This window comes from Ipomoea nil, unplaced genomic scaffold, assembly GCF_001879475.1.
Source record: "Ipomoea nil cultivar Tokyo-kokei standard unplaced genomic scaffold, Asagao_1.1 scaffold3069, whole genome shotgun sequence".
In the NCBI taxonomy this organism is placed as follows: Eukaryota; Viridiplantae; Streptophyta; class Magnoliopsida; order Solanales; family Convolvulaceae; genus Ipomoea; species Ipomoea nil.
The window spans coordinates 3,766,114-3,899,000 of NW_017619497.1; the positions used below are offsets into that span (position 1 = coordinate 3,766,114).

A 132,887-nucleotide genomic window follows, 5' to 3' on the forward strand; every position below is an offset into this window, starting at 1 on the left:
ATTTTTCCATTTGCCACAGATTATTCAGCACAAGTGCCTACAACACTGGCCTTACCGTGGGCATCAACTCCAATCGTCTCACAAGGTCCAGTCCCGGACCCACCATCGGCACCGGTTGAGACACCGGCCCCTTCTGGACCTGAGCCAATACCCTTGGCTCGTGAGTCACCACGGCTGGCTATAACACATACAGCCCCGGTAAGAACGAGGAAACGACGTGCTCAGCCACAAAGTCGTGATCATGTCATGCGGCTGCGACACATGACGAGAGGAACAGATGAGCCATTCCAGGCTTTAACCGCAGTAGCGGATCCCACGTGCTACTCCCAAGCTGTGGGCCACACGCACTAGCGTGAGGCTATGGACCAGGAGTTCAACGCCTTACTTCATAACAATACCTGGCGGCTTGTTCCACCGGAGCCAAACATGAACATCATTGGGTGCAAGTGGGTCTTCCGCACCAAACGCACCGCTGATGGTTCTGTTGAGCGGTATAAAGCTCGGCTTGTGGCAAAGGGGTTTAATCAAGTAGCGGGAGAAGACTTCTTCGACACTTTTAGTCCAGTAGTCAAACCGACTACAGTACGGATGCTTTTTTCAATGGCTATTTCTAACAGGTGGACACTCCGGCAGCTAGATGTACATAATGCCTTCCTAAACGGGCACTTAGCTGAAACCGTATACATGAAGCAACCTCCGGGGTATGAGGACCCAACTACACCTGGGCATGTGTGTCACCTACAGCGGTCGCTTTACGGCTTGAAACAAGCACCCCGGGCTTGGTTCAAGCGTCTACATGACTTTCTCTTATCTGCAGGTTTCAAGTCATCAAAAACTGACGTATCCTTGTTTTATTACGCAACTGGGGACTCCCGTGTGTTTCTGCTAGTGTACATCGACAACATCATAATGATGGGCAACGACGCCAAACTGGTAGCTGCTCTTCTACAGCGTCTATCCACTACATTCAAGATCAGGTATCTTGGATCTCCCGGCTTCTTTTTGGGCATTGAGACTGTTAAGTCAGGTGACGGGTTCGTTCTATCTCAGCGTCGTTATATGATGGATCTCCTAGGGCGCTCGGGGATGACTGACTGTAAACCCCTCACTACGCCTGCCGCTGTCACTAAAGCAGTCACACATGCGGAAGAGCTGTTTGACAATCCGACACAGTATCGACGCATAGTTGGAGCGCTACGGTACTTGACCATCACTAGGCCCGACTTGGCGTATGCGGTCAACCGACTGTGTCAATTCATGCACTCGCCAACGGTGGATCATTGGGCACTTGTGAAGCGGGTTCTGCGTTACATTAAGGGGACTCTCGACTTCGGCCTCCGCCTCACTCCGTCTGCCTCGACCTCTATACATGCCTTTTCTGACTCGGACTGGGCTGGGTGTCCTGTAGATAGGAAGAGCACCAGTGTTTTTGCGGTCTATCTCGGGACCAATCTTATCTCCTGGCTGTCAAAGAAGCAGCGTACTGTTGCAAGATCATCCACTGAAGCCGAGTACAAAGCTCTTGCAGATGTCTCTGCGGAGGTCACCTGGGTTGTGTCGTTGCTCAGGGAACTTGGGATGCACTCCGGCCAGCCATCGACACTATGGTGCGACAACCTAGGGGCTACTTATCTTTGTGCAAATCCGGTTTTCCACGCACGCACAAAGCACGTAGAAATCGACTACCATTTCGTTCGGGACAAGGTCGCTTCAGGAGAATTCGTCGTCAATTATGTGTCTACCACGGATCAGTTAGCAGATATCTTCACCAAGCCTCTTTCAGCGTCAAGGTTCGCCGTGTTACGAGACAAGCTCAATGTTGTCTCTCTACAACATTGTGCTTGAGGGGGTGTGTTAGCATGACTAGTATTTTATATTTATTATTCTTATAATGTATAGTCATAGATTAGTGGTTGTAATTCTATTTGACTTAGCTCTCTATTAGTTAGGATTAGTTAGAGATTAGGTCTACGATATACTCTGTAATTCTATCCTTTGTGAAATCTAATCTGAGGTGAATTCTCTAATCCTAATTTATCCTTAATGAATATGATTATCCGTTAACTTTTCCGTTAAATATTATCTTTTCCGTTAGTTTCTGTTAGTTCACCGTTAACTTACTCATTGATTTCAATAAGAAAGGTCTTAGGTTCGAACCTCATCCTAATCAAAGTTGGCATAATTATTATTCTATTTTACTTTTATTAAATTAAATAATAATTTAGTAGCTACAACAAAAAATAATACATATGCATTTCATTATTTTAGAATTATGTGTCTACAATGTCTTTATTCAAAAAAAAATTTATTCATTATCAATAAATTAAATAAGAAAAATAATTTCATTAGTTATATTGTCTTTATTTTTATCCAATATAAAAATTATTTATATTCAAATTCATCGATTGATTATATTCGCTACATTGTCCCTATAATGTCTTTATTAAAAAAAATATTCATTATCAATAAATTAATTAAGAGAAGTAATTTTATTAGTTATATTGTCTTTATATTTCTCCAATGTAAAAACTCTTTACATTTAAATTCATCAATTAATTATATTCACTACATTGTCTATTATCTTTTTTTGTGCACTATTTTTTAATTAAATATCAAAGTTAATACAAAATAATGATATATATTTATTTACCAAGTATTTTATTAATACCATGAAAAAATTAAAGAAAAATATAACTAATAAAGCCAATCATATTAACTACTTGAGTGATTTATTGACAAATATAATATTCAAATCACACAACAAATAGAAGTGAGAACTACCTCGCAATATCCTTCTTTAACAATCAGGAGTTAGCAGTTAGCGTTTGGATTATATTAGCAGATTTGATCAGTGAATTATATCCACAGTTGGTAAAAATATATTTGAAAAAATTATCTGTTTAGATTAACATGTAAAATGACATAATAATAATAATAACAATAACAATAATAATAATAATAATAATAATAATAATAATTATTATTATTATTATTATTATTATTATTATTATTATTATTATTATTATTATTATTATTATTATTATTATTATTTATTATAATTGTTTTAAAAAAATAAAAAAAATATAATTAAGCCAAGCATATTCAAATTACACAACAAATTGGAGTGAGAAACTACCTCGCAATGTCCTTGTTTGGCAATCAGCAGTTAGCTCTTCAATATTAGTATATATTTAATATTTTATGCCCTAATTTTTATTTGCTCTCCTTTATGTCCCGTATTTGGTTTCAACCATACCTATACAATTATTTTATTGACAACTATAATCAATATTGACTATATTATCTTGCATTTTTAAACTTAGAATTACCTATTTAAATACGCAAATTCAACATTTAATTATCTATGCATGAATAATTCTCATATAATCTTGCCTGATATACTTTAAAGTACTTATTAAAAAAAACATTGGGCATTATCTCAATCGCGCAATGCGCGTAAAAAACTAGTGTGTGTATATATATATATATATATATATATATATATATATATATATATATATAAACTGTGGAAGCTAACATTTAAGTAAGGGAGTGTTATGCCACATCTAAGTCATCCAAATCTAAATGCACAGGCTTAACAAAAACCACTATCCATAAAGTCAATAGTATTCCAAAATGACCAGGGATCGAGTCTCACCAGCGGTAGTGTGGGAGCTACCTCTCAAAGTGAGGGGGGTTCCTTGTGCGCAGTGAGCAAAGATCTAGCCTTTGTGGTTCATGTTCAGTTGAGTTACCATGATTTACATCCTCCCAAATGCTCTGTCGGGTTGGAGTGTGGGGGGCCCTTAGAGTTGGGGTTCAACCTTTTGGAAGAATAGTATTCCAAAATGGGCTCACTGGCCAAAATAGTCTAATTACTAAGAAAGGAAACTAAGTCTAGCAAACGGGCTCCAACTAGCGTGCTCTAGAACTGACTAGACTGCACATGAAATCATAAGGTTAGACAACTGTTAGCGATAATACTAAGCAACCCAACTCCAACGCGTTGAAATACATATTCTAATTACGAGTATGAATTCTGTACTTGGAACAAATTAGTAATTGTATCTTATGTTATGAATTTCTGTGTCTTGTGTTTTGAAATTTTGTGCCTATGAACACAAATTATGTACTTAAATCATATTTGAAAAATAAGTAAATATATAACATGTGTATGTGTCTTGTATTATGATTTTTTGTGTCTTGTATTATGAATTGTATCTTACAAGTATGTATTCCGTACATTGCATTTTCAATCAAGTTGGGTCCATAATGCTATGTTATGTGTCTTGTATTGTGATTTTTGTGTTTTGTGTTATGAAATTATGTACCTTACGAGTATAAATTTTGTACCTCATTGTTTCAATCCATGGTCCAAAATGCTATGTGGAGTGTGGACCCTGGTACATGATATAAATTGCCCAAATAGTCTGCACGGGCTCAACTTAATGATTTAGCAATCGTTATACCGTGCACTAGGGCGCACATAGCAATGTGCATGCTTCCCGCGCCTCTCAAAACGATATCGTTTTGGTGCGTTGTTCAAAAAAAATCTATGTTTCGAATATACATAAACTTATAACTGAATATACATAATCTAACATGATACATAATACACAGAAACTCTTAACTGAATACACAGAAACTTTTAACTGAATACACCGAAACTCTTAACTGAATGCACAGAAACTCTTAACTGAATACACAGAAACTCTTAACAGAATACACGGAAACTCTTAACTAAATACACATCAACTCTTAACTGAATACACAGAAACTCTTAACTGAATACACAGAAACTCATAACACAATACACAAAAACTTTTAACTGAATACACATAATGGGGTTTTGGCCGTTTGGACGGACGGAGTGACGTCAGCAATTGAAACGCGTGCATTTTGTGCCTGGGCGCACATTGCTATGTGCGCCCTGGTGCACGATATAAATTGCCCAATTAATCCTTCTCCTCTTATCTTTCTATTTTGTGGGGTCATCTCTACACATGTCATGTGTGGACCATGAATAAAATGTATTTATTTGAAAATATATTATTTGAGTACTGAAGTATGGTACATTATTTTGTATACTATCAAATAATGTACATCCAATACATAAATAATATACCTTTGGTATATTAACAATGTACTTTTTATTCAGGGTTCATATAACTATGTGCACTTCACAACAAAATCTGACCACTATATAATGTCATCTCCTATTTTCTTTCAATTGTTATACCATGAATCATGGTTCACCTTACATTAAATTCTGTCACCCTGGTCAAAAAATTATGTGTTGCAATCAACATATTATATGTATTTAGTTAACAGATTATGTGTCTGTAAGTAAATTGAAAGAGTGTCTACAATGCAAAGTATATCCTGGTCCATGATATAATTTGCCTTTTCCTCTTCTTTTTGTGGGCCCTACACTCCTACACATCATTTATTATTTTATTCACTTTTCAATAATTAATAATTTCAACTTCATAATTATAATTTCAAATTTCGATTTTAAATAATGAAATAAAATAATTTTTGAATTATAGAACATAATTTCATAAATTAATAAAAATATAAATTCTTGAATTAAAATTTGCATTTGAAATCGTCTATGAAACAATTAACATTCAAAATGAATAAAAATTTTAAATACTAAATATACCATTAATTAATAATATAATTAAAAATTTTAAAAATAAAAACTTAAAAAAATACTCCTTAGAATAACAAATAAAAATTTTATATATATAAAAAAAAAAAAAAAAACATATCATCCAACAGCTTGATGTTTTTAAACAAAACAAATTTCCAAAGGACATGTAGACGGGGGCGAGTCAAAAATTGAAAAAGAGAATTGTTCCATTTTCCTTCTTGTTCATCAATCGGAAATCAAGACAACCCGGACACTACGGTAAGACGTAAAAACACCCGATCCCATTCCGACCTCGATATGTGGATCGTCTTGTGCCATATGTGTTGAGATTGTTCGGGAGACATGGTCCAAACCCGGTGAAGAAATTTCAATTTCTTCCTTATTTAGATTTTTTTTTTTTTGAATTCAATTTAGAGGTTCGGGAGCAGGGGCAGGGGCAGTTGTCCCTCGCCCTCTGCGTGTCAATATGACACGTGATCATCACACGCCCGAGATAGTATTTTCAGAGAAAACATTATAATCTCTACGAAGAATACTTTGTCACTTCCCTTTTCTCCCCTCCAATCCTTCGCCCCTTACCCCATTCTTTCTCTCCTCAAAATCAGGTATGGGAGATGCCCTAAGTTAAAGAGACTCTAAGAAGAATTCTAGCTAGTAAGATTATTTAATTTGATTAGGTAAGATTATTTGTCTTGGATTCCTGTTTGGAATTCTTATTTGGCTTGAATTGAGAGGGAGTAGATGAGTGAATCCCCTCTTCACTTACCTACTACTCCCTCTATTATTGCGTGAAAATTGAATACATGTTAGGTATCCATGCATTAACTCCATGCACATCAATTCTAGCATTGCAATTCCAACTTCAATTTCAAGATAGAAAATATAGAATAAAGAATAGAGAATAGAAAGACAGAGAAATGAAAAACTAGAAAAAAAAAAAATGAAAACATGAAAAACAGATAATTGAAGTAAACGACTTTCTGAAAGACAGAAATCACTACAGACTACAAAGCAATGGAGGCATCTGACCAGCCGGTGATGAACAATTGAGGTTCCTAATAATCCTAAGTCTTAAGTTTCACAGTTCATTCACAAACTTATCTGTACAATTCAACTCAAATGAAACATCAAAATGGTCTAACAACTAGACACAAGTCCATAGTTACAAACTAACCACATATTTGCAGTGTCTGAATCATGTTCTAAGACACGGATCGGAGTGTTACTTTAAGGATTGGAACTGGATCGGAGCAGCTTCAGCTAATAATACGATTTCTCTGCAATGGATTTCGGTACTTTCATGCCAAACCCTTGTTTTGCTTTCTCAACCCTATCCGAAAACAACGAGCAAACAATTTATCAGTTAAATAGTTAATAAGATAGATTATGTTACATTGCAAAGTATAATGCAAACAAGGAATCTTGCTTTAATAATGTATTGCCAGAAATAGGAAAACTTACGTTGGGGCAAGTTTGCCAAGGCCATCTAGTTCTTCACCCGTTTGTTCATCCATAACTTTTCCAGATATCTCAACCCGATATGACTTGTTTTTGGTGATTGGAAGACCTCTGCTAGAAAGAAGATTTAGATCTTTCTGATGAAGCTCACGCCCATTCACGAAGACACCAGTATTTCCAGCAGAACAATTTTTTGGCATGGGAAAGTCGAACTCTGGAATATTTGGCTGCAAGGGAGTTATGTGAGGTTAGAAAACAAATTTATCGCCCGCCTGGGCTTTAGCTCACTAGTTCAGTAGACAGTATTTGGGAGAAGATCGAAGAAAACAAATTTATTACTCACAGGAATGATTCCAAAGCAAGGATGACCCATCACACCCCAAAAGCCAGCTCGAACATCATACCTGGCATTTGACAAATGCGTTTATGACATTTTGATGACTATTTAACACCTCAGGTCCACAAAACAGAAGAGCTAAGAGATGAATTTCAATAGATATATAGCGAAAACAAAAATGTTAATTAACTATTTCCTTTTCGGATGTTCTTACCAGTAATCACCTATCTGAACTGGTCCAGCTAAATCTTCTGCCCGTTTAACTTCACAGGCCGGTATAAGTTGCCCGTTAACAAACACATCTGATCTTCTGTCTTCCGAATTCTGAATAGACTTTGATAATTCTTCAGCTCTACTCTTTACAAGTCCTGCAAAGAATTCCTGAGATACACTGCTATTTATAGATTCATTGATTGATATGTCCATCACAGTTTCCACGGGTGCATCTTCCATAGAATTTTGTTGCCCTTCGTTCTCACCGGACCATTTAGTTACCATAATATATCCGTCATCTGAAGAGACATCATCTTTGGAGGGCAACCCCACCGAGAGAGAATGGTCTTTTCCAACCATTACCTCTGGGTTCTTCTCGGGTTCGGAGAAACTAGATGACAACGAACGAGCATCCTGCCTCTTTCCAGATTCATCGTCAGAGCTTGATTTCAGGTTAGCTGGAAGTGGCTCAACCTTAGTACCAGAAAACTCATAGCTAGTGTCATCATAGTTAGAACACGGGTTCATGTCACCCGAGCCATCAGCAAGATCAGCAGACAATTTCGCGATTTGTTTGGGAACTGATAAAGTGATCCCCTTACTACTAAGTTCATATAACATTACGGAAGAACAGGCTCCACATCTCATTTTGTTCTGGTTCTTCCCCATCATCCCGACTTTCCAGGGCAGTTTCAATAGCTCGAAGCAGTTGCAACATGTTATGAAAGGAGCACCACCTGATATAGCTCGACATAATCTTCCACTCCCATGGGCAATCATCGCCTTTCTTGGAGAGCTTTGATGGCCAATATCAAACTTTTCTTGAGCATCTCTTCTATGCCAGTGTTGATTATGTGCGCCAGAAATCTCTGGTGGATATAAAACGGGATTGGCAGGGTAATGTGACCTTTGGTTCCCAAAAGCCAGAGGTGGGATCACAGGAGGAACTCTCGGGTTTTGGTTGAAGCACTGTGAACACGAGCACGAAGTTCGATGAAAAGGGCTTTTGTGTGGATGTGGATTTACATCTATTAACGGATCAGGGTATTCATTATGATACATTTGTGGAAAGCGTGGATTTGGCTCGTAAGCCCTCGTGTTCACTTGTTCATAGTAGGCATTGTCATACTGTATATTTCCATGTCTGTATCGTGTTACAGAATAAGAATCTTGAACAATTGAACCATGTCTGCCCTTGTAAGGAACATCCTCGGCAACATCATAGATGTAGGGAGGTCCCAAAACATGACAACCTTGATCACGGGGTTGCTTGTTTGCACCAAACAAGCCTTGCCTATAAACATCATGGCTTCTATAAGGGTCAAACGGCGTTGAACCCATCCTCGGTTCAATGGCAATCCTTTCTTTAGGATTCTCAGCTACATCGCAAGTTTGGCTAAGTTGATCCTTCAATTCATCAATCCTCCTGAGTAGCTCAGCTCTATCGCTCTCCAAACCCACAACTCTAGTAAAACCATTGAAACCGTCATGGTATCTCCGATAGTCACCAGCGCCATAAGAAGAACGTGTGACATATTCTTGAGACCCCTCCTCCAGAGGTGCAAAGTTCGTACCCCTCTTCTGCCTCGCAACATCCATGGCATTGCCATGAGTACCCAAAGACGCATTCTTTTCCCCAACCCATTTCTCGTTACCAATTCTAGAACCAAATGGCCCCACACGAGGAGCCCGGATCTCTTCAAGATTGCTTCCAACACTAGAATCTACATATCTACCATCATCAAGATCGAGCTCGTCTAAGGAAGAGCCATATCCATCTCTATCGCTTAACCTATCCCTTATAGACTTCTCAACCCTAGTGCGAACCGAAATTGGATTTCGCTTTCCACTTCTAGCCAAAAAATCCCCATTCTCAGATCTTGAAGTTGAACAATTACCCAACTCAGTTTCAGAAACATTGTTTGAACTCATTGCAATGCCCCTTTTACTAGTAACAACCCTACCTTTTTCATCATCAGATATGTCTGAAAATCCACCCTTCCTCACATGCCCTTTCCATTTCGCTGCAACATCCAAAATAACCACAGATCAAACCTCGGAATTCTCGAAAACAAACCTATTACTAACCCCTGATTATGTACTAACTATTACAAAATCGAATTCACATTTCACATCATCCATTAGCATACTCGACAATTTGGGATTTGGGGAACAGTAATTACTATGATCAAAGTAAATAGAAATCACACATTAAGCAAAAACAAAGAAAAAGAAAACCGGGTCAACGGCGGTGGGTAGTGGGTACCTCGGATAACGGCGCCGCAACTGCCACACAGGGAGACAGAGAAGTCCGGCAACTCAGGGAGGACATTTCCACAATCTGGGCATCGTACTATCCGAAACTCCGACGAGGATGAACCCGAAGCAGCTTCTTCCATTTCTCAACTGATTCCCAACTACTACCGAACAAACAGCAAAAACAACAGAAATGGCAACAAGAAAATGCAGAATCGCGAATCAGCGGCGTCTGGAGCTCTGAAGGCGAACTGAAAACATAGTTGGGAACAGAACAGAAAAGAACACGGCTAAATACAAAAGTAAATCCGTGTTTTAGTTTGTCGGCTTTGGGTTTTTTACAGAGAAAAAGGGCGCTCTGACATTTACGCGCGTCCCGAGAAAAGAAAGGATTGGATTCGCCAATTCTGAAAGAAGAATAAATGAGGAATTCTATGGCGTATGACTTCTTCAGCCGTTTCCCGACAATTTCTTACTTTTTTTCATGGAAACGTGTACCAATAGTTTATAAAGTTTATCATTATTACTCCATAATCGTCTTAATTTTTTATCTACAAAAATACCGTAATCGTTTAACTACCGTTAGTTGGAAGGATTTATGAGTCTTCTTGATTCGAACCAATGAGTTATAAATAACTTAAATTGTTGTATTTTCTTGTAGTTCTTTGCTGGCTATGTGCCTATAGTTATAAGGTACACTCTTAAATAAAAATGTTGATTTCTTTGTCTTCATTGGTAATTCTAAATCCTCGACCTAACCAAGACGAATATAGGAAAAAAAAATCGAGAAATGAAGACGGGGATGAGGAATGCTTTTAATTTTCCATCAGAGATGGGGATGGAGATACTCAAATCCCTCGTTCCCAATTTTTAAAATATAATAATAATAATAATAATAATAATAATAATAATAATAATAATAATATTATTATTATTATTATTATTATTATTATTATTATTATTATTATTATTATTAAGGTTGTAGAAAAGTTGTATTGTATTTCAATACTCATGTGTTATATTTTGTATAGAGTTAATACCCAAAATCGTCATCGACTATAGTGGTTTTTCTCAATTTCGTCCTAAACGACTTTGGTGACCTAATATCGTCCCAGACTTTTGTGTTTCGCGCAATTTAGTCCCAGACTTTTGTGTTTTTGCTCAATTTAGTCCATCATTTGTTATTCGGTCCATTTGGTGTTAAATAAATAGACAATTAAGTAATTTTAGTATTGGCATTTCTTTAGTCATAGACATGTGAACTGCGAAATCCCTTTTTTTTACGAATTACTTCCAGAATTACTCCTAAAACTACGAATATAAAATTTGATTTGCAGGTCCGGGAGTAATTCTGGGTGTAATTTGTACAAGAAAGAGGAATTTCGCCCTTCACAAGTTGAAAGTAAAGAGAGATCAATATTGACATTACTGAATTCTCTTTATTTAACACCAATTTGACGGAATAATAAATGGAGGACGAAATTGAGCGAAACACAAAAGTCTAGGACGATATTAGGTCACCAAAGTCGTTTAGGACGAAATTGAGAAAAACTACTATAGTCGAGGACGATTTTGGGTATTATATGAAAACTATTTAAATAATATATTCGACATTTTGATTTTTATTGAGAATTAATGAAGATTTAACTATTCTAAATTAAATTTTTAATATTTAAAATTTTTAACGTAGACATTGTGAATTATACTAGTTTGACTATTATTAAAATAAAAACAATAATTTAATTAAAGTTTGACAGGGGATGAGGATTTTCTGTCCCTAAAAATTTCATGCGGGAATGGGGATGAGCCTTTTTTTTTTTTGGCCCCGTTCTTATAAATAAATGAGACTCTACCAAAAGTATAAGCGCAGCCTTTAAAACAAATACCGTAAATTTGTAAAATATATGATTTTTACTTCAAATAAGTATGAAGGGTGTAACACTAGCTGAATGCAAAAATCACAGTTCCTACTTCAATTCACTTCCAATTTAAATTAAGTAGCTAGGTCAAAAATAAATATCAGTCCTCTAAAAATTGAGGCCTTGTGCTATTGTCCATCTTGCACGTCCTAAAATCACGTCATGCCGATGGGGGAAGATATATCACAGGAATGGGGATAAGAACAGAGATCGGGGTGGGGTTTCGGGGTTGGGGACACTGTATACTCCCCGCCCATGCCCCCACCCCCTCGGTTGATATCCCTACCCTTAGATAATGATTGTAAATTTTGCTAGTCACAAAAAAATATCACTATTGTATTCTATTTTATTTATAATAATTCACATCAATATTGTTCTTAATTTTACAAATACTTTAGAGAAAATTTAAATATTAAAATGCAACAAACAAGTTAAGTTAAGTTAATAATTTAACAAGGTTTAACTTGAGTTATTAATAATATTTTTTTAATATTTCATTTAGTGTTAATGTATATATAAAAATTATATTAAAATTATTATTAAGACAAAAAGAAATTTAAAAATCATTTTTTTTAAAAACAGTTAAAGTTAACAAGAAAAAGTAGTTGCTTTATTGGATAAAGATTAAGCAAGACAAATAAAATAATATAGATGAAATATGATTATTAAATTAACTTAAAGACCTTGTGTTACAATCCTGATAGTATCTCAATAATAAGAAATCTTTTGAATAGGTTTTTTATTCTTAATTGTATTGAATTCAATGTAAGATTTGTAATTTTCAAATTCTGGGTAAGGTTACTTAAAGAAAAGTAATTTATGGGTTGATGATATAGTCCAGTAAAAATTTAGAAATTTAGATTATTTTTTTTAAAAAAATAGTTTGACAAAATGCAACATAGTTTATGTAGGACGGACGTGCAGGTGCAACAGTACAAAATTGTTTGTACGGCACGTTTGTGTTAGATTAAAAAAATTATTATTATTATATTGTTGGATTTGATTACGTTGCAATTGAGAAAAGACGAAACAAGTGGTTCTGGAAATAGAAGGCTTAGTCAACTGCGGTTTCGAAGACTCATAAACGTACGTCTGCTTAAACTACTCGTTTCCGAGTACTCACCAGTCACCATCATTTCATCTTTTTTACCGTTCAAACTTCAAACATCCTTAACAGAAGAAAGATTTTTCTTGATATTTTCAGGCCACACATAAAAAGAAGAATGGAGGAAAAAAAAAACAATTATTTTAGAAAAAAAAAAAAAATAGATAACTGGAGAAATGGAGAAATGAAAAAACAGATAAACGAAGTAAACGATCCCTAATTACTTCTTTTTCCTCCACCTCTCTCTTACACTTCACGATCTCTCCCGTCTATCTTGGCAAGAAAAAAAACTCTAAAAAATTATAAATAGGAATACTCTAAGACTCCTAACATCAAAAATACAAATGTGGGGTGATTATTACTTCCTCTATCTTATTTTATATGTCTTACTTATTATTCATTGGTTAAACCAACTCTTTTTTTTTTGTTCATTTTTTTTAGTTTTTTTTTGTTTACTTATTTTTAAATTTAATTTTTTTTTTTGTGTTTAATAGTACTTTTAGTGTAGTTTCTAAATATATAAATTTTGCATACTAATACTGATAGTACTAATATCCACATGTATGCGGTCAAAGTACTGAATGAGAACAAGTAATAATAATAGAAGGGGATTTTATTGATCAGAATGTGACCTAATACAATCTAAATGGTTATCCCGAGGGCCGACTGACTGCGGTCGGGCTACTCTGTAAATAACCTATTGATCGACCAAAAGTCCCCCTCACTGTAGCCGCCGTGGGTATTTATAGCCTTTGGCCGAAGACAAACCTCTGGCCTACCGACATGTAACCCACGTAATGTCCACGCGTCTTCACCCTGCAAGCCTTCTCTGTCAATGCATAGCATCACCACGTGCCTTTCCCAAACATCTTTGTCTCTTTGTAAAGTAAAAGCATGATGACCGGGAGCTAACAACGGTCGAGAAGTCCACCGGTCGGGTCCGACCGCCTTGTCTAAACGACGCCCGACCTAAAGATCCTGCACAAACGACAAGATGAACCCAACTTATGTCGGTCAGGATATATCCTACCAAATACTAAACTTAATATTATAAAAAATTAGATTAAAAATAACTTCAGTCGAGCCTCACCGAACCAGACACATAAAATGGGATGGAGGTAGTATTTTAATTTCGAAGTTATTAAAGTAATTTACTTTAATATTAAATAAGAATAATTTATATTAAATTTTGAGGTTTCAATATCTCAATCCACTTGCAAAACTAGCTTGTCAAGTTGTGAGCATTCAACCGAAAACTACACCAAACTTCTTAAATAGAACACTTTTTTTTATTATTATTATTTTAAAAATCTGACAACTAGTTTCGTGTTGTCACGTTTTGTGATTAACGTTTAATTTGTCCTAATTTAGTTTTTTTCTTACATTTTGACGTTATACTTCTAAATCATTTTACTTTGAGTTTTGAGATAATATGATTATTTATAATTTTAATTAAAGGGGTGTTATTGTGGACTTTACTGGATAGATTTGTCTAACCCAAACTTACTTAATGCGGGTTGATGGCGCACCCCATAAGAGAGCTAGTTTTAATATATATATATTTTCAAAAAATAAATATATTACATAGTGTATTATATTTTAATATATAAATAGGAAAATTACTATAAACTATCTCCAACATAAGAATTGTGCACAAAATATGGGTTGTTCATCTTGGGTATGTGTGTGAGTGTATCAGTGTATGGCCGTTTTTTCTTTCTTTTAATAACTATTTACCTTTTTATTTACATAGGAACGCTTTGGTAATTTCGGTTTGTGTTTAGAAGGCTTGAATGATTATACACGGATGTTATGTTTGCTTTTAGAAGTTTAATTTATAGTAAATTAATTAGAATTTCTTTGCAAATATACTGTCCTTCTTGCAGGGTTCTTTCTCCATTTTGCTTTTGATTTTCTTCTTCTATATTTCTTTTATTCAACCATGGACTCAAGTTGATTTTTTTTTTTTTAATTATCTATCATTTGAGCATAATATTGTCTATATCTGTGATTAACATGTGTGCAGATTTCGCAAGCAATGTGTTACTTATGTGTATTGAACAGTTAGAGTCTTACTAAGCTGTTAGAGGTTGTTATGCCTATTCTTTTGGTTATTTTCTAATCTCTTCATGTATAAATAAGCTCCAGCAGGGTGTGAATAAATACAATACAAAATACACTTTACCAATCTGGTATCAGATTAGCCACTCGATCCTCATGGTTACCACCACCCCACCTGCCCCTGATGTGTCTGGAGACTCCACTGCCGTTGCCACTGCGACGGAGGTTCGGCCACCGACAACACTGCACCAAGCACATCACCATGTGTCTCTCAAGCTTACATCAACGAATTATCTTTTCTGGAAGGCTCAAATTGTGCCCTTCTTGCGCGGACAGAACCTCTATGGGTTCGTGGATGGCTCCAACGCCTGCCCACCGGCGACGATCACGGCCTCCTCATCGGCGGCAGCTCCGGCGATCAATCCTCTTCATGCGGTCTGGGTGCAACAAGACCAATCCATACTGAGCATGATCATCTCCTCAATGGCCGACGATGTGCTGTATCTTTCCATTGGCCATCCCAACTCACGCTCAGTATGGCTTGCGATAGAATCTGCACTGGGATCGTCCTCTCGCGCCCGATCGTTGAGCTTATTGACACAGCTCCAAAATCTTCGACAAGGAGAATCCACGCCGGCTGAATATCTCGGAAAAGCGAAGGTGCTCGTCGAACAGCTGGCTCAGGCTGGACGTTCGGTCAGCCTAGATGAACAGAACCTGCATGTATTCTGGGGCTTGAGACCGGAATACAGGAGCTTAGTTGCCTCCCTGACCACCAAGAATACACCTCTCACCATTCCAGAGGTGGCAGACCTGCTTGCGACTCATCACTACCTCTTCCCAGAAGAGATACTGCCAGTTTCTCAGTCGCCGGCAGCCATGGTCGTGCAGAGTTCGCCGTCCTCTTCCCAGCAACATCGCGGACGAGGACGCAACAGTCGTGGACGAGGTAGAGGCCGTGGTCGCGGCGGAATTCTGTGCCAAATATGCGATGTTCCGGGGCATATAGCACTGACTTGTTACCACCGCTATAGCGACGCACCGGGTACCCGATACGCTCCCTCGCCGACTGGACCTAGGCCAGCACCGCCTCAGGCGCATATTGCGTCACACCACCAGCAGCAGGATGATTTCCACACAGCGCCATGGCCAATCATGTGCACTATGGCCTTTGTATATGTGCATTTTCAATGTCGGTTCCTAGCGGCCTAGTATGCATTTTTGTGTTCATGTGATATGTGTGTGCATTGTAAACTTGACGTGTGTTCACTATAGTACATATGTGTGTGCAACTGTGCATTTACTAATGGTGTGGTTTGCATCTAATGATGTGTTTGTGTATTAGTTATGTATATTAATCAACTGAGATTTTTTATCATTGTTTTAATTTTTCTTGATGGTGGTGGGGGTGCATGATGTGTATGTGTGCATTTCGATGTGAACATATATATGTACAATGCAATTTTAGAGTGTGCGCAATGCAATAAATAAGACTGACGTGTGCACTATAGTACATATGCGTGTGCATGTTGTTTGTAGTGTGGTTTGCATATAATGATTTGTTTGTACTTTGTACACTAGTCAAGTATGTGTATCAACTAAGTTTTTAATCATTGGTGGTAGTGGTATTGGTGGTGCATGATGCGTATCAGTATATGTCTACATTTCAGTGCAAACATGTGTACGTAAAATGCAAGATTAGAGTGTGCATAGTACAATGTATAAGTGTGACAAGTGTGCATTATAGTACATATGCGTGTGTATTTGTTTGTGGTGTGATTTGCATATAATGATGTGCTTGTGCACTAGTTAGGTATGTGAATCAACTGTGATTTTTTTTTTTTTATAATTGTTTTTCTTGGTGGTAGCGGTGGTGCATGATGGTATATGTGCATTTCAATGTGAACGTGTGCACAATGCAGTATTAGAGTATGCACAATGCAATGTATGCATGTGCAGTGTAAACGATTCTAGTGGTATTCTACGGTGCACACGATATTGTGCATAAGTGCACACAGTCGCCAACACCCTTATGCTTTTCTTATATTTAATAATAACGATAATTTATTATTTAAATGAGATGATTAATAATATAGAATGTGAGCATATAGTCATTTGTGCAATTCAACTATCAACTTAGGCTTTTAGTTGAGATGGAGCACATGTTTCAATTTGGTATCAGAGCCAGATCAAAGGTCATGGGTTTGAATCTTAGCGCCACTCATAAGCGACTACGGTTTATCGGTCCACGTGTTGCTTGGAACCCACCGCACACGTGAGGGGGTGTGTGAGCATATAGTCATTTGTGCAATTCAACTATTAGCTTAGACTTTTAGTTGAGATGGAGCACATGTTTCAATTTAGAAACTCTTATTTTGTTATTACCTTACATATTTTGATAAAATGTTCAAATTTTGTTTGAACAGATTTTTCCTTTAATTAATATTTATGAATGATTTAGAGTATTATTTAAGCGCATGAATTTAAGATGATGACTTTTAATTATATTTATTGACTTAATTTCTATAGTTACAATTTTTTCACAATTCTCATGTGAGAAGCATGCATGACCACATTGAGTTACCCGATGACGTTTTAAGGTTGAGAAAGGTGTCACCCTCATTGACTATTTCGAACTAGTTACGTAAAATGTAAGTTTTTGGAGCTTGCCAAATGCCAACCACGTATTATTGCCGGCGATTTTAATGCTACTTATAAAATCATTTTTCTTAGAATTGTTTGACCATTAATCTATCATTTAAGGGCTTTATGGTTGACCGGATCTACCTAGACTTCAAACTAACGAGTTGAAAGTTGAAAAGAATGATTAGGAATTGAGTTTTACTAGCGGCAGTATGTGAGCAACTTTGAGGGGGCCTTAGCTTCTTGTGCGCAGTAAGCAAATGTCTAACCTTTGTGGTTCATGTTCAGTTGAGTTACCATGATTTACATCCTCCCATATGTTTTGTCGGGGCAGGGTGTGGGTGATCCTTAAGGTTGAGGTTCAACCTTTTAGAAAGAATATAGCAAATTGTTGTCATCATTACTCGTTAAATAGTTGGTCTAACATATATATCACTTAAATTATATCGTGAATCAAAATACACCTTGTATAATAAATCATGATCTAAAATGACATCATTTTATGTTAAGTGTCAATTAGAACATTATATTTAATAATCTTGTACTATATTCATACTATTTGTTATATATGTTCATAAACTTAATTAAACCTTAATGTATATATAAATATTAAATTGCATGTACATATATCATATATACTTTCATTCACTATATAGTAGGCTCATAATGTTGTTTCTATATGGTCATAAAAATAAAGTTTAATGTATATAAATATTACATGCACTACAGACGATGTTTAATAATATTAATCATATACTATGTTTATAATATTTGTTCTATATAATCATAAATTTAAATCTTAATCTACATAAATACTAAACTGTATGTACATCATATCTATTTACGTTCACTCTGTACTATGTTCATAATGTTTATTATTATTATTATTATTATTATTATTATTATTATTATTATTATTATTATATGTGTGTCATTTAAAAGATCTCAAATATATTTTTATACATTATTTTTATTTGTATATATATATATATATATATATATATAAATGAATTTAAGTTTGAAACAATAGAGATGAATTGGGTGCATTTAACAGATCTCAATTAAATTTTTTTAATGATTTATTTTTTTTGTACATTAAATTTAGGGAAAATGGCACTTTTTCCCCCTATGTTATATGCTTATAGCACTTTTTCCCCCTGAGTTATTCATGCATCCACATTTGCCCCCTCAATTATTATAAAAGTGGCGGTTTTTCCCCCTGATAATATTAAATAGACATTTTTACCCTTAAAATACATATTTTATTTATTTCTCTTGTTCAACAAATTATTGTTTATACGTAGGGATGGCCACGGTTCGGTTCGAACTGAACCGAACACTATAGCAATCAAATAAAAAAAAATTCGGTTATGATTCATAACATAACCCAATATTTGGGTTTCCGTTTATTAAAATTGTTAAGTGGAAAAAAATAGATTCTGAACCGTGAACCAGAGGTTCAAATCGGAACAACTACTAGCAATAGCTTAAAATTAGAATTATAATATTTGCAAATAGTGTATGTTTTTTTCGCATTTATATTGACTCTCACATATAAGTATATATAATCGCGATTTGGTTTTTATTTTGAATCATTGTTTCACAATTTCGGATCCAATTTGAACTGTTGGTTCAAACATTATTTTAAAATTTTATTTTTTTTATTTTTAAAGTATTCTAAATTCAACAATTAATGTATTTTATTTTTTCAAATTGTGGTTATAATTTGTTGGAGAAGTAAAATAAATGAAATATTTATTTTAAGGGTAAATATGTCCATTTAATATATCAGGGGGGGAAATTGCCACTTAAATAATATAGGGGGAAAAAGTGCTATAAGTATATAACACAGGGGGGAAAAGTGCCATTTTCCCTTAAATTTATTTGTATATAACAAAAATAATTTAAGTTCGAAAAAATAGAGATGAATTGGGTGCACATTGCTACATGTGGCAAATTTTACTATATGGACCATGGAGTAAAATGACATTGTTTGATTCTAATTTTAGAAAAAAAATTTGTTATTGTTGTATGAGCTATATTTTTTAGTTTTATTTTTCACACACATTAATTCATTATAATAACGTTAAAGTATCATTTTAATTGCCGTGTATTTCTTTGCTATCCAGTTTCATTTTATATACACAATAAGTTCATTGTAGCAACATTAAAGTATTATTTTAATTCTACTATAAGTTCATATAACAATATACATATATGTATGAGCTCTACTATTCAGTTTCATTTTATACATACAATAGGTTAATTGTAGTACCACTAAACTATATGTTTAATGTTACTAAAAATTAATTTGACAATATGCATATTTGTAACGTGATACGTCATAAGCTCACGATAACAGCTCCCCCCCCTCCCCCCCTTTTTTAAAGGCACTATATTAGGCATTTGTCAATTTTTTTTTTTTTTGAAAGGCACTATATTAGGCATTGGTCAACTGTATAACAATTGACTACATGCACATTGGTCCATGATATAATTATTGGACAAAGCAGGCAAATTATACTGTCGAACCGTGTCCGTCTTGTGGTTTTAAAACTGCTCATAATTATGAATATATTGTTTAAAAATTATGAACATAGAGTTGTGAATATAATTATAATATATAGTTCTGTAATTATAAATATAGAGATTCAATAATTGTGAATATAATGTTCAAAAATTATGAATATACAGCTTTATAATTATGAACATATAGTTCAGTAATTATGAACATAGAATTTTGTAATTGTGAATATAGAGTTTAATAATTATGTATATGAAGTTCAAAAATTATGAATATATAGGTTTATAATTATGAACATATAATTAAGTAATTATGAACATAAAACCGTGTCAACCTTGCAAGATGGACACGGTTCCACAGCATAGGCAAATTATGCCCTGGACCCGTGTCCACATTGAATTGTGGACACGGGCCCAAAACGACGTCGTTTTTTAAAAAAAAACGCGTCATTTAGTTAAAAAAAAAAAAAAAAAAAAAATCGCGCGCGTTTTGCCGTTAACGGCGTTATTTTTTTTTTTTTTTTTTTTTTTTGGATTATGAATGTACAGTTATGCCGTTATGAATGTATAGTTATGCCGTTATGAATATACAGTTATGCAATTATGAAATTATGAACACAGAGCTCTAACATTATGAACTTACAATTATGAACATATATAGTGATAAAATTATGACCATGGAGCTTTAAAATTGTGAATATAGAGCTTCGAAGATTATGAATGTACAGTTATGGAGTTATGAATGTACAGTTATAGAGTTATGAATCTACAGTTATGGAGTTATGAATCTACAGTTATGAGATTATGAATCTACAGTATGGAATTATGAATGTACAGTTATTGATCAAATTATGAACAAAGAGCTCTAACATTATGAACTTACAATTATGAACATATAGTGATAAAATTATGAACATAGAGCTCTAAAATTGTGAACATAGAGCTTTGAAAATTATGAATGTACAATTATGGAGTTATGAATGTACAGTTATGGAGTTATGAATGTACAGTTATGGAGTTATGAATGTACAGTTATAGAGTTATGAACGTACAGTTATGGAATTATGAATGTATAGTTATTAACATATAGTAATAAAATTATGAACATATACTCTTACAATGAAGCGGTCTGAAATTTTTTTTTTTAAAAAAAAAAAAAAGAAAAAAAAAGAGGAGATAACAGTGCCTAACAGCACTGTTACCCGTGTCCAGCAAGCATGCTGGACACGGGTCCAACGCATAACGATTGCACAGCATAACGATTGAACAAAGTAGAGTTGGGCTTAAATTCTCTAGACCCAAAACCAATAATGGGCTTGATCTGCATTAACATTTCCATGAGCCAAAGCCCAAGCCCATTACACACACGTGAAAAAACAGACATAACAGCTACACTAATCATAGCAATATAGCATTATATACGGTCGTTATATCGTGGATTATGCACCGCGCATCAAAACGGCACAATTTCTTTAAGTAAAGAAACGGCGCGCTGTTAGTGTTAACGGAGTGACACTACAATGTATCTAAACTGACACTGCCTCACAATTATTTTTATATTATCATATGAAACTGCAGTTATATCAAAATGATACTGTAGTTATGGTGAAATGAAACTGCAATATATATAAAATAACACTGAATAACATTTCATATATTTGAGTGTATATTGTACAATGAAGTTGTAATTATATCAAAATGATCATGTAGTTGTGTTTTAATGAAACTATAGTGTATATAAAATAAAATTAAATAACATTTTCACATATTTGAGTGTATAAATATTGAATGAAATTGTAGTTATATCGAAATGAAACTGTAGTTGTGTTGAACTGAAACTGCAGTGTATACAAAATGAAACTGAAGAACAGAGTTATTTTTTGCGGAACAGATTCCGTTTCTTTTCATTAAATAAAACGACGTCGTTTTGATGCGCGTTGCATTCGATTATGCACCGCGGTGCACGATATAATTTGTCCATTATATATGCAGTTGTTATACCGCAAATTATATGGTGCACCGGGTGCATAATGCATTAAATTATTGTTTAAATTAGTTACAATAATTTAAACATTAATATTTATATACCCCGTAGCAGGGCCGAATTTTAGGCAGTGCAAGCTGACAAATAACATATGTCTTCAAATTTTAGAGGGTCCAATATTTAATTTTTACCTAGTTAATTAAGAAATTTAAAAAAAAAAAAAAACAAAGCAATTGTAATTAATCTTAAAAGACTCCATAGGGAAACTGTAAAAACGCGTGTCTATAGTGTTTATCTTGAATCCTGCCTACTGCTCTAGCTTTGTGCATATCTTCTCTTTTTTTTTTAATCATTTTGCTTTGTGCACACCTTTTTTTTTTTTTTTTTTTAAATCCTTTTGCATTTCTCTTTATTATTATTATTATTATTATTATTATTGTTGTTGTTGTTGTTGTTATAATTGTAATTTATTTCATAATATGTCTTTTGTTTTTTTCTTTGCGTAGACAAATATTTTACCACCTTATTATTATTAGAAAAAATTTTGGTATTGATTTTAAAGATTGCGCTTTTGGTAGGACCTCATTTATTTACAGCAATGGGACCACAAAAATCTAAAAATTGGTCCTGTCCTGTAATATATATATATATATATATATATATATATATATATATATATATATAAATTTAAAAACAAAAACTTTTAAGAGTAATAAATAAAAAATTCAAAAAAGTTTGGGGCTGGGGCATCCAATCCCTAGTTCTGTCCCTGATCTCATGATGATGAATTTAATCCTATGCATTTAAGAACATCTTAAACAGCAGAGCTGAAACTGGAAATGCAATTATAATTAATTATGAAAAAATACGTTAAAATACTAAAGGCATTAAACTTAAAAATTATGAAGTAGATCGATCTTGAATTTATCCATTACAAATCTTTCATAATTCTCTTATTTCTTCTTCCCAAACTAATAATTCTCTTATTTCTTAATCAACCCAACAGTAGCAAAAAAGCTATAAAACCCACTCTTAAGCTTCCGCACCTTAGGCGCCGTACTCTCTTCACTCTTCCTTTTCCGGTCACCGGATCTTCTCGCCAACAATCCCCTATACCTGTTATCCATTTCCGCCGCCGACGATCTGCCGGACGACGGCGGCGACGGCGGCAGGGCCCTCATGTTCCGCTCGATGAGATGCGCAACCGAAACAAGCTCGAAAGAATCATACAAGGGGCTCCCGCAGTCCCACACATTAATCACAGCCGCCGTCCGATCGCCGCCGTCACTTTCTTGACGATCTTCTTCTTCTTCGTCGTCTTCTCTTTTCTTCATGTCTGCAAAACGATGGAATCTTGTGATGAATATAATGAATAACTCTAACTAGCTAACCCAACTCCACCTCTTTTTTTATACTATACGTAAGTGATCTTTTAAATAATAATAAGTAATTTAAAAACTTAACCTAGGAGATTGAGTCAATTGCTAAGCGGAGTAATAATGGAAGGTCTTGATTGGATTTATTGTGTGTACATGAATATAAAGATCTGATCAAGATTATTTTTTGAATTTTTATGGCACCATTCTTAGAAATAAATGATACCTTACCAAAATTATAATCATGCTCAATTAATTAAGAGAGAGAAGTGATGAAAATTGAATTGCAACTTTGGTAATCAAAGAAATTTAGGGGAAAGTTGTAAAATTAATGGAGGAAAGAAAATCTTGATTTGGAGAAAAAAATTGATAAGTTTTATGCAAAGATAGAAAGAGGTGTGAAGGAATGTCGGCTTAATTTTAATTTTAATTTTTTTTTAAGCAATTAGGTCAAAAAGAGATATAACCCTCTAAAATTGAGGCCCTGTGCTATTGAGCATTATGCACAGGCCAAAAATCGGCCCTTAATCTGACCGGTGGGCTGATTGCGCGACTCCCAATTTACCTTTGCTGCGGCTCTAGGGATTGGATCTCGTGAACTCAGGATTAGTTCGACGAATTTGTGGGTGGTTGGAAAAGTGGTCAAAAAATTGAAAAATTCTAATAGTGAAAACTGAGATCACTTAAGTTTAAAATAATAATAATGATGATGATGATTTAAGTATGTAATTGTATAGTCAAAAAAACCAATTATTTGTAATATAAAGAGTCAAGTAAGAGCTAAATTTTATTACCGTGAGATTCAGGTCAAATTTTAAAAAGTTAGATTGTTAGTGCAAACACAAAGTCGGAGGTTTTGCTCTAAACTTTGTGGAAACATTGTCCAAGTTAAATCTGAACTAATCTTACGGTGATTAAAAAAAATTAAATTACGTGTTTGTTTAGAATTCAGCATCGGATTGGCTTTTTATGCGTGATAATTATCTAGCTAATCTTGTCTCATGCAGCTGTAGACATATATCTGTACGTTTTCTTGCACCTATTCTCATTATTTTAATTGTCTTTAAAATTGTAAGTGGTTGGGTGGTTAGATACCCCTAACGTGGGTCCAATGATTAATAACATAATAATGGTATATATAACATATATATGTATTGCTAAGTATAGTTGCAGGTAAAGAGTTGTTTGTTAGTTTCAAAAGTTTCTTAAATTAGTTTTGCAAACGTGGCTTGTTTGTATCTTATTCTACAGTGGTACCAAATGGCAAATTTTGTGTTACTGATTCCTTTTCTTCTTATATCATTGCTACCACCTATCTTTATCTAACATTGACGATAACTTTCGTTTGGGGCACTTTATATCTAATTGTAAAATATATATATTTTTTAAAATTACACTTTTGAATCCCAAGTTAAATAATAAATTAATAATAATGTACAGATTTAGTCTATATGTATATATTATGGATGTTACGTTTTTTATATTTTGAGTTGTCACTAATGTGACATTTTTGTGTCTTTGTTATTAGATTTGTCAAAATTTATTATTGCTTTTTCAAAATTAGTGATAAAATTTTTACATCCTAAATCGTATTTCAACTCTGATTTAGTGGATGGCAAAAAATATTTATTATATTGAATTTTTTTATTTTTAATTTCCTTGACTTAATAGCAAAAAAATATAAATCACTGGCCACCATTATATTGGAGTTGGACAACGATTTGGGGAAAAGAAAAGAAAGAGGAAGTGAAATTTTAGAGTTAATACTTTCAATGCTCCTACGGGTATTAGCGATTTACCAGTTGTGGTTATCTGAGTTTTAAATGACATTCAATGGTCTTTCATATTTCAATGGTCTTTTAGGACGTCTCGTGGTCATTTTAAACTCGATTTTTTTTAAAAAAAAAAAAAAAAATAGGACCACGGGTGGTTATTTTTTAAAACATGAAAGATCATTGGATGTCATTTAATATTCGGATGACCACAGCTGGTAAATCGCTAATACTCGGAGGACTATTGGAGGTATTAACTTTGAAATTTCATTATAGCCATGAATAACTAACATTTCTAAAAACTAGGACTATGTGGTCCAATGGTACCCGGGTTGGACTTTCATTAGGAAGGTTGTGAGTTCAAGCCTCAGTGGAGGCGTTATTAGCTCTTTGTGTTTCAGTAGGTTGAGAAAGTATATGAATAGATACTACAATGTAATAGAGCTAGTAGCATTGAGGAAAATTTCGATTTTTGGTTGGATGGAAAACATTTTTTTGGGGCCCCTCTTGGTATTTTATTTTTCATGAAAAACAATAAGGACAATTATACACTCACTAACTTTTTTTAATTACCATTATTATTATTATTATTATTATTATTATTATTATTATTATTATTATTATTATTATTATTATTATTGTTATTGTTATTATTGTTGTGTAGGGGTATAATTGTCTTTATACCCATTATTCCTTATAATTACAAATCAAATCAAACAATGAAATTTATGTTCCCAATAATTTCTTTTCCACCAACCAAACAATGAAATATATTTTCTATGAAATTTTAATTTCATTTCCTTTCAAATATTTTCCAGCGAACCAAACGGACTGCAATAGTAAGTTTTAACAAAATATATAGTGGAGAGATTGAAAGCATCATCTCGAAATAACTCAAAGATTAAAAGTAATGACATGCAATTATAACATAGTGATTGAATTCACTATTATCATATCCTATAATTTGAGATCTAAAAGTACATATACATATATGTATATAATAATAATAATAATAATAATAATAATAATAATAATAATAATAATAATAATAATAATAATAATAATAATAATAATAACTATGTTTAAACTTTAATTAGTTGAAAGATATACTTCAATTTGATACAATGCATATTTGAAATACATAAAAGATATCCTTCAATTTGATACAATGCATATTTTGATATTGGGGCGTGTTGTACCCAAAAAAACACAGAAGCAATATTTATGTTTTGTGATAATTATATCTAAACAATTTAATATCAAAAAAATATGTTGTATAAAAATGATATCCAATTATGTATAAAAAAAAATTCAAACTTTTAGAATTCGACATTTTAATAAGAAAAGTGTATGTTGTGTAACAAGACCATATTGTGTTGGTTATTAGTCACATATACAAATTATTTAAAACATTATACCTCAACATCAATTCTTTTTTTTTTTTCTATTTAATATAATATATAATATTTACTGAATTTCAAATTAAAATCCAAAGAAACAAATACATTCCACATATATAAATTTAGGTTACAAAAATTATAGCAACCAACAAGGGGAGCCAGAAAACTTGAGTTGATGGGCCGATGTAGTAGAGAAAATTTACAATGTTAGTCGACATATTAACTAACCGTACAATATCATTATATATACCACACATTATTGTGATTATTATTGATAATGATTTCTAATTATACTCTGTGTAATAATGTATGAAATACATAATTATATATATGAGTATGATCGACATGGGTGTCGATCATTACTTTAGAATTTATTTTTACATAACACAACATATAATAATAATAATAATAATAATAATAATAATAATAATAATAATAATAATAATAATAATAATAATAATAATAATTCCAAAAAATAATAATAATAACATTTACTCACTTTTTATGTCACTTACTTTTTTCACAATTATTATTATTATTATTATTATTGTTGTTGTTGTTGTTGTTGTTGTATAAATGGACAAAAACTATATAGGATGATTGTATTTAATGAAATTAGAAAACTAGATAAATGAAAAATTGGAGGAATAGGGAATGAAAATTAGAGAATTGGAGAAATGAAGAATGGAAAATTGGAGAAAAGAAAAACTGAAAATGAAAAAACAGAGAAATGAAGTAAACAGCTCCACCTTACATTTTCCTTTATAAGTAACAAACACTTGTCAACATTACTCATAAGGGAAATGTAATAATTTTGATAAAAAAATACTTTTATATCAAAATGTAAAACAGTAACAGCATGTTTGGTTCACAGAATGAATTTTGAGGTAACATGAATGTTATTCCATAAGGAATAGAATAGGCAAGGAATAGAATAGGAATTGTATTATGTTGTTTGGTTCGCAGAAGGAATATACTTTAGGAATTATATTACAGTGTTTGGTTGATTTAAGGAATAGAAATGAAATATGTTTCAAAAGACATAAATACCCTTATAAAAATATGTGGTGGTGGTGGCAGTGGCGTTGGTGGCGGCGACGGTGGTGATGGTGGTGGTGGTGGGGTGGTGGTGCCGGCGGTTGTGGCGGTGGTGGGCGGTGGCGGTGGTGCTGCTGGGGTGGTGGTGTTGGTGGCGGTGGCGGTAGTGGGGTGGTGGCGGTGGCGGTGGCGATGGCAGCGGCGACGGTGGTGGTGGTGATGTTGGTGGCGGTGGTGGCAGTGGTGGCGGTGCTGTGGTGGTGGTGGTGGTGGCGGTGGCGGCGACGACGATGACGGCGATGGCGATGGTGGTGACGGTGGTGAAATATGAAATAAATTTGATTGGGGTAAAATAGGAAATAGAAACTTTAGGCTATTCCTGAGAACTCAGGAATAGCCTAATACCAGGGGCCCCCCTGAGAATCTCTATTCCTCTTGCAAGGGAAATATGTCATTCCCGGGAACAATGTTCCTGGGAATACAAGTAGTTACCAAACACAGGAATAGGCCTATTACTGGAATGCTATGCCATTCCAGGCATATTCCGTAAACCAAACAGCCCATAAAAGTATTACATTTGTCCTCAAAAGTATTACATGCACTTTCCTTATAAGTAACAAACATTTTATTCATAGTATTAAATATATTTTTAAGTATAAGTATTACATTTTTATATTGACCCGACACAAGTCGAACTCATCTCACAGATAATGATCAGCGAGACAGTCTCATACAAGTGTAACCCTTATTTAAATTATAGCATATTAATATATAAAATTTAAGAAATAGTGGAAATAATGAGGAAAAGAGTTAATTTCACATGTTAGCTCTAGGAATGGGGTCTTACTGAAGTATTTTGGTCGTAGATTTATAGGTGACAGTAAAATTTTAGTCATTTTTTTTATCAGAACACCCCCTTTTGGTCCTAGTATTATTATGACATCACCATTTTTTGTCATCCATCAACAAAATCATTAAAATGCCATTAAATACAAAGACATTTTGATCTTTTTAATTAATATAAAGTGCGTTGACCCGTTATATATTTTTATGTTTATCTTTTTGAAAAAATTTATAACTGAAGACCGAAATGCCTTTTTATTTAATGGAATTTAAACTGTTTTGTTGATGAATGACCAGAAATGGTCATGCCACAATAATACTAGGATCAAAAAATAATGTTTTGAAAAAAAAAGGAATAAAAGTGAATTGCCACCTATAAATTTAGGATAAAAATGGAATTAACTTTGAGGAAAAGGTAAGAGTATAATATGGGAGGAAAAAAGTGATTGGTTGAATTATTTAAAAAATAAGTACTCCGGTCCGAGCGAGATATAAATATGCAACATGTAAGGTGATAAATTTGTGACATACCTATTAATCTCTATTAATAAAATAAAAATTAATTAAAAATACTTATTATCCATGCAATTTAGACTGAAAAAAAAAAAAAGATAAACTAAATAAGAAACGAAACAATCAAAGAACTTCTAAAATGGTGATGTATACAAAAGTTTTACAAATAACATGAAATTCCCTTTCATAAAGAAATGCATTGTCTAATTCGTAATATGCAAATGGAGTATGAAATTCCCTTTCATAAAAAACCTCATGCTCAAGTAAAGTTGGCAATGTGAGATGTTGATACGCAACAAAGGAAAGAAATAATAGGTGGTTTAATTAGTGAAAGGTCTAAAAGAATGAATCATATTAGATTATAATTGATTAAATATTAGTATAAGTAAATTATGTATATTTGAATATATCATTACCTTGTATAGTTATAATAATATATTTTAGTAACTTTATTATTATATGTGTTAGTAATTTAGTATAAATAGGTCCATTGTATATGAATACCGGGAGGACGGATAAAAATATATTGTTATTATGTTATTTTAATTATTTTTTCTTGAAGCTCGATCTCACACGCTCAAAGTGTGAAATGGGAGTTTGCCATGACTCGAATACGGTTAGGAACCAAAAGCCTGCTCGAAAGGATTCGTATTCGTTACAATCCTATTGGTGCTTTCATTGATTCCATTGGTGAGAGTATCTCCAATCTTTTTATTTTATTATTATTGTTATTTTTTGTTGGCCGCATTCCTCATAACAAAAAAAAAAAAGTGAAAAATTTTACCCAAAAAAAAAAAGGAGAAAACGAAGTCAACAAAATAAAGGAAAAAATTTAAAAAAAAAGGAGTTAATTTTTATTATTATTATGGAAAATACTACTCGATGTTTATTGATTTATGTACACAAGTATGGTATCCACTTGATAATTTTGTATTGTATGAGATCTTTTCAGCGAAAGGACCCGTACAATATATTCATATTTTGAAGGATGAGAGTTACACCTTTCAAGTTTTGGCATGGTTTGATTCTATCTTGGATGCATTCATGGCCAAACAAGCTCTTCATCATGACCTACTTACGATGAGTGTTGTGTTTTAAACATTAAATATCCCGATTTAAAGTTGTTGATGGCTGTGTATGGAGAATTATAGACGGGACCACGATGACACTTTGGAATTTCACACTTCTAATTATTCTAATTTAACTTTTCAAAAAGAACCAAGTAGCATAGGGTCGAAGAAATCATCAATAACAACAGCTCCGATCCTCTCCCAACCAATCACGATGAAAGCAACATTCAATATTTCAACAACTTAATCTCTTGAGGATTATCTTGAGACAAGACTTGTGAGTACTACCTTAGAATTGGAACTTAACATTGGGGAGCAAGAGATATTTTTACTGATTTTTTTAGATAGTGCAAGTCAAACGGGGAGGACATTTATGTGTCATGATTAAGCTCGAGAACCAATTCAATCATTTGTTTTGCCAACTAGCCACCATCCAAAGTTGCAAGGGCCGCTTCAACAAAGATGTGTACTTGTTTATTCTATTCCTTTCTACACCTTGAGGACAATGTGTTTTTTGAAGGGATGGAGAGTGATACGCAACAAAGGAAAGAAATAATAGGTGGTTTAATTAAAAGGAATGAATTATATGTAATTAGATGATTATTGACTAAGGTTGTGTTTGGAAACCCGGAAAATGATTTCTGGAAATCATTTTCCGGGTTTCCTGTGTTTGGCAAGAAGGAAAATGCTCAAGTCAATGGAAAATAGAATTTGGTCAATGAAAAATAGACCCATTTTTAAGGAAAACAACTTCCCCTTAAAAAAAGGGGAAGTCATTTTCCGGATATTGACTTCTTCATTTCTTCACGTCAAAAACATTGACTTTCTTCATCTTCATTGGCATCTTCATCCTCTAGCTTTTAGGCTCACTAGTTTCCGACAGGTTTCCGCCGGAAACCAGAGGTTAAAAAAAAAAAAAAAAACATATGGTTTCCACCCAGATCTTGGTTTCCGGCGCGGAAACCATCTGGTTTCCACCGGAAACCATGACTTTCGCACAGGAAACCATCTGGTTTCCAGCGTGGAAACCAGACATGGTTTCCGGCGGAAACCAAATCTTGGTTTCCGCCGGAAACCAATTTATCAAAATTTTTTATTTTTTATTTTTTATTTTTTTTAATAAATAATGTTATTTGATTTTAAAAATAAATATTATTATTTAGAATATTATTGTAAATTTTATATATTTTAAACAAAATAATTAATTATATAAAATGTTTAATTATACAATTCTACATCGTTTTCAGAAAATGAGCCAAACACCAAAAGACAGTTTTCAATTTTGCAGCCAAACACAGGAAAGGAAAATAACTTTTGGAAAATGACTCATTTTTCAGAAGTCATTTTCCTGCTTTTCAAACGGACCCTAAATATTAGTATAAGTAAATTATATATATTAGAATATATCATTACCTTGTATAGTTAGAATAATTTTAGTAACTTTATTATATTATTATAGGTGTTAGTAATTTAGTATAAATAGGTCCATTGTATATGAATACCGGAAAGACAGATAAAAATATATTGTTATTCTATTATTTTAGTTATTCTTCTTGGAGCTCGATCTCACACGCTCGAAGTGTGAAATTGGAGTTTGTCGTGACTCGAATACGATTAAAAACCATAAGCCTGCTCGAAAGGTTTTCTATCCGTTACAATCCTATCTAGGGTCGTAACAAGTTATACGCAACAAAGGAAAGAAATAATATGTGGTTTAATTAGTGAAGGGTCGAAAAGGAATGAACCATATGTTTTTTTTTTTTTTTTGTTTTTTTTAAGGGGAATGAACTATATATAATTAGATGATAATTGACTAAATATTAGTATAAGTAAATTATGTATATTAGAATATATCATTACCTTGTACATTTATAATAATTTTAGTAACTTTATTATTATAGGTGTTAGTAATTTAGTATAAAAGGTTCATTGTATATGAATACCGGAAGGATGGATACAAATATATGGTTGTTTTATTATTTTAGTTATTCTTCTTGGAGCTCACACACGCTCGAAGTGTAAAATTGGAATTTGCCATGACTTAAATACGGTTATGAGCCAGAAGCATGCTCAAAAGGTTTCCTATCTGTTACAATCCTATCTAGGGTCGTAACAATTGTCCGCATATCTAATTTAATTTTGCTTAATATTTGTTTCTTTTTAATTTTGTAATTGTATTTGTAAATTGATAAAAAGATATAGATAATATTATTTGAGCATTTTTTAGCTTAATATCAAAGACTACAAAACAAAATGGTAAATAGTATAATTAAAGATGAACAACGAAGCATCTTGTGTTCAAATGGCACTCGGGTTGGATTCCCATATGAGAGGTTGTAAGTTTGAGTCTTAACGAAAGTGTTATTTTGGTTATTATTGTCATTTTGTGATTGATGTGATATATCAAAAACACTAATGGGGGTTCACGGAATAGGCCTGGAATGCCATAGCAGTCTCAGTAATAGGTCTATTTCTATGTTTGGTAACCACTTGTATTTCCTGAGAATGACCTATTCCCCTTGCAAGGGGAATAGAGGCCCCCCGAGTTCTTAGGAATACTCTAAAGTTTCTATTTCTTATTTTATCCCAATTAAATTTATTTCTTATTTCGCCGCCGCCGCCACCACCATCGCTGTTGCTGCCGTCGCCGCCACCACCACCCCAGCACCACCACCGTCGCCACCACAACCACATCCACCAACGCCGCCGCCGCCACCACCACCATCGCCACCTTCACATATTTATATAAGGGTATTTATGCCTTTTAAAACATATTTAGTTTCTATTCATTAAATCAACCAAACATTGTAATATAATTCCTAAAGTCTATTCCTTCCGCGAACCAAACAATAGAATACAATTCCTATTCTTTTCCTTGTCCATTAGGGATGACAACGGGGCGGAGAGTATACTCCCAATCCCCGTCCCCGCGACCCCGACCCCACCCCCGCGGGGAATTTGGCGGGGACGGGGAATCCCATCCCCGGTCAACCCAAAGTCAATGTGTGAAAGTAATACAATTTTTTAAAATAAAAAAAAAATTGAAATCCATAGTAAATATATTCTAATAATCTAATTAATCCAATATATATACATTCAATATTTACCGTGCATGCAATGTAATCAATATTCAATATATTCCAAATTTCAATTCATCCAATATATACAGTGTTTGAATAGTTAAATAATATTGAGTGTGTTTTAAATTTTAATTTTAAAATCTAATAAAGCTAATTAACTAAATAACTAATAATCTAATTCCTAATTCCTAATTCCAAATATAATATATAATTATATATTTTAATTTTCGGGGACGGGGCGGGGAGGGGTATCCCCGTCCCCGGCAGGGAATTTAAAAAGTTCTCCATCCTCGTCCCCGATCCCCGAAATTGTTCCCCCTCACCGTCTCCATCCCTTACGGGGACGGGAATCCCCAACGGAGACGGGACACATTGCCATCTCTAAATGTCTATTCCATTCTTTGTGAAATAGTATTTCTATTACCTCAAAATTTATTGCGTAAACCAAACGTGCTATAAGAAAAATATAGGTTGTTCTACTAAAACAAAAGTCGTTGGCATTATGTAATATAATCATGTAATACATGAAAGCTACCCCTTATCCATTCGGCATGTTTTGCTTCATTTTTCATAAACAATTAAACGTGAACCACAGATCATCCCCATCCATTCTGTGGCCAAAAATTGATATTCTAAGTAAAAATGAAATGGTGACACAAAATTGACAAACTGACAATTGTGGACCACATACTCAAACATTGGCTAGGTTGTTAGCTTCCTCCATCAAATTAAAATGACATTTCAAGATTATAAGGATCCATCGACTTGAAATCACTACTATATATATATGTTGATTACACATTTGCATATTTCACGGAATATCAATGTGTGTATATGTAGTTAATATCATACACAATTATGTATTATATATTAGACTATTATTTACCAAGTATATACCACCGTTGGAATCTTCGTCATTTCTGACTAGTATTCCGTTCAACCATAATGTTAGTCAGTGTTTTATTAAAAATTTCAACTTTCTGTCACTAAATATGAGTGGACGGAATGTTGGTTGGGATTTCCGTCCAATGCACAAATGTTGGATGGAAATTCCGTCCAACGTCCCGTGTTAGAAGGAAATTGATTGGCAGATAAAAAGTAAAAATGGTAGGTATTTAATTTCCACCCAAAAATAACGTTGGATGAAAAATAAAATATTTCAGGTCTAACCTGCATATTTCAACTAATTTTTTTCCCAGTATTCATCCATTTGTACTATCTTCTCTTGTTTCAAACATGCTTCTTCATTCGAAATTAGCACGGGTAACAACATAAAGTGTGATTTTTGACAAAGTGTATATTTGCACAACTCATTGCAAATTCTAAATGGCTAGCTTCCTTGAACGTAAACAACAATTCTACCTTGATAAATGATGAAACACAAGCCCCTACCGATGAATATTATGTAGTTTATGTTTTCATGTGTGTGTGTGTGGGTGTGTATGGTAATAGTCCGTTGTTGTGGACATGATCATATTTTTTGTTGTAAATAATTTTAATGTTTAAATATATTTTCAATTTGAAATTTAGTGTGTACATTAATTTGTTGATGGCATATATAACAACAGTTATAAATAAAATTATGGTAATATAAAAATAATAAAAACATTCTATATAATATTGGATTTTCCTACAACAGTTGGTCACAATTTCCGTCCAACAGTGGGAAGGAAACTCACAACATTCAATACTCAAGTTTTTCGTCTAATGTTGGTTGGAATTTTCGACCCACGCATGTAGTTGGACAAAAATTTCCATGTTTTAAGAATGGTGGGTTACCCTCTTGAATTTCTGTCTAAATTTTACATGTTAAACGTTATTTTTGACTAAAAAATAGTGTTGGATGCAAATTTCGATGGAGTTTTTTTGGATCTTCTATTTATGTTGGTCAAAAACCTCTTTTCCGACCAAAATATGTCATCTTCAATACAAATTTTGCTGGATGGAAACAACGAGCCGTGTACCTCGAGTTGTATTTGATTTTAAATCTTTTTTTTATTACCAAGTTTGTAGTATTTGATTTTTAAAAATTTTATACACGTTTGAATTTAATACATTTAAACTTTTTAATAATTTATAAAAGTCAGATTGAATACACCCTCCTAATCTTCAGTAAAAAAAAAAAAACAATTGGAATTAGTTACATTTTTATTTTGAAATTATACTTTTTCTCTTAAAAGCTTCAAAATGTTTAAGTCACTATATATATATATATATATATATGAAAAATATTTAATAAGTATGGACAGAAAATAAAAATAATTCTTGTGCGTTGTAGTGCGTTGTAAAGGATCCCTAGATGCTGTCGGAGTAAAGGATCGTCAACAAGGGCGTTCTAGTGCGTTGTAGATTCTTATCCAAGACTTGTATCATTTGATGATGCCACGTGAATCGCTAGAAACATGTGAAGTGTATGGCTAACCCAATAACGAAAGTTTCGTAAGGGGACTGGAGCAGGCTACCATGAGACAAAAGATCTTCTTTCTAAAGAAATTCGATTCGGAACTCTTATATGTCCAAGGTTCAATATTGAAATAATTTCAGAGGTTTTCCCTGACTTTGTCCGTGTCAACAAACAATTCGAAAGACCTCGACTTTTTTAGAACAGGTCCGAGTCAAATAGCAATGATTCGAAACACTTCTTTTTACACTATTTAGGAAACCCAAGGACTCAATCGTATGGATATGTAAAATACAGGATTTCCAATCCTAGCAGGAAAGGGAGGGAAACGGATACTCAATTGAAAGTGAGTAAACAGAATTCCATCGTTAAATTTGAAAAGCAGGTATATCGTGCTGGACATGATAAGAGCTGTGCCTTATATTCTTCAATAGAAAACTCTTTAAGTCTTAACCAATAAAATCCTTCCCAACAAGAAAAAGGAAAATAGTTCATAATTGCCTAAAAATCAATACAAAGTCAACACTCGACCAATAAATTAATATACGCAAAAATAAAATTTGATGTGCTTGTGATGAATATTTATAATAATTGTGATAAATATTCAACACTGTAATAAATTATTGTTTAAGTTTTTTATAAAAAAGAAAAACAAATGTAATATATATATATGTATTATAGCTTATGTATAATAGTTTGCAAATTGAACTAAAAATATCAATGAATTTGATAAAAAAAAATGTTGGTAAAAACAAAACTTACAATTTTCGAATATAAAAATCATTATTCCAAAAGGCTAACCCCCAACCCTAAGGGTCCGATAGAGCATTTGGGAGGGTGTAAATCATGGTGACTCAACTGAACATGAACCACAGAGGCCGGTGCTCACTGCGCACAAGGAACCCCCCTCACTTTGAGAGGTTGCTCTCACACTGTCGCTGGTGAGACTCGATCCCTGGTCATTATTCTAAAGTTTCATCTCTATGACCAGTTGAGCTACCCATGCGGGCTCGAATATAAAAATCATGATCTATCAATTCGTCTATCTTTTTCAAGACAAATATGAATTATATTAGCCACTTAGATTATTGATTTAGCAATGGATACAATGGTCACATCAGCTCGAGCATCCATATCAATGGATTTTTGGTGATTTTTTGTGGGATACAATGTGATGTGGAGGTGAGAGAAGAAGGAGAGAGAGAGTGTTTTTAATTCTCGCAAATGAATGGTTTTTTTAGATCCCAAAGAAAGTGAGAGAAAAAATGGGAGAAAGTTAGGGTTGTGTGCTCACAGCAAACGCCCAGCAGACGCGTGTAGTATACGCACCGATTGGCGCGTTAATACCTTTCATTTTTTTTTGGGCGTCAGGTAGGGGTGGGCGTTTCGGGTTTCGGTTCGGTTTTTTTCGGTTTCAATTTCGATTTCGGTTTTAAAAAAGTTAAACAATTCGGTTTAACATTAGAGTTCAGTTCGGTTCGGTTTCGGTTTCGGTTTGAAACGGTTCGATTTCGGTTCGGATTTAATTCGGTTCGGTTTAAGATCCCCAAATTTCAACATTTCTTAATTTTTCGAACATACTACCAAACAATACATATTCACATAATTCAAATTCAAACTCTAAACATTATATAACAAAATAGCAATCCAAATTTCAAACACAATACTAAGTACTAATTACCAAACATTAGTTAACGTTTTTCCACAACCGATTCTTCAGTTGGTTCAGTTGGAATATTTTTATTGATAAGATGAATAATCATCTATCTGTATAATTGATATTAAAAGAACAAGTGTCAATTACTATATAGTTAATTTCTGGACACAATCTGTCATTGCTTGTGCACTCGAAATATATTCCAGTACTAGAAAATAATTATAGTGCACTGGAAATCAAAATTAGAATGACTGTAAATCACATTAAATTTATAGAAAAACATGAAACTAAGGAAAATACTGAATATTGTAAATATAACTCAAGTTATATATAATTGTGAGGTAAAGAACAATTGCGACAAACAACAAAAGTGCAATGTAGAAAACAAGCTATAAAGAAATCAAATAAAAAATTTAAGATTCAGTACCAGTAAGAATGAGAACTGAACTGCGGAGCAGGCATCAAGAAACTTGGATTTACTTCTTTATTATTATTATTATTATTATTATTATTATTATTATTATTATTATTATTATTATTATTATTATTATTATTATTATTATTATTATTATTTATTAAAAAATTATATAACATTCGGTTCGGTTCGGTTGTTGCCAAACCGTTCGGGTTCAGTTCGGTTCGGTACTAAACTGTTCGGGTTACAAAATTCCGAACCGTTCGATTTTCTATTACTAGTTTGGTTCGGATCGGTTTGGTTCGATTCGGTTCGGTTCGAATAAACCGAACCAAAGTGCCCACCCCTAACGTCAGGTATCAACTTTTTTTGTTTTGCTTTTTGTTTTTGTTTTTTTTTTTTGTTTTTTGTTTTTTTTTTTCTAAATATATCATAGAAAATCATGTAAAATTTTAATTAGTGTGGTTGTTCTAAGTGACTGTTGCATTATCGAGATATAGTCTTGTATAAAATAGTAGCTTTTAGCACTACCTTTGGATTCAATTGTTAACAAATTAGTTGTTAGGCCATCTATACCAATAAAATCTTCTTTTTTTTTTTTTGGTTTTTTTTTTTTTGGTTTTTTTTTTTTGGTTTTTTTTTTTTTTTTTTTTTTTTTTTTTTTTTCACTTTCAAATTGATATACAGTAATCAATATTTATTCTTTATCCTTGCAATTCTATTTTATTTTTCAAAAGTGGTATCACTTTCATATCACCTTAAAAAAATTATTTTCTATAATCAATAAAAAAAATTCTTTTATACAATTAATACCTTTTATTAAAATACTAATTTTTACACGCGCATTGCGCGATTGATTTAATACCTAATGTTTACATTTAAATAAGTAATTCAAAATATATCAATACAATATTTTATAGGAGAAGTTCATTATAGTTTACATTAAAATTAATGTTTGCAGTTTTCTAAAACACAATTATTTAAATACTTATTGTAGTTTGTATGGTAATTATGTACTAGATACTACTTTTGGTTGTAATTACTCTAAATTTTGTTAATTCTCATTTAGATAGGTTTGTTATTGTCATTGTCTTCGTCTTCCTGGATTGTCCACTTATTTTAGTTGATAGTATGTTATGTGCAATTAATAAACAATTGAGGAATCAAAATATTAATTTTTCTTACAATTCTTTTTTTCTTTTTTTTTTTTGGTGAGGAAAGAGAGGCTGAGCCTCAACTATCTAACTCTACGAGTGAGAAATCCTCCCTTGTCGCGAACCAGGAGGGGGACCAAACCATCCATTGCTTCCGTGAAAACCCACGTTCCCTAGTCTTTCCCTTGAGCTAGGTTGGCCAAGAAATCCGCGCAAGCATTGCCTTCCCTGAAGATGTGATTGAAATGAATTCCCTCAAACTTTGGGATCATCGTCGTGCAGTCGAAAAGTAACGTACACCCATTGTCCTCCAATTGTGCATCCTTATGCAACAGGTCTATAAATGGATTTAGAGTCCATCTCGATCATAACACGACGAACCTCCTTCTCGAGACAAAAAATTGAATCTCGACCAAATAAAATATTTTTGAAATACAAATTAGATTACAATAACTTAATAATATCTTAACATACAAAATAAAATGCACACAAAAGATCTATCTATTTTGAGCATAATTCACAATCCCTAATTTGCGGATACACCCATGCGGCTATGCCGTATATAAAGTTAAAAACCCTATACAGAAACCAGTTTTACCTTTTGGTGTTCGTTCATTTATTTATTTTATTTTTTTTGCTTTTCTCACGAAAGGAACTAACGTCCTCTCCCTCCATCGCTTTGTATCCCTCGCAATCGCCCGACGGCCAATACGATTCGTGCGGCGGCTCAGGTCCCGGAGGGTGTCTGTCCCCGATTTGTGTGGCGCTGTTGAATGGCGTCGGAGGATGTCGTAGGCAAGCGAAGCGACAGTGCCGTGTCGACGATCGTTAATCTGGCCGAGGAAGCCAAGATTGCTAGCGAAGGAGTTAAGGCTCCCACCCACGCCGCTCTGCTCAGTATTTGCAAGTCCCTCGCCGCCGGCGGCATCGCTGGTGGAGTGTCAGTTCTCTCTCTCTCTCTCTCCCAGTCGCTATTTGAATGTGTACCTATGTATATCTGTATGCATATAAATAGACGCGTTCGGCGTTCACCAATTTTTCAGATTTTATTTTTCTACACGAGCAGTAATTAAAGTTTTTAAGCTTTTGTATTTTACTCCTTTATAAAACAGCTAAATTAGTTACAAGTGCAATTTTCGGTTAATATGAATTTTTTTAAATTGTAATTGGTTGTGTTGCAGATCACGCACTGCAGTTGCTCCGCTGGAAAGGCTAAAAATTCTTCTTCAGGTAATTCCAGGGAGTATCTGCGTATTTGAAGACATACATCCATCCATATTCTCTAGATTGGGATGACCTTATTTATTAATCCTTTGATTCTCTAAATTTTCCAGGTTCAAAATCCTCATAGCATAAAATACAGTGGCACAGTTCAAGGATTGAAATACATATGGAGAACTGAGGGTTTTCGGGGATTGTTCAAAGGAAATGGGACCAATTGTGCACGAATTGTCCCAAACTCTGCTGTCAAATTTTTTAGCTATGAGCAGGCATCCAAGTAAATTATTTTTCTTGCTCTTCACAAAGTATTCCATGACAGTGTTTTACTGCTTTCTGTGGTTTGCTTGTTGATTACATAGTTTGAATGTCTGCTGTACTCACATTCAATGGTAATAGGCTTTGCTATTTATTTATTTATTTTTTTATTCCATGTGTAGAGGGAATGAGAAACCAACATTCATTAAGTGCCACTTTGGCTTGTTTCCCGCAAATAGAAAAAAAAAAAAGAATTAGTAAAGCTGCTAAAGATTGTTCTGTGAGTGTTTGCACCTGTGTGTTATAAAGGAAGGATTTTTCTTATATACAAGTTCACTATTAAAATTTAACAACTCAAGGCTAAGTTAATGCCAAGAGAACATTATTTTTGCTTCATTTTATGGGAGGACAGCTGTTATTTTAGAAGTTGAGTATTGGTTTAGTTTTCACCTTCCCTAGGTTTTTATGCTGTGTAATTTGCTTTTATTGCTAGTTACTTATTTGTTTTATCCAAATGGTTATTCTGACTGGTAGTCTGGTACTCAATATTCCGTTGCATTTTGTGGAAATTATTCAGGGGCATCTTATGGCTTTATCGCAATCAAACTGGAAACGGTATGGCTTTCTTCACAATTGCCCTCAATATTACTGTATACTAAATATCTTTGTGTACACTCTCAATCATGAATTTTCATCCTCAGACAAACTGATAATATATTCAATATCACTGATGTTATTAATGAATTCAATTTCTTTTCCCTTTCTAATGCAGTATTGCTATTCTGAAGTAGGTGACAAAATAATCTTGCATTCCTGCACTGCCTTCTTCCCCCTTGTATAATCTTAACTAGTTCACTGTAGTTAATGGAAAAATTTTGGTGTTGAGTGCAAATGTTCAACTGTACCCCTTCCCCTCCCAAAGCATGTTTATTTATTAATTATTACGGAGTATTATGATTATGATTATTATTATTATTATTTTGAGGAAAGGATGAAAATTGAAATCAAAGAACTTTGGTCCTGAGAGGTATTTGTTGCCTTCGTTTTAGAGCGTTGATACTTTAGCATGATTCCTAGAAAAAAGGCATTAAGTAAAACTAGTTTGGTAGAGTTGTTTAGCACTAGAACTTTATGTGAAAAATTTGCCAGTTTGCCAAATTTTGTCATTTTGTTATCACTGGAAATTGCTATGTTCTTTCTATGTTAAAAGGAATACCAATTGTAGGATAACTTGAAGGAAATTAATCAATACTATGTACAATTTGGCCAGCAGTTAGCCCAATCACACTTCAATTATTGCTTGAAACAATATACTTTCTTGATGGTCTGAGAGTTATTAGTAGCATGATTTCAAGTAAATCTCTTGAGGCTCATGTTGATTATTACCTTTTACCTTTTACAGAGGAGGCTGAACTAACTCCAATTTTACGCCTTGGTGCTGGAGCATGTGCTGGAATTATTGCCATGTCTGCAACATATCCAATGGACATGGTACGAGGTCGGCTAACTGTCCAGGTATAAGATGTGTTTTGTAACATGTGAACTATGCAGTCTTCACATATGTGCTTACTTTTTTGGTTAGTGTCTACTGTCAACTGTGTTTAGCATTTTGGTGACTCACCTTTAAGCTGTGATCATTTTGCAGTCAGATAAATCTCCTACCCAGTATAGAGGAATATTTCATGCCCTTAGAACAGTTTTTGTTGAAGAAGGGCCTCGTGCTCTGTATAGAGGATGGGTTCCTTCTGTAATAGGGGTGGTAAGCAGTGAATTTCATCTCTCACATAATTAAAAATGCCCATTTCTTTTCAATTCCTGTGATGGCTGTGTCCTTTATTATTTTATCTCAACTGGCAACATGCTGGCATTTTCTTCAATCTCTCTCTGAAACTTGAAAGACTAATACAAACCACATTGCTTGCAGATACCATACGTAGGTCTCAATTTTTCTGTATATGAATCTTTAAAAGATTGGTTGGTCAAATCTAGACCATTTGGACTTGTTCAAGACTCTGAGTTGAGTGTTACAACGAAGCTTGCCTGTGGGGCTGCTGCCGGAACTGTTGGCCAGACAGTTGCTTATCCTCTTGATGTTGTTCGTCGAAGAATGCAGATGGTAGGTTGGAAAGGTGCTGCTTCTGTTGTTACTGGTGATGGGAAGAGCAAGGCACCACCACAGTATACTGGTATGGTGGATGCTTTCAGGAAAACAGTTCGTCATGAGGGGTTTGGAGCTTTGTACAAGGGATTGGTTCCCAATTCAGTTAAGGTTAGTGTTATTCAATATGCTTAAAATTCCCCTGCATTTATCTTGTTTTAAAAAGAAATAGACTTTGGTTTAACTCTTACGTTTGGAGTTTGTGTCATCAAATATTGACCTGTACAGAGTGTTGATCTTTTCCATTTTAGTACCTTTATTTACGGTGTGTTTCGTAAAGCTTGTTTAATATATATATCATTAAGATTATAGATAAAATAATTAACTTTGTGTTTGGCATAGGTTACTAGTTTTGTAAGGCAATAACATGTGTAACTATAATTGCACTATGTATTATTCACAATCCATAATCACGAACCATAACATAGACTTTACTATATGGGGCATTGTATCACATAATTCTTTTGAAAACTGCAAAAGAAACTGGTTTATTGCATCCCATTTCATTAAGAAAAGCAAAATTATTGTGGTACCTAAACGAGTGACCTTATGGTTTTTTTTTTTTTTTTTCTTAGGTGGTTCCCTCCATAGCAATTGCATTTGTGACATATGAGGTGGTCAAAGACATTCTTGGAGTGGAAATGAGGATATCTGATTGATACAATCCAAAAAGTTCAGTCTTTTGTCTGAACTTGAATTCTAATTTTGGTCAGAGTTGATTAGGTTAATGGGGGTTCACTATGAGGTTGTTCTTTCTTATACATGGGAAATTTGGTAAGTTTAGAGAATGTTGAGATAGCTTATATCCTATAATAGCAAACCTTTTCTTTTGTTTTAACTTCTAAATACAAGTACTCCTAATACTGCCAATAAGGATGTCATCCCACACTCTTCTTTTGAAACTGAAGTTAAGATTTGCCCAGAATTTTATGCAACTGGTTGTTGATATATAATCTGTGAGTATTTGTTGTGTTGCCAAATTTTAAATGATCTTGTTTCCTCCTTTAGTTTTGGTGGGATACTTGTTTATGTGATTTATCATTAATATTGAATTATTGTTTTGATTGAATTATGTAAGTTACTCTAAACTTAATGACCCATCATGCTCATGCCCTGAAGACTAATGGACGAGATAAATTGCGGAATGTGTTTCAATTGGTGTACATATCTTAAAATAAGTGTATAATAGTGCTCACCAATCTTTGAATTATATACCTGTATATGAATAGATTTATGTATTTGGGATTGTGTAATGTAGTGAGACTGAGAGTGAAAGCACAGTTTAAGCGCTAAAAGAATAATCATGCAATGTTAGGGTAGAAATATACTTGATTTTGTGTGACATTGTGTAAAGGCAAAAAGTTGGGTAAGAATGAGACTGTTTCAAGGATCCTTGTTCGTTAAACGGGTCAGGTTGAAAAATTTAATAATTTATTTGACACTTTTCTCTAAAATTTTTGTAAAAATTTTCTTATCAAATATAAATAGTTCAAATCCATCTTCCAAACTCATACTTATATTTTTTATTTTTTATTTCCAGCCTAAACTCTAAACTTTTTCACCCTGTTTAAACTCTACATGAATTTATGAATAACTTAAATTGATTTATCTGTCACTTATCTACTAAGGTCACAAAAAGAGCTTTAAAGCAACAATCTTTGAACTAGAGTAGCTAGATTTATTATATTGAATGCCATATTCGGAATCATATCTAAATTATTTGTTAAACGTAGCATATAAACCATTCAATTACAACATAAAATTGTTAACATTAATATTATTATTATTCTATTTGTTGAGTATGTCTAAGGAATAAGAGTCGAACGGATTGAATGAGGACAATAGGACCATGGGTATTTTTTCCTTGTAGTCAGATGTTTAATTTGATCATCATCATAACACAATTAATAAAAGCATAATTTTGCTCTCGTAAACGTAAGCAAATTGTCGAACCATATAAATCTTACTAAAAATAATATTTAAAAGTTTTATTAAACACATAAAGGTTATATTTAAAAATTATTTATTAAATTATTTATTACAAAGTATTATTTTTGGGATGATGAGCAAACCCCATAGACATTATCTGGGAGTAAACATTGAGTAACCCACTTATATGTAATAACTCACAAGAAAAATAAAGTATATTAGGAAGATTTAATGTTTACAAGAATCAAACATATTAACAATTTTATTGATTATATATAGTTGATACAAGGCAAATGTTGAATAATAAGTATATAACCATAATACACACTAAGGTAAAACTAAATCAGTTGTGCAATCTGAAAAATTAGTGTAGATTGAGGTAACAGGGCGCCTCACATGTCAGCAACAAACCAAAGATATGCTACTCTTTCGGTCGCCTGCTTCTCATTCATACGTTTAAACATTTGTTTCTCATAACCATTACTGCGGTCAACCCCATCCCAGTGTCTTCCTGGTTTGATACTATAGCGATTGGGTGCTGCATCCAAGCCTCTGCGTATCCAGCTTTGAGGGGGAATTTCTTGGGGAATTATGAAGCCTGATTCTTTCATTTTGTCATCTGCTCCCAGGTCAGGCAAAACCTGTTCTGCTCTCTTTTTCTTGACTAAATGTGCCATGGGGTCACCCCATCTCAACCTGTCCTTCAACATATTCTCCAGTTCAGGGTCATCTCTGCTCAGTGCAAATGGCTTCTCCTTCTCACTTTCCAGTTCTTTAAGCCTAGCCTCCATCTCACGTTTCTGAGCCAAACCTTTACCCCATTCCACCTTTATTTCCTTCGGCTCTTTCTTTTTCTGAGACTGCAAGTACTCTTCCTTTGATACCCGTTCCCCAGTTACTTTATCACGATATACTGGTTTAGCACCTCGCCCACTAACTACACCATCCATCTCTTTAAACCTCAACCACTCCTCTTTCTTTGTTTTAGCAATTTCATCCTTCACATCCTTGCCAGTAACCAAACCAGTCTTTTGCCTCACAGGCGACCACCGATATCGTGACTTGCGTTTCCGGGGAGGTGACAAGTCATTATCTTGAAGTGGATCTGGTGAATCATCCCCTTCCTCAGGTTTTTGCCAGACAGGATCCTCATCAACAATAATGACACCTGAGACATCAGTTTTAGCTTTCTTTTTCTTCTCCTCTTCATACCCACTTTCATATTTTTTCAGATACTTCTTCAGTGATGTAGAGTCAGATGATGGAGCCACCATTCTGCCTCAATCAACAACTCACTACTGCCTGAGTTTATTCGCCGGAGAGTTCACCGGGACTTTTTGGTCTCCGATTTATCGTTCTCCGGTGACCGGTGATGGAGATGGCGGTGATCAAAGGCGGTGGACAGCGGTGTCAGACGGCGGATGGAGAGGCTGGCTTCCCGCTTCCCCTTATCGACTGGGATCAATGGTTATCGCCGGCCTGCTGTTTGTTCTCGGCGACGGAGACGGACGTCAGTGGCAGCGAAGCGATGCTGAGTGAGAAGGTGAAGGTCCCGGTGGTGATTCCCGGTCGACTCTCCTGTCTGTCTCTCGTTCTCTTGGTCTCTCGGTCGTCTGTCTCTCTTTCTTGGCTGCGGATGAATAATAATATGGCAATTAGGGAGTTTTTTGCACTTTTAGTCCCACGACTATAGTGGCACTGGCAGAATTGATCCACGACTTTTGAACCTTGCAATTTTAGTCCACGACTATTGATCTTTTTGCAAAAATGGTCATTCCGACCACTTTTCCGTCAAAATTTCACCGGAAAAAAAAATTCTCTATTTTTAGCTGGGTTAAATGCGGCGGCGGAGTACATGTACCAGTCCAAAGCTGTTGCCGGATAACCCAACTAGCCCGGGGAACGCCACGGCCTCTCCGCTGCTTACTGACAGCCCTGCCTGCTCCAGGAACTCCGCCGTCTGGGACAGTAGTATGTAGCCCAGTAATATTGTATGTAGTCAAATATCAATTTTTTTCTTTTAATTTGTTGAGATAAGTAAAATGTCAATTTTAACCCGGCTAAAAATGAAGAATATTTTTTTCCCGGTGAAATTTTGACGGAAAAGTGGCCGGAAGGACCATTTTTGCAAAAAAATCAATAGTCGTGGACTAAAATTGCAAGGTTCAAAAGTCGTGGATCAATTCTGCCGGTGTCACTATAGTCGTGGGACTAAAAGTGCAAAAAACTCGGCAATTAGGCAACTAGGGTTCACCTATATATTCTTTCTTTTTTTTTTTTTTTTTTGGAAAATAGATTTCATTAATTCAAATCGGAATACAACTCGTTGACAATAAAAGAAGGAGGAACAGATATCCACTCCTGACGCACAGACATAGAACAAGCTTCCCTAGCAAGGCTATGGGCAACTACATTCGCAGTGCGGCTAACGTAAGAGATAGCTACATGATGGACTGAACGTAGCAAATCTTTAATATCTAGAAGAATAAGATCACAAGAAGAGTCTTCGCCATTCTGCTTCAAACTTTGGATGATTTCTAACGCATCAGATTCAATTTGAAGATGAGTAATCCCCTATCTCTTGATCCAGCTTAAGGCTTTCCTGATCGCCATTGCTTCCGCTTCCTTAGGGGTGAAGACGCCCTTACCTGGGATGCATTCTGCTGCTACAAACTGTCCAGTGTCATTCCTGAGCACCCACCCGAAGCCCATGCTTCTATTCAATGTTGAAACGGCTGCATCCGTGTTTAGTTTGTAGAAGCCTGAAGATGGTTTATCCCATTTGTGAACTGATGAGTTCTTGGCAATGGATGTGGCAGTGTCTTCTCTAACTATGTTCGTCCAGTCGGCAAGATATCGGCGTGATCCTTCAACAAGAGTGCTAGGAGATGGTAGACTACCGTTCCAAACCTTGTCATTGCGGGCAGTCCATAATTTCCAACAAAGCATCAAAAGCAGACAACAACTACCCTTTTCCAAGTTCTTGAATTGAAAATCTAACCATTGTGCGAAGGTGTTGAAACCATGGGTTATTAGAGGAAGTCCACTTAAACTCCAAACAGCCTTGGCATAGATACATTCTGTAAAGATATGAAGGGTAGTTTCCTCTTTAACTTGGCACATTTGGCACTCAGCTGGACACTGAACTCGTCTGATCCTGAGACTATCCGCTGTAGGAAGACATCCAGAACATGCTTGCCAAACAAATGATTTGATCTTCCGGGGGACGTTGAGCTTCCACATTGCAGTCTACGGTAACTTTTGTGATTGATCGAACTGGATAGATAGGTCCCTATAGCACCCTTTAACAGTAAAAGAGCCCTTGCAATCATCGTTCCATATCAGTTTATCACTTCTGTTCACCAGGGGTAGGGGTATGATTAAAATCAAATTGACATCCCTTTCTACAAAAATCTCCCGGATAGTGTCTTCATCCCAGCTAGAGTTGTCTTCCTTAAATAGAGCCGAAACCGGAGCATCATGAAGAAAAGGGAATGGTGGTGTTTGTATCATTGCATTTACCCGGTCCGGTAACCATTTGTCCCCCCAAATCTTAACTGAGTTACCATCACCAATTCTCCACCTGCTATGTCTCCTAATGAGCTCCAGTGTTTCCACCATACTACTCCAGATGAAGGATGGATTTCCCCCTTTTCTTGCTGTCAGAATGGAGCAGTCTGGATAGTACTTGGCCTTGAAAACTCTTGCAACCAACGATGATGGATTTTGCAACATTCTCCAGGTCTGTTTCGAAATCATTGCCAGATTGAAGTTTCTCAGATTTCTGAAATTGAGACCCCCATAACTTTTTGGTTGTGTGAGATGTTTCCACTCCTTCTAGTTGATACCACTTCTACTCCTGCAGTCCCCTTTCCACCAAAAGGAATTCATAGCCCTTTCAAGTTCATTTATCAACTCCTTAGGTAAGAGAAACAAGCTCATAGCATGTAAAGGTATAGCTTGGATAACATTCTTGAGCAATATCTCCCTTCCTGCCTTAGTGAGAAATCTGTTGGTCCAGCTTTGCATCCTTTGAATAATGCGATCCTTGATGAATCCTAGAATACCCTTTTTATTTCTCCCAATGATAGCTGGTAACCCCAAATAATTTCCATCAACACCTTCCCTGCTAATCTGGAGGATATTCATAACTTGTTCTCTCTTGACTCTGTCCACATTAGCACTGAAAGAAACTGCGGACTTATGGTAATTTATAATTTGTCCAGAGGCTTTCCCATAAATATCAAGAGTTTCCTTCAACACGTCACTCTCAGACTGATTTGCTTTTATGAATATGAAGCTGTCGTCCGCGAAGAATAAATGAGAGATCTTCGGGGCACCTCTTGCTATAGAGATTCCATGGAGAGAACCACTACTTTCCAGTTTAGTCAACATAGCACTTAAGCCCTCTGCAAGCAAGATAAACAGATACGGAGACAGTGGGTCTCCCTGTCTCAGGCCCCTCTTTGGGTGAATCGGACCGATTTCCCTACATTCCTGCAATACACAGTAGGATACAGTTGAAATGCAATGATATACTAGATTTATCCAGTGCTGCCCGAAACCCATCCTGGCAAGAAGAGCTTGAATAAAAGGCCATTCGACCCTGTCATAAGCCTTACTGATATCTAACTTGATAGCAGCGTATCCTTCCTTGCCTTGTGTTTTCCTTTTCAAGTAGTGCTGAGTTTCAAAGGCCAGCATGATGTTGTCGGTAATCAATCTGCGGGGGACAAATGCACACTGGTTTTCCGAAATCAAGGTGTTGAGAAGAGGTTTGAGTCTGTTGGCTATGACTTTAGAGATTATCTTATAGAGCACGTTACACAGTGCTATCGGCCTTAGATCTCCCATACCTGTCGGGGCAGTTTTCTTGGGTATTAGAACTAGATGCGTGAAATTGATGCCGCCTGGGAGCTGCCCAGTTGTGAACACTGTATTACAGAGGTAAACAATGTCATTCCCCAAAATATCCCAATATGCTTGGTAAAAGCCTGGGTTCAAACCGTCTGGCCCTGGGGATTTGTCTCTGTGCATGCTAAACACTGCTTTCTTCACCTCATCAGAAGAGACTCTTCGCATCAGCGCAATGTTCTGAGAATCCGTAACCTTACTGTTCAAACAGCCCAGAACTCCCTCCATATCTCCAGCCTCGCTGGTAAATAATTTATGAAAATAATCACAGATTAGCTCATTCATCTCCATCCCCTTATGTCTCCACACCCCATTTTCGTCCAACAGTTTATCAATTCGGCTTGTTCTCCTCCTCCCCTTAACAACATTATGAAAAAACTTAGTATTGGCATCCCCTTCTCTGTACCACATGACCTTAGCTCTTTGTTTCCAATATTCACTCTGCTGGTTCAAGGTGTTGAGATAGATTTTTTGTGCTTCGCTAAAGGCCCGGATACTATTTTGATCAGTACCATTTTTAAGAGCCTCCATTTTCCTTCTGTTGCTCTCAAGTCTCTTAGAAAAATCCTTGGTGAGTCCTCTACCCCAATCCCAAATCATTGAGCTACAGTTACCTAACCGCACGGTAATATCATCCCTTCGAGACAGTTCCCATGCGGTCGACACTAATTCACGACATTTATCCTCCTTGACCCAGATATTCTCGAATCTAAACCTTTTCACTCTCTCTGTTCTGGCCGTGGGGATAGGCAAGATGGTCACTCGTTGGACCAATCTCCGACCAGGCTTGGGCTCTTTCGAATTTCTCCAGCCAGTCAGCAGTCACAAGAATTCTATCCAGCTTTTCTTCTACCCTATTAGTAGTCCCCCTCCATTTCTCCCAAGTATATTGGTAACCTTGGAAGGGAAAGTCGCTCAGACCACTACTCTCAACTGCCCTCCGGAAGCCCGTAATCAAAGAATCAGGATGTAAGTGTCTACCTCTCTTCTCCTCTTGGTTGAGAAGGTCGTTGAAGTCTCCCATGAGTAACCAGGGGAGCTCGCTTCTCGCTGCAAGGTCGATGATGAGGTTCCACGACTCCGCTCTCCTTGATCTCTCCGACAAGGAGGAGAAGCTCGTCATTCCGACGAGAGAGAGAGTTATCCGATGTCCCAATTGTCACATGCAAGTTAGTCAATGAAAGTGTGAAGAAAAATACCTATATATTCTTTCTTACTTTCCTATTCCTTCCTACTTTCCTATTTTCCTATTAGGCAATTAGGCAACTAGGGTTCACGTATATATTCTTTAATTTCCTACTTTCCTATTCTTTCCTACTTTCCTATTTTCCTATTAGGCAATTAGGCACTAGGGCTCACATATATATTCTTTCCTACGTACTATCCTATTCCTAATACAATTCTATATTAAAATTAATAATAATAATAATAATAATAATAATAATAATAATATTAATCAAAATAAAATTCTCATCTTTAATTTTCCCGCTCAAACTAATATGAATATTAATTAATTTGTAAAAAAATTAATAAAACTTAATTGGTAGCAAAATTTTATATGAAAATTAATTAATATCCGGGTTGGACCAGCGGATTGCATTAGTAATTTGTAAAAAAATGTTTAATAAAATTAACTTTTTACTATTAGTGATTAAATGTAAAAGACATATAAGCACATTAATAATAATAATAATAATAATAATAATAATAATAATAATAATAATAATAATAATAATAATTTTGTTATTATTATTATTATTATTATTATGCAATAATAAAATAAAATTTATAATAATATTAATAATAATAACAATAATAAAAATGAATAGTAATAATAAGAAGAATAAGAATAATAATACAAAACAAAATAATATATAAAATAAAATAAAAATAAAAAAACAAAACAAAACGTAACTTCTGTGGAATCAACTTTGATCCCACATCGTTACTGAATGAAGATGAGCTCAAAGAACTCCTCTATATAAGAGGAGCATTGCTCCCTTAATGATTTACGAAACGATTTGCTTACCTATCATTGCTGAGCAAGCATTGATAGCAAGGCTCCTTCATGTAAGGAGCCTTTAATATAATACAAGGGCATTTTGGAAAAATGTTATTCTTTTCCCAAAACGCCAAATTGAAATGCTGCAAAATGTAGCATTTCAATTTTTAACGGTTTGGATCAAATCGCTACTCTAAACTACTAAGGCACTAAACCAATCGCTACTCCAAACTACTAAAGCACTAAACCACTTTTTTAGTATTTTGTCTTTGGTTAAAATGTTTGATAAAATTAACTTTTTACTATTAGTGGTTAAATGTAAAAAGAAATATAAGGACAATAATAATAATAATAATAATAATAATAATAATAATAATAATAATAATAATAATAATAATAATAATAATAAGAATAATAATAATAATAATATTATTATTATTATTATTATTATTATGCAATACTAAAATAAAATAAAATTTATAATAATAACAACAACAACAACAATAATAATATTATTATTAATATTAACAATTTAACAATAATAATAATAATAATAATTATTATTATAATATAAAATTTATAATAATAATAACAACAACAATAATAATATTATTATTAATATTAACAATTTAACAACAACAACAACAACAATAATAATAATAATAATAATAATAATAATAATAATAATAATAATAATAATAATAATAACACAAAGCAAAATAGTATATAAAATAAAATTTAAAAACAAAAAAAAACATAACTAATGTGGATTCAACTTTGATCTCACATCGTTACTGAATGAAGGCGAGCTCAAAGAGCTCCTTTATATAAGGAGAGCATTTGCTCTCTTAATGATTTACGAAACGATTTGCTTGTCTATCACTGCTAGGCAAGCATTGATAGTTTAAAATGCTCATTCTCCCTCAGAAACGATTTGCTTGCCCATCACGACTGGGCAAGCATTGATAGCCTAAAAGGCTTCTTCATTTAAGGAGTCTTTAATGACTTCAGTTATAAGTTTTTTTTTTTTTTTTTTTTTTTTTTTAAATATAATACAAGGGCGTTTTGAGAAAATGTTATTATTTTCCCAAAACGCCAAATTGAAATGCTGCAAAATGTAGCATTTCAATTTTGAGCGATTTAGAATAAACCGTTGCTCCAAACTACTGAAGAATCAACCGACTCTTTGGTATTTTGTCTTCGGTCAAAATGTTAAAATGACGGATCTGTCAAATTTTTGACGGATTTGTCATTTAGTAAACAAGCCAATCATTATATTTGCGTATAGCTGTAAACTTTCAACAAAATTAAGTCTAACTCCTATATTTACACCAAATTATGTGTAGCTTCAACTTCAATCGATTTAGAGTGATGCGTATAAATTAAAGAAGATGATGAATTGTTTGATGAGGTTACTTATTTGTCATTAACATTGTTTTCCTTTCACGACTTTCTGAATGGACAGGTGTCTGAAAGTTTTATTAGAACTTTGGAGCCTAACAAGCAATACAATGCAAAGGATGGTGGATCTGTTAATGCTGTCAAAGTTAAGACTTTTATGGTCAAGTGCTCCTCTTCTTCCGCCGCTCCTTCTTCAGGTGAAACTACCTCCCGTCGCAATCAGTAATTATTTCTCACTTTATTTTCTGAGTATCAAATTTCCAACTTTCATTCATCAACATATCTTTATTTTCCTGGACCAACCTTCAGGAGTGGTAGAGAGGCCGTGGAAGGTGGCAAAGGATGGTTCAATTTGGAAGGCGAAATCATTTGATGCTTCTGGGACCCAAGTTGGCGAAGTGGTTTTCAATACATCTTTAACAGGGTTAGATGACTATGAAATCTTTACTGTTAATACTTTAATTATAATATATAAGAAAAGTACAATTTTGAATTATCAAACACTAGTGTTTTCAAGAGGTTGCTGAGAAGATAAACTGTATGATTAGGTACTGGTTCAGTAGCTACATTTTTCCTCATAAGAATTTCAAGTTCTTGATTACTCAGGAAGTAATTTAAAAATCAAATTTTCCTGGACCTTCTAACTGCAATCTTCTTCTTATTCTCTCCACCCTCAATAGATTTCTCAACACTTATACCCAGATGAGGAGGAGGAGGCATCTTGTTCTCCTTGCTTGTTGCCATGCTTCTCAGCATATACCTAGGCTTCTCTCCTCCTCCTCTCTGCACCGTCGTCGGAGAAGTCGCCGGAACTGTCTTCCTCCCACTCTGCACCCCCCTTTTCTTAGCAGACTCAACTCTCACTCCAAGACCATAAACCGCCTTCTTCTCCTCCCCGGTTTCGCCGCACTTCTTCCTCTTCAGCCTCTCATTCCTCCTCGCTGAGTACTCTTCGTAGAGCCTCCCCCTCTCAAACAATGGGCTTCTGGGGTTAAATGAGTATTCCTCATTCCCGGGATTGCCCCCATCGCCATTGCTGATTTCTTGATGCAACATCTTTACCAGCGCCCGGAGCTCACAGGAAATTGTATAGAATTCCGGACGCATCTCCCATTCTTCAACGTCGCTACGAGGATTAGGCAACTGGGATTTTGTCAAAGAACCTATTCCATCCAAGAAAAAAAGGGTCATACAAAAAGAAAAGAAGGAGAAATCCTTGAATTTCTTGAACTAACTAACCGGTTTTCGGATTTTTGAAATACCTGGTGGAGTTTGAAGGGTGTTTGTGGTAGACCGGAGCGCGCGGCGAGAGCGAAGACGAATCGGAGATCTCGGAAGCGGCGGCTTGCGGGATCGCAACATCATATTGGACACGGAGGAACTCAATCAACTTGCAATAGAATAAATCTGAAGGAAACAAAAAAAGGTGAGAAAAGATTAGATAGATAGAGCACGAATGGGGGGATTTGGGATGGAGAAGAAGAAGGAGCAACTGGCCTGTAACTCTGAAAGTTGCGAGATTTGTCGTTTGTTGGAATTGTTTAATGGAGAAATTGTGATATATAGGAGTTTGAATTTTGGGAAAGGGGAAGTGTGCCGGGGAGCCTATCTTTCAACGGTCATATTCATATAAATGACTGTTCCGAATTGGAAAGATAAATATGACTTCATTTCATACAAAACATTCCTTAATTAAAGATTTCAAAATAATTCTTCCTAAAAAGTTGAATCCCCCACCCAAGCCTCGATCCCTAGTTATTCTTCCCAAACTTCACCCCTATGATCATCCTATAGTGCTGCATTCTTCCCAAACTTTACCCCTATGATCAACTGATCCTCCCGCAGTGCCATTCTTCCCAAACGTCACCCATATGACCAACTGTAAATCATGGTAACAACTCCCATAGTGCCGCTCGATTTTTAAATCATGGTAACAACTCCAACTTCACCCCCCTATTACCAACAGTGCCGCTCGCTTGACCCCTGGACCAACTGATCCTCCCACAGTGCCATTCTTTCCAAACTTCACCCCTATGACCAACAGTGCCGCTTGCTTGACCCCTGGACCAACTGATCCTCCCACAGTGTCATTCTTCCCAAACTTCCACCCTATGACTAACTGTAAATCATGGTAACAACTCCCACAGTGCCGCTCGATTTTTAAATCATGGTAACAACTCCAACTTCACCCCCCTATGACCAACAGTGCCGCTCGCTCGACCCCTGGACCAACTGATCCTCCCACAGTGTTATTCTTCCCAAACTTCACCCCTATGACCAACTGTAAATCATGGTAACAACTCCCACCGTACCGCTCAATTTTTAAATCATGGTAACAACTCCAACTTCACCCCTATGATCAACTGATCCTCCCCCAGTGTTATTCTTCCCAAACTTCACCCCTATGACCAACTGTAAATCATGGTAACAACTCCCACCGTACCGCTCGATTTTTAAATCATGGTAACAACTCCAACTTCACCCCTATGATCAACTGATCCTCCCACAGTGCTATTCTTTCCAAACTTCACCCCTATGACCAATAGTGCCGCTCGCTCGATCCTGGACCAACTGATCCTCCCACAGTGCCATTCTTCCCAAACGTCACCCCTCTGACCAACTGTAAATCATGGTAACAACTCCCACAGTGCCGCTCGCTCGATCTTGGACCAACTGATCCTCCCACAGTGCCATTCTTCCCAAACTTCACCCCTATGACCAACTGTAAATCATGGTAACAACTCCCATAGTGCCGCTCAATTTTTGAATGCTACTGACTCTATTATATTGTAGTATCTGAACGCCAACTCTATTATATTGTAGTATCTGTTCAAACATACTTTCTCAACCTAATGAAGCACAAAGAGTCCCACGGTGCCATTCTTCCCAAACTTCACCCCTATGACCAATTGTAAATCATGGTAACAACTCCCACAGTGCCGCTCAATTTTTTAATGGGCGACTCTATTATATTATAGTATCTGAACGCCGACTCTATTATATTGTAGTATCTGTTCAAACATACTTTCTCAACCTAATGAAGCACAAAGAGTCAACAACGCCTCCACTAAGGTTGGGAGAGGTCACTATCTACATGTCATCTGAGCACAAGGTGCTTGACAAAATAATGATATATATTACTTAATGCTGCTTTTACTAACTACTAGGGTGTGATTATTTTAGGCTCCTCTTGTTAATTTTCTTCTCCCAAAAGGTTGAATATATATCCAACCCCAAAGCCTCCCACATCCCGGCCTGACAAAGCATTTGGGAGGATGTAAATCACTGTGACTCAATGTCTCAGCAATCAGGGTCAAATGTCAGACGGATGCTGTTGAGGTTCGAATAATAATAATAATAATAATAATAATAATAATAATAATAATAATAATAATAATAATATTATTATTATTATTATTATTATTATTATTATTACTATTATTATTATTATTATTATATCATTTTTAAGGGCTTTTCACACTAGCTCGGGCCCAAGCCTAGCGGTCGGGTTGGGAACGAACCTAAGGGTCTTCAAGTAGAGACTCATTAAGCTAATAAAGAAGTTCTATCTTTAGATCGGGTTCGGCGATACATCTGATCAGGTCTGCCTCAGACAGAAAACAACCCCCCGTATGCACGTAGTCGGATCCAACCTAGTGCTCAATACGCAAAGGTCGATAGATCCGGGGTATATTCCCTATTAATACTATAATAGATAACCGAAGAACTTAATATTATAATCTACCATCAAAGTTAAACACAATAGATAATTTTAAAATTTTAAAATATGATATTATCTTTCAAATGATAATCATATTTGTAAAATAAGACATTACCCGGGATCTAGTCTCTTCATCGAGCGAGAAGATTCCTTGGAGGATTAGATCGGCTGTCGTCTACATTCACTTTTGTCTCTCGAAGTGGGGGTCTACGATCCGACACGTTTACCGTGAGGCTAATCAGGTCGCTAACGCTCTGGCGGAGGAGGGTCTTACTGCTAGTTATCCAAATATTTTTTCTTCTCTAGATTCTCTTCTTGTAAAAGTCAAATTGACTTTGTTGTCTGACCTCAAAGGTTTTGTTTTTCATCGGACTATCTGCCGTCAATAAAAGTTTCTTTGCTTAAAAAAAAAAGAAGACATTACAGTTAAAAAGATAATCATAATAAGACAATTTCACGTTTTAGGAACCAGCCGCCTTAAAATTCATCATTATAAAAGTAAGTTATCATCTTCCAAAAAAAAAGTAAGTAAGGATTAAATACACTTATTAAAGGAGTTAATACCCAATATAGTCATGGACTATAGTGATTTTATTCTAAATGACTTTTTATGCTCAATTTGTAACAAATGACTAAATTGTGTAAAATCATCAAAGTCGAAGACTAAATTGAGTACAAAAAAATCATTTAGTACTAAAAAATAATGGCCATCCAGAGAATAAACTGAATAGGGCTATGTCCGAAATATCTAAAGATATTGCGTGCTGATGAATCTACCCTGGCCTGGGTACAATGTGGAAAAGGCTTTTTGCCAGTATTTTGATTCTCTTGAGTGTTGCAATTACTTTTAGATACTGATAAAGTATTTGCTATCATAGAATCATAGATTATATTATGGTTCTTTTTTGGTCCATATATTGTCTAGATAGCTTTGTTGAAAATGCTGTTTTTGATGGATTCTAATATCTTAATAAGTTCAAAAATATAACAATAACAAGCTAAGTATGCTTAAAATCGACAGAACCAACTCATCATGTTCTAGATTAATAAAAGAAATATAAATCTGCTATAGCCTATTCTGAGTAGAAAAATAGGAAAACAAAAAGGAATGATTTATAAAACCTAAACTTAGAGTATTATATAATAAATAAATAAATGCATGCATGCAACTTCATTCACAAGCAAAATGTACTGTAGATGAACCACAAAGTTCAGTTTGAAGCATAACTATCAACTATGCATCCATTAATGTTACTAAGTTTTCCTTATTCCTCTCCATGACAAACAAATATTGTTAGTAGTAAACTACACAACATAACCCTAACATGCTATCCATGCGACCATGCTATACTTATTTATGTTTGTTATAATACTTAGATATTCTAGAAATTAATGCTACTCATCATCAGTAGCAAAACCAGTGTTAATTTAGACATTTTATTGCCTGTAGTTCTCTATTCTATATTTCCTCATATAATGTTAGATTTGTTTCCCTTCTTACTAATGAGTGCAGTAGATTTGAACATATTAAAGTCCTAATAAGATTGTTGAAAAATTGACACAAATGATACAATAAGGCTCACTAAACTATATATCAACTTTCCATATATGTTATTGGGTGTTTGAGTCCCCAAACCCAAGGGCCCGACAGAGCATCTGGGAGGGTACGTGTAAATCATGGTAACTCAACTGAACACAGATGCTAGACCTTGGCTTACTGCGCACAAGCGGAGCCCCGCTCACTTTGAGAGGTTGCTCCCACACTGTTGCTGGTGAGACGCGATCTCTGGTCATTCTTCCCAAACTTCACCCTTGTAACCGAATGAGATGCCTAGGCGGGCTTAACTGTACTCAAGTTTTATTGCGAGCATTTGGATGTCAAACTTCATCAATTCTTAACTCCATCTTTCTGTGGTCAGGTCAGAGCACCACAAGGGAATATCAGCTATAAATTACAATTATTATAACATTTCCATCAAAATATTGTGTTTCCATTACTTTGAGTTTCTAATCCCTTATTGATTTTCCATATCAAAATACTCCAATGATAATTACCTTGTCATTGTTCATATACCTAATGTTTCATGGGTATACCAAACATAATAATCTACATTGCAATATGTTTTTTACCCTTAATTACCAAAGCTCTTACTATATATACCTCCCCACCCCCTACTCCTGATCCAGCCTTCAGTGATCTAATTGTGGAACAGATTTAGGAAAAATAATAAGGGTCTGATTCAAAGCAAATACATATATAAATGAGGATTGTAGAAATTGTAGATTTTTATTGTACATCTTTTGTATAGATGGACCGCATAAATATCTAGATGATTTTCTATGAAATCTTGAAAAACTACAGACTTCAAACTAGGAACTCCAAACGTTCCCTACAATTCTAAAATCCAAATCATTTCCCTATTCTAAAGACCACTTGAACATGAAATCATAATCTGTTTTTAAAACAAAAAAAAAAAAAAAAACAAAAAAAAAAACAAAAAAAAAAAAAAACAAAAACAAAATGAAACTCACCAACTACCCCCTTACCCTCGTACCCTTTTTACACCTGGATCTTAATCGTAGATTTCATACTGATTTTTACTGGCAATCGATAAAAAATGTATGTATATAGGGTATACCATTTGGGGTCCTCTGAGTATAGTGGTCTAATATAATGTTACTTGTTGTACACTTTTCTTTTAATCTTTCATCTTTCATTTTTAGCACCTCACATGCCCGCAGCATGCACCTCACAACCTGCCTGCTGGGCATTTCTTTTTCTATATATATGATCTTGATATGATGATTGTCTTATTTTAAAATTAAAATCCGAATCATATTATTTATGTATATAACTACGTACAACAGGGTCGGAGGTATGAGGTTGTTGCAACGATAACTCATCATGGGATGGACCCTTTTAATGCTGGCATGAGCAAGCTTACATTATCTTCTACAATTCAGATTGAGAGTTGCGCTATTTTAATTAATTTGCTGATCCAGAATGAGCCATTTGCGAATATTTCTTTGTACATATATGTATTACAGTAGAAGCAAAACTAGGTGATAGATCTCACAGATGCAAGCATGGGAAGTAACCATGCATTATGCATTTATGCATATAGGATTATGTCTGTCTTTTTTCTTTTCTTTTTTCTAACTGACAACCTTGAATGCCTCCTTTTATTTATATATATTAACTCTATTTTATTTCCCTTCAAAAATCTTGTGCATTCTATTTCTTTTTTTCTCCATTTTGAGTTGGTCATTTGTCTAATATATGTATTTTAATTTTACTATGTTATTCATAAATTGTTATATATTTTTATAATTGATATAGGGCATGTCGATCTGTTTCGGTGGACGAGGAACTATATCTATTAATTGAAAAGAATGCAAAGTATATGAAATTAAAATTAAAGTTTTAATATGATATTAGCCTTAATTGAAGTTTTGTTCCTACGAGAGTTGGGTTCACTTTGTTTGGATCAAAGGTCCTTCATGTGTGAACCCACTCCTTCCGAACACTTTTGTTTCTTCTAGAATTTTTTATTCCTTTATTTCTATAAGTTTTTCACTTCTTTCGTTGGCCCCTTTGGTTTAATTTCTAAAAGATTGTCTTATTAGACTTATTTTGATGGGTCTGGTCAACTTTAATTTCTTGAAACCTAAGCCTTGCCGATTCCGATTGTTTCTATAATCAACTGGAGTTGAGTTATGTGTTTGTACCACATTATCTGCTGATTGAGGATTGGATTCTTTAACAAATACCGATTTGATAGAAGGTGATGCTAGAGAAGATGAAGAATTAAAACCAATTAAGTCCGGTTCTATCCTTATGGTTTTTGTATGCTTAGTAATGCATGTGTCTATTGTTTAGGAACTACCAGCATATTTACCAACACTACAAAAAAACACCGGAATATCGACGGACGAATTCCGCCGCTACATAGTGAAAATTCGTCGCTAAAATGTTTAACTATGAATTTCGTCCGTCACAAGAACCCTCGTCGCTAGAATTTAGCGACACAATTTATTTCCGTTGCTAGTTTTAGCGACGGAAATGTCCATCGCAACACGAAATAAATCCGTCGCTAGATTTCTTCCAACGACGAATTCGAAGAGGAAATTTGTGAGCGAATAACGACGGAATATTCTGTCGCTACAATTAGCGACGAAAATTTCGTCGCTAAAACAACAAATTATCCGTCGTTAATTTTCTACTAAGTGACAAAAATATCCGTCACTAAATTTAACTACAGATTTTTCCGTCGCTATTTCGTTGTCTTTCTTCCATATTTGTCCCTCGCTAAATTCTAAAAATTAATAAAACAAATGTACCCGCTAATTAATATAAAAAACATGCATTAAGTCTATAATACAATACTTGAATAATATAATTATAAAATATATTATATTAAAGCATTCAAAGTCAATAACAATAACATAAATATAGCAATACAATGTTACATCGTTAGAACCGGTACCAAATATATTAATAAACATAATCTAATCATCTCTTAAGTTTTCATCATTTGAATTAGCTAATGTTGAGCTTTGAGTACTTGGAGTGGATAGCATGCTGTTGCGACACAACTCATCCATCAAACTTGCAATCTGAGCTTGCATTTAAACCTGCATTTGAGTTCTTTCAACTTGTAGTTTAGCTTCCATCTCAACTTGCATGGTCTCTAGCTGTTGGTTCACCATCTCCTTTATTGTCTCTTGTTGAAGTTGTGAAGTAGCAGATGAACTAGGTTAGCGGTCTAGTGAAGTTATGTTAATTTTGGTGTTGTTCTAGTGGCATAAAAGCGTATTAACTTTCAAACTTACATATAGTGCCTTCTTTTGTTCCTCGTTACAAAGTTCCAGTGCTTTCACAACCAACCAAGAGCACTTAAAGTCTTCAATGTCTGTTCCAATCTAAAAGTGTGCAAAAACACTTGTCAATAAATTTCAATTTCAAATATTTAAGTCAAACAGAGATCTAAGAAAAAGAGTATTGTTTGAATTCCATTTAACATACCTTACCAAGAACCTTTGGGTCAGAAAAACAATCCAGATAATCATCCTATAAAGGACACCAAAATCATTTGGGTAAATTTCTCAGGACCATTACGAAACAAAAGCTTGCTACTGAAATAAATGGGTGTTTGAAATGCTGAAATAACACATAAGTGAACAAATAACTGTAAATAGTGTTTACCTGAACTTGAAAATAGATTCCCATATCAACAAGAATGTTTTTTTATGCCAACATGCTTCTCAAGATCCTCACCAGCCATTGATCAATAGTAAGCAGTCTTGTATTCAACAATACGGCGGTGGCTGCATGAATGCATAAACATTTACTTCAATGATCAATAATATATGTTAAAAGAACACAAGACCGAGCTGCATGGAAGTTCTGCTTACAGATCAGAGGCAATGAATATTTTGACAAATCTTTCTTCCCAATAGGGTGGTAATCAGATCAATCATTTGCCCACTGGCAGTTTGGAATTCCACCTGTTAGCGCAAGAATGTCACAATAAGCTCTCTAAGCTTTTCTTCTCTAGTATTACTTGTTCTACACTTTCTTTTAATCTTTCATCTTTCATTTTTAGCACCTCACATGCCCGCAGCGTGCACATCACAATGCCTGCCTGTTGGGCATTTCTTTTCTATATATATATAGAGAGAGAGAGAGAGGGGATCTTGATGATTGTCTTATTTTAAAATTAAAATTCGAATCATATTTATGTATATAATAACTACAACAGGGTCAGAGGTATGAAATTGTTGCGACGATAACTCATCATGGGATGAACCCTTTTAAGGGTGTCTTTGTATATTACAGTAGAAGCAAAAATAGGTGACGGATCTCACAATGCTAGAATAGGAGGTAACCATATAGGATTATGTATGTCTTTTCTCTTTTCTTTTTTCCTAAAAATTAAATTCCCTGACTGACAACCTTGAATGCCTCCTTTTATTTATATATTAACTCCATTTTGTTTCCCTTCAAAAATCTTGTGCATTCTATTTCTTTTGAGTTGGTCGTGCACCTTTAGTGCACTTGTGTTTTGAGATATTAAAACAATTGTGTTGGCTATCTAATATTCCCCCGGTCCCATTTTATCTGTTTTGTTTATTATTTTAATTTGTTTCTAATTAATATTTTTTTTTAATTTAAACATCATTAAACTTTTACTTTATACAGAGTACATTTTATCTTATGTTTCTTTTTAAACTTTCTATATTCACCTCTATTCTCATCTTTTTAAACCAACAAACAAGGAACGAATTGAATATGAGATTACATATTCTCTTAGGTTACATGGGATGGAGGGCTTTTCTCTTTTTATTTATTTTTTATTTTTTTAAAAAATTAAATTCCCGACTTACAACCTTGAATGCATCCTTTTATTTATATATTAACTCCATTTTATTTCCTTTCATAAATAGGAAAACAATAAGGAATAATTTATAAAACCTAAACTAGGAGTATTATATAATAAATAAAGAGTTAATACCCAAAATCGTCCTCGACTATAGTGGTTTTTCTCAATTTCGTTCTAAACGACTTTGGTGACCTAATATCGTCCCCCACTTTTGTGTTTTGCTCAATTTAGTCCCAGACTTTTGTGTTTTTGCTCAATTTAGTCCCTCATTTGTTATTTTGTCCATTTGGTGTTAAATAAATAGACAATTCAGTAATTTTAATATTGACATCTCTTTACTCATAGACATGTGAACTGCGAAATCTTTTTTTTTTTTTTTTTTTTTTTTTTTTTACGAATTACTCCCAGAATTACTCCTAAAACTGTGAATATAAAATTTGATTCGCAGGTCCGGAGTAATTCTGGGTGTAATTCGTACAAGAAAGAGGAATTTCGCACTTCACAAGTTGAATGTAAAGAGAGATCAATATTGACATTACTGAATTGTCCCTTTATTTAACACCAATTTGACGGAATAACAAATGGAGGACTAAATTGAGCGAAACACAAAAGTCTGGGACGATATTAGGTCACCAAAATCGTTTAGGACGAAATTGAGAAAAACCACTATAGTCGAGGACGATTTTGAGTATTAACTCAATAAATGCATGCATGCATGCAACTTCATTCACAAGCAAAATGTACTGTAGATGAACCACAATTTGAAGCATAACTATCAACTATATGCATCCATTAATGTTACTAATAAGTTTTCCTTATTCCTCTCCATGACAAACAAATATTTTTAGTAGTAAACTACAAAACATAACCCTAACATGCTATCCATGCTATACTTATTTATGTTTGTTACAATACTTAGATATTCTAGAAATTAATGCTACTCATCATCAGTAGCAAAACCAGTGTTAATTTAGACATTTTATTGCCTGTAGTTCTATATTCTATATTTCCTCATATAATGTTAGATTTGTTTCCCTTCTTTGAAATTTTGCCGTGAACCTTAAACAAGCTGAACCTGAACTTCTACTTGATTTTTAAACTTATATTAGATTTTGATCGATTAATTTTTGTTATTTAATGATAGTAAATAACAGAAAATAAAAGCAGTAAGTAAATCAAGTACACAAAGATTTGTTACGCAGTTCGGAGTGCTTCTCCTACGTCTGCGGGGCAACCCACGTCAGCCCAATCCACTATTGATGTTCACCAAGGAGTTTTACAATAGAACAGTACATTAGACTCTCACAGTCTTAACTACCATACTACAAACAACCTTCCTAACATCCAACCTGGACCGTGACGTGCATGCCTTGATAACCTTCGAACAATACTTCAACTGAGTCAGGCGCAGTCAGTAGCTCAGCAGAGTAATAATATAATAGCTTCTTAATACGTAAGTAGTAATCACTTGTCCGAATAATAACTCTCAAAAAGACAAGTTTCCATAATTGGTGACCTTTCTATTTATAGCCAAAACCTTTCCATCAGATCACCACATGATATGCCTCATTCCATGTTTGATTCTTTCCTAGCCACTCATTTAATTTGAACTCCCATAAGCTTGAACCACATATTCGCATCTGGCTTCTTCTTCATTAAATGTACACCACTGAAACAACTCTTATGATAATAAAACATGGTCCAAGAGTTTTTTTGATCAACCTAAGACTAAAAAATAAATTAGCCAATCAAAGGTTTAATGTGTACAAAATATGTACACTTACAATCTCCCCCTTTGGCAATTTATTTGGCAAAAACTATAGCATCTTATACTTTGGGCAAACAAGAAAGATACAATAATTTTATTAAAAAGCCCTTAATATATGTGCCATACAATAACCTAAGGTAAGAAAACATTATTACCAAAAAACTCTTGTAGACCATGTTCCATGAACTCATAGTATTAATTTTCAGAGAATATGTGTGCTGTATATGAACCCCGAAAAACTTCAATATTCAGATAGAATAGTTGATCACCAATAGAAAGATTAGCTAAACAAAAGCTGATCATCCAATAACAATAGATTTTCGGTTTAGATAATAATAACCAATAACTGATAATAATAGCCATAAACTGAAGAGATATATAGGTCAGAGATTACCAAAAGAAGTGTAGCATAATAGAGTAGTAGACAAGCCATACTAAAAAAAAAAAATTCCATATGTCACAGTCATCATGCTTTCCTACTACTCCCCCTTTCTTGTATCTTCCCTTATTTCATATTCCAAAAAAGTTAACCAAATAAAACTCCCCTTTCTCATAAAACTCCCCCTTTCTTCAAAAACTCCTTTCTATTACTCCCCCTTTTTTGCCAAATAAGTGACAAAAAGGATCGGTAAACATCAAATCAGTGGATTAGACTAGTGAGTTGACGGGGTGCCCGACCTTCTTTCCCGTAAAATAGCAAGAAACTTATCCAACATTCATCCATATTGATCAATAGTAATTACCATACACCAAGAAGGTAGTGTTGTCATATTCATTCCATGTTCGCAATAGTAGAAAAACCATTCAGATATTCTTTATAAAAAGCTATCACACCACCAATAACACGAGAGTCTGAATAACATGATAATCCAAAGGATATGATAACCCAAATAATATGGTAACTTGGATAATCTAATAATCCGAAGATTTTCAACCAAAAAGATAATCCGATATCCAATAATATCCACTGAAGCCAATAAGAGAAACCACATAAAGAGAATCCAATAACTAATACCAGATAACTTTTGCTTGACGATGAAATAGAGAGAACAGCTCCATAATAGTTCCTTTTTGCTTTTTACAAAATCTTTTGCTACATGAACCTGCACAAGTGAAAATAGAAAATAGAAACACAGAACAGGGTACATGCAATCTTGAAAACGACTTAGCAAATAACAAAGAAGCACAAAAATTCAAGAAATTTTCAATTTTGGTCAAACAAGACAATAAGATGATTCAGGCACAGAATCACAACAGATAGCATGAAAAACACACAACCAAACAAAAACACACACGGTCATGACCGGACCAAACAAATAACAAAGAGAAATAAACACATTAATCAAATTGCACCAAATCTATCATTCAAGCAAACATATTTTAACACAGAACCACCAACAAAAGGCATAATCAAAGAATTATCAAAAACAACCAACATAACGTAGATATAACATTTAGTGAACACACAGAAACAGCCAATACCAAAACATAAAGAATAACCCAAGCAAATTAAACGAACACTTTAAAATAAAAGAACAAGTAAAGAGAAAGAATCTGAAAGATTAAAAGTACCTGATGATTTAATGAATCCAGAGATACACGTGTGTGTATATATATATATATATATATATATATATATATATATATATATATATATATATATATATATATATATATATATATATATATATATATATATATATATATATATATATATATAAACTAGAATGGATAATTCATGATCAAAATGATATATGCACAATAATATCAAAACAAACATCATCTTTAGGGAATTCAAGATTAAGATAAGGTGAATAGATAAGAAACTAATAAGACCTGAACACTTGGCTTTTAAAACGTGAATTCAAGATAGTTTTTATGACTGCTTAGCCTTAAGACTTAATCTGCACACGAGAAAAAAAATATTAGTAACACTAAGTAATATTTATTTGTGAATTAGTGTACCTGAAATTTTATTAACACGGGCAAAAAAGAAATTTAATTAGCTGGATTGCTGACGCCCTAATTTTTTATGCCACAACTCAGACTCATTTATGCTGGACCTGCAACAGAGGATATCATTTGTTAGAATATAGCAGCTGTCTGTTGATCGCTTACCTTCTATAACACATTGTTTTTCATTATCCATAACACTGCAGTTGTCTTTGATGAAGCTAACATTCCAGTTTTGGTCGCAAAGTTGGCTAATGCTTATGAGGTTGGCATGGAGTCCGTTTACCAGTAGCACCTTTTTCAACTTCGGTAGACCTACAACATTTAGAGTACCTACTCTGGTTACTTGTCCTTTGACTCCATCACCAAAAGTTACTTCACCGTTGCTTGTGTTTATGTCACTTAGAAATTTTGTGTTTCCAGTCATGTGACGTGAGCAACCGCTGTCGAAGTACCATTTTTCATCCCTACCTGCATTTTTAGTGTGAAAGGATACAAAACTGATATAATCGGATTTCTTTACCCATACTTTTTTGATAAATGGAGTAATGTACTTATGGCTATGTTTTTTGGCCTTATGTTCTTTGTAGAAGTAATAACACTCAGGTCTGATGTGTCCTCGTAACCTGCAACAGTGACACACTGGATTATATACCTTATAGTTAAACTTGTTATGTACTGTACCTCGTGTTCGCCATGCTGAGCTAGTGGTAGGCGCTGATTCACGATATTGTTTAGCTGTGCTTGACTCAGGAGTATCTTCTGGACGTGGATCAGATGTCTTGACAAAAGTAGTTTTGTCTTTGTTGGTTCCTCCAGTAAAGCCAATACCAAACCTTGCACATGATTGCAGTCCAGAACCAAGAATTTCATCAAGAGTTGAAGTGGTATCCATCATTTGGATTTTCTTTTTGTAAGTACTCAGTTCCAACTTCAGTTCCTTGACTTCCTGTTTCAGGTTGTCTTTCTCGGTCAGTGTATTCTTTAATTAATGCGTCCCTATCTGCTACTTGACCTTTGAACACGTTTACAGCATTTTGCAATACTCTAACTTCACTAGACACTATACGATTTGCTTTAAGTAATGCTTCTCACATGGGATACAACTTGTTAAACTCTACTTCATAAGATAAATCTGGTATTTCATGGTCTTCCGCCGAGTTGTATTCACCACCCTCCGTGTCAGATGCATCTCCAGGTTCTGAACATGTCGCAACTCTAGTAGTAAAAGCTACAAAATTACCGAACATTTCTTCTGCGCCAGAGCCAGCAGCTTCTGATTCAGGTTCGTCATCACTCCAAGTTGTGGCTGTCATGGACTTCTTTCGCCTAAGATAAGTTGGACATTCAGCTTGAACATGACCAAAGCCCTCACACTCGTAACATTTTATTCCTTTGTTTTTTGATTTTTCCCTGGAGCGGGCTGGACGTGAGGCAGCAGGTTTTGAGTTTGACATGCTAGTTTTTGTATCAGTTTTCGACATGTTTGAGCTTGCTCCTTTTTGAAATTTTTTGTTTTGTGAATTCTTCTGAGATATCTGTTTCAAAAAATTAGAAAATTGTTTAGTTAAAAATGTAATTGGATCATCACCTGATTCGTCTGGGTTAGCGGTATCATCATGTTCTTCAGCGACAAATGCAACTGTCTTTTGTTTTTTGGTGTGATCAGTAAGAATTTCCATTTCGTAGGTTCGGAGATTGCCCATTAGTTGAGCCACTGATTTGTTCTCCCAACCATCATGTTCTTGAATAGCGGTTACCTTCATCCTGAATCTCGGAGGTAAAGATCTTAGGATTTTTTTTGACAAGTTTTTGTTGGGAGAAAGGTTTACCAAGAATTGTTGCTCGATTAGATAACTCTTGTATGCGTTCGTGAAAACTCGCAATATCTTCGTCATCGTTCATACGTAGTTCTTCAAATTCAGTCTTTACCAGCTGAAGCTTTGACTGTTTGACTGAACTCGTACCTTCATAGGTGGTTTCGAGTATTTCCCACGCAGTTTTTGCACAATCAATACCTGTAACCAACGAAAATTGATTTTCATGCATTAAGGAATAGATTGTGTCAAGAGCCTTATCGTTATATCCAGCAGTAGTAATTTCAACTTGAGTTCTCTCGGTTTCAGGTTTTATCACTGGTGGATCACCGTTTTTTTCTCCAGGTTTTGTAGGTGGTGTCCAACCAGTCAGTACCGCCCGCCAAATCTGATCTCCTTGAGCTTTAAGGTGAGTTCTTGTTCGAGCCTTCCAGTATGCGTATTTGTCACCTGTAAGCTGGGGAAGTGGCCTGAACCTTTCCATTCTGAAACACTTATCAACAAGTGAGATTGAACAAGTTAATAACAAGAAGAACAGTATTAAAAACCGCAGAACACTAAAAAATAAGGCACACGTAAAAGTCAGATCGAAAGACTAGTAACTTAAGCCTCCAGGCTCTGATACCAATTGAAATTTTGCCGTGAACCTTAAACAAGCTGAACCTGAACTTCTACTTGATTTTTAAACTTATATTAGATTTTGATCGATTAATTTATGTTATTTACTATCATTAAATAACAAAAATTAATCGATCAAAATCTAATATAAGTTTAAAAATCAAATAGAAGTTCAGGTTCAGCTTGTTTAAGGTTCACGGCAAAATTTCATTCTTAATAATGAGTGCAGTAGATTTGAACATATTAAAGTCCTAAATAAGATTGTTGAAAAATTGACACAAATGACAAAATAATGCTCACTAAACTATATATCAACTTTCCATGTATGTTATTGGGTGTTTGAATCCCCAACCCCAAGGGCCCGACAGCGCATCTGGGATGGTTTAAATCATGGTAACTCAGCTGAACAAAGAGGCTAGACCTTTGCTTACTGCGCACAAGCGGAACCCTCAGGGTGTAAATCATGGTAACTCAGCTGAACACAGAGGCTAGACCTTTGCTTACTGCGCAAAAGCGGAGCCCCCCTCACTTTGAGAGGTTGCTCCCACACTGCCGCTGGTGAGACTCGATCTCTGGTCATTCTTCCCAAACTTCACCCTTGTAACCAAATGAGATGCTCAATCGTTATATCGTGGACCGCGGTGCATAATCGATTATGCACCGCGCGTCCAAACGGCGTCGTTTCTGCAGTTATAACGGAGTGACACTACAGTGTGTCTAAACCGACACTGTCTCACGTATTATTTTTATATTATCAAATGAAACTGCAGTTATATCAAAATGGTACTGTAGTTGTGGTGAAATGAAACTACAGTATATATAAAATGAAACTGAATAACATTTCACATATTTGAGTGTATATTGTACAATGAAGCTGTAATTATATTGAAATGATCATGTAGTTGTGTTTTAATGAAACTATAGTGTATATAAAATAAAATTAAATAACATTTTCACATATTTGAGTGTATAAATATTGAATGAAACTGTAATTATATCGAAATGAAATTGTAGTTGTGTTGAACTGAAACTGCAATGTATACAAAATGAAACTGAAGAACAGAGTTATTTTTTAGGAAGGTTCCGTAATCGCGGTGCACGATATAATTTGCCTGAAATGCGTAGGCCGGCTTAACTCAAGTTTTATGGCAAGGGCATTTGGATGTCAAACTTCCTCGATATGATCAATTCTTAACTCCATCTTTCTATAAATTACAATTATTATAACAATTCCATCTAAAATATATATTGTGTTTCCATTACTTTGAGCTTCTAATCACTTATTGATTTTCCATATCAAAATACTCCAATGATAATTACCTTATCATTGTTCATATACCTAATGTTTCATGGGTATACCCAACATAATAATCTACATTGAAATATGTTTTTTACCCTTACCAAAGCTCTTACTATATACCTCCCCACCCCCTACTCCTTATTCCAGCCTTCACTGATTTAATTGTGGAACAGATTTAGAAAAAATAATAAGGGTCTGATTCAAAGCAAATACATATATAAATGAGGATTGTAGAAATTGTAGATTTTTATTGTACACCTTTTGTATAGATGGACTACGTAAACATCTAGATGATTTTCTATGAAATCTTGAAAAACTACAGACTTCAAACTAGGCTGAACTCCAAAGGTTCTCTACAATTCTAAAATCCAAATCATTTCCCTATTTTAAAGACCACTCGAACCTAAAATCATAATCTGTTTTTTTTTTTTTTATTTTTTTTTTAAGAAAATGAAACTCACCAACTACCCTTCTACCCTCGTACCCTTTTTACACCTTGATCTTAATCGTAGATTTTATACTGATTTTTACTGACAATCAGTAAAAAAAAAAAAAAAGTATGTATATTGGGAATACCATTTGGGGTCCTCCGAGTATAGTGGTCTAATGTTACTTGTTGTACACTCTTCTTTTAATCTTTCATCTTTCATTTTTAGCACCTCACATGCCCACAGCATGCACCTCACAATCTGCCTGCTGGGCATTTCTTTATATATATATATATATATATATATATATATATATATATATATATATATATATATGATCTTGATATGATGATAGTCTTATTTTAAAATTAAAATTCAAATCATATTATTTATGTATATAACTACGTACAACAGGGTCGGAGGTATGAAGTTGTTGCGACGATAACTCATCATGGGATGGACCCTTTTAATGCTGGCATGAGCAAGCTTACATTATCTTCTACAATTCAGATTGAGAGTTGCGCTATTTTAATTTGCTGATCCAGAGTGAGCCATTTGCGGATATGATATTTCATTGTACATATAGTATTACAGTAGAAGAAAAAATAGGTGATAGATCTCACAGATGCAAGCATGGGAGGTAACCATGCATTATGCATATAGGATTATGTCTGTTTTTTCTCTTTTCTTTTTTTCTAACTGATAACCTTGAATGCCTCCTTTAATTTTATTTATATATTAACTCCATTTTATTTCCCTTCAGAAATCTTGTGCATTCTATTTCTTTTTTTTTTTTTTCTCCATTTTGAGTTGGTCATTTTTTTTTTTAATAAATGAGAGAGTTTTATTGATGGGGAATAGCGCGATGGGAGGCAAAGCCTCTGAAGTCATACAAAAGAGCTGTTTTGGCCTTTTCAGGCAAAGTACAAGAATCAACAAAGATCATCGAGTGAGAGGAAGCAAGGCCAGATTCAGCAAGCGCGTCGGCAACCCGGTTAGCTTCCCGGTAGATATGTCTAATCTGGGCATTCCAGCAGCTCAGGCAAGAACGAATGAAAGCCACCGCGGCTTTAATTCTCCATGGTATTCTGTCTGTGCGAGACGCAATCAACTCAGCCAAAATTCTTGAGTCCACTTCTATCTCTGATGGGCGCTTAGAAAAGGCTAAACACCACTGGGTAGCAAGATGCAAGGAAACAGCTTCGGCCTCTAGAGCTGAGGCTGCGTCAAGGCGGAAGCTAAGCCCAACTACTAGACGACCACTGGAATCGCGCAAGCAGGCGCCTCCAGCCGCGTATGCCGCGTCCGAATTGAGCTTTAACCTTCCCGCTGGAGGTGTTAGCCATCGTACCCACACCGTAACCTTTCGAGGCGTTAGGCCAAAACGAGATATAAGCCCAGCCGTGAGAAGGAAGTCATCGGTCGGTCCTCTTCTGTTACACTCACGCGTTAAAGAGATTAAATAAATCTCTTGCCGCACTCTGTTGATGGCTTCTGGCGGTGATAGAGATGTATCTTCATAAATTCCTTTATTATAGGAGCACCACAGGGTCCATAAAATGATAGCAGGTATAAGCCTTGCACACCAACTGATTGCCGAGGATGGCGTTAGCAGCCACCATGCATGGCACGCTGTTCTAACCGAGCTCGCTTGAGTTTGGGAAAGCCCGAAAAGTCCTGCAAAATAGCCTCAAACCTGCTGCGCCATTGCACAATGATAGAGGCAATGCTCCATGGATGCCGAGTCACAATGGCAGAAAGGGCAAACAGACGGTTGACACACCACTCCTAGCTCCTGTATTATCAAAGTATAAAATGCAGTATACAACTGAGCACAAGGAGTAAAAAGTCTTTTCCATTATTTGTAGTTTGTTGAGAGCAGTTACTTTGTAGTAGCCTGTATAAAGGCAGTAGCTGAGCAGGTTTTAAGTTTGGTGTTTTTCATCTCTCTGTGTAATATCTCTCCATTCTCATATAATAAAACTCTCTGCAATTTCTTCTTCATTATGCTGAAAATATCTAGCTTTCCTAAGTTCTGAAATGGTATCAGAGCACCGCAATATGAGCTATGTGGCGGTCCTCTCGGCGGATGCAGAATCCAACGGAGCTCCGTCAATAGAGCGTCCTCCATCAATGTCGCTTCCGCAGCGAAGTGCGAGTGCAAGTTCGGAAGACTATGAAAATCCGTTGTTTCTGCATGTGAGTGAGAATCCGAATAAAGTGCTTGTATCTCCTTCATTGACCGCGTCTAATTACAGCTCATGGAGTCGATCGATGAGAATAGCCCTAGAAGTTAAGAACAAATGGGGAATAATTGACGGCTCCATTTCCGTTCCAGATGTTGGACACCCTGAATATGGAGCTTGGAGGAGATGCAACATGATCGTGAGTTCCTGGCTATTAAAATCAGTTAGTCCTTCAATTGCTCAGAGTGTTATCTATTTTGAAAAGGCAAAGGACATATGGGAGGACTTAAGAAAGAGGTTCTCTCAAGCAGATCCACACAGAATCTCAGAACTCCAGGATGAAATCTACAATAATAAACAGGGAATTTTGAGTGTTACTGACTACTACACAAGGTGCAAAACATTGTGGGAAGAAATGAGTGCATTACGCCCGCTACCTGTTTGTGAATGCACTCCTAGATGTTCATGTGAGCTTGTGAAGAAAATCATAAAGGAACGTGATGATGATCAGGTAATCCGTTTTTTGAAGGGACTAAATGATGATTTTACTAGTATTAAATCAGGAGTTTTAGTTCTAGATCCTATGCCAGATGTCTATAAAGTGTTTGGAATGGCACTCAAACTAGAAAGACAAATCAGTGGCACAAATATTGGATGCAGTGGGAATGATATAATGCAAGCTAATGCCAGTCAAGGTAGCCTCACAGAACAAATGAATGAAGAAGTTGTGGCTGTTGTTTCTGGTTCAAATAATGCAAGTAATTTCAATAACAAAAAAAGGTTCAACACTAACAGTGGAAACAAGTCTGCAGCAAAATGCACATTTTGTGGAATGAACGGTCACACCATAGACAAATGTTACAAAAAGCACGGATACCCCCCGGGATGGATTGCAGGCTATAAGTCCAAAGGAAAACAAGCACAAGTTCAAGGACAAGTAAATCAGTTAGCAGTCTCTGCAAATGCAAATCAAATTGGAGATATTGGAATATCAAATGAGCAACTCCAGAAATTGATCACACTTATCCAGACACAGATTGGACAGGGTTCATCCACTGCCGCAACAGTTTCACTTGGTATTCCTACTCCAACTTTGGTTCCAGATTTTAAAGCTGTGGCAGAGAATCCACCCGAAGGCAAGTTTACTTCTATAGCTCACATTAATTCTATTTTGAGATGTTCTGCCACATGGATATTAGACACAGGTGCAACAGATCATATTACATGCTCTTTGGAATTTTTTGATGAATATAGTGCTGTTCAGGGAACTGTGGTTAACTTGCCAAACGGGGAGACTGTTAAAGTCTCACATATTGGAAACATTAAACTATCTGAGAACTTATGGTTAAAGAATGTTTTGTGCATCCCCAGTTTTACTTTCAATATTGTGTCAGCCAGTAAATTAGCCAAACATTCAAATTGTAGCTTACTCGTGATGGCAAATGAATGTTTGATACAGGATGTTCATGGGATGATGACTGGTTTTGCTAAGGAAGAGAATGGGTTGTATCTTCTGACAGAGCCTCCAGCAAAGAAAATTTCTTCTTTCAGTATGTCTAATAAGATACATTGTAATGCTATTAGTATGGATGTTTGGCACTAGAGACTGGGGCATTTTCCCATTACTAAAATGCATATGTTGTGTGGTTTTCATCAAACTTCTTGGAATAAGAATTTAGCTTGTGATGTGTGTCATTTTGCTAAGCATAAGAGATCACCTTTTCCTATTAGCACTTCCACTACTGCAGGTTGTTTTGAGTTGATACATTTGGATATTTGGGGTCCCTTTCCAGTTTGTTCATTGCAGGGACAACACTATTTCCTTACAATAGTGGATGACTACAGTAGGTTCACATGGCTACATTTGATGAGGCATAAGTCAGAGGCAAGGCCTTTGATCAAAGCATTTTACAACTATGTAGTAACTCAGTTTTCTACTAAAATCAAGGTCATAAGAAGCGATAATGGGGCTGAGTTTAATATGACTGAGTTTTATGCAGAAAAGGGCATTTTACATCAAAAGTCATGTGTTAACACCCCACAACAGAATGCAATTGCAGAGAGGAAGCATCAACATGTGCTAAATGTAGCTAGGGCCTTAAGATTTCAAGCAGCTCTCCCCTTGCAGTTTTGGGGGCATTGTGTTCTACATGCAACTTATTTGATAAACAGGTTACCCTCTCAAGTGATCAACTGGCAAACTCCTTTTGAGAAGTTATATGGTAAGCCTACTGATTATGCTCATTTAAAGGTGTTTGGTTGTTTATGTTATGCTTCCACACAATCACAGTCAAGACATAAAATGGCAGCAAGAGGAAGGAAGTGCATTTTCATTGGATATCCTGCTAATGTAAAGGGATACATTTTATATGATATACAAAATGGTTCAGTTTTCATATCCAGAGATGTACATTTTTATGAGCAGGAGTTTCCCTTCAAGACAAATGATGCTAAAAATACTTTAGCCAGTGAGACACACGATTTGTTTAATCCTTCTCTGCCAGTTCTATCTTTTTCAGATGATTATAACCTAGGTGATATAGCCACTGATGGTCATTCCATCTTAGGCGTTCCATCTGCCTCTCCACTTGGTCATGACAGTTCGTTGCCTGTAGCCCAAAATTCAGCAGCAGAGAATGGTTTGCCAGATGAAACTCAAAATGAATCTCATAATATTCAGCCTAGAAGATCTACAAGACAAAGGCATATTCCTGTCAGATTACAAGATTACCATTGTGATCCAGTGATACATGGTAGGTCTTCTCCACACTCTTTACATCATGTTCTTTCCTATGAATCCTTATCTCCAACATACAGAGTATTCACCACTGCTATCTCCTCAAATTATGAACCTAAGACATATAATGAGGCAATCAAATTTCAGTGTTGGAAACAAGCAATGCAGGCTGAAATTCAAGCACTTCAGGACAATCATACTTGGACACTCACTGATTTACCTCCTGGGAAAACTCCAATAGGCTGCAAATGGGTGTATAAGATCAAACATAAATCAGATGGTTCAATAGAAAGGTATAAAGCCAGGTTAGTGGCTAAAGGATACACTCAGCAGTTGGGTGTGGATTATATAGAAACTTTTTCCCCTGTGGCAAGATTACGCTCATTGGTAGATTACTCTATTTGACAGCCACCCGGCCTGATATTGCTTATGCAGTGCAACAATTGAGTCAATTCATTGATGCTCCTACTGAAAAACATCTAGCAGTGGCTCATAGAGTGTTGAGGTATTTGAAAGGTGCACCAGGAAAAGGCATCTTTTATCCCTCAAGTTCAGAACTACATTTGCAAGCTTTTGCTGACTCCGATTGGGCAGCCTGTTCTGAAACCAGGAAGTCCATTACAGGCTTTTGTATTTTTCTTGGGAAGTCTCTTATTTCCTGGAAAGCAAAGAAGCAGCCTACAGTTTCACGTTCCTCATCTGAAGCGGAGTATAGGTCTTTGGCTGTAACCGTGTGTGAACTACAATGGTTGTGCTACTTGCTGAATGATTTGCACGTTAGTCTTGACAAACCTGCAACTGTTTTTTATGATAATAATTCAGCTATAGCCATTGCTGAAAATTTTGTGTTTCATGGAAGGACGAAACACATTGAAATTGATTGTCATATTGTTCGCCAAAAGGTTCAACAAGGTCTTGTTAAACTCCTGTCTGTTTCTTCTGCAAATCAGATTGCTGATGGATTCACTAAACCACTGCCTTTTCCTCAGTTTGACAAGTTTACTTCTAAGCTGGGCCTCCAAAACTTGTATGCTCCAGCTTAGGGGCGGGTATCAAAGTATAAAATGCAGTATACAACTGAGCACAAGGAGTAAAAAGTCTTTTCCATTATTTGTAGTTTGTTGAGAGCAGTTACTTTGTAGTAGCCTGTATAAAGGCAGTAGCTGAGCAGGTTTTAAGTTTGGTGTTTTTCATCTCTTTGTGTAATATCTCTCCATTCTCATATAATAAAACTCTCTGCAATTTCTTCTTCATTATGCTGAAAATATCTAGCTTTCCTAAGTTCTGAAATGTATGATGTCCGGAAACGGCAGTAACCGCCGAAGTAGGCGCCACATGAACAGCGAGATCCTCGACGGCAAACCACCTCCCCAGATGCTTTGCGACGAAAGACTTTTGCCAGCCTTCTAGCGTAGGGCCTCGTACGCTGAGGAGAAAGTAAAGTCTCCAAAGTAGGAGAGAGACCAGCACTCATTCCCCTCAGAAGTAACCACTATCTGCTCCTGCACAAAGTCCTGGACTTGTTGTATTCTCCTCCAAATCATCGAACAGGTTGCCTGGGGAGGGTCATGATATTTAGCTCGCATAAAGTCACCCCAAAGCGAACCTCCCTGCATCCAATTAAAACAGATTTTGGCTGAGTAAGTTTTCTGAATGCTGCCAATTGATCGTAGTCCAAGCCCGCCTTCTTCGAACGGGAAGCACATTTTCTTCCACGAGGTCCAATGCCTCTTCGGTTTGCCACCTTCCATACCCCATAAGAAGTTGGAAAATCTGGTTTCCAGGGCCCTTTCAATCTGTTTGGGTAACATGAGTGAAGAAGCAGTGTACAACGGGATCATGGAGAGCACGTGACGAATTAAGGTTAGACGCCCCCCGGAGAGAGAAGCTGTCGTTGCCAGCTTAGCAAAGTAGAGTCAATTTTCTCAAGCAAGTGGTGATAGTAAATAGGGCGGTTTCTACCTTTAAAAAGATTCACCCCAAGATAACGGAATGGCAAGGTCGACTTTTGCATTCCCAAGATTCGAGACATGGCAGAAGTTTGACTGTGTGTACATTTAGAGGAGGTAACAAAGAAACTTTTACTGTAGTTGATCTTTTGCCCCGAGCCACTTTGGTATAGATTTAAAACGTCCACTAGAGCTTTTAGCGAGGCCAATGACCCATTTACAAAAATAACTATGTCGTCTGCAAAGGCTAAGTGAGTGATGGGGGGACATCTTGGCGCTGTATAGTATGGAGATAGTAGCCCCACGCCTACTTTCAAGATCAGTGACCGAGACAGAGCTTCTGAGGCCAATATGAAGAGGAGGGCAAAAACGGGTCACCTTGTTTCACTCCCCTAGTCGGTTGAAAGAAACCACAACTAGCACCATTAACCAATATTGAGAGCCTCGTTGCCTCCAAATTGGCCATTATGATGTGAACGAACAACGCCGGAAAGCCAAGGCGCTCTAAAACCGCTCTTAGATAAGACCAAGAAACCCAGTCAAAAGCCTTCATCATATCTAGCTTGACAATCACATTCGCACCACGGCATTTTTTGTCTAGATATTGGAGCAATTCAAAGGCTAGCAGGACGTTATCTTGAATACTGCGGCCTTTCACAAAGCCTGCTTGCTCTCGAGAAATTAGCTTCGGGAGAATAAGATTTAGCCTTGAGACTATGACCCTCGTGAAAACTTTGCTAATGAAATTGCAAAGGCTGATCGACCTGTAGTCAGCAAAGGAGTCTGGATGAGCCTTCTTGGGAATGAGGATTATTTGTGCACTTGCCATAGCTTGAGGAATCGGGACCCCCACTAAGAAGTCTTGAACTGCCCAAAAAACGTCCTCTTTTATTAACTCCCAGCAGTGTCTAAAGAACGCACCAGAGAAGCCATCTAGCCCCGGCGCGCTGTCCGGGTCTAGCTTCCACATTGCTTCTTTGACCTCTTCCGGCGTCAACTGTGAAACAAGAGAGTGAGTATCATGTCCGAGCAAATCCGGGGGGAGGCATTGCAAGAGAGGTTCTAGATCGGGGCAATCTTCTGCTGAGAAAAGGGAAGAGTAGAATGTGACAGCCTCCTCCTATATTTCCCTTTGATCGGTTAGCAAATGACCCCCAGCACTTTTTACCGAGGAGATGCGTTGTCTTCGGTGCCTGTCCTTAACCACCGAGTGAAAGTAACGAGTATTCGCATCACCTTCCTTCACCCATTTTACCCTAGCCTTCTACTTCCAAAAACTTTCTTCCTGCTTTAGAGCCAACATGAGGTCTGCCTGTTTAGCTTGCAGTGCTGTTCTAGATTCTCCAGAGGGGTTATTGGCGTGTCTGCATTCTGCTAAAGCTACCTCCGATTCCAGAGTTTTGATACGATCAAAGATATTGCCAAAGGAGTGCTTGTTCCAATCCTTTAGCGCCGTCTTGAGCCATTTTAGTTTATAGGAGAGAGCTCTCATGCCCCCACCGTCTGCTGATTGCTCCCAGCTGTTGCGAACTATTTCCATGAAGTCCGGATGCGTTAGCCACATATTCTGGAAGCGGAACTGTTTCGAAGCTGAGAGCGAGGAGTTCGCACCGTGGAGAAGCAATGGTGCGTGATCTGATGTGGTTCTGGCTAGAGCACAAATTCGGATAACTAAGAATGAATCCCTCCAAACTGTATTAATGAGAAACCTATCTAGCCTCTTCCAGACTGGGCCAGTAGTTCGAACTCCATGCCAAGTGTACAGGTTGCCTATAACATCCAAGTCAATCAAGGCATTATCTCGGATGAACGATGAGAAGTCAGCTATGCTATTAGTGTCCGGCCATGCACTTCCTCGGTACTCCGTCACACTTGAGATAACGTTAAAGTCACCTCCCATCAGAATCGGCAAAGGGCTATTTAGAAGAATAGCAAGTTGCGCCCAGAGATGTAGCCTCTCTCCCCTTGTGTGCTTCGCATAAACTGAGACAAAACGAAATCTGAAATGCCAAGGTAGATAAACAACATTACAGCTAACAAATTGGCCATTGTCACACTCTATTTCTACTTCGAAATCAGTAGTCCAAAGTAGCCAGATTTTGGACTCCGATGAGGCAAAACCATCTGAAAAGCCCAAGGCCTGTGTCATCTGCGCTAAACTGTCTTGGGTTAGCATTGGTTCGATTATTGAAGCCATTTGTACATGCTCACGTCTAATTAGTGGTTTGAGCCTACGACGTGAGTATAGTAGGCCCCTGACGTTCCAGCTGAGCACATTCATTTGAGGCGGTGGGAAAAAGAGACCCTAGCGATTTTTCCCGCTGCAAGGCGTGTTGTGACTGCCGGTACTTGGGAAGAGTAGTCCTTCCTTGGCCTGCTTTTCTTTTTGCTTACTGTGACGAAATTATCTTGTTGTGAGCCTCCCAGTTTCAAAGCAAAAATTTTGCTCGCTTCTTTCCAAGAGTCGAGCAGGGATGGGGTAAAAGATTGTGCGTTCTGTACCTCGTCCCCCTCAGATAAGTGCCCGGGTTGAGTATCAGAAGATTGTGAGTGACGAATTCCCTGATCATCAATGATGTTTACTCCCAATGACGTGACGGTGGGGATCACCAGCAGTGCTGTTGAACCAGCTTCTGGCTCATTTTGGCTATCAACAGATGCTTGTTGAATGACCAATTGTGCAGTAGCTTGAGGCGCTGGGTGCCACCTTTTCCGTGGAGGGACCAGCAGCAGCTGCCGGGAAGGCCACTGATCAGTCACTCCCAAGGCTTCACGACGTGGTTCATTCAAGGGCTTGTCTTTCGTAGTCCGGCATTCAGATGTCTCATGACCAAACCTACGGCAGTCTAGACAGTACGGTGGGATGTACCCGTACGTGACTCGTTGGCTAAACCCGCCATACGACCCATTATTGATCCAAATCTGATCCGTCGGGGAGGTGCTCACATCCAGTTCCACACAAACTCTCGCTGTCGAAGGTCGATTGTGGGATAGTGTCGAAGCATCTACCTTCAGTGGGGAGCCAATGAGGTTTGATATCGAGTAGATGGCTCTCTTGTCGTGGAGATGAGCCGGCAGACCCTCTAATGAAATCCAGACGGGCACAATCGGTGATTCATATACATAAATATATAACAATTGTTACTTGTTGTACACTCTTCTTTTAATCTTTCATCTTTCATTTTTAGCACCTCACATGCCCGCAGCATGCACCTCACAATCTGCCTGTCGGGCATTTCTTTATATACATAAATTGTTATATATTTTTATAATTGATATAGGGCATTTCGATCTGTTCCAGTGGACGAGGAACTATATCTATTCGTTGAAAAGAATGCAAAGTATATGAGATTAAAATTAAAATTTTAATATGATATTAAACTTAATTGAAGTTTTGTTCCTACGAGAGTTGGGTCCACTTTGTTTGGATCAAAGGTCCTTCATGTGTGAACTCACTCCTTCCGAACACTTTTGTTTCTTCTAGAATTTTTTATTCCTTTATTTCTATAAGTTTTTCACTTCTTTCGTTGGCCCCCTTGATTTAATTTCTAAAATATTGTCTTATTAGACTTATTTTGATGGGTCTGGTCAACTTTAATTTCTTGAAACCTAAGCCTTGCCGATTCCGATTGTTTCAATAATCAACTGGAGTTGAGTTATGTGTTTGTACCACATTATCTGCCGATTGAGGATTAGTTTCTTTAACAAATACCAATTTGATAGAAGGTGGTGCTAGAGAAGATGAAGAATTAAAACCAATTAAGTCCGGTTCTATCCTGATGGTTTTTGTATGCTTAGTAATGCATGTGTCTATTGTTTAGGAACTACTAGCATATTTACTAACACTACAAAAAACACCGGAATATCGACGACGAATTCCGTCGCTACATAGTTAAAATTCGTCGCTAAAGTGTTTACCTACGGATTTCGTCCGTCACAAAAACCCTCGTCGCTAGAATTTAGCAACATAATTTATTTTCGTCGCTAGTTTTAGCGACAGAAATGTCCATCGCAACACGAAATAAATCCGTCGCTAGATTTCTTCCGATGACGGATTCGAAGAGGAAATTTGTGAGCGAATAACGACGGAATATTCTGTCGCTACAATTAGCGACGGAAATTTCGTCGCTAAAACAACAAATTATCCGTCGTTAATTTTATACTAAGTGACAAAAATATCCGTCACTAAATTTAACTACAGATTTTTTCGTTGCTATTCCGTTGTCTTTCTACCATATTTTTCCGTCGCTAAATTCTAAAAATTAATAAAACAAATGTACCCGCTAATTAATATAAAAAACATGCATTAAGCCTATAATACAATACTTGAATAATATAATTATAAATATATTATATTAAAGCATTCAAAGTCAATAACAATAACATAAGTATAACAATATAATGTTACATCATTAGAACCAGTACCAAATATATTAATAAACATAATCTAATCATCTCCTAAGTTTTCAACATTTGAATTAACTAATGTTGAGCTTGAGTACTTGGAGTGGATAGCATGCCGTTGCGACGCAACTCATCCATCAAACTTGCAATCTGAGCTTGCATTTAAATATGCATTTGAGTTCTTTCAGCTTGTAGTTTAGCTTCCATCTCAACTTGCATGGTCTCTAGCTGTTGGTTCACCATCTCCGTCATTGCCTCTTGTTGAAGTTGTGAAGTAGCAGATGAACTAGGTTAGCTGTCTAGTGAAGTTATGTTAATTTTGGTGTTGTTCTAGTGGCATAAAAGCGTATTAAATTTCAAACTTACATATAGTGTCTTCTTTTGTTCCTCGTTACAAAGTTCCAGTGCTTTCACAACCAACCAAGAGCACTTAAAGTCTTCAATGTCTGTTCCAATCTGAAAGTGTGCAAAAACACTTCTCAATAAATTTCAATTTCAAATATTTAAGTCAAATAGAGATCTAAGAAAAAGAGTATAGTTTGAATTCCATTTAACATACCTTACCAAGAACCTTTGGATCAGAAAAACAATCCAGATAATCATCCTACAAAGGACACCAAAATCATTTGCTACTGAAATAAATGGGTGTTTGAAATGCAGAAATACCACTTAAGTGAACAAATAACTGTTAATAGTGCTTACCTGAACTTGAAAATAGATTCATTCCCATATCAACAAGAATGTTTTTTTATGCCAACATGCTTCTCAAGATCCTCACCAGCCATAAGAAGTGCACATGCCACCTGGATCACGAAAAAAAAAATGAATTGACATTTTATGAACTTATGTAAATAGTGAAGGGGAGAACAATGCATTGTTTCCAGTTTCCACTAAGGCCACGTAAAACCATGGAGCATAATTATATTTTCTAAAACTATCAATCCATCATAAATGTTAGTTACAGACAAGTCTATTTCTGGAGAAGATAATAGAAACAAGATACAAATTCAACCCGCTGTAAAATGAATAGTAAGCAGTCTTGTATTCAACAATACGGCGGTGGCTGCATGAATGCATAAACATTTACTTCAATGATCAATAATATATGTTAAAAGAACACAAGACCGAGCTGCATGGAAGTTCTGCTTACAGATCAGAGGCAATGAATATTTTGACAAATCTTTCTCCCCTACAAGGGTGGTAATCAGATTAATCATTTGCCCACTGGCAGTTTGGAATTCCACCTGTTAGTGCAAGAATGTCACAATAAGCTCTCTAAGCTTTTCTTCTCTAGTATTACTTGTACGCTTTCTTTTAATCTTTCATCTTTCATTTTTAGCATCTCACATTCCCGCAACGTGCACCTACCTCACAATCCAGCAGGCCGGCATTGTGAGGTAGGTGCACGCTGCGGGCATGTGAGGTGCTAAAAATGAAAGATGAAAGATTAAAAAAAAGTGTACAACACTGTCGGTTAATTATTCGGCCATTAAGCAGATTTGGTCCTTCGGTCTGTTACTCCGTTTAACACTGTTTAAAACAAGGGTAAAATTGAAATTTCACATAGCATTTGTTTTACTTGTTTATTACCCAATGCCTACTTCTCTCTTTCTCCCTCTCTCTCCCTCTCTATCCTGAGATTTTTTTGGGCTGCTCAATCATACATCTTCGCCTTTTGGGGAGCGCCAAGAATGGACCCGAAAGGGGAGAGGTTGACGCGGTTGGTTACTTGTAGTGCGGCGATCGTCGGCGGGACTAGTTCCGATGGGGATACGCCACGGATGATGACGCCGTCGTCGTCTGTGGTGAATCAGATTCTTTAGCTCATCTGTTCCGACGACCCGGGGGATAAAATCAATGCCGCCATGGAGATCAGGCGCCTCACCAAGACTTCCCAGTGCTAGTCATAGACGGAGCCAGAGGGGGGGCAGGGGGGGTCAGCTGCCCCCCTCACCCCACCCCACCCCTACCCTATATTGTATATAATATGTATATATAGTACATTATTCATATAAGTATTATAAAACAGACAATGTCACAGTCTTCTTCACTTTTTTGATTAACACAATTAAATTTTGGCATGATATATATAACTTCCATTATAACTTTCTTTATATTAATAATGGAATGTGTAATTTATAATGTGTTTTATATTCGAATTGTTTTATCAAATTAATTATGTTTCATATTTTGTTATAAATATTTTTATAAAGTTTTAATATGTTTTATTTTTCGATATATCCAACAATATTTATTGTTATACTTTTTAAGTATTTCATTTTTTTAAACTTTCTCTTTTATTTTAATTTTTTTCCCTCACTAAAAAATTTTTTGAATCCGCCATTGAATCCATCCTTACTTCTTTGCCCCCCCTCAACATATTTTCTGGCTCCGTCCCTGGTGCTAGTGACGCCACTTCTCCGGCGCCGTCGGCCCTCTCGTCGATATGCTCCAATCTGGCTCATGTTAGTTTGTTATTTTTCAAAATCCCATTTTCTGCCATGAAAGATTTATCCTTTTTAGCACCTTATTAGTTATTAATATATTATGCCATTAGTTTCTTCATAAATTCAGGTTCGTTACTATTTTGACAATTTCATATTAGTTTCTTGCTTTTTTTAGTTTCTGCATCTTTTTCCTAGGTTTCAGTAAAGGATGATGTTTCTTTTATTAATGTTTTTATTTTTTTAATAAATCATTTTTTTTATGGTGTATTTCTCTTTCTGGCCCTGCCTTTTTGGATTGCAGAGAAAAAAGAAATCAATCATATAAAATTGTAAATCTTGATTTTTTTCCTTTAAATATCATACTATGACATCGAAAAAAAGCTATCGTTCTTCAATTTATTAGGTCTGAACTGTGATTATACATAATTCAAGCTCAAAATATATCAAAGTGTTAAGCTTTATCAGAGAAACTTGGATCTTTAGTTTTCAGCTTTTGATGGCATCTGCCGACCATGAACTGTGTGTTGCAATCATGCCTGACCTGGATTGAAAAAAGCCACAAAATTTTGTGTTTAGATAACAAAGTAAACAACTTTTTCTTTGCCCGGGTGGGATTTGTGATTGAAAAAAGCATTAATTAAGCATTTGTTCTGTGAGGAATGGGCTGAAAACAAATAAGTAAAACAAATGCTATGTGAAATTTCACTTTTACCCATGCTTTAAACGGTGTTAAACGGAGTAACAGACAGAAGAACCAAATCTGCTTAATGGTCGAATAATTGAGGGACCAAATGTGTTCAAATTAGGAACTAAGGATGACATTGCAGATTGGGCATTAATTAATTGAAGGACCAAAAGTGCGATTTCCCCTTGTCTTAATTACTTTAAAATTAAAATTCGAATCATATTTATGTATATAATAACTACAACAGGGTCGGAGGTATGAGATTGTTGTGACGATAACTCATCATGGGATAGACCCTTTTAAGGGTGTCTTTGTATATTACAGTAGAAGCAAAAATAGGTGACGGATCTCACAGATGCAAGCATAGGAGGTAACCATATAGGATTATATATGTCTTTTTTCTTTTCTTTTTTCCTAAAAACTAAATTCCCTGATTGACAACCTTGAATGCCTCCTTTTATTTATATATTAACTCCATTCTATTTCCCTTCAAAAATCTTGTGCATTTTATTTCTTTTGAGTTGGTCGTGCACCTTGAGTGCACTTGTGTTTTGAGATATTAAAACAATTGTGTTGGCTATCTAATACACTACCGGTCCCATTTTATCTATTTTACTTACCATTTTAGTATGTTCCCAATTAATATTTTTTTTTTTTTTTTAAATTTAAACATCATTAAATTTTTACTTTATAGGGAGTACATTTTATCTTATGTTTCTTTTTAAACCTTCTATGTTCACCTCTATTCTCATCTTTTTAATGGACTACGTAAACATCTAGATGATTTTCTATGTAATCTTGAAAAACTACAAACTTCAAATTAGGCTGAACTCTAAAGGTTCTCTACAATTCTAAAATCCAAATCATTTCCCTATTCTAAAGACCACTCAAACATGAAATCATAATCTGTTTAAAAACAAAAAAAAAACAAAAAAACAAAAAAAAAAACCAAAAAACCAAAAAACAAAATGAAACTCACCAACTACCCTTCTACCCTCGTACACTTTTTACACCTGGATCTTAATCGTAGATTTCATACTGATTTTTACTGGTAATCAGTAAAAAATGTATGTATATAGGGTATACTATTTGGGGTTTTCCGAGTATAGTGTTTTAAGTCCATCGTTTTGGAACTACCAGCATATTTACCAAAAAGTTCTTTAAGCTTTTCTTCTCTAGTGTTACTTGTTGTACACTCTTCTTTAATTTTAATATTTCATTTTTAGCACCTTACATGCCCGCAGCGTGCACCTACCTCACAATGCCTGCCTGGACATTTCGATATTATATATATATATATATATATATATATATATATATATATATATATATATAATCTTGATGATGATTGTCTTATTTTAAAATTAAAATTCGAATCATATTTATGTATATAACTATAACAGGATCGGAGGTATGAACTTGTTGTGACGATAACTCATCATGGGATGGACCCTTTTAAGGGTCACTATAAAGCTGACGCCCGCCATCCGAGTGGCAAGTGGCTGCGCTATGATGATGATGCTGTCACCCCAATCCCATCCAAAGTGCTGCATGAGCAAGCTTTCATTCTCCTCTACAAACAGCTTGAATGCTTCCTTTTATTTATATATTAACTCCATTTTATTTGCCTTCAAAAATCTTGTGCATTCTATTTCTTTTTTGCTCCCTTTTGAGTTGGTCATTTGTCTAATTTCTTGTGCCCGCAGCCTGCACCATTAGTGCACTTTTGCTTTGAGATATTAAAACAAGTGTGCTGCCTATCTAATACTCTTTGGTTCCATTTTATTAGTTTTACTTACTATTTTAGTTCATTCCAAATTAATGTCTTTTTTTAAAAAAAAAAAATTTTAACATCATTAAATTTTTTACTTTATACAGAATACATTTTATCTTATGTTTAATTTCTTTTTAAACTTTCTATATTCGTCTCACCCCTCTTCTTTAATTTTTAAACGAACAAATTAAACAAGGAACGAATATCCCATTATATTCTCTTTGGTTACATGGAACGGAGGGCTTTTTGGTAAATTGTTGACAACATTTCCTACTGATAAAGAGTATATTGATGTAGAGATAGATCAGACAGTCTTCCATCATGGACACGTGAGGGGCGTTATGTGATGATGGAAGATATACATGATTTGTTGACGATGAATTGACTTGATGTATCAATTATATAATTGTTTATGTTGTAAGTTTCAAATTGTTCTTGTGTTTTATATACATTTTTTATATTTAATTTATTGAAATTTTTTATTTGTTATTTTTTTGATTTTTGAATAAGTTGTGCAAACAGTTTGGTTTGACATCTATTGGATTTGCGTATCCAACGTAAATTAACTCTAATGATTGAGATCGAAGGGACCTCTGATCTGGAGGAATTAATTCTAATGAGAATATTAAAAGTATCCATCATATCCACAAAAAAAAAAAAAAACCATTATTATTATCATTATAATATAATATGCTATAGTGACAATAATACTAAATACTATTGATGGATTATTCTAATATCTTAAAAAAATTTAAAAATATAACAATAACAAGGATTCAAGCTTATAATGGACAGAACCAACTCATCATGTTCTAGTCTAGATTAATAAACGAAATATATATAAATCTTTGTGTGGTGAGGGCACCACAAGGGACTATTAGCTATATAAAATTACAATCTATAAAATTACAATTATAACAGTACACTTCCATCTAAAATATTATTGTTTTCCATTACTTTAAGTTTGTAATCACTTATTGATTTTCCCTACCAAAATACTCCAATGTCATGCGTGTACCAAACATAATAATCTACATTGTGATGAGCTTAGCAATGACTCATGGAACCAGGTAACTAAGCAGTAGAGAGAAACATGTATCGAAGAAGAAAAATGGAGAGAAGAAAGATGGAGAGTTTATTGTGTTTGTTACACTTGGAGAATGAACACACAGCAGGGACTATATACACGAAGCAGTTATAACTGCTAAAGAGAGGGAAAAGACTAAAAAGTCCTTCCTTATTAACTAACATCAACTACCACTTGTTGAGCAAGAGAGAACTGCTGCTGTTGGACCAATTCATCAACTGCTGCTTCTTGATTCATTCATCACCCCCCCGGTAAGCTGGAGCATGAAGATCTTGAAGGCCCAGCTTAGTATAAAAATGATCAAAGAGAGGCTTGGCTAGGGGTTTAGTAAAGCCATCAGCTACTTGACTGCTTGAAGCAACAGACAATAGCTTAATTGTTCCATCATGCACTTTTTGTCTCACAACATGGCAGTCTATTTCAATGTGCTTAGTACGTTCAAGAAAAACATAATTTTCCCCTATAGCAATAGCAGACTTGTTGTCACAAAACAAAGCAACAGAGGTCTCAAAGCTGATCTGCAAATCTGCCATCAAATACAGAAGCCATTGAATCTCACAAGTGGTGGAAGCTAAAGCTCTATACTCAGCCTCAGAGGATGACCTTGAAACTGTGACTTGCTTTTTAGCTTTCCAAGATATCAAAGACTGCCCAAGGTATATACAATAGCCAGTGATGGACTTCCTTGTTTCTATACAAGAAGCCCAATCTGAATCAGAGAATGCTTTCAGCTTTACAGTAGATTTTGCTGGATAGAACAGACTTGTTCCAGGTGATCTCTTGAGATATCTAAGGACTCTATGAGAAGCCACCAGATGAGTATCCTTAGGCTTATCCACAAATTGGCTTAGCTGTTGAACAGCAAAGGATATATCAGGCCTGGTATTGGTGAGATATAGGAGCTTTCCAATCAACCTTCTAAATACTTCAGGCTTGTCAAGGGGCTGCCCTTCCAAAGAAGTCAATTTCTGTCCAGTGTTGAAGGGAGTGCTTGCTGGTTTAGCTTCTAAGAAGCCATTTTCTTTCAAGATTTCCGGAGTGTATTTTCTCTGGCAGAGATTGAAACCACTGGCTGTTCTGTATGCTTCTATTCCCAGAAAGAAATTAAGATGGCCAAGATCCTTGATTTTGAAAGACCTATCTAGAAAAAGCTTCAAATCACTAATCTGTTCAGAGCTTGGCCCTGCCACTAGGATATCATCCACATCAACTAATAGAGCTGTGAATGATGAACCTGTGCCTCTGGTGAAAAGTGAAGGATCAGCAGAAGATTGAGAAAAGCCAACTTCCAGCAGGGCTTTGGTTAGTTTGGCATTCCACTGCCTACTAGCCTGCTTAAGACCATATAGAGATCTTGAGAGCTTGCATACTTGTCCAGGCTTATCACTCTGAAACCCTGGTGGCAATAGCATATAGACTTCCTCATCTAAATCACCATGAAGGAAGGCATTATTAATGTCCAACTGTTGAATGTCCCACTTCTTTGCAACAGCTATGGCCAAGAAAGTTCTGATTGTAGTCATTCTTGCCACAGGAGAAAAAGTCTCCAAGTAATCCACTCCCAACTGTTGTGTATAACCCTTAGCAACCAATCTTGCCTTGTACCTTTCTATTGAGCCATCAGCTTTGTGCTTCACTTTATAGACCCATCTGCAACCAATAGGGACTTTCCCAATTGGCAAGTCTGTTATGACCCAAGTGTTGTTTTCTACTAAAGCCTTTATCTCAGCATTCATTGCTTCTCTCCAGGATTTATGTTGTACAGCTTCAGCATAGGATTGGGGCTCATGTGTGGATGAAATAGCAAGGGCACATGCCTTATGACTGGGATGCAGGTGGTCATATGATATAAACTTCTCAATGAGGTGAGGAGATGTTTTGGTTGCTGAGTGGCAATAGTAATCCTGCAACCTTGATGGAATATTCTTATTCCTAGATGACCTCCTTAAATGAGTCTCACTCACTTGGCCTTCTCTGCTGTTAGATTGCAACTCATGAGTTGCATTCACTTGCTCTTCTGTGTTGTCAATCTCATTGCCCTTTTCTGAATTATTAATGTTGCCATGAGCTAAACTTTCTGATTCACAGTTGATCTCAATCTCAAAATTGTCATTGTTGCCCATACTGCTGCTTCCATCATTTTCATTCCCAACTGCTGCTTCAGTCAGTGTGTGTGTTGGGATAGGAGTTGGGATATCTGCTGTGATAGGGACCAGAGGCAAAGGAGGGTTGAACCTTGCAGCTGTGTCAATGTTAGGCTCACCTGAATTCATCACTTTGAAGGGGTATGTCTGTTCATGAAAATGGACATCTCTAGATACAAAGATTGAACTATCAATCATGTCATACAATATATATCCCTTCACATTTGCTGGAAACCCAAGGAAGACACATTTCTTGGCCCTTGGTTGAAATTTATGTCTTCCCTGCTTAATGGTGGCCCCAAAACACAAGCACCCAAAGGTTTTCAACTGATTTTAGTCTACAGGTTTTCCAAACATCATTTCAAATGGTATTTTTCCATCAAGAGCTGTGGTAGGCAGTCTATTGATCAAGAAGGAGGCATGAAGGATACAATGACCCCAAAAGTTCACAGGCAACCCTGACTGAAACCTTAAGGCTCTTGCTACATTCAATATATGTTGGTGTTTTCTCTCTGCTATACCATTCTGCTGGGGTGTGTGGACACAAGATTTCTGATGCACAATCCCTTTCTCATTAAAAAAATCAGTCATTAAGAACTCTCTTCCATTATCTGTTCTTACTGACCTAATTTTAGCAGAAAATTGTGTATGCACATAGGAATAAAAGCTCTGGAATATAGGCTTGGTTTCTGACTTATGCTTCATCAAATGTAGCCATGTGAACCTAGTATGATCATCAACTATAGTCAAGAAATAGTGCTCCCCTTTAAGAGTTGCAGTAGCAAAAGGCCCCCAAACATCCCTATGTAATAAATCAAAACACTTTGCAGCCCTAGATAGACTAACAGGAAAAGAGGATCTCTTATGTCTAGCAAAGTGGCATGCATCACACACAAAATCATGAGGCCTATGAACAGGTGCAAATTTTATTCCATGTAAAAAATGCAGCTTATTGACTGGATAATGTCCCAGTCTATTGTGCCAAGTCTCCATAGTCAAACTATTACATTTGATATTAGATTCACTACTGCAGATAGACTCCTTCTTCTTTACTGGAGGATGATTGATAAGATATAAACCATTCTTCTGCTTAGCAAAACCAACCATCATCCCAAGGTGCCCCTGAATAGTGCAAGTATTAGATCCCATGACAACTTCACAATTTGATTGCTTTGTCAATTTGCTTACAGAGATAATGTTGAAGGTAAAAGATGGTATACACAACACATTATACAACATTATATCTGCATGAAGTCTGACTTGCCCTATATGTGTGACACTCACTGTTTCCCCATTTGGTAACTGAACAGAAATCCCATAGACCTTATGACAATCATCAAAGTATTCTATAGAGCAAGCAATATGATCAGTAGCTCCTGAGTCTAGTATCCAACTAACATGTGTATCCAAGATGGCATTAATGTTAGGAGTAAGAAGAAACTTGCCTTCATTGTATGTCTCTTCATTTTCTTTGAGATTTGATCTGAGTCCAGAGGTGCTCACAGTGATAGCAGCATTAGTTGAGGCTTGGCTTCCTACATTCTGATTCTGCAAAAACAACAAGAGTTTTTGAATTTGATCATTAGATATCCCTAGGTCACTAACTTGGTTCACAGAGGGATTTGAAGCTTGTGGCATGTCCTGATTCTGTCTGTTCTTGGCCTTATATCCTTGAATCCAACATGTAGGGTAACCATGCTTTTTATAACATTTATCAACAGTGTGACCATTCATCCCACAATAGGTACATTTACAACACTTTTCCCTCCACTATTGAACTTCTTCTTGCCATTATAAGAAGTGGAGGCTGCCACAAGACTTTGATCATCTGCAAGCTGAGAATTGATTTGAATAGCATTGGAATGGATTATCTCATTGTCCTCTGGTTGTTTACACTCTTGATCTTTCTTTCCAGTTTCAAGGTCATGTTAAGAGTTTTCTCCATAGTAGGAAGGGGATCCATGACAAGGATTCCAGATTTCACTGTCTCAAATTCTTCATTTAAGCCATCTAAGAAGCGGATTATCTGATCAGCTTCCCTCTCCTTCTGGATCTTACTGAGAAGACTGCACGAACATCTAGGAACACATTCGCACTTCAGAATTGGCCTCATGATTTTCAATTGCTCCCATAAGGCGTTGCTTCTAGTGAAATATTCACTAACTGTCATGGTGCCTTGTGTGTTCCTGAAGATTTCATTCTGCAGTTCTGCTATTTTGTGAGGATCAACCTAAGAATATCTCTTCTCAAGAGTACTCCATATCTCATTAGCATACTCAAAATACAAGACACTCTCTGCGATGGCAGGATTGAGTGATTTAAGAATCCAGGAGCAAACAATATCGTTGCATCTCTTCCACTGAGGATATTTAGGATCGGATTCTCCTGGATTTGGAATGCTCTCATCGACGAAACCGAGCTTATTTTTGACTCCTAGTGCGATCCTCATTGATCGATTCCAGGATGCGTAGTTCAACTCAGAGATAGGTGGAGAAACGAGGATCACATTCGGATTTTCAGTCACATGAAGGTACAACGGATCGTCTATCTCATCTATTCTCCGGCTAACATTGATCGGAACTTGATTCACCGGACTTTGATTTGAAGAAGCCTCTGCTCCTCCGATCGTATTCCTGTCTCCGTCATCCGGCATCACAACCGTTGCGGCGTAACTTCGGTGACGCTCTGATACCATGATGAGCTTAGCAATGACTCATGGAACCAGGTAACTAAGCAGTAGAGAGAAACATGTATCGAAGAAGAAAAATGGAGAGAAGAAAGATGGAGAGTTTATTGTGTTTGTTACACTTGGAGAATGAACACACAGCAGGGACTATATACACGAAGCAGTTATAACTGCTAAAGAGAGGGAAAAGACTAAAAAGTCCTTCCTTATTAACTAACATCAACTACCACTTGTTGAGCAAGAGAGAACTGCTGCTGTTGGACCAATTCATCAACTGCTGCTTCTTGATTCATTCATCACATTGCAATATGTTATTTTGACCCTTGCAATTGCTCTTGCCCTCCCAATCTTCATTGATCTAATTGAGGGACCTAGCTGCTAACAGGTTTAAGAAAAATAATAAGGCTCTCATTCACAGCAAATACATACATAAATGAGGATTATTGTAGAAATTGAAAATTTAATTTCATTTTCACAATTTTTGTATACATGGACTATGTAAATATCTAGATAAGATGATTTTCTAACTAATATTGAATAATTACGGACTTCAAACTAGGCTCAACTCCACAATGGTTCTCTGCAATTCTAAAATCAAAATCATTACCCAAATTCAATCGGTATATAAAAAAAAATTACAAAATAAAGTTCACCAACTAAAATGAACCAAAGCATAGAATTAATAGTGAATCACCAACAACCAAAATAATAAATTTTGAGATATATGCATCACTGTGTCTTTTAGAGACCAATGCATTTTTCAATGAAACAAAAATAAATATGGTAATAAATCTTATTTACTTGTAAATTTATGAATCACACAAACAAATTGGACAAAGCACCTGTAACAAGGGCAGGTAAAGTACATTCAGCAACACATAAACCCCCCATAAGATCATAGAAGGTGAATATATTTGCGTGAGGATTTGCCAAATTCAATCTGTATAAAAAATGAATTGAAACCCGATAAACTAAGCTCTAAAAATAAAAAGATGGTGGTTCAAGTTTGGCAGCCCATCAGGCTATAGTGGTACAAGGTTGCACCAGCCTGTTATTCTTCCACTGCAAGAGAGGGAGGTTTTCGCTGCTCTGTGAAGCCAGCCTGACGCGGTGCCCTCCAATCTAAGGGAACCCGATAAACTAAGTTCTAAAAATAAAAAGATGGTGGTTGGACCAAGGTTGCACCGGCCTGTTATCCTTCCACTGCAGAGAGAAGGAGGTTTTCGTTGCTCTGTGAAGCCAGCCTGACGCGATGCCCTCCAATCTAAGGGCCAAGACGCCTCCACTTTAGCAGAGACTCCATGGCCCATCTCACCACGTGGAATGGGCAAGCCAGGAGATAGCACCCCAAGCCCAGCCATCAGAGCAAGCCCAATTGTTCCACCATCTTAATGCTCCCACTCGGGTTACAAGCTCACGCTACCAAGCCCAGCGAACAATCGTCGCAGCTAGCAGCTTATTAAGAGAAAATACTTGCCGTATGAATTCGATGTGGGAAATTGGTTCACTGCTTAGCCAGCCCCCGATGCCAATGGTTCTCGATCGATCTTCATCAGCACCGCAGAAACTGCCTGCCAAGAACAGAATGCATGCAGCTGGAGAAACCCCATATATATATATATATATATATCAAACCCGCCCAGGCCAGTTCGTCTTCAACCTCTGCAAATTAAAGCAATGAAGAAGCAAATATGAGAGAAGATCGAACTTGGTTGCCGGCAGCCAAGAAGCTAAACTGCTAAATTAAAAGGAACACTAGTAGTGGTGAGGTTTTAAAATATTAACAATTCTAAGGGTCACTTTATACATATATGTATTATAGTAGAAGCAAAAATAGGTGACAGATCTCACAGATGCAAGCATAGGAGGTAACCATATAGGATTATGTCTGTCTTTTCTCTTTTCTTTAAATTCCCTTACTGACAAGTGACAACCTTGAATGCATCCTTTCATTTATATATTAAATCCATTTTATTTCCCTTCAAAAATCTTGTGCATTCTATTTCTTTTATGCTCCCTTTTGAGTTGGTCATTTGTCTAATTTTTTGAATTTTTTGTGCCCGCAGCCTGCATCTTTAGTGCACTTGTGTTTTGAGATATTAAAACAAGTGTGCTGCCTATCTAATACTCTCGATCTCGATCTCATTTTATCTGTTTTACTTACTATTTTAGTCTGCTCCGAATTAATGTCTATTTTTCAAAAAAAAAAAAAAAATAAACATCATTAAACTTTTACTTTATACGTACTGAATACATTTTATCTTTATGTTTCTTTTTAAACTTTCTATATTTTCACCTCAATTGTCATTTTTGTAAATAAACGAACAAACAAGGAACAAATATCTTATATTCTCTTTGGTTACATGGGATGGAGGGCTTTTTGGTAAATTGTTGACAACATTTCCTACCGATAAAGAGTATATCGATGTGGAGATAGATCAAACAGTCTTCCATCATATAGACGCGTAAGGGGTGTTTATGTGATGATGGAGGATATATGGGATTGGTTGACGATGAATTGACTAGATGATGCATCAATTATTATACAAGTATTTATGCTGCAAGTTTCAAATTGTTCTTTGTGTTTTATATACATTTGTTTGGATTTGTTACGTTGTTGTGTGCTTCATATAAGTGACTATATATCATGTTAGCCATAACAAAAACCCTGTGGATATCTGGTAATGGATCAAGAACTACCACGTTAGTCTTAAGAGAATTGTACTCATCATTTAAGCCTTGGAGGAATCTGATGATCCGGTCCACTTCACGTTCGGTTCTGATCCTTTAATTTGTTCTGTCACAATATAATTCTACAACCTCCAATTAAGCGTTAATTAGTGTGCTTAATTAGTTTCCAAAGATGTAGGCTGTGCATATGCCGCACCTCCATCGGACGATCTTCATGTTAAATTGTGTTTTAATTATATATTTCCTCATATAATGTTAGATTTAATTTGTTTCCCTTCTTACACGGTGATTTACTAACCTAGCTAACAAAGCAAATCTTTTCATGCATCACTTAAAATTATTAAGTTATTCAACCAGTTCCTTAACATGTAGACATCCATTTCGAGACTATGTTATGATGAACCGAGTAAATATAGAAGTAATAATGAGAAGACTAAAATATTCATCATATTCAAAACCCTCATTATTATCATCATTATTAATATATGTATTTTAATTTTATTATGTTATTCATAAATTGTTATATATTTTTATAATTAATATAGGGCATTTCGATCTATTCTGGTGGACGAGGATCTATATAACTATTGATTGAAACGAATGCAAAGCATATAAAATTAAAATTAAAGTTTTAATATGATATTATAGTATGACTATTGATTGACATCCGCCCCAAACTATGTTCTTATTTATATTTTTTTTTTCTAATTACTAATTAGAAATTATAGATATTTATCTATATTATAGTATAAGAGAAAATTTCAATTTTGGTCCACTGACTATTGCACTTGTGTTAATTGCAACACTTGACTATCAAAAATGTTTATTTAATACCTTGACTATGCGATTTCTATCAATTTTGGTCACGTCGGCCAAATTATCGGCCAATTGTGACTGAAAAATTTTAATGGATACAATTTTGAGGGTATTATAGTCATTTTAGTCCTTTTTTCTTTCTTCCCCATGAATCCATCTCTTCCCTCTGGTTTCTGGTGATTGTTTCTTCCTTCGTTCATGAAGCTGCCGTCGCCATCCTTCATCTCTCCCTGTTCGGATGAGTTTGGTCCTCTCTTCTTTCCAAAGCCAACAACAGCAGTGACGAAGCGGCAGTGGCATACAGTTCAAGAAACCAGACAACAAATATAAACACAACCAAACAACAAATATACTATAATACAGTATAGATTAATACTTGGGTTTTTTTTTTAATTTATCCAGCAATGATAAAAAGAGGGCGAATTCTGCAGAGGAAGAATTCAATCTCTTCGCTCAGAGCTCTGTTCGGCGAATTAATCTGTAGTGCGGCGGTGGCTGGAGGTACTCCGGTCGGTGGCGTGGAAATTTCTCCGGAGCAGCAACGCGCACTACTCTGGTTCTTCTTTCTTTTATTTTCTTAATTTGTTGCGTAATATGATTTTTTTTTTTTTTTTTTTTTTGGTAAGGTGCGTAATATGATTCTACATACTCATCTCAATTCCAATTTATTATGTGACTGTGTACTGCAAATTATTAAGGTTAGTTCTTAAGTATGACACTAATTGTAGGCTTAATTATGATGCCCATTCGGTGATTGAAAATGGCGTCTAAGCTTCAGCAAGTTTTAGTAAAAAATTTCCGGCGGCGTAGAAGATAAGAAACGGAGAAGAAAAAAAAAGAGTAAATGACTAAATTACCCTCAAAATTTTATCCATTAAAATTTTCTGGTCACAATTGGTCGGTAATTTGGCAGGCGTGACCAAAATTGATAGAAATTGCATAGTCAAAGAACTAAATTAACATTTTTGATAGTCAAGTGTTGCAATTAATACAAGCGCAATAGTCAGTGGACCAAAATTGAAAATTTCTCTATAGTATAATTTCTAATTCTATTTATATTTTTTTCTAGTTTAGAAAAAAAAATAGAAATATATTATAAAAAATATCTATTTTAATTAGACTATTTTTTAAATTAAATTTTATTCAAATTTGAAATAAAATTAGAAGTTTTGTTCCTATGAGAGTTGGGTCCACTTTGTTTGGATCAAAGGTCCTTCATGTGTGAACCCACTCCTTCCGAACACTTTCGTTTCTTCTAGAATTTTTTATTCCTTTATTTTTAGAAGTTTTTCACTTCTTTCGTTGGCCCCCTTGGTTTAATTTCTAAATGATTGTCTTATTAGACTTATTTTGATGGGTCTGGTCAACTTTCTTGAAACCTAAGCCTTGCCGATTCCGATTATTTCTATAATCAACTGGAGTTGAGTTATGTGTTTATACCACATTATCTGCCGATTGAGGATTAGATTCTTTAACAAACACCGATTTGATAGAAGGTGGTGCTGGAGAAGATGAGGAATTAAAACTAATTAAGTCCGGTTCTATCCTAATGGTTTTTGTATGCTTAGTAATGCATGTGTCTATTGTTTAGGAACTACCCGCATATTTAACACTACAAAAAAAAACACCGGAATAGCGACGGATAATTCCGTCGCTAAAAGCGACGGATTAGCGACCGTCACAAAAACCCTCGTCGTTAGAATTTAGCAACACAATTTATTTCAGTCGCTAGTTTTAGCGACAGAAATGTCCGTCGCAACACGAAATAAATCATTCGCTAGATTTCTTCTGGCGACGGATTCGAAGAGGAAATTTGTGTGCGAATAACGACGGAATATTTTGTCGCTACAATTAGGGACGGAAATTCCGTCGCTAAAATAATAAATTATCCGTCGTTAATTTTCTACTAAGTGACAAAAATATCCGTCGCTAAATTTAACTGCAGATTTTTCCGTCACTATTTCGTTGTCTTTCTACCATATTTGTCCGTCGCTAAATTCTAAAAATTAATAAAACAAATGTACCCACTAATTAATAAAAAAAAAACAGGCATTAAGCCTATAATACAATACTTGAATAGTACAATTATAAAATATATTATATTAAAGCATTCAAAGTCAATAACAATAACATAAGTATAACAATATAATGTTACATCATTAGAACCAGTATCAAATATATTACTAAAAATAATCTAATCATCTCCTAAGTTTTCATCATTTGAATTAGCTAATGTTTAGCTTGAGTACTTGGAGTGAATAGCATGCCGTTGCGACGCAACTCATCCATCAAACTTGCAATCTGAGCTTGCATTTGAACCTGCATTTGAGTTCTTTCAGCTTGTAGTCTAGCTTTCATCTCAACTATACATGTTGGTTCACCATCTCCTTCATTACCTATTGTTGAAGGTGTGAAGTAGCAGATGAACAAGGTTCGCGATCTAGTGAAGTTATGTTAATTTTGGTGTTGTTCTAGTGGCATAAAAGCGTATTAAATTTCAAACTTACATATAGTGTCTTCTTTTGTTCCTCGTTACAAAGTTCCAGTGCTTTCACAACCAACCAAGAGCACTTAAAGTCTTCAATGTCTGTTCCAATCTGAAAGTGTGCAACACTTGTCAATAAATTTCAATTTTAAATATTTAAGTCAAATAGTGTTGAGATTAACAGGAACAATAAAAAATAATAATGACAGAAAGGGTAAAGAAGACAAGATTTACGTGGTTCGGCAAAGTGCCTACATCCACGGGAGTGAAACAATACTCTTATTCATAGTGATGGTGATAGTGGTGACACCACCGTTTAGGGATACAACCAATATATTTATAGACATCCAATCCCTATACAATAGGTCTACCCGTTTCACTCCTACTCGTATGAGACAAACACTTATTCCTAATTCATATATGAGACAAACTCAACAATCTCCACCTTGATGAATATGTTCTTTACGAGAAAAGATAACTCAACAAATAGAGATCTAAGAAAAAGAGTATAGTTTGAATTCCATTTAACATACCTTACCAAGAACCTTTGGATCAGAAAAACAATCCAGATAATCATCCTACAAAGGACACCAAAATCATTTGCTACTGAAATAAATGGGTGTTTGAAATGCTGAAATACCACTTCAGTGAACAAATAACTGTTAATAGTGCTTACCTGAACTTGAAAATAGATTCATTCCCATATCAACAAGAATGTTTTTTATGCCAACATGTTTCTCAAGATCCTCACCAGCCATAAGAAGTGCACATGCCACCTGGATCACCAAAAAAAAATTGAATTGACATTTTATGAACTTATGTAAAAGGTGAAGGGGAGAACAACGCATTGTTTCCAGTTTCCACTAAGGCCACGTAAAACCATGGAGCATAATTATATTTTCTAAAACTATCAATCCATCATAAATGTTAGTTACAGACAAGTCTATTTCTGGAGAAGATAATAGAAACAAGAGACAAATTCAACCCGCGGTAAAATGAATAGTAAGCAGTCTTGTATTCAACAATACGGCGGTGGCTGCATGAATGCATAAACATTTACTTCAATGATCAATAATATATGTTAAAAGAACACAAGACCGAGCTGCATGGAAGTTCTGCTTACAGATCAGAGGCAATGAATATTTTGACAAATCTTTCTCCCCAACAAGGGTGGTAATCAGATCTATCATTTGCCGACTGCCCACTGGCAGTTTGGAATTCCACCTGTTAGCGCAAGAATTTCACAATAAGCTCTCTAAGCTTTTCTTCTCTAGTATTACTTTTTTTTTTTTTTAAACGAAAACAGACTTTATTGCCGGCGAACAGCCCGATGAGAGGCAAAGCCCCTTTGATCATACAAAACTGCTAACCTGGCCTTTTCGGGCAAAGAGCTAGCGCCATAAAAAATTCTGGAAGATGGAAAACTCAAACCAGCTTTTGCTAAAGCATCTGCCACCTGGTTGGCTTCCCGATAGACATGTCCTATCGTGGAGCCCCAAGTAGCAAGGCTAGATCGAATAGAAAGAATCTCATCCTTTATCCTCCATGGAATCCTTGTTTGCTCCCCCAACACTAAAGTGGCGAGGGCCAGCTAGTCCACTTCAACCATGAATGGGTATTTAGCAAACGCCTCACACCATTGCAAAGCTAAACACAACGAGACAGTCTCAGCTTCCAAAGCCGAGGCAGCATCAAGACGGAAGCATAAGCCAATTTGAAGAATATAATGCCCCGAGAGTCCCGTAAGCACGCCCCACCGGCAGAAGCATCCGTCGTGAAAGACGCATCAGCACTATAGAGATATAATGAAGAATGTATTTCATGAACAGGGAAAGAGGGCTTAAATAGCCAAGCATACAACTGAAACACCAAAACCTGTGAACAGTTATTAGAAATATTCTAATCCTACAAACTAGGAAGAACTAGTCCATAAAGCAAACTATATTAAAATATATTATGCCTTCTTAAGCACGTCCCGAGAGGCTTCTCTAGTATTACTTGTTCTACACTTTCTTTTAATCTTTCATCTTTTATTTTTAGCACCTCACATGCCCGCAGCGTGCACCTACATCTCCGGCGCCGTCGGCCCTCTTGTCGATATGCTCCGCTCTGGCTCATGTTAGTTTGTTATTTTTCAAAATCCCGTTTTTCTGCCATGAAAGATTTATCCTTTTTAGCACCTTATTAGTTATTAATATATTATGCCATTAGTTTCTTCATAAATTCAGGTTCGTTACTATTTTGACAATTTCATGTTAGTTTCTTGCTTTTTTCAGTTTCTGCATCTTTTTCCTAAGTTTCAGTAAAGGATGATGTTTCTTTTATTAATGTTAATTTTTTTTAATAAATCATTTTTTACGGAGTATTTCTTTTTCTTGCCCTGCCTTTTTGGGTTGCAGAAAAAAAAAAAAAAAGAAATAAATCATATAAAATTGTAAATCTTGATTTTTATCCTTTAAATATCATACTATGGCATCGAAAAAAAGCTATCGTTCTTCAACTTATTGGGTCTGAACTGTGATTATACATAATTCAAGCTCAAGATATATCAAAGTGTTAAGCTTTATCAGAGAAACTTGGATCTTTAGTTTTCAGCTTTTGATGGCCTCTGCCGACCATGAACTGTGTGTTGCATGTAAGTATTTTCCCTAAATACAATATATTATAATATATTGTATTATTGGGTGGCTGTGGTGCAAGTAGGAGATTGAGTCAATTAGTGACTTAATCTGTTATGCAACTCAGGATATTCAGTTAAGCTTTAACTGAATATCTGCCTATGTTGATGGCATGTAGGCTTCTAAGCAAAATAGTCCTCCCACAGCTCCCGAGTTCAGGACACGTACCATCACGTATTCGGGAGAGAAGTGGTAGACAAAACGACACTAACCTTTATTCTACTGGTTTACCATCTCGTGGCAATACCAACGACTATGGCTGGGGATATCCGGGCGATCCTAAAGCTTCCGCTGTAACGAGGCAGGTTACTCGTTTACTACAGTTCATGTTAGACTAAATTTATTATCTAACATTTGGTATCAGAGCTCTACAAATCTCTGCCTGGTTGATTAATCGGTAACAAATATATATTTTGAAAATATATTTGTTTTTTTATTTTCTGGAAATCAACGCAGTGTGTATTTTTTTTTTTTGGGAACTAACCATCACCGAAAAATTTTTTATTCACCGTTTTTGGTCTCTGTCCCCGTCGCATTTTGGCCGCAAATAATCGCTGGTGTTCCGGATTTTCCGGCGATCTCCATCGACGGCGAACTTTGCGTGGACGAGTCAGGCGTTGATCATTGGCGTCGTCCTCATGAGTGGCGATGTGGATGCAGGAGCACCATTCCAGCGACGCGAAGAACAAGGTGGTGACGCCGTCGACCTTGCCGCAGGTGGGAGACGAAGAGCGGCGGCCCTGCTCTCATCTCGCAAATTGAAGATCAGGCGGCGGTGGCAATGGGCTGTTTTCTGGAGGGCCGTCACTGCTTCCTTCAGGTGGCGCGGAAGACAATGGCGGCTGCATCGGGTGGCACTGCTCCCTTCTTCAGTTAGCGTCGCATCAGGCCTTGGCGGCGGTTGATTGGCGTTGCACGGAGGAGATACGGTGAGGATGGTGGCGGACCAGCGTTGCAACGAGGAGAGATGATGGCGCCTCGTTGCTTCTTCACTGCTTCTTCGCTGCTTTTCCGGCAATTCATATGAAGAAGACAACTGGTACGCTACGTTCCTATTTACAACAATTTACTTTATTTACCATTTTTATATTTGCCTTAATTAATAATTCTATATTTATATATATTAATTTAGGTAATTGGTAATTATTTAGTTTAATATTGCCATATTAATATTACCTTAATTAATATTGTAAATGATTTTGGCAAATGGTAAATATTAATAATTGTTTGTTTTGAAATAATATGCCCTTTAGTTATTCTTTACTTTTGGCATTAAAAATTTCAAATTGAGATCAGATGAATTGTGGCATTATTTGTGATTGAATTGTTGCCGTTATTAGTTCAATTGCAGTCATTCATGTCATAATTAAATTATTATTCATTTTTTGAGCAAATATTAAGTTTTGATTTGCTATTTGAATTTTAATTTAATATTGAGAGTTGTATTAATGCCCTTTAGTTTCCTCTTATTTTTTGGCGTTATATTCACAATTAAATTGTTATTCAATTTTGATCAAATATTAAGTATTGAATTTGCTACTTGAATTTTAATTTAATATTAATGTGCATATTAAATTGCTTGAATTATTGCAATTTATTTAGTATTTATGAGTTAATAATATATTAATTTGCAAAATCCAAACATGCTCTGTATATTTTTTTAAATTATTTTATTATAATTGTACATTTAGAAAAGCATATATTAAGGTTGGATATAGCATATTATTAACTCATAGATTTTATGTTAAATATCGTTCAATTTTGGATCCTTAGGTTAATTTTGGACATTATAACCTATTATTAAGAGAGCTTGTTTGGTTTCTCATTTAATTTTGAGCATATTTTAGTCCTAATTTTTTACTTGGGACTTTAAAACCTATTTTGAACAAGCTATTTAGGACCTATCTTGGTCAGTATGGATCCTACTATTATTTAATTGATATTTTAATAATAATTGTAGCACATTCTTTTTATTTTGATTATAACATGTTTATTTAGTTTCAATTATTACTAACTACCGTATTTTGTTAACGGTATTTATTGTTGGTGATAATATAATGTTTGGATCTATTTCCATATTAGAACATTTATCATTCATGTTATAATTAACTTGGGACATTAAGGTTTATGGGCCTGACTTAAGCAATTTTGTGCTATAATTATTATCATTGCGTGATTTTGAGTCAATAAGGGTTTAAGGATTACAATTACCATTTGAAGTCATTAAGAATTATAATTATTGTCTTGGCCATTAAGAATTATAACTATTATTTAAGCTGATTATATATTAATCTATTAATAGTTTTAAGGGCCTTAACAATAATATTCTGTTTTCTTAATGGTAAGCAATGTACATAGTTATGTTGCCTTTACATTTTTTTTTGGTAATTTGGTTATACCTTAATTTTAATCTCCGACTCATTACAGTCTTAATTAATTATTATGTGGTAAATTGAGATTAGTATTTAGCATCCCTTAATTACAATTTTACATTTATTGTAATTATTATTAATTTACATTATTAATTAATGTTATTAAGTTTAGGGGCTAATCTCATTTATTATCTTTCATAATAATTATTAATTCATGGTAATCTACTATATTTGGTACATTGGTAAGATTACCCATGTCACTTCATTTTCTTACCAATAAACTGTTGCGTACCATTGGGCGATTCAACTAAACTCTCCGTGAAGATGGGAGATTTTGGAGGCTTTCTTCGCTATCGCTGTTAGTGCTATCGATAGATGCAGTTTGCATCATATTGAGGTACGCAAATCATTAATTACATTTTACTATTATTATTGGTAACTACTGTTATAGCTGTTAACCATTTTGAACTAGTCACATTTTATCCTTAAGAATATGGAAACATTAAGATATGTATTACCATGTTTGTCATTATTAAAAATGTTCATAGTGATTATAATGCTCCTTATTACTATTAATATTTTATTTAATGATAACATCATTTTTATGGTATTAAGTCATGAATTGTTTCCAAATTGATTTATGTGGCATTTATTTTCGGACTTAAGTTTTATTAAATTTTGAAGTGATATCCAAAAATGTTTTAAAGGTTAACAAGTTTTAACTATTGTTTTTCATATTTAGTCTCCAAATTAACATAATACTATTATTATGGCTATTTATTGCTTTTTTGGTTATTTGCAATTTTATGCCATTAATAATATTATTAATTGAGTTTTGGAGAGTGATTTTTTAATCAATTCAGATTTTGGAAAAACATGTTTTCTTGGCAATTTATTTAGTATTTGAATTATGATTTTAGATGCCATTGCCCACATTTAGTTAAGTATGAATAATTGAATACACATTTAGTGTTTTTCATACTCTTTAAATTGTTTTATGCTTTTAATCACATTAAGTGCATAATATTAAGTTTAATTATGCAGTTGAGATTTGTGAGATTTTATTTACGAATAAAACATATACTATGGCTTGATATTTGTGAATTTAGCATGTTTCTCCCAAAGTTGATTTTATGCAATTAAAACTTTTTCACGTGGGCTTATAGTTTTTAACCTTTCAAAGTATACATCTATTATATTATTATTCAAATTTTGGATTTCTTTTGGTTAGAAATCATACTAGCTAGTTTTGAATATTAATTGTATACTTTGAGGTTATTGCTCATATTTAAAATTGTTTTGGTTTATGCAATTTATTTAGAATATATGAGTTTAATGTTTGATTTTATGCATACTTGTCCACCGCATAATATTCTGTTTTTTTTTAAATTATGCAATTTTACTATGCCTTTAGAAGTGCATACTTTAGGATGAAATTATATTAGTTCCTTATTAAGTTGGACCTATGCATAAACTTTAGCTGCGGTAGTGCCTGAATTTAAGCACGTTTAGTCCGCTAATTTAGTTCATCAATTTAAAGCCTTATCCATAAGTGAATCTACAATTGTATAGATCTCCCAAACGATTTTACTTCAAACATGAGAACACATGACTTAGGGAAGTTTCTTGGGGAGGAATACTAGTTCTATGGCCCTGGCTTAAAAGCCTTGTTGCTACTAGTCCCCTTGCGACGCTACTCTGTCTAAGGAGTTGGTATTTAACCGAGCTTCGTCTCGACCAACTTTCCTGGGAGTATACCTAATAATTGGCTATCATGTGTTGGTTTAATTCGTTTGTTAGGCTTTAACTTCCCCTTTTGCCAAGTGATTACAATTTCTAGATTAATTAAAGAGTAGCCACAGCATCTTTAATTTACTAAAAATTGTCTAAAGTTCAAATCACATAAAGATGGCAATGATAAATGCCTAGTGGTCCTATAATTTTAATTAGTTGGGGAGTAGCCACAGCATCCTTAATCAGTTAAAATTATATATTGAGTTGTTGGGTCACATAAAATTTGATAAATGTCTAGTGATCTTATAATTTTAATTAGTTGGGGAGTAGCCACAGCATCCTTAATCAGTTAAAATTATATATTGAGATGTTAGGGTCATATAAAGTTTTAGACATATCAATTGTGATTAATTGTATGTAATATGATGGAATTTAGCCCACAGGCAATTTCGTTATATTTGTATGATTAATTAGGATGAAATACTGAACTATGATCATAATTTAGCCCACAGGCAATTATATATCGGGATGTAGTTTAGTAGTTTTATCAGTAATGATAGAAATAAAGAATTTTACTTACTTTATGAATAATTCTCATCTCTATCATGAAGCTTAATTGTATGATGTAAACTTTAGGTCATATATCTTAATTTGCCCACAGGGATTAAGATAAGGAACATGATCTCTTAAGTGTTTTTTTGGTCATAATGGTTGTAATGAATCTAATTGAATTAAAACTTCAGCCCACAGGCAAGTTTTATGTCACTTGATTCTTCAACCCATTTGATAATTGTATGGTTGTAATGAATCTAATTGAATTAAAACTTTAGTCCACAGGCAAGTTTTATGTCACTAGATTCTTCTGGTCATTTAGTAATTGAGATAAAATACTATCATAAGTGTTTAATTGAATTTAATAGAATTAAAACTTTAGCCCACAGGCAAGTTTTATGTCAATAAATTCATCAACCCATTCGATAATAACTTTATCTCAATTTCTTAGAATTTATAAATTTAGTTCAATTATAATTCTAAGTTTCGTGGTTTGCATTGGCAAAATATGTATTTAGTCACTTCCCAAAATTTAGATACACATTTTATTAATTATTTTTCACGAAGCTTACTTGGTTATTTGGATTAACTATAGTAAGTTGCGTGGTATGATATACTTCTTTTGGATTCCAATAATAAAATATATCTTCTGAGCCGAATTCTAACTTGGTTTTGGAAGGCGTATTTTATTATTTTAGTATGTCCAACTATGGTGGAGAATCATGTCCTCATTAATTATTCATTTAGTTGGACTATAATTGGAACCAAATATTGATTATTTAGTATGCCCCACTAATGGTGGGGAATTATATCTTCATTATTTAGTTGGTCAAATCAATTATGAGTGTTATATCATTAATTTGGCTAAAGAATATCTTAATCAGTGGGAGTGATCATTTAGGAAAGATCATTAAGATACTCCACTAAAGCTGATGGATTTAGTTGTTTTCATACATTCCAAATTGGATTGTGCGTCTAGCAATAAGTCCAAAAGTTTTCACAAGTATTAATTTAGTCTTTTGTGCTTATAATTCATAAGTTCATTTCATTGAACGTTTGGTTGTACAACATATTTATGAAAATGTTGTAACAATATTAATGAATTTATTAGAATGAAAACATTTAACTTGTGGTGCACTGCCAATTAATAAATTCTTTAGTAGCAATTAACATAGTCTTTAGTTTCTTCAAAATTGATCCTGGGCCATTTTTGGTTTGTAAGGCTCAAAACAATTTTGTAAGACATAATAAGACTCGTAATGTTCAATTAATTTCGAGGTGGACCTTGAGATTATTTGGGAAGTTGGTGTCTGTTTAAGATTCCAAATTATTGACTTAGACCTTATGGTTTATGTTATTGGAATGTTTCTGTGACTTGACTATCTTTTGGGCTATCTTAATGAGTGGGAGTGACAGACGTGTCAACTTCAAGCTCTTAGCCGTTAGAGGTAGTGTTTATGTTAACTTATAAACAAGTCATAGAATATAGTTAGCATTATGCTAACATTAAGAGATATCTACTTAAGGCATGCTTCTAAGATTTTGGAGATCATACAGTGAATTTGGATGGTTTCTTCCTTCTGTTGTGCACATAATATATTTTGAGAAACATCCATTAAGGGACTAAGAATAAACGTAGGGTTTGTTCATAAAGAACCTAAGTTAGAGAATTTAAATGCATGTGATCATAGTAGATACTACTCACTTGATTAGTAGATGACGTATTACTATGGTTCTTGTATTTTGTTCTTTAATGAAGGTTGTGCCAGTACTTGCACCAAGTGGGAGAATGTAAGTATTTTCCCTAAATACAATATATTATAATATATTGTATTATTGGGTGGCTGTGGTGCAAGTAGGAGATTGAGTCAATTAGTAACTTAATCTGTTATGCAACTCAGGATATTCAGTTAAGCTTTAACTGAATATCTGCCTATGTTGATGGCATGTAGGCTTCTAAGCAAAATAGTCCTCCCACAGCTCCCGAGTTCAGGACACGTACCATCACGTATTCGGGAGAGAAGTGGTAGACAAAACGACACTAACCTTTATTCTACTGGTTTACCATCTCGTGGCAATACCAACGACTATGGCTGGGGATATCCGGGCGATCCTAAAGCTTCCGCTGTAACGAGGCAGGTTACTCGTTTACTACAGTTCATGTTAGACTAAATTTATTATCTAACATTGCAATCATGCCTAATCTGGATTGAAAAAAGCAGCAAAATTCTGTGTTTAGATAACAAAGTAAGCAACTTTTTCTTTGCCCGGGTGGGATTTGTGATTGAAAAAAACATTAATTAAGCATTTGTTTTGTGAGGAATGGGCTGAAAACAAATGCTATGTGAAATTCCACTTTTACTCATACTTTAAACGGTGTTAAACGGAGTAACAGACAGAAGGACCAAATCTGCTTGATGGTCGAATAATTGAGGGACCAAATGTGTTCAAATTGGGAACTAAGGATGACATTGCAGATTGGGCACTAATTGAAGGACCAAAAGTGCGATTTCCCCTTGTCTTAATTATTTTAAAATTAAAATTCGAATCATATTTATGTATATAATAACTACAACAGGGTCAGAAGTATGAGATTGTTGTGACGATAACTCATCATGGGATAGACCCTTTTAAGGGTGTCTTTGTGTATTACAGTAGAAGCAAAAATAGGTGACGGATCTCACAAATGCAAGCATAGGAAGTAACCATATAGGATTATGTATGTCTTTTCTCTTTTCTTTTTTCCTAAAAACTAAATTCCCTAACTGACAACCTTGAATGCCTCCTTTTATTTATATATTAACTCCATTTTATTTCCCTTCAAAAATCTTGTGCATTCTATTTCTTTTGAGTTAGTCGTGCACCTTTAATGCACTTGTGTTTTGAGATATTAAAACAATAGTGTTGGCTATCTAATACTCCACCGGTCACATTTTATCTATTTTACTTACCACTTTAGTCTGTTCCCAATTAATGTTTTTTTTTAATTTAAACATCATTAAATTTTTACTTTATACGGAGTACATTTTATCTTATGTTTCTTTTTAAACTTTATATATTCACCTATATTCTCATCTTTTTAGTGGACTACGTAAACATCTAGATGATTTTCTATGTAATCTTGAAAAACTACAGACTTCAAACTATGCTGAACTCCAAAGGTTCTCTAGAATTCTAAAATCCAAATCATTTCCCTATTCTAAAGACCACTCGAACATGAAATCATAATCTGTTAAAAAAAAGAAAACCAAAAAAAAAAAACCAAAAAAACAAAATGAAACTCACCAACTACCCTTCTACCATCGTACCCTTTTTACACCGGCCTGGATCTTAATCGTAGATTTCATACTGATTTTTACTGACAATCAGTAAAAAATGTATGTATATAGGGTATACCATTTGGGGTCCTCCGAGTATAGTGTTTTAAGTCCATCGTTTTGGAACTACCAGCATATTTACCAAAAAGTTCTTTAAGCTTTTCTTCTCTAGTGTTACTTGTTGTACACTCTTCTTTAATTTTAATCTTTCATTTTTAGCACCTTACATGCCCGCAGCGTGCACCTACCTCGCAATGCCTGCCTGGACATTTCGATCTTTTATGTATATATATATATATATATATATATATATATATATATATATATATATATATATATATATATATATATATATATATAGGCGGGTTCAGGTGCGGCAGTGTCTTACGGTGCGGTTATTTCTTACGGTGCGGCAACACCAATAGCTCACCAAATATGCACCATCAACGTTAGGAAATACACCACACAAAACAGAGTAAACAGAGCCCTGCATCACCAAACACACACCATTAGGTGTGAGTAAAAACACCATACACTGTTCGAAAATACACCATTGGGGGTGGTGAGTTATATGGTGTGTTTTTTTGAGTCTGTGGTGTATTTTGTGATGTTTTATTACATTTCATTGGGGTGTGTTTTTATTGCACTATTGGTACATATTGTTAACACTGTTGGTGTATTCTGGAATTTGACCGCACCGCCGCACGGTAAGACCCCGCCGCATATGAGCGCTCTTCTATATATATATATATATATATATATATATATATATATATATATATATATATATATATATATATATATATATAATCTTGATGATGATTGTCTTATTTTAAAATTAAAATTCGAATCATATTTATGTATATAACTACAACAGGATTGGAGGTATGAGCTTGTTGTGACGATAACTCATCATAGGATGGACCCTTTTAAGGGTCACTATACAGCTATGCCCGCCATCCGAGTGGCAAGTGGCTGCGCTATGATGATGATGCTGTCACCCCAATCCCAACCAAAGTGCTGCATGAGCAAGCTTTCATTCTCCTCTACAAACAGCTGTAATTGTACAATTCAAAATGAGACTTTGCATTAACCTGAAAGGTGTGGTTGAGTGGAAGAGACTCATCCATTCTTAACCAAAAATCAAGAGTTCCCTTGATTTTGGTATGGAGTAGCGGCCAGTTGTCCCACCTAAAAGATTAGTCTGTCCAACTATGGAAATTATGGGTACACAACAAAAAGAATGAGAGTTGCCCTATTTTGCTGTTCCAGAGTCTGCAGCCATTTGCGGATGTTTCTTTGTACATGTATTACAGTAGAATTGAAGCAAAAATAGGTGATAGATCTCACATATGCAAGCATAGGAGGTAACCATATACATAATTACATATAAGATTATGTCTATGTTTTCTCTTTTCTTTAAATTCCCTTACTGACAAGTGACAACCTTGAATGCATCCTTTTATTTATATATTAACTCCATTTTATTTCCTTACAAAAATCTTGTGCATTCCATTTCTTTTTTTCTCCCTTTTGAATTGGTTATTTGTCTAATTTCTTGTGCCCGCAGCCTGCACCTTTAGTGCACTTGTGATGGAGGGCTTTTTGATAAATTGTTGACAACAATTCCTACTGATAAAAAGTATATCGATGTGGAGATAGATCATATCAGACAGTCTTCCATCATGGACACTTAAGGGATGTTTATGTGATGATAGAGAATATACAGGATTTATTGACAATGAATTGGCTTTATATATATATATATATATATATATATATATATATATATATATATATATCAATTATACAAGTGTTTATGTTGTAAGTTTCAAATTGTTGTTGTGTTTTATATACATTTGTTTGGATTTGTTACGTTGTTGTGTGCTTCATATATATCATGTTAGTCAAAATTGATGACTTGATGCTTCCTGATGCCTACTGCCATTATACTGTTCTAAATTCTAATACGTACAAATTAAATACCACTTAGGCTGTTGCATATATGTCCATTTTCTAGCTATTACCACGTATGTACAGTGCCATCTGAGATGTCGATCATGTGATAATGTTACTGCTGAAAATTATGGAATTTCCGACCACTTGAAAATGATCTTAATTCAAGTCGAAAGTCTTGTTCCGACCACTTTTGGTATTCGGACAAACCTTTGTTGCTATTTCCGATCACTTTTTACTTTCAAATTAATTTAAGATCACTTTCAGGTGGTCGGAAATTTCATAATTTCCGGCCGTGGTTGCAACTGGAAAGTCTAGAGCTTCATAAATCATATATCAACTTCCCAGCGTTAATTAGTGTGCTTAATTAGCTTCCAAAGATGCAGGCTGTGCATATGCCGCGCCTCCATCGGACGATCTTCATGTTAAATTGTGTTTTAATTATATATTTCCTCATATAATGTTAGATTTAATTTGTTTCCCTTCTTACACGCTGATTTACTAACCTAGCTAACAAAACAAATCTTTTCATGCATCACTTAAAATTGTTAAGTTATTCAACAAGTTCCTTAACATGTAGACATCCATTTCGAGAGTTCTTCGCAATGCATATATGCATGACTATGTTATGATGAACCGAGTAAATATAGAAGTAATAATGAGAAGGCTAAAAATATTCATCATATTCAAAACCCTCATTATTATCATCATTATAATATGCTATAGTGACAGTAGTAATAATAAATACTATTGATGGATGCTCAATAGTGGAGATTTTGGTGTGATTTTTGAGGAGTTTTTGTAGGCGTGTTTAGGAAAAAGAGAAAATGGAATGAAATAAAAAAAATGGAGAAAAAAAAAAACAAAAGAAAAGTTAAATTTAAATTAAAAAAAAAAAAAAAAAATCAAAGGCAGTACGTAATTAACACGCACGCGCCAGGCTGGGCGCAAGTTGGCCTTCACGCACCCAGCTGCATTTCTTTGTTCTTATATGATGGGTCTCACCACTGGCAAAATCTCCAAAATATCATAAGCAACTCTCTCCTCTCTCATCTCTCCTCCACCTTATCATTTTTTTCTCAAAACTACTTATTAGGGGTGGGCGTTTCGGGTTTCGGTTCGGTTTTTTCGGTTTTTCAGTTTTAAAAAAGTTAAACCATTCGGTTTAACATTAGTGTTCGGTTCGGTTTGAAACGGTTCAGTTTCGGTTCGGATTTAATTCGGTTTGGTTTAAGATCCCCAAATTTCAACATTTCCTAATTTTTCGAACATACTACCAAACAATACATATTCACATAATCCAAATTCAAACTCTAAACATTATATAACAAAATAGCAATCCAAAATTCAAACACAATACTAAGTACTAATTACCAAACATCAGTTAACGTTTTTGCACAACCGACACTTCAGTTGGTTCTGTTGGAATATTTTTATTGATAAGATGAATAACCATCTATCTGTATAGTTGATATTAAAAGAACAAGTGTCAATTACTATATAGTTAATTTTTGGACACAATCTGTCATTGCTAGTGCACTCGAAATATATTCCAGTACTAGAAAATAATTATAGTGCACTGAAAATCAAAATTAGAATGATTGTAAAGTACATTAAATTTATAGAAAAACATGAAACTAAGGAAAATACTGAATATTGTAAATATAACTCAAGTTAGATATAATTGTGAGGTAAAGAACAATTGCGACAAACAACAAAAGTGCAATGTAGAAAACAAGCTATAAAGAAATCAAATAAAAAATTTAAGGTTCGGTACCCGTAAGAATGAGAACTGAACGGTGGAGCAAGCATCAAGGAACTTGAATTTACTTCTTTTTTTATTATTATTATTATTATTATTATTTATTAAAAAAATTATATAGCATTCGGTTCGGTTTTGCCAAACCGTTCGGTTTCGATTCGGATAAACCGAACCGAAGTGCCCACCCTTACTACCTATGCACAACCCCTTATTGGGGTTGCTCTAATATATTACTCCGTAATAAATTAAAAAACATAACAATAACAAGGATGCTTATAATGGACAAAACCAACTCATTATGTTCTAGATTAATAAAAGAAATATAAATCTTGCTTATTCTAAGAGACAAATAGGAAAACAAAAACTAATATAATTAAAAAAAAAAAAAAAAAAAAAAAAAAAAAAAAAAGTAAAATGAGTAGTTTTTTTTTTTTGAAGAAGAAGAAGAAGAAGAAAATGCAGAGAGCTTTTAATACATTGAGAATGAAGAAAATATTACACAGAGAAAAGATGAAAGTGATTAAACTCTGCTCAACTACATACAACGTTTATATACAAGCTACCACAAAGTAATTGCTCTCAACAAACTACAAATAATGGAGAAGACCTTCTACTCCTTGTGCTAGTTGTATGCTTGCAAATGTAGTTCTGAACTTGAGGGATAAAAGATGCCTTTTCCTGGTGCACCTTTCAAATACCTCAACACTCTATGAGCCACTGCTAGATGCTTTTCAGTAGGAGCATCAATGAATTAACTCAATTGCTACACTGCATAAGCAATATCACAGTAGTAATCTGACAAGAATATACTTTTGTCTTGTAGATCTTCTAGGCTGAATATTATGAGATTCATTTTGAGTTTCATCTGGCAAACCGGCCATTCTCTGCTGCTGAATTTTGGGCTACAGGCAACGAACTGTCATGACCAAGTGGAGAGGCAGATGGAACACCTAACATTTGTGTATGGTATGACCGTTTATTCCACAAAATGTGAATTTTGCTGCAGACTTGTTTCCACTGTTAGTGTTGAACCTTTTTTTTGTAATTGAAAGTTCTGGTAAAATTTGAACCAGAAACAACAGCCACAACTACTTCATTCATTTGTTCTGTGAAGCCGGCTACCTTGACTGGCATTAGCTTGCATTATTATATCATTCCCACTACATCCAATATTTGTGCCATTGATTTGTCTTCCTAGTTTGAGTGCCATTCCAAACACTTTATATAGACATCTGGCATAAGATCGAAAACCAAAAATCGCATTAGCTTGAGAGAACCTCTTTCTTAGGTCCTCCCATATGTCCTTCGCTTATAACACTCTGAGCAATAGAAGGACTCACTGATTTTAATAGCCTGCACGTTGCATCTCCTCCAAGCTCCATATTCAGGCTGGAATGGGAATGGAGAGAACTCAGGATAGGTCACTGAATATTTCAGCATAATGAAGAAGAAAATGCAAATTAAAGAGGTTTTATTATATGAGAATGAAGAAAATAATATTACACAGAGAAAAGATGGATGAAAGTGATTAAACTCTGCTCAGCTACGTTAGTAAATCCTTTATATAGAAGCTAGCTAGCACAAAGTAAGTGCTCTCAATTCAACAAACTACAAATAATGGAAAACATCGGCTACTTTCTACTCCTTGTGCTCAGTTGTATGCTGCATTTTATACTTTGATACTAAAACCTAAACTAAGAGTACTATATCATAAATGCATATATGCAACATAATAATCTACATTGCAATATGTTTTTGACCCTTACAATTGCTCTTGCCCTCCCCACCAAATCTTCATTCATCTAATTGAGGGACCTAGCTGCTAACAGGTTTAAGAAAAATAATAAGCCTCTCATGAATGAGAATGGTAGATATTGAAAATTTTCATTTTCACAATTTTTGTATAGGACCATGTAAATATCTATATGATTTTCTAACTAATCTTGAATAACTACATACTTCAAACTAGGCTGAACTCCACAATGGTTCTCTGCAATTCTAAAATCAAAATCATTCTCCAAATTCAATCGGTATATAAAAAAAATACAAAATAAAGTTCAGCAACTAAAATGAACCAAATTACCAAAGCATACAATTAATCGTGAATCACCAACAGCCAAAATAATAATTTTGAGATATATACATCACTGTCTTTTACAGACACCAATGCATTTTTCAATGAAACATAAATAAATGTGTTAATAAATCTCATTTACTTGTAAATTTATGAATCACACAAACAAATTGGACAAAGCACCTGTAACAAGGGCAGGTAAAGTACATTCACATAAACCCCCCATAAGATCAGAGAAGGTGAATAAATATAAGTGAGGCTTTGCCAAATAATTGAAACCCGATAAACTAAGCTCTAAAAAAAAAAGATGGTGGTTCAAGTTGGGCGGCCCATCAAGCTATAGTGGACCAAGGTTGCACCGGCCTGTTATCCTTCCACTGCAGAGAGAAGGAGGTTTTCGCTGCTCTGTGAAGCCAGCCTGACGCGGTGCCCTCCAATCTAAGGGCCGAGACACCTCAACTTTAGCAAAGACTCCACGGCCCATCTCACCACTTGGAACGGGCAGGGAGGAAGATAGCACCCCAAGCCCAGCCATCAGAGCAAGCCCAATTGTTCCACCATCTTAATGCTCCCGCTTGGGTTACAGGCTTGCGCTACCAAGCCCAACAAACAACCGTCCCAGCTAGGAGCTTATTAAGAGAAAATACTTGCCGTATGAATTCGATGTGGGAAATTCATTCACTGCTTAGCCAGCCCCCGATGCCGATGGTTATCGATCGATCTTCATCAGCACCACAGAAACTGCCTGCCAAGAACAGAATGCATGCAGCAGGAGAAACCCCATATATATATATATATATATATATATCTCAAACCCGCCCAGTTCTTCTTCAACCTCTGCAAATTAAAGCAAATATGGGAGAAGATCGAACTTGGTTGCCGGCAGCCAAGAAGCTAAACTGCTAAATTAAAGGAACAGTGGTAGTGGTGGGGAAGTAATAATTAAATGCAGAGAGTGAAGTGTGATTGAGCAGAGATATAGAGCTTGGATACAGAATCAAAAAAAAAAAAAAGTAAGGGCGGGGTTGGGTGTGGTGAGTTTTTAGTAATTTAAGGAGGGAGGGAGATAGAGAATGATAATTTTTGTAAGGACTAATTTTATACTCTTTCTTCCATTTTAGGTGTTGATTCAATTACCGAGGTTTGACTTGAAGTTATTTTTAATTCAATTTTATATAGAGAAAATATCAACTTTGGTCTCATGAATATTAGCAAAAATAATGATAGTTTTGGTCCATATGTTTAATTCTTACCAATTTTAATTCACGACCATTTTTTAGTACTAATTTTCATTCACAAATATTGTTTTAGTGCCAAAATCAGGATCTTTTCCTATGCTGATGAATGCCTCTTTTCACTTATCTGAAGTCTACAACAAACAAGTGGGAGAGGCAGGATTCGGACCTATGTAGAAAAACTTCAACAGATTTACAGGCTGCCGCTTTTGACCACTCGGCCACTCTCCCCTTCCCAGGCCGAAGCCCCCCTCAATGGGTTCTAATTCTAAGAAAGGGGGTGGCACCCTGGATCAATAAAAAGCTTATTGATTGAATTGAAGGAACTAAAACTATTAGCTTAGCTAACGTTCCGGGAGAATCTAGTCATTTAGTAAGTTCATAACAAGTATCTCTGTAAAGCAAGGGGTAAAGCTTCTAAGATAGCTTCCCCCTCATGTAGTCGTCGGCTAGGGTCAAGGGTTCGTCACTTCTGGCGGAGCTACGAGTTCATGAGCAAGTGAATGAACGAGCCATGTTCCTAAATAAAAGGAGTGACCCTCTTTGTTTTCTTCCCTTCCCCAATCCCTTAAAAGCCCGTAGGTTGGGCGCTAACGCTTTACTAATATAATAAAAAGTAAGACTCTTCTGCTGAGCGAAGCTGCGAGCCTACTTAAATATAGTTTACGCTTACCAAGCCTAATATACTAAAATAGGGCTACAGCAAGCAAAGCAAGCTTTCCCCCTTCGTTTGTTGTGGGTCGCGCCTCACCGCAGGCACTGAATGAATGAAATGAGTGGAGATCTTCCTTCCCCCTTGCTAATTACCAAGAACTTCGTTGCCACTAGTGACGAAGAAAAATTAAACCATCCCATCCAAAAACAACTCGAGCCTAAAGTGAAGAGAGTCCAGTCTACAAGTAGCTGACGGAGCTTTAGCCATTGGACCACATCCATCGATCCTACCTAAACAGTCACCCTTTTCTTGTTCGTTCTTCGAATGACACTAGTGGAGACTAATTCCTTCCGGCTAATGAAGATACTTCTCCAGTCTTTCCATTGGATCCTTCTTAGCCCTTAGAATTTAACGAACCAAGTTCACCTATACAAGAGTGAGGAATAAAAACCAACAATAAACTTACCATATCCATACCAAACATTAAAAAGAGAATCTTCCATGGTATTTTCACTTTATTTTAGAAAATCCTCCACCCCTCCACCCGAACCATTCTTAAGACCACCAAGCTCTCTCAAATGAGTTCTACTCTTTCTGCATTCAAGATACACCAGGGGCTAAATCTTTTCCCCACTAAGATGTGAAACGTTCTGGCTATATCGTCTTGAAGACGGATGCGATGGGAAGAAGTGGAATTTGAAAGTGTTGCTGACTTAACATTTAGGTTTCGGCATAACAGAGCTTGCACTGTCTTTTCGCACTTAGGCACACAGTGTGCCATTGGTAATGATTCTACTACGGTGCCACAAATTCGCAAGTTGTTCCTAAGTAATCATTGTTCTTCATTGGATTTCGAAGGAACTACTTCGTTAGAATTGGGGAATTGCTGCGATTATTCCTGAATAGCCTGGATTCTCCCGTCGAGAGTCATTTTTAAAGTATTACCAAAACTCTTCCGACTGAATATGATAAAGCCTATAAATAACTCGCTACTATCATTTCTTCATTATAAATTAAGATTTTCTTTGAACTTGATGCACAAATAGATAGAATAGCAGCAAATAGCATCTCTCTAGTGGCACCAAGTTGCACTCCCATATGGGAGGTTGTGGTTTCGAGCCTCAGTGGAGGCGATACTGACTCTTTGTGCTTCAGTAAGTTGAGAAAGTAGTTACGAATAGATACTGCATTGTAATAGAGTCAATCATAGATGTGAAGTGTATATACCTATCATGATCAAGTAATCCATAATCATCACAATTAATAAGCATCAAAGTAAACATAATCCTACCAGTCAATCCACCTCCCCTACCATCTCTTGGCTGTTTCTAACTACAAGGGTAATGCCTAGGTGACCTTCAATTCTCTGCAATATAATGATTTTGACTTGCCCCCTTGAAATCCAATATCTGAAAGCAAAAATTCCAGAATGAGGCAAAAGGAGAAGTCAAGAATTTGCAGATGTACGTAAGACAGTGAAAACATCATCGAATTGAATGGTAAGAAGGTAGCTCTCATATGGAACTAGTATTTGTATATAAGAGCATATGGAACTTTCAAAAGTTGGAACGGAAATGATCTAGACACATTTTCTGGCTAAGTTTAACGTATAGGGCAAGACAAGATTATGAGAAAGTTATTAAGCAGGCAAACTCTTAGAGGCCCGCTCTCCTCTGGATCAAAGTTTCACAAACACCAGAAAGGGTTCTCCGATCCCTTGCAAAATTACAATCAACATTAATTTGCACTAATCAAACTACAGATAGAAAGAGATGCATACATACATGAATTTACAAAGCTGAAAGACAATATAAGAAGCTACACCATCGACTGAGACCATACAGATGCAAATGATTATTAATTATAGGAATAATGATGAGAAAATAGTTCTGAATTTCCTCTTAATAGGGGGGCAATGAATAAAAACTAGAAAAAATGCAGTACATATTTTTCTAAAAGTTCACAACTAACAGAGAGCAGGTAGCTAGAAGAGAAACCAAGGCAAATTTTGCAGTTTTTCCATTACTTTATCACATATATATTGATTTTCCATACCAAAATACTCCAATGTCATGCGTGTACCGAACATAATAATCTACATTGAAATATGTTTTTGACCCTTACAATTGCTCTTGCCCTCCCAATATTCATTGATCTAATTGAGGGGCCTAGCTGCTAACAGGATTAAGAAAAATAATAAGGCTCTGATTCACAGCAAATACATAAATGAGGATGGTAGAAATTGAAAATTTTCATTTTCACAAATTTTGTATAGATGGACTATGTAAATATCTAGTTAAGATGATTTTCTAACTAATCTTGAATAACTACGGACTTCAAACTAGCAGGCTGAACTCCACCCAAATTGAAACTGTATATAAATTTTTAAAAATACAAAATAAAGTTCAGCAACTAAAATGAACCAAATTACCAAAGCATACAATTAATAGTGAATCACCAACAACCAAAATAATAAATTTTGAGATATATATACATCACTGTCTTTTACAGACCAATGCATTTTTCAATGAAACATAGATAAATAAATGTGTTAAATCTCATTTACTTGTAAACTTATGAATTACACAAACAAATTGGACAAAGCACCTCTAATAACTAATAAGGGCAGGTAAAGTACATCAGCAACTCATAAACACCCCATAAGATCAGAGAAGGTGAATAAACTTAAGTGAGGCTTTGCCAAATTCAATCTGTATAAAAAAATGAATTGAAACCCGATAAACGAAGCTCTAAAAAAAAAGATGGTGGTTCAAGTTGGGCAGCGCATCAGGCTATAGTGGACCAAGGTTGCACCGGCCTGTTATCCCTCCACTGCAGAGAGAAGGAGGTTTTCGCTGCTTTGTGAAGCCAGCCTCACGCGGTGCCCTCCAATCTAAGGGCCGAGACGCCTCCACTTTAGCGGAGACTACACGGCCCATCTCACCACTTGGAACGGGCAGGCCAGGAGATAGCACCCCAAAGCCCAGCCATCAGAGCAAGCCCAATTGTTCCACCATCTTAATGCTCCCGCTCGGGTTACAGGCTTGCGCTACCAAGCCCAGCGAACAACTATTCCAGCTAGGAGCTTATTAAGAGAAAATACTTGCCGTATGAATTCGATGTGGGAAATTGGTTCACTGCTTAGCCCCTGATGCCGATGGTTGTCGATCGATCTTCATCAGCACCGCACAAACTGCCTGACAAGAACAGAATGCATGCAGCAGGAGAAACCCCATATATATATGTATATCTCTGTCAAACCCACCCAGGCCAGTTCTTGTTCAACCTCTGCAAATTAAAGCAATGATGAAGCAAATCGGGGAGAAGATCGAACTTGGTTGCCGGCAGCCAAGAAGCCTGATTGAGCTGACTGCTGAGAGAGATTATATTGGATACAGAATCAAGAAAAATGAAGGGAGGGGTGGGGTGGGGTGGGGTGAGTTTTAGTAATTTCAGGAGGGAGGGAGCAAAGTTTCAATCTCCCAGATGAACACTACAGTGACAGCATATATTTTTTTGGTAGAAGTGACAGCATATATAGGACTTGGGAGTATGTGCTTTCAAGGGATCAAAGCAACTTTGTTGGGAACCGTTACAGCCCTCTTTAATATGGAGTATAAAGCAAATCTCATGGTGATCCCTCAACAATATTTCTACAAATTAAATATATTTTTTTTTTACTACTGTTGACTCTATTACAATGTAGTATATGTTCTATACTTTTTCTATTTGTCGTAGTTTAAAGAGTCAATTCTCCACCACCACAGAGTTCGATCGTGTGACCTTCCTTCAATGGGAGTCAGTGGCGGATCCAGAAAATAATGTGAGTGGGGGCGTACTTAACTCGAGATATCACTTTTAAGAAAAAATTACATCTTTCACAATTTTGTCTGAAGAATTTGCTAGGACTTTAGAATTGTCAATGACAAAATATCAAACATCTATAATATGGTTCAAATACATTATAAATTATAATACAATATTTATGATAGACTACAAGATAGTTAAGGGCGGAGCCAAAACTATATTTGGATAGGGTGAAATTTTAAAACACTTTAAAATGTTATAAAAATATTTATGACAAAATATAAAGTATAATCGATAGAAGCTAAAATATACACGCAAAAAAAGTAGAATTAAAAAATACATTTAATTTATTGAAGGGCGAGAAGAGCTAAAATAAATATAAGAATCTAAAATATAATAAAATGCTATAGGTAGGATCTGAACCTGTATCACTCCATGTCATATTCAAATTTCAACCCACTGAACTACTAAACACTTTAATAATTTATACATGTACTTATATATTAATAGCAACAGTTGAAGGGGGGGGGGGGGGGCAGTGGGGGTGGCTCCGCCACTGATGGGAGTCACAAAGATGCCATATGAGAACAAGATGTTTGGCTACAAATTAAGTATTTATACCGAACAAATGTCATTTTTCCTCTTTTTTGCATAAAATTATAAAAATCAAATCTTTGCATCACTTCCACTTTTTTGTAAATATGTTAAGAGAAAATGTGTATATTTTATTTCAAATATATTCGAATTTATGTTGATGGGACGAGAGAGGAAATGAGGAAGGAGCGGTCGCATTATTTGGAAGTATTAATACTATATAAGTTTGCTCAAATGCATTTGTGCCTTCCCGTGCGATTGGTGCGGCCGCTTGAAAAATACATCAATAGTGTTAACAAAAGGCACCAATAATGTTAGGAAAATCCACAACAATGAAATGCATAAATACACCAAAAGCACACAACACACCCAAAATAATGCACCATAACTCTCCATACCTAATTGTGCATTTCTGAACATTGTGTGGTGATTTTATGCATATCTAATGATACGTTTTTTTTTTTGTGATGCGTACCTAATAGTGCACATTTGTATTGTATATTTACTAACATTGTTGGTGCATATTTACTAACATTATGACTTATTACTATATTAGTTACTCTCTCCTTCCCATTTTATCTGTCTTACTTTCCTTTTTAGTACATCCTAAAATATTGTCCACTTTCTAAAAATAAACATCATTACATTTTTGTGTTTCTCACTTTGCCCTTTAAAATTTTCCAGTAGGTACTCCAAATTTAATTAGTGTGCAGTAAATGTTGTGTTCTCAAATCAAATGTACAATCTTCACGGAGTACTATGCGTTTACCTTCATATTTACATCTTCATTCTTTTATTTTACTCATTTTCAATCTCCAGGTCTTTTATTCATCTTCCCTCTCTCTCTCTCTCTCTTTCTTTTCTTTTTTGAGTTACAAGCACTCCTTCATCTCCCTTTCTATTTTTAATCTTTGCTTTTTGGTTAATCAAATCAACGAAATGCATATGACATAGATCTATATATGGATTGTGATAAGGTTTTTTTTGATATTTTTAGAGATTGTTCATTATTGAGTTGATCTGCAATTAAAATGCTTGAAATCAATGATGGGCATGTAAGGGGGTGTATTCAATCAAGACTTTTAAAGAGTTTCAAAGACTTTTAAAATGATGGATTTTAAATGACTTTTGTAGAGATTTTGTAGACTTTCATAGAATCTTTTAATCTTTCATCAATTTTGTAAGAGTCTTTAAAAATCCATAGGACAAACTTTTATAGATTTTTAAAAACTTTTTCATATTAAAAAGTCTACAAAAGTCATTAAAACTCTAAATTGAATACCCCTTATAAATATTTCATAACTTTTATTAATACATTATTTATAATTTTCTTACAAAAATATATTTTTATAAACCATTAATAAACTAATGTATTGCAAAAAAAAATAAAAAAATATTGTCACAAAAATAAAATAAAAAATTACAAATTAAAATATTCATCTTGTTAGTACAATTATCTTTGATTGGAATTGATTTCACCTTGTTGGGTATCTCTCCACATATACAATATATTAATAATTAATGAACATACAATAACATAAAATTATGTTAATTATATAAAACGAATTTGTAAAAATTTGAGTATATTAATTCTATTGATTGCAACAAAAATTTATAGAAGATTTCTGATGAAAACAATAGCAAAATTTAAACATATTAAAAATCTGCTGCGAAGCTGCTGCTGTTCACAGCAGATTTAAGCAGATTAAAATCTGCTGCGAACAGCAAGCTTGCTGTTCACAGCAGCAAATTAAAATAAAAAAGCATAAATAAAAAAAGAATTATAAAGTATAGTCTTATGAAAAGTTTGAAACGTACCGTAAATTTTGGTAGAAATTGATGAAAATTTTATCTGGTTGAGATAGAGATAAAAGTCTATAGAGAAAATTGAAAAGTTTGGGGTTGGAGGGTCGGATTTCATCTATTTATATTAATGAAGAAAAAGTCCACAGAAATCCTATTCGATAGAGTCTATGAAAGTTGATAAATATTTGAATACCAGTAGACTTTTACAAACTCTATAAAAGTCTGAAACGAATACCAGTATACTTTTAAAGACTTTTGAAAAGTCTGAGTCGAATACCGGTAGACTTTTAAAGAGTCTTTAAAAGTCTAAATTGAATACCTCCAAACTTTGAAAGTCATTAAAAGTCTTTAAAACTCTTTAAAAGTCTGGATTGAATACACCCCCTAAGTTTATGCATTTGGAATGTTCTATCTATATTGAAAGCTAAAATAGCACTTACGATAACAATTATTTTCCAAATATTTGAGCTTTATTTATGGGAAATGCAAAGAAACCTACAGTACTTCACTAGACTTGAAGCTGCAGATAGCACTCTGTATTCTTGTCGTCACTGTTTGTGTGTTCTTGTATATAGAGTAGTACCTTGTATTCTTTATGAAGATAAAGAAATTGTTTACTGAAAAAAGATGAAAGAATGTCTAGATGAGATGGGAAAGTGTAATGTTATCAGAGTGTTTAAGGGTAAAAATGTAAAGAGAGTGAATTTTTCTTCATTGTCTTAAAATCCGTGCCAAATACAAGTAGGACACATAATTCGGGACGGAGGGAGTATTATTTTGTTCAACAAATTACAAATGCATTAATATATGTTTAAACTATTTAGGTTATTTTAGTACATACTTAATTATTAACTTTTTCATATTAATTTTTATTTAAATTAAAAAAAAATTAAATTTGACGGGCCCCCGCCAAGGCTCGCAGGTTGACTTTGGCCGACCTATTTTAAGCTCGTATTTTGGCGGGTTTTTTAACCCACCCTCACCATATGGCGGGTCTTGTCCCGTCGGTCCGTTTCGACAACTCTACCAAAATGTTTATTATTCTAACACATAAAGTACATTATTCTAACTCATAAAATATATTATTCACAGAACAATTCATATTCTAACACATAAATAACTGTAGTAGACACCGTTATTGACAAAAAAAACAAAAAAAAAAAAAAATTAACACCGAAAACAACGTTGTTTTGAGCCGTGGTCCACACAGCTGTGTGAACCATAGTCCACAAAATAATTTGCCCCCATTTTAATTTTTAATTTTTCATTTTTTCATTTTAATGCACATATTTTTATTTTTTTAAATTTTAATTTATTTAATTAATAAAATAATAAGAAAATAATATCTCTTACGGAGTATTAAATGCTTATTATCATTATATATGTTCTTATTTTTTTTTTTTTTTTGCTAAAGTGCCAAATCGCACCATGAACTAATTGTGATATGTCATGTCACACCATGATCTTTTATATTTGCTGTTTTAATGCACAAATCATAAAATTTGGTTCGTCTAGATTTTTTAGCATGTTGTCATCAAATTACCCATTATAATATGCTGACGTGGAGGTGTTTTTTTATTGACTTCTATCTACTATACTAATAAGAGCCCAAGAGAGTTAGGCCTATAATGGGTAGAAAAAATGGCGGTCACATATTTTAATCAAATGAATGGCTCAGATTAATTAAAAGATTGATCAGATTTAAATTTTACACTAAAATTTCCTAAAATACCCACACACCGTTACTAATTCCGTTAAAATTTTAAGAATTTCCGTTAGTTCACCGTTAACTTACTCATTGATTTCAATAAAAAAAAAAAAAAAGGCCTTAGGTTCGAACCCCATCCCAATCAAAGTTGGCATAATTAGTACTCTATTTTACTCTTATTAAATTATATATAAATAATAATTTAGTAGTTACAACAAAAAATAATACATATGCATTTCTTTTCTATCTACTATCTACTATACTAATAAGAGCCCAAGAGAGTTAGGCCTATAATGGGTAGAAAAAATGGCGGTCACATATTTTAATCAAATGAATGGCTCAGATTAATTAAAAGATTGATCAGATTTAAATTTTACACTAAAATTTCCTAAAATACCCACACACCGTTACTAATTCCGTTAAAATTTTAAGAATTTCCGTTAGTTCACCGTTAACTTACTCATTGATTTCAATAAAAAAAAAAAAAAAAAAGGCCTTAGGTTCGAACCCCATCCCAATCAAAGTTGGCATAATTAGTACTCTATTTTACTCTTATTAAATTATATATAAATAATAATTTAGTAGTTACAACAAAAAATAATACATATGCATTTCTTTAATTTATAATTATGTGTCCACAATACCTTTATTCAAATTTTTTTTTATTAATTATCAATAAATTAATTAAAAGAAATATTTTCATTAGTTATATTGTCTTTATTTTTCTCAAATGTAAAAATTTTTACATTCAAATTCATCAATTGATTATATTCACTACATTATCTATTATCTTTTTTGTGCACTATTTTTCTAATTAAATATCAAAGTTATAATACAAAATAATGCTATATATTTATTTACCAAGTATTTTATTAATACCATGAGAAAATTTAAAAAATATAATTAATAAAGCCAACCATATTAACTACTTGAGAGATTGTGTGACAACGAGAGTATTCAAATCACACAACAAATTGAAGTGGGAACTACCTCGCAACGTCCTTGTTTGACAATCAGCACTTAACGGTTAGCGTTAGCGGATTTGATCAACGAATTTATTTAATTATTAACATTGGGTAGAAAAAATGACCGGCCAAATTATTAAATCAAATGAATGGTTCATATTGTTCAGGTTTTAATGTTTTTCTTTTAAGATTTTCTAATTTATCATTAATTATATGATTATCCATTTAACTTTTCCGTTAATTCACCGTTAGTCTAATTCTAATATTAAAGTCTAATATAGAATTATAACTACACCATTGATCTAATTCTAATATTAAAGTCTTAATAGAACTTAACCACAAATCCTAATGTCGGAATCTCCTCAAACAATATTAGTATATATTTAATATTTTATGTCATAATTTTTAGTCCCGTATTTGGTTTCAACCATACCTATACAATTATTTTATTGACAATTATAATCAATCTTGACTATATTATCTTGCATTTGTAAACTTAGAGTTACCTATTTAACCCGCACGGGCATAGCTCAATGGTTTAGTGGGTAGTATTTGGGAGAAGAGACGAAGGTTTGAACCTCGGCGGCGGCAGTGCGGGAATTATGTCCAAAGTGGGCAGATTCCTTGTGCGTATCAGCATTTGGCCCTGTCTGCTGAACCATTGAGTCACCGTGATTTACAACTTCCCACAATGCTCTGTCGGGTCAGAGTGTGGGGGGTCCTTGGGGTTGGGGACTCAACCTTTGGGAGAAAATTACCTATTTAAATACGCAAATTCAACCTTCAATTATCTATGCATGAACAATTTCAATATAATCCTGTCTTAATATACTTTAAAGTACTTATTTAAAAAAAAAAAAAAAAAAAAAAAGCATTGGGCATTATCCCAATCGCGCAATGCGCGTAAAAAACTAGTATTTAAATATGTATTAAAGATATGACATGGAATATTTTTTGACTTTCTCAACATTTTTTTCTCTCTGTTCTTCTCCGGCGTTCTCGGTTCTTTACGACATAATCCAGCCAGCCAGAGCGACTCCGTTCAGCAGCTGGAGGATCACTTTCTTCATTTCGGGATAGCTTCACGTCGTGATGGGGATTCTGTCCTCACCCTCGACCAAGACTTACCGGCAGAAACGCGAATTGAAGGCATTCGACTTGAGGGAACATCTGATTCACAGTCCAGAATTACTTCGTAGAAGATGAGGAAAGATAGAGATAAAGACAGTTGTCTTCCTTACCTACCCGCATGTTAGTTGTTTAGTGTGCGTAACATGCTTTTGCCTCCTTCCCCTTCCTCTTTCCCAGCTCTCTCACAGATCCAATCTACAACCTCGCCGGAGACTCGGGCTTCCTGGTCCGTTCGACTCACTAGTCGAGCCTCACAAATTCTTTTATTACTCATAATGTTGGGGTGATTACCGCCACTGATTGATACGAGATGAATCAGAGCTTTATGGACTCTATAATCGGAGGGGGAAGAGTTTTTCCGGTAGCACCGCAGCTCCGGCGTGGCCTTAGCGTCAATGGAGCCTCCAACAATGACCCCTCCGACGACTCATTGGATCTCTGATCTTCTCCAGAACTCGCCGCAGCGTCTCCGTTGTCAACTCCGATTAGTCCGACGGAACTCGATCTTGTATATATTTATCGCGTTTGTTACTGTGTACGGAGCATGTATTTGCTTCATCAGTTGATTGAATTACATCGTGATACCGTCTTCTTGGTTTCTGATTTACATCGTGCTAATAGTGTGGAGTGTGGAGTCCGGTGTTATTGACCGCCATTATCTCTTCTTCTTTTTATCTTACTGCCGGCTGGAGACAGTTTAGTGAATGGGATGGGTGCTGGTTTGGCCAAGACGAACAGAACAAGGGTGGTTGTCACCGGAATCTGGGTTGGTCAGCACTGTGTGCCGTGGTGGTTAGTCGTCGCGAAACTTCTGAGCAATTTACAAAAGGAGCTCAGTTGATGGAGTTGAAGATCATTCGGATGGCCTTTCGGTCCATGCCACATCAACACATAATCTTTGAAATGAGTGTTGAATTTTAAAAATAAGTCCAGGTCAATACATAACCGTTGTCATGTCATCAAGACAACCTGAAAACCGGCTAAAAATTCTAGACGAATAAAATTTTATAGTTTGTGCATCAAAACAGCATATATAAAAGGTTAGAGTACGATATGACATATCACAATTGGTTCATGGTGCGATTTCGCACTTGAGTCATTTTTTTTTTTTTTATACTTGTATAAAGAATTTATATTCAATAGCATTTATTATTTATTGAATATATTTATTATATATTTAATGTGTTTTTTATTATAAAATATATTTATGTCAACTCTTTAAATTTTTTCTTATAATTTTTAAATCTTTTTTTTTTTTGTGTGTGTGTTCAGTAATACTTCTAATGTGATTTTTAAATATATAAATATATAAATTTTATATATTAATACTAAAATAAATATACTAAAAAAATTGTAAATAACTTGAATCAAATCACTTTAATTGAATAAAACACATCAATATGATGAAAGGAATAACATTGAGCAATTAATTTTTACAAAACAAAGAATATTACTTATTGATCAAATACATTCTCTACTATCAATTGTTTGTTTAAATAAGACCTGAACATAGAAATATCATCAAAATCAAATACTAAATTAAGAATAAAACATGCCAATATCGCAATTTAAATACTGTGAATTCCCAATATCAGCCCCAACAAGTAAAATATTTGTGTTAAAATATCCATTTATTTTACCCATTCTTCGAACATACCACTCCATTTGAATTTCAAAAAATATAACCGTTACGCTTCTCCGCACTTGGCTCTTCCCCTTTGTATATGAACCCTATTTTCTGAAGATCAGTCGCCGCCATAAACCAACTCACCATCTCTCCTTCTCCGAGCTCCGATCCCTTAAAATCCATGGCCGACATTGCTGCAGCCGACGCTATTCCGGCGAAGAAAGGAAAATCCAGAAAGGCATTGAAGAATCAGAAGGCTTCATCGAGTGAGGCCAATATAATGGCTGCCGCCTCAGTCTCTGATGCTGCAATTCCGGCGGGAGAATCCGCTGAAAAAGAGAACCGTGAGGGCCTCTGCCAGAAGAATTCGAAGAAAGGGGCGTCCAAGGTGAACAAGCAAACGGAAGAGTTGTCGTCATTTGAGAAGGAAATCCAGGAAATGCAGGAAAAGCTTCAGCAGTTGAAGATTGAAAAGGAGCATACTGAGGAGCTGTTGAAGGCCAAGGAGGAAATGTTAATACAGAAGGAGAAAGAACAAGAGAAGCTACAGACGGAACTCAAGAAACTGCAGAAAATCAAGGAGTTTAAACCCAATCTCGTAGGTTTCTAGCTTCCTTATAATCTAGGGTTAAATCACGGGGTTAGGACTCGTGTTCTTGCCCACAATCTACCTAGAATTAATTGAGTTACCCGTTTGGACTCCCTTATACATATTGGGAAATTCAAAATGCCCTTCTTAATCTTATTCTATACTTCAAATTGAATTCTTATGTTTTCCATGATCTGAAATCATTGGACAGAACTTTCCAATTATAAAGGGAGACAAAGATCAAGAGAAAAAGGGGAAGAAAGGGAATGATCCTGCAAAGAAAAAGCCAGCTACAGCTTATCTTTTGTGGTGCAAAGACCAATGGAATGAGGTTATCTTTCGGTTTCTTGGGTTGTTGTTGTATAGCAAATGAAGACACTGCAAGTTCTCTGTTCATATGATTGAAACTGTGAATTTTTAATACTGTTATTTAGGTAAAGAAAGAAAACCCAAATGCCGAGTTCAAGGAGATAAGTAATATGTTGGCTGCGAAATGGAAGACGATTAGCGCTGATGAAAAGAAGCCATACGAGGAGAAATACCAGTCTGAGAAGGAGGTATACTTAAAGATTGTTGGAAATGAGAAGCGCGAACAAGAAGCGCTGAGGCTATTGGATGAAGAGGAGAAGCAGAAAACTGCCATGGATTTGCTTGACCAATATATTCAGTTCCAGCAAGAATCAGAGAGCGAAAACAAGAAGAAAAAGTATAAACCCAAATTCCCATCTTCTGTTAAAACCTATATTTTTGCCCTTTTGATCTTACTCTGCTTTCATTGTGTATAGGAAGGAGAAGGATCCACTGAAGCCGAAGCATCCAGTGTCAGCTTTTTTCTTGTTTTCAAATGATCGCCGTGCTGCTCTTCTGGCTGAAAACAAGATTGCTAAGGAGGTAAAAACTATGAAGCTCAGCACAATTTTGTACCCAAATTCCTTTTTTTTCTGTTTAATCTTATGAAGAGTATTATTTGTGTATATAGGTGGCAAAGATTGCAGGTGAAGAATGGAGGAACATGACAGATGAACAGAAAGCACCTTATGAAGAGGTTTGCTAACTCGAATTCTTGAGGATCTTCGTTTGCTTTTGTGTGCAGTTCTAATGCATAATACAACTCTGTTGCAGGTGGCAATGAAGAACAAGGAGCAGTATGCTAAAGAAATCGAGATCTACCGGCAAATCAAAGAAGAAGAAGCTGCCAGCCGCAAGAAGGAAGAGGACGAGATGGATAAACTTAGGAAGCATGAAGCAATGCAATTGCTGAAAAAGAAGGAAAAAACTGACAATCTCATAAAGGTTGGTTTCTTTTTTTTTTTTTTTTTTTTTTTTTTTTTTTTTTTTGGTTCGGGGACACACATTACAACTGGATGGGGTGTGTGCATCCGGTAAATCTCGTAATTTTAACTGAACTAATCTGGGTTGTCGATAGTTGATCGGCTATTTAGCTCAAATCAAGAAGGGCAATAGGTTCCAGAATTGAATTTGTAACCCTTGGCTGGGGTTGCTGTCTTCTTTCGGCTCAAATAAAAAAGGGCAATAGGTCCAAGAGTTGAATTTGTAATCCTTGGGTGGGGTTGCTCCCTTCTTTTTATAAATGTAAAATGTGCATGGGAAAAATCTCGTGATTTTAACCTGATAAAACACATAAAAATATAAATTAATCTGGGTTGTCGATAGCTGAGGCTCAAACTAAGAAGGGCAACAGGTTCCAGAGTTGAATCTGTAACCCTTAGCTGGGGTTGCTCCCTTCTTTTTTACTTCTTTGATCATCTGGCAGGAGATCCTATATCACCCCACTAAAAATGATGCCTGGGAAAAAATGCAGAAAACTAAAGAAGAGCAGAAGAAGAAGCAAAAGGAAGAGAAAACCACTGATCCTAACAGGCCAAAGAAGCCTGCAACTTCATACCTCCTATTCGGCAAGGAGGAGAGGAAGAAGATAGCAGAAGAGAAGCCTGGATCCAACAACTCTACTGTTACTGCACTCATTTCAGTCAAGTGGAAGGTACAATCCCCATTCCCAAAGCTCCAAATCAATTTTTTAACTGAAAAATTGTCTCTTTAAATATATCTTGATTGGTTTTCTTGGTCTGGGTTCTCAGGAGATGAGTGAAGAAGATAAACAAGTGTGGAACAACATGGCTGCAGAAGCAATGGAGGCATACAAGAAGGAACTGGAGGAATACAACAAGGCAAAGGAGCAGAACAACAACAACAACTGAAGTTTCATATTTTAATATTTTGATGGGTTCAACTGGCTGGGTTGAACAACTAAAAGATGGATCTTCTTTCTATTTTTGCACTGTTGTTATTGGTGCTTGTTTGACTTGCAAATTGGAATATATGGAAAAGAACTTTTCCCTTTTTTGGACATTGCCAACTAGTATAATATATATATAAAAAAAAAAATTGAGAGTTTAATTTCTGTGAATTTAACAAAGAAGCTCTTGCACATTGTGCTTAGATGACATGTAGTGACCTCTCTTATGTGGGAGGTCATGAGTTGAGGTGTTGACTCTTTGTGTTTCACTAGGTTGAGAAAGTATGTTTGAACAGATATTACAGATATTACAATGTAACAAGAGAGGGATTTATTATAAATTTATTCTAAACTAGTATTTTCACCCGTGCGATGCACGGAATGGAATTGTTGTAATATATGAAGAATATTTAAATCGATATATAATTATTTAAGAGTTAATTTCACCCGAGGTCGTTTATCTTTTCTGACAATTCCAAATTTAATCCTAGACTATAGTTATTAATTATTACAATTTATTCTATGTTACAACTCTTACGTTAATATTCTTACTATTATTATTAACACTTAATTACTTTTAGATATTATTATTACCACTTATATTATTATATTATTATTATTATTAATTTATTTTCAAGTACTATTAGTATGTAATGGTCGTGAGGCACAATAATAATATAACCATAATTAAATATTCTTGTATTGTATTCCGGAGTTAATGACATTTTTGGTCCTAGACTTATTGAGGCATTGACACTTTTCATCCTCCATAATAAAAATTACCACTTAGTAGACACTGTTATTGGTCGTTGGACAGTTTTGATCCTCCGTCAATGAAGCCGTTTGTTGACCGTGAATTAGAAGGGCTTTTCTGTCTTTTTATGTCTTATTCTTATAATCTTGTTTAGACCAGCGCTGCTGTGACTCCTGTGAGGCGAGATGGCGAGACTTGGCGGCTAAGTAGTAACCGTCGGTAGTGAGTAGTAGCGAGGTTCTTCTCCAGCGAGTTGTGGGTACGGCGGCGAGCATACGAGGCAGTAACTCCTTCCGGCGACGGACCAGTAAGGCAGATCTGGCGGTGCAGCAACAGATCCGGCGAGGTTGGGGCCTTCACCGGTGGTTTTTGGTTCCGGCGAAGCAGAGAGGGCAGCAGGTCGGCGAACCCTCCTATGGTAAATAGCAGTTGTAGTTGTAGATGGCGTGATGTAGAATTTGCACCTGTAAGTCCTCCCTTC

General features: G+C 35.2%; 8 protein-coding genes and 4 long non-coding RNA genes across 16 annotated transcripts; 4 read left to right on the forward strand and 8 right to left on the reverse strand.

Moving 5' to 3' along the window:
* Positions 1 to 6,597: 6,597 nt before the first annotated feature.
* LOC109165774 (protein ENHANCED DISEASE RESISTANCE 4-like) lies at positions 6,598 to 10,342 on the reverse strand. Of its 2 annotated transcripts, XM_019314702.1 has the most exons (6): positions 9,931 to 10,342; positions 9,468 to 9,688; positions 7,666 to 9,197; positions 7,458 to 7,518; positions 7,118 to 7,341; positions 6,598 to 6,986 (listed from the first exon to the last, which is right to left on the reverse strand). In XM_019314702.1, exons 1-6 carry the CDS (start codon positions 10,061 to 10,063, stop codon positions 6,917 to 6,919), a joined length of 2,241 nt encoding a protein of 746 aa, XP_019170247.1. In that variant the 5' UTR covers positions 10,064 to 10,342; the 3' UTR covers positions 6,598 to 6,916. The 2 variants fall into 2 exon arrangements, with proteins under 2 accessions (XP_019170247.1, XP_019170246.1); XM_019314701.1 differs by having other exon boundaries at positions 7,666 to 9,688.
* A 12,689-nt stretch (positions 10,343 to 23,031) lies between these two features.
* LOC109164936 lies at positions 23,032 to 23,645 on the reverse strand. Of its 2 annotated transcripts, none has more exons than XM_019313495.1 (2): positions 23,620 to 23,645; positions 23,032 to 23,491 (listed from the first exon to the last, which is right to left on the reverse strand). In XM_019313495.1, exon 2 carries the CDS (start codon positions 23,487 to 23,489, stop codon positions 23,139 to 23,141), a length of 351 nt encoding a protein of 116 aa, XP_019169040.1. In that variant the 5' UTR covers positions 23,490 to 23,491; positions 23,620 to 23,645; the 3' UTR covers positions 23,032 to 23,138. The 2 variants fall into 2 exon arrangements, with proteins under 2 accessions (XP_019169040.1, XP_019169039.1); XM_019313494.1 differs by lacking the exon at positions 23,620 to 23,645 and having other exon boundaries at positions 23,032 to 23,118; positions 23,149 to 23,584.
* Positions 23,646 to 39,458: 15,813 nt separating this feature from the next.
* On the forward strand, positions 39,459 to 43,488 carry LOC109165631 (mitochondrial adenine nucleotide transporter ADNT1-like). 2 transcript variants are annotated; one of them, XM_019314480.1, is made up of 8 exons: positions 39,459 to 39,814; positions 40,056 to 40,104; positions 40,209 to 40,372; positions 40,928 to 40,965; positions 41,753 to 41,865; positions 41,996 to 42,109; positions 42,275 to 42,619; positions 43,084 to 43,488. In XM_019314480.1, exons 1-8 carry the CDS (start codon positions 39,648 to 39,650, stop codon positions 43,165 to 43,167), a joined length of 1,074 nt encoding a protein of 357 aa, XP_019170025.1. In that variant the 5' UTR covers positions 39,459 to 39,647; the 3' UTR covers positions 43,168 to 43,488. The 2 variants fall into 2 exon arrangements, with proteins under 2 accessions (XP_019170025.1, XP_019170026.1); XM_019314481.1 differs by lacking the exon at positions 41,996 to 42,109.
* Positions 43,489 to 44,764: 1,276 nt separating this feature from the next.
* On the reverse strand, positions 44,765 to 45,844 carry LOC109165632 (BUD13 homolog). The gene has a single exon (XM_019314482.1). It carries the CDS (start codon positions 45,709 to 45,711, stop codon positions 44,830 to 44,832), a length of 882 nt encoding a protein of 293 aa, XP_019170027.1. The 5' UTR covers positions 45,712 to 45,844; the 3' UTR covers positions 44,765 to 44,829.
* Positions 45,845 to 53,282: 7,438 nt separating this feature from the next.
* LOC109165633 lies at positions 53,283 to 54,336 on the reverse strand. 2 transcript variants are annotated; one of them, XM_019314483.1, is made up of 3 exons: positions 54,252 to 54,336; positions 54,017 to 54,161; positions 53,283 to 53,917 (listed from the first exon to the last, which is right to left on the reverse strand). In XM_019314483.1, the coding sequence occupies exons 2-3, from the start codon at positions 54,117 to 54,119 to the stop codon at positions 53,376 to 53,378; spliced, it is 645 nt and encodes a 214-aa protein (XP_019170028.1). In that variant the 5' UTR covers positions 54,120 to 54,161; positions 54,252 to 54,336; the 3' UTR covers positions 53,283 to 53,375. The 2 variants fall into 2 exon arrangements, with proteins under 2 accessions (XP_019170028.1, XP_019170029.1); XM_019314484.1 differs by lacking the exon at positions 54,252 to 54,336 and having other exon boundaries at positions 54,017 to 54,213.
* Positions 54,337 to 61,321: 6,985 nt separating this feature from the next.
* LOC109165638 lies at positions 61,322 to 61,719 on the reverse strand. The gene is made up of 3 exons (XR_002051576.1): positions 61,682 to 61,719; positions 61,502 to 61,546; positions 61,322 to 61,398 (listed from the first exon to the last, which is right to left on the reverse strand). It is a non-coding gene; the product is annotated as an uncharacterized LOC109165638 (long non-coding RNA).
* Positions 61,720 to 72,782: 11,063 nt separating this feature from the next.
* On the forward strand, positions 72,783 to 75,376 carry LOC109164767. The gene is made up of 3 exons (XM_019313315.1): positions 72,783 to 74,478; positions 74,677 to 75,150; positions 75,354 to 75,376. Exons 1-3 carry the CDS (start codon positions 72,783 to 72,785, stop codon positions 75,374 to 75,376), a joined length of 2,193 nt encoding a protein of 730 aa, XP_019168860.1.
* Positions 75,377 to 77,933: 2,557 nt separating this feature from the next.
* Positions 77,934 to 79,811, reverse strand: LOC109164768. Its single transcript, XM_019313316.1, has 2 exons — positions 78,893 to 79,811; positions 77,934 to 78,697 (listed from the first exon to the last, which is right to left on the reverse strand). Exons 1-2 carry the CDS (start codon positions 79,809 to 79,811, stop codon positions 77,934 to 77,936), a joined length of 1,683 nt encoding a protein of 560 aa, XP_019168861.1.
* A 2,586-nt stretch (positions 79,812 to 82,397) lies between these two features.
* LOC109165634 lies at positions 82,398 to 82,762 on the reverse strand. Its single transcript, XR_002051573.1, has 3 exons — positions 82,721 to 82,762; positions 82,578 to 82,622; positions 82,398 to 82,474 (listed from the first exon to the last, which is right to left on the reverse strand). It is a non-coding gene; the product is annotated as an uncharacterized LOC109165634 (long non-coding RNA).
* Positions 82,763 to 92,769: 10,007 nt separating this feature from the next.
* LOC109165636 lies at positions 92,770 to 118,222 on the forward strand. The gene is made up of 3 exons (XR_002051575.1): positions 92,770 to 92,782; positions 93,870 to 93,871; positions 118,075 to 118,222. It is a non-coding gene; the product is annotated as an uncharacterized LOC109165636 (long non-coding RNA).
* On the reverse strand, positions 98,857 to 99,529 carry LOC109165635. The gene is made up of 3 exons (XR_002051574.1): positions 99,510 to 99,529; positions 99,367 to 99,411; positions 98,857 to 98,945 (listed from the first exon to the last, which is right to left on the reverse strand). It is a non-coding gene; the product is annotated as an uncharacterized LOC109165635 (long non-coding RNA).
* A 10,540-nt stretch (positions 118,223 to 128,762) lies between the features above and the next one.
* On the forward strand, positions 128,763 to 131,763 carry LOC109164686 (high mobility group B protein 13-like). The gene is made up of 8 exons (XM_019313221.1): positions 128,763 to 129,404; positions 129,607 to 129,726; positions 129,830 to 130,101; positions 130,181 to 130,286; positions 130,375 to 130,440; positions 130,518 to 130,688; positions 131,218 to 131,397; positions 131,495 to 131,763. Exons 1-8 carry the CDS (start codon positions 128,988 to 128,990, stop codon positions 131,612 to 131,614), a joined length of 1,452 nt encoding a protein of 483 aa, XP_019168766.1. The 5' UTR covers positions 128,763 to 128,987; the 3' UTR covers positions 131,615 to 131,763.
* The last annotated feature ends 1,124 nt before the right edge of the window (positions 131,764 to 132,887 follow it).

Coding starts and splice junctions, on each gene's coding strand:
- LOC109165774 (XM_019314701.1), bottom strand. CDS start 10,063: ATGGAAGAAGCTGCTTCGGGTTCATCCTCGTCGGAGTTTCGGATAGTA. Junction 9,689..9,930: donor TTGCGGCGCCGTTATCCGAG/GTACCCACTACC, acceptor TGGATGTTGCAG/CGAAATGGAAAGGGCATGTG. Junction 7,342..7,457: donor CTTGCTTTGGAATCATTCCT/GTGAGTAATAAA, acceptor ACTCCCTTGCAG/CCAAATATTCCAGAGTTCGA.
- LOC109164936 (XM_019313495.1), bottom strand. CDS start 23,489: ATGAAGAAAAGAGAAGACGACGAAGAAGAAGAAGATCGTCAAGAAAGT.
- LOC109165631 (XM_019314480.1), top strand. CDS start 39,648: ATGGCGTCGGAGGATGTCGTAGGCAAGCGAAGCGACAGTGCCGTGTCG. Junction 39,815..40,055: donor GGCGGCATCGCTGGTGGAGT/GTCAGTTCTCTC, acceptor GTTGTGTTGCAG/ATCACGCACTGCAGTTGCTC. Junction 41,866..41,995: donor GAGGTCGGCTAACTGTCCAG/GTATAAGATGTG, acceptor ATCATTTTGCAG/TCAGATAAATCTCCTACCCA.
- LOC109165632 (XM_019314482.1), bottom strand. CDS start 45,711: ATGGTGGCTCCATCATCTGACTCTACATCACTGAAGAAGTATCTGAAA.
- LOC109165633 (XM_019314483.1), bottom strand. CDS start 54,119: ATGATGTTGCGATCCCGCAAGCCGCCGCTTCCGAGATCTCCGATTCGT. Junction 53,918..54,016: donor CACCCTTCAAACTCCACCAG/GTATTTCAAAAA, acceptor TGGATGGAATAG/GTTCTTTGACAAAATCCCAG.
- LOC109164767 (XM_019313315.1), top strand. CDS start 72,783: ATGGTATCAGAGCACCGCAATATGAGCTATGTGGCGGTCCTCTCGGCG. Junction 74,479..74,676: donor AAAGAAAATTTCTTCTTTCA/GTATGTCTAATA, acceptor CCACTACTGCAG/GTTGTTTTGAGTTGATACAT. Junction 75,151..75,353: donor TCCTTTTGAGAAGTTATATG/GTAAGCCTACTG, acceptor TTTTATGAGCAG/GAGTTTCCCTTCAAGACAAA.
- LOC109164768 (XM_019313316.1), bottom strand. CDS start 79,811: ATGGCTTCAATAATCGAACCAATGCTAACCCAAGACAGTTTAGCGCAG. Junction 78,698..78,892: donor GGCTCTAAAGCAGGAAGAAA/GTTTTTGGAAGT, acceptor CCCTTTTCTCAG/CAGAAGATTGCCCCGATCTA.
- LOC109164686 (XM_019313221.1), top strand. CDS start 128,988: ATGGCCGACATTGCTGCAGCCGACGCTATTCCGGCGAAGAAAGGAAAA. Junction 130,689..131,217: donor AAACTGACAATCTCATAAAG/GTTGGTTTCTTT, acceptor GAAAAAATGCAG/AAAACTAAAGAAGAGCAGAA. Junction 131,398..131,494: donor TCATTTCAGTCAAGTGGAAG/GTACAATCCCCA, acceptor CTGGGTTCTCAG/GAGATGAGTGAAGAAGATAA.